The following is a 126,718-nucleotide window of genomic DNA, read 5'->3' as shown; positions in this document are numbered from 1 at the left end:
TCCCCCCCCCCCCCAATAAACATGCACACTATCAGCTCCCTCTACCAATCCCCCCCTCCTTACCCCATTAGGTAATAGGGTTACGGGAAATTCATTTCTAGTAATACTTACAGCAAGGCAGGACATAGGAGGGCTGGGTATAGCAACTGCTATGTGCAGCAGCCAGAGAGAATGGCTGTACCTGCAAGCTAGGTCTGTTCTCCAGAGGATCTGCACTTTTCATGCAAGGTAAATCAAAGCTTCCTTCTCATATCAATAGCTGCAGTTTTAGCACAATTCTGTCCCTGTTGTGCTGCTTTAGGTACACAGTATTGCCTCCTGCATGTACTGTGTACGAGTAAAAACCCAGCTGTGGTCCCAACTCATGAAATGGAGAGAATGAGAGCTAGCTGTGGCCTCATGATGGGACACCCAGGGACTTAGTTACAGCAGCATCTAAAGGGTTAATGTAACAAGACCTGTATATTTATAATAAAACATTAATACTATATATATATATGTATATTACACACTACAGATTTAGGAAGTTTCCCCATTTACAAAGAGTGGAGGTCTGTGTATTAATTGCACCTGTTTGAATTTGTTATCTGTATTTAAAAAAAAAAAAAAAAAAACACCTGTCCACACACAGTCGATCAATGACAGTTCATCCTGTCTACCATGGCCAAGACCAAAGAGCTGTCTAAGGCCTTCTTCCCACGTTTCGTAATCCATAGAGGTTATGGAGCGTGAAGATGCGGCGTGGACTCAGAGCTCTCCTGGCCTCATGGTTAAATATGATGCCAAGAGAGATGTAAGTGTTTAAATCTTCACATGAATATACCTACATTTCTAGGAAGAGTTAAACACATCTCTCTTAGCACCATATTGATCCATGATGCCAGGAGAACTGTGAGTCGACGTTGCAGCTTCACGCTTCGTAACTTCCGTGGTTTACAGAGTGTGGGAATAAGCCCTTTGGACAACAGGGACAAAATTGTAGACCTGCACAAAGCTGGGATGGGCTACAGGTCAATAGGTAAGCAGCTTTGCAAGAAGGCAACAACTGTTGATAACACACTATGTTGTCATCAATTAAAATTTAGCAGGGCACGCAAGGTCCCCCCTGCTCACATCAGCACATGTCCAGGCCCGTTTGAAGTTCGCCAATGACCAAGATTTGGGAAAGATCGGTATGGAGGAGTGGGACAAAGTCCCTGCTGCAGTGTGTGCAAACCTGGTGAAGAACTACAGGAAATGTCTGAGCTCTGTAATTACAAAGGTTTCTGGACCAAATATTTCTGTTAAGGCTGGGTTTACACTGCCTTATGCAAAAAATGGATGAAAAAAAACAATGCATTTGTGTGCATCCATTTTGATCAGTTTTTAAATTGACTTCCATTATAAAAATAATGGATCAAAAAACGAATCAAGGCCCATGCGTTTTTTCTTAGTATACACAAAAATGTGGACAATCACGTTTTTGTGTACGCTAAAAAGAAACGGATGAGTTTTGATCATCCGGATCAAAACAGATGCACACAAATGCATCCGGATGAGTAAAAAGGATTGCAAAAACGCAGTATGAACCCAGCTTTAAAGGGCCTATACTGGACCTATAGTGCAGCGGTATCACCCAGCTCTCCCAGGCTCCTGTATACAGTATCATATCCTCCTGTACTGCAGTGGTATCACCCAGCTATCCCAGGCACCTGTATGGCAGTTACTATAAACAGTATCATATCCTCCTATACTGGGGGGGGGGGGGGGGTAGGGGTTACACTACAGGGCGGGGGTCCACTATAGGCGCATTTTGTGAATAAAAGCAGAGTAAATGCCCTAGTTAGTTTTACATTGTAATTTACTGCGCCCCCTGCTGGACACTTCATATGAATTACACCCGATTCGTGAAGTCACGTTTTTTTTACAGAAATTGAAGCCTGCCTGATCTACTAAATTGAGGAAAATTTCACTATATATATATATTGTCTGACTGATAACTGGCGGATCAGGATGCTCCATTTGGGTTGATGCATCACAAAAGCCAGAAAAACATAGTGACAAGCAGGGATCAGGAGCCTTTAGAATCAGTAAATGATCAGGGTAGGTGAGTATCACTTCTCTTTTACTTCGCACAGCCATATATATAAGAAAAAAATCCAGACCCATGGGTGTCCTGGTGATGACCTCCAGCATGGTTTCTGCCACATAATGATACCAGGGAAGAAATAGATATATGTAATAGATATTGGCCAGTGATATTTGACCCTAGGCTGTTATTGGCTGTTCAGCATCTGGACATAGAGGGCAGCGGTGTGCACTGATGCTGAACAGCCAGGAACTAGTGTGGTTACTATTGGAGCTACAGAGGAACTCTGGAGCAAGGAGGATAAATTACTTTCCAATCATCCCTCTTTATACCTGTGATTCCAATTGACTCTTAGGGTGCGTTCACATGTACAGGATCCGCAGCAGATCTGCAGCAGATTTGATGATGCAGATTTGATGCTGTGTTCAGTTATTTAGATGAAATCTGCTGCGGATCTGCACCTTAAGGGTACAAACCCACACACCGTATATGCAGCGTATTTACTACTGCGATACGCAGCAAATACGCAACAAATACGCAGCAGATTAGATCTAAATAACTGAACACAGCATCAAATCTTCACCATCACATCTGCTGCGTATTTGCTGCGTTTTTGCTGCGTATACGATGTGTGGGTTTATACCCTAAAATCCGCTTTGGTACGGTATGCGTGAATGTGTCTTTTCACACCTTCTATTTTATCTTTCAGAGAGTGTGAGTATAGAGTGTAAGAAGAAGGTAAGTATAGAGTGTGAGAAGAAGGTGAGTATGGAGTGTGAGAAGAAGGTGAGTATGGAGTGTGAGAAAAAGGTGTGAGAGAAGGGGAGTATGGAGTGTGAGAAGAAAGTACAGGCGATGCATTGTGGCATCCTTTGTCTCCTTCAACACTGCGCCACCTGTGTCCGAGGTTCCTGCAGAAGGTACCAACTGTAGTGCCCTTGCTTTAGGTCATACAGGATCTCTTTGTCCACAGTGCTACCTGTAGTGCTTCTGCCTCAGGTGACCTTTCCACTCTTCTTACTTGAATGTGAGAAGAAGGTGAGTATGGTGTGTAAGAAGAAGGTGAGTATGGAGTGTGAGAAGAAGGTGAGTATGGTGTGTGAGAAGAAGGTGAGTATGGAGTGTGAGAAGAAGGTGAGTATGCAGTGTGAGAAGAAGGTGAGTATGGTGTGTGAGAAGAAGGTGAGTATGGTGTGTGAGAAGAAGGTGAGTATGGTGTGTGAGAAGAAGGTGAGTATGGTGTGTGAGAAGAAGGTGAGTATGGTGTGTGAGAAGAAGGTGAGTATGGTGTGTGAGAAGAAGGTGAGTATGGAGTGTGAGAAGAAGGTGAGTATGGAGTGTGAGAAGAAGGTGAGTATGGTGTGTGAGAAGAAGGTGAGTATGGTGTGTGAGAAGAAGGTGAGTATGGAGTGTGAGAAGAAGGTGAGTATGGAGTGTGAGAAGAAGGTGAGTATGGTGTGTGAGAAGAAAGTGAGTATGAAGTGCGAGAAGAAGGTGAGTATGGTGTGTGAGAAGAAGGTGAGTATGGAGTGTGAGAAGAAGGTGAGTATGGTGTGTGAGAAGAAGGTGAGTATGGTGTGTGAGAAGAAGGTGAGTATGGAGTGTGAGAAGAAGGTGAGTATGGAGTGTGAGAAGAAGGTGAGTATGGTGTGTGAGAAGAAGGTGAGTATGGTGTGTGAGAAGAAGGTGAGTATGGAGTGTGAGAAGAAGGTGAGTATGGAGTGTGAGAAGAAGGTGAGTATGGTGTGTGAGAAGAAAGTGAGTATGAAGTGCGAGAAGAAGGTGAGTATGGTGTGTGAGAAGAAGGTGAGTATGGAGTGTGAGAAGAAGGTGAGTATGGTGTGTGAGAAGAAGGTGAGTATGGTGTGTGAGAAGAAGGTGAGTATGGAGTGTGAGAAGAAGGTGAATATGGAGTGTTGAAAGAAGGTGAGTATGAAGTGCGATAAGAAGGTATGAAGTGCGAGAAGAAGGTGAGTATGGAGTGTGAGAAGAAGGTGAGTATGGTGTGTGAGAAAAAGTACTTTAATAGAATCGAGCTACAATACCAGACACAACTTGAGGATAACTGAAGATAAGAAGGCAGTGATGTTCTTTCTAATCCTAGATGGACAATTTAAAGGGGGTGCCCTGTTTTGACAATCATGTTTCAGAATTTGCAGGTTCTGCTTTCCAGAAGGTATTAAGCTCCAATAAGCAATTTGCATTAGAGGACCACAATGGAAAAACCCTACAGTTTAGTTTACTATCGGATGTTTGTGACTTTAATTGGTTTTAGTTAATACCCTGAAGTAATCATTGCTGGACGCGAATCCGGGATTTAGCTAACATCACTTAATCAGGAGCTCTTCCTTCCATCACCTAGCTTACATACCATTACCTGACAGCTATCCTGACACACTTGTTCTACAAACAGCTTTATTCCCCCAGTAAATAACAATGCCGAATCTGACCGTCTATTATTCCTCCTGGAAAATTATCAATACATTTACAACTGGGAGCTACCAATCCTTGTGTCAACCAAGAGCGGCCCTACACTGCGTCCCACTGTCAGGGACATAAAACTTTTAATTTTATTGCAATCTGTTTTTTTCATCCGTTTTCACACAAAAAACATGCATTTGTGTGCATGCTTTTTGATCCGTTTTTCCATTGTCTTCCATTATAAAAAAAAACGGATCAAAACGCATCCTTTTTTTTTACGTACACAAAAATCAGGTCAAGTACGTTTTTGTGTATGTTAAAAAAACGGATGTGTTTTGATCTGTTTTGCAAAAACGGATTGCAAAAACATAGTGTGAACCCAGCCTTAGCTGTCATTAAAGGTTATGATCATTTGTGTGCATCTATTTTTCCATATACTTCCATTATTAGGAAAAAAAAATTGATCAAAACACATTCTCTTTTTAACGTATACAAAAATCGACTGAATTTTTGTGTACGTTAAAAAAAAAAGATGGGTTTTGATCAGTTTTTTTTATAATGGAATTAAATGGAAAAACGGATCAAAATGAATGCACACAATTGCATCCGTTTTCCATTTGTTTTTGCAAAAACTGATGAGAAAAACGGATTGCAAAACTGTGTGAACCCAGCCTAAGCCTATGTTCACACTTAGTATGAGATGGCCGGTCTAAGAACAAGATCATCCTATACTGGCCAAACAATCTTTAGTGCGCATTAGTGCTGAAACTGACACGCCGCTAGGGATCCCAGCTGGAGTGTATCCCATGTGTTTACACTCCGGCTGGGATTCCCTCAGCCTGCAGCACTACGTAAGTTCCGCAGAAATCACGGCCTTGATTTCTGCGGGACTTATGTAGTGTGAACATAGCCTAAGGGTGCCTTCACACGTACCGTATCGCTGCGTTTTTAATGCTGCGTTTTTATCGCTGCGTTTTTGGTGCGTTTTTTACACCGCAGCGATACGGTACGTGTGAAGCTACCCTAACACTAATTTGTCATTAAGGTTATGACCATTTGTGCGCATCCGTTATGATCCGTTTTTCCATTGACCTCCATTATAAAAAACAAACGGATCAAAATGCATCCTTTTTTTAAACGTACACCAAATTTCGGTCATGGTGTATTTTGATCCTTTTTTTTTTTAATAATGAAAGTCAATGGAAAAGCGGATGAAAACAGATGCACACGTGAACTGAGCCTTTCAAATACTGATAAAAAATACTACTTTGTGAAAGCGGTCTTACTGATCTATTTACACGCTGATGGAATATTTTTTCACCACTTTACCCACATTTCATAAATCTTTCCCGTATAGAAATGCTCCTATAGTGTTACGCAGCTCATTCCATCAGTCAGCTACCAGCCATTAGTCTGTGACGCCTCGCTGGCCCTGGGGACCCTGCAGGTGAGACTTCAGGCTTCTATATATAGCACATTTCCCAGGGAAGGACGTCCCTATTTCCTACACGAGGGAGGGAGTTATTCCATGCACTTATGCAATTATCGATGCTTATGATATGTACGATTTATATGGTATATACTATATACTCCATGGAGTGTCTGTAAATATTTTATGCTTTCCACTCTATAGGGAGAGAAGAAGAGAGAGAGAGAGCGCTGCTGGAGTGTACAGGGTAAAGCATTGTGTGATTGAAGAAGTGGAATGTGTCCTAGTGTACAGGAGCATCATTCATCAGCACTGGACAGCTCCTCCTCCAATGCAACAACCACTAAGAGCTGCCTCCTGCCTCTCCTCCCAGCCTTCGCCTTACATCCCAGCTTCTCCTCTGTCCAGCACACTCTGCACGTCGTTCACACCAACACACAAATGGGTGCTGATGACTTTTCGGCTGTGTTTGCTGGCTGATCTGGGAAGGAGCGCATACACGCACACATATGTGACATCTCACTTTCCTGCTTGATTTCCATCACTGCATTGGGCTACAGTGGAGGTCAGACCCCCTCAGCCTGTTGTGACTGAATCCGTGGATCGCAGAAGATGTTGGGGAAGGATTACATGCTCGCTATTATTATTGTAAATTATGACGGTAAGTTGATCTGATTTTTACCAGCAGGAGGCGTATTATTATACCTGAGTACAGAGTTGCCTGGCGGAGGCATGGGTATCATTATTAGTTAAAGGTTTGCTGTATCTATGCAGACTTTCATGATGGCTTCCTGGACCATCAGGTAAGCTGCAAATAATAAGCAGCCATACAGAACGCCGAGACCATAGGACCAGGTTAATACCGCTCTTATACTTCCAGTATTCTACTACCTGTTTGGGCATAATGCTCTTTAACCCTTTACGTTATAGGAGCTATATTAAACCATTACTGTTTGTTATCTTCTTTGTTGTTTAGTGCGTTTTAAGCCTCTTGACAGTCTTTACCAAAACTTATGATGACTTATGGAAGAGCCTTAAAGGGGTTATCCAGTGAAAATCTTTTTCTTTTAAATCAACTGGTTTCAGAAAGTTGTAATTTAATTCTATTTAAAAATCTCAATACTTATCAGCTGCTGTATGTCCAGCAGGAAGTGGTGTTTTCTTTGGAGTCTAACACAGTGCTCTCTGCTGACATTTCTGGCCAAGACAGGAACTGTCCAGAGCAGCAGCAAATTCCTATAGAAAACCTCTCCTTCTATGGGCATTTCCTGTCTCAGACATTGATGGCAGCAGAGAGCACTGTGTCAGACTGAAAACAACATTTCCTGCAGGACATACAGCAGCTAATAAGTATGGGAAGACTTGGGATTTTTAAATAGAATTAAATTACATTTCTATATAACTTTCTGAAACCAGTTGATTTGAAAGAAAAATATTTTTGCTGGACAACCCCTTTAAAGAGAACAACCACTTTTGTGAAGCCTTATGAAATTCCACCGCACATAGCTCCTACCGCATATAGCAGCCTTTGCCTTGCCACAAATGGCGGCATTTTTTTAATGTTGTATTCTAGGAAATTATTGATCAATGGGAAACAACTGTAACTAGGATGAGCTAGATAAAGCTTGCTGCATTTGGAGGGAGTCCAAAATAGGTAACTGGGATTGAGGAGTTAATATAAGATGGGAATGCATTAGCAGTTCTGGTCTATACTTCTACTTGAATCACTTTCTTGGCTAGTAGCACAGAGCCCTAAGCAGAGTACAGTTGGCACTGAGAAGGGCTTCAACATGGCTGTCAACATAATGTCACACCCTGAGTCGTTCCTCTGCTGACGGAATACAGATGCCTGTAGCAGTGCTTGTACTCTGCTGGTGGTGGCAGCTGTAGGAAAGCAACATTTTCAGTAGTAAAAAACCAGTTCTCCCTTACAGAAAAAAACAGAACATGCAACTCATAGTCAAAAAATAGACACAGAAAATGATAAAAGGAGTAAAAAAAAAATCACAGTCTGTAGCAATCTTTAAGCAGGAACAATTTCCTGAGTTAAGATAGGACCAGAAAGTGATGATTAGAGTGTACCTGAGCGGCATCAGAGCAAGAACAGGGCTTGGTGAGGCGATTAAAGTTTTTTCTTACATTTTTCCGACACTGCCCCCAGAGTGGCTTTAACCCTTTAAGGACATGGCCCATTTTCGTTTTTACGTTTTCGGTTTTTCCTCCTTGTGTTTAAAAGGTCATAGCACTTGCATTTTTCCACCTAAAAACCCCCATGACCCCTTATTTTTTGCGTCACTAATTGTACTTTGCAATTACAGGCTGAATTTTTGCATAAAGTACACTGCGAAACCAGAAAAAAATTCGAAGTGTGGTGAAATTGAAAAAAAAAACGCATTTCTTTTATTTGGGGGAAATGTGTTTTTACGCCATTCACCCTGGGGTAAAACTGACTTGTTATGCATGTTCCTCAAGTCATTACGATTAAAACGATATATAACATGTATAACTTATATTGTATCTGATGGCCTGTAAAAAATTCAAACCGTTGTTAACCAATATACGTTCCTTAAAATCGCTCCATTCCCAGGCTTATAGCGCTTTTATCCTTTGGTCTATGGGGCTGTGCGAGGTGTCATTTTTTGCGCCATGATTTGATCTTTCTATCGGTACCTTGATTGCCCATATACGTCTTTTTGATCGCTTTTTATTACATTTTTTCTGGATTTGATGCGACCAAAAATGCGCAATTTTGCACTTTGGGATTTTTTTGCGCTGACGCCGTTTACCGTACGAGATCAGGAATGTGATTAATTAATAGTTCGGGCGATTACGCACGCGGCGATAGCAAACATGTTTATTTATTTATTTATTTGTTTACTTTTATTTAAAACCTGGGAAAAGGGGGGTGATTCAGACTTTTATTAGGGGAGGGGGCTTTTTACTATTAACAACACTTTTTTTTTTTTTTTTACACATATACTAGAAGCCCCCCTGGGGGACTTCTAGTATATACACTGTGATCTCTCATTGAGATCTCTGCAGCATAGATATGCTGCAGAGATCCATGAGATCGGCACTCGTTTGCTTTCGGCTGCTGCAGCCGGAAGTAAACGAGTGCCGAGCCGAGGACGGCGCCATCTTGGACGCGTCCCCGGCCGGCATCAGTAACGGAGATCGCTCCTCCGGGACAAGGTCCCGGAGGAGCGATCTCCCCCACTAGACACCAGGGAAACGTTGCCTCCGGTAATCGGAGGCAGCTGTCAACTTTGACAGCTGCCTCCGATTAGCTAATTAGCGGGCACGGCGATCAGACCGTGCCCGCTAATAGCGGCGGTCCCGGGCTACACGCGGCACCCGGGATCGCGGCACTTCAAAGCGGGGCCGCCGCGCGGCCCCGCTTTGAAGTGCAAGTGAGGACATAGGACGTACCGGTACGTCCTATGTCCTTAAGAGGTTAAAAACAATGGCCCACCTGACCATCTCCCTCTAACTTCTAGTATCTAGTCTAGTATCTAGTTATCTCTTGCTAACAGTGATGTCTGCCCAATTTCACCCTCATTAGCTGAGAATATTCTCGATTGTAATATTCATCTTGGCACTTAACCCCTAGCCGTTCCATGCAGTTATAATACGTCATGGTAGAAGGTTAGTTTCAGCATGATGACGTATTATAACTGCGCAGCTTCAGATTCTTGCTGTTTACACAAACAGTGACCGGGAGCCGCAACTAAACTGTCAGCTGATAGCTGACAGTCTAGTGTAACTGGCACTGGACCCCCAAAAGAGTTCCAGCATCGGCAATTGCCGAAATTGGTGGATCTGTAATGGTAATTGGTGTGGTAAAAAATACATAGGATTACATTGGAATCTCTGCAAAGAAAATACAAATTTTAACTTTTCACTCTTACTTTGCAGCTATTCCTGTGAAATGCCCAAAGGGTTAAAAAAAACTGTGTGACTGTAGATTTGAATACTTGAAAAGGTGAAGATTTCAAAATGGGGTAATTTATCCGGGTTTCTAGTATACAGGCCTCCAAAATATACTCCAAAACTGAACTTGTGCCTAAAGAATTTCTCAGTTTGAAATTGTCATGAAAAAATTGAAAATTGCTACTAAACATTAACGGCCTCTATCATCCTAAACAAGTAAAAGCATGTTCACCAAATGCTGTTATTATAAAGTAGACATGTTCTAGATATGAAGTAATAAATAATTTATGTAGTATTACTATTTTCCCTATTGGCAGAGACTTTCAAATGTAGAGAAATGCTATTTTTTCAATTTTTCATAACATTTTGGAGTTTTTTCACAAAAAATTTCTAAAGTTATAAACCCAAATTTACCACTAACATAAAGTAGAATATGTCACGAAAAAAAGAATCTTGGAATTACAAGGATTGGTTAAAGAATTCCAAAGTTATTGATGCTTAAAGTGACACATGTCATATTTGAAAAATTTGGCCGTGTCATAAACGCCAAAACTGGCTGTGTCCCCTATGGGTGAAGGTGCTATTCCACGGGCCAAGCAGGGCCCGACCAATGATGTAAACGAGCGCTGATCTGCTAGATCGGCGCTTGTTTACTGGGCCTTTTCCACGGCCCAACAATCGTTAGCGAGGGCTGCAAGGACATCGTTACCGATGTCCTTGCAGCCCTTGTTTCATACATTACCTGTCCAGGCGCAAGTCTTCTCCTTCTCCCAGTCGCGCGCCACAGCAGCTTCAGAGCGGCCTGTCTGAACTGACAGACCACTCGGCGGTGGTTCCAGCCAGTGATTGGCTGAGCGGTCTGTCAGCTCAGACAGGCCGCTCCGAAGCTTCTGCGGCGCGGGACCGGGAGAAGGAGAAGACCTATGCCTGGACAGGTAATGTATGATAATTTGAAATTGTCGGGCGCCCGCTATTCCACGTAGCGATGGGTGGGTGGCGACCGATGATTTTAGGTTTAAACCTAAATGAGCGATCAGCCGATGACACGATCATCGGCTGATTGTTCTCTCTATTCCACAGAGCGATAATCGATTATCGCTCTGTGGAATATGCCCCTTACTGTCCTGTCATTTTCCTTGATATTGTTATTGAAAAATGGTTACTAAAACAGTTCTAATAATATAATAATATTATATATATATATATATATATATATATATATATACAGTATATTAATAAAAATAAAAATAACAATGGCTCAGATGTACCATAAAAACAGAGAAAACACAGATGCACCATTGCTTTTTGGAGCTGACAATATAGCACAGAACTGTACAGCTGATCTGCAGTGCTCCCTGGGTGGTGGGTTTCTTTGCATCTTCACAGACCCACTTGTGCACAACAACTCCACATCTCCCCAGTTCCCTATCATAGTGATTATAAGGTTTTTCAATTAAAACAGCGATTAGGATAAATTAGTTTCATTCCATTAAGATCAGGACTATAGGATGCCAGATTATTAAAGTGGTAGTTTTATTGTATGCACAATCTAGTAGAGTGATTGTATATTGCTAGGATCTGACCTTCAGGGCCCTTACCAAGCTTAGAAATGAATGGGTCATACTACAGTTCTTGGTGATATTATTGGGACAGTATTGTGCTACAGTCTACAATATTCACGTGCAGATAGTTACTAAATATAATACTTTATATTCCTTTTTGTCATCAATTATGTAAACCTTGTTCCAGTGCTTTAGCCTTTTTATGTTGTGTTTATTACAAAGCAGAAAAACACATTGACACAGTTTTTTACTTGACCTAACCTGCCCAGGCTATATAGGATTTTTCACAGACTTGTAGTTTTTTTCTATGTGTAGTATAACTCATCCTTGCATTGTTGCCTTTCTTATCTTTGATTATTCTTGTAGAAATACAGTTGCAATTAAAATGACTGCAAATGAATGCGAATTGGATTTTTAAACATACAAGCGTTTAGCCTTACAGTGTACCAGTCACAAGAACTCAACAGGGATTGTGATTGCAAACGGTCTTGCAATATACTTGTTTTCTATATTTAAATCAATGATATACATATGGCCAAACTGTGGTCCATGCTCCCTCCATGCTGATATTTTTTGGTCTTTTCTCTGTTCAACAAAAAAGAGACCAAACACAGGAGGTCCCAATTCTCTGCATGCTCCCACAAGGAGAGACACCTGTTCATCATTCAGGCTAAATATGTTATCTTTTGCTAATTATATTATCAGCTCTGCAGCTTACCAGGAGACAATGCTCTTTGTTATGCAACAATTCAGTCAGCATAATGTCACTGTGTGGTTACAGAGGTTTTGATGCTTTGTGGCAGGAGAGCTGACCTTACAATGCAAGCAGCCCCTGAATTCTCTGCTACTGAATGTGGACACGCAGCAGCTGTGCACATGTGCAGTGAAGGGAGAGACCTAATGATCATTTGTTCTTTTCTTGCAACAGTGCCTCATTAACCCCTCGATGACCTTTGGTGTACGCGTATGGCATGGGTGTCTGTCAGCCGACGGCCCAAGGCGTACCTGTACGCTATTATTTCTTTTGTCTCTATGAAATGAGCCCAGAGCTCATTTCATAGCAGGTGAAGACCAGGTTCTATCAGCAGTCAGGCCCTCCCCATTAATGAAAAGCAGCAATGATAGCAATGCAGCCTGTTATTAACCGCCTAAACGCTGATTAAGTGTAATTGACAGTAGCTCCTGTCACTTATTGATCGGAACCCGTGCAGTTTGCTTGCGGGGGGTTCTGGTCTTTTTCCCTGATTGCCAGTGGTATACTGCTCAGCGATCTTCACATAGAGTCTGCCACAGGCAGGCTCCATGTGAAGATCGCTGATAACATTGATCAATATTGATCAATTGATTACATTGATCAATAGCATAGCATTTACCAGTTTATGCAATCTAGTGACTGCTTGTAAAAGGGACTTAAAAAGTGATTTTTTTTTTTACTTTTCAAAAATATGACATAGCACCTCCCCAATAAGTTAAAGATTTGTCCACATTTTCTTTTGTATTATATTACTCATTCTTTTTATTGTTTTTACAACTTTAGGTAACGTGTGTGTGTGTGTGTATACTACCTGCCTCCTGATGAGAGATCATCAGAGAGAAGGAAGAAAACTTTTTTTTTCCTTTTTCCATTCTTTATTTTTAAAAATTTTATATCACATCACACAAAAGTGGTAATTCCATTTTAGACAACGTGGCACCAAAATTAAAAAGTCTGTATAATGCAGACCACACACATTTTTTCATCAGTAATCCCTGTGCCTCAATCAATTTCCTCCTTTTAAGAAAGTGTGATTTTACACGAAGTCCGCTACTACCGGAATAGATTCAACCAAAGGTGACCTTTACCTAAGAACTTTAGTGCAATACAGGTAATAGAACTCAGGACTACCTTCTGCCCATCCAGTTCAGAGAGTTCCTGGTTGGGTAGTACGAGCCCCAGGTCTATACAACTTGGCGTAGCAGACTCCTCAAGGCTTCCCAAGATAGCCATGCAAAATCAGTAAGATACTTCGGCTTTGTGCTCTTTGTCTTACTGTGAATCAGTCCTGACAATAGTGAGAAAGATCCCTGGCATGGACAAGGTATTCCCTAGAGGACGGTTATGCCTTCTGTGGGTTTAGCAGTGCCTCTTAGAGATTTTTCCTTATTAAAGGGACTTTTCCTGTCTCTTTCTTAGTCTCTCTCCAACTCCACTGACAAAAGACTAAAAGACCAAGACCTCCCATCAGGAACTAACAAGGCTTATATAGGGGCGACCAGGTCTAACCTCCTATTGGTGGGGCTGTGTAAAAAAGAAAAGGAGAAGTGCAGTGGGCTGTGAACGGTGTGTGGTACCTGCACATGTGATTGTCTAAAACTGAGAACATACAATACACAACTTAACCCAACTTAACAGTCCTTAAGCTGTGCCCCTACAAATAGACAGTTAAAGGAAAGTGAGAAACCAAGTAGTGAAAATACAAAAGACAGCTTCCTCCCCTTTGTGTGACACCTAACAGAGTTACCTTTTTCTGACACAAAACTTAGTGGTTCACCTGTACTGGGACACTACATCCACACTGTAAGGTTGAGGACCTTCAGGTCATGTGATCAGGTCCTTCACTCTTTTCTCTTTCCGTGCAGGTCCTGCTCCGTCATCTGTGTCTTCTGAAGTTCAGCCTACTCCCCCTGCACTACAGTGACCAAGCCGAACATTAGAACACCAGGCCTTTCCCCCCTCCCTGAGCCCAGCACTTGCCTGGGTAAGCCCAGTGCTGATGGCAGCCCTGAATGTGACCACGCTCTGCCCTCTGTGTCCTCTATGGGCATATACAGGCTGAGAGGTGGACACAGAGGGTGGGCATGGTCACATGCTTTTCCATGTTGGCCATCCTATGGACAAAATCACCACAGAACAGCCCAGCCTAGAGGGAGGAGTCTGATTTTAGATTTCTGAGGTACACAGGCAGCTGCTGTCAGTATATACAGTGAGTACAGTTACTAATACTTTACACTGAACGATTTAACTATAAAGTGGCCAACCCCTTTAAATACATAAACATCATTTTTTTTTTGTAATTACAAAAAAAAAATTTCCCCAAAATTTTCCCTACAAATAATATTTTTTGGGGATCCGTCATATGGTAGGGGCCATTACATAGCAGACACGCAGGTTTTTCCTTTCCCCTACTTCCTTTCCCCTACTTGTCTGCTCCTAAATACTATGCCATGACATTGTGCTGGTAAAAGTAGACTTGACTGAAGACAGGAAAATTATTTACAGTACACTACTATAGACATGACATGTAAAGGGAGAAATGGGTTACTGATGCACTAGCTATGTGAGCAGAAGTGAAAGAAACAACAGCATCACAACAAGCTTGTTACAGTAAGCTAGTGGTGTCCAACCTGTGGCCTTCCAGTTGTTGCAAAGCTTTGGCTGTCCAGGCATGATGGGAATTGCAGTTTTGCAACAGCTGGAAGAGGGGGGAGTTGGAACACCTATGTAATAAGCACTAAACTGCTGCTTAGTTGAAAAGAAAGCCTTGCTTTACCTTTCAGAGATCCTCTAATAAATATTGCAATAATGCAATATTCCTTCAAATAGTAAATTGGTGGCCGATATAGATAGAAATAAGGCCTGAGACCTGGAGGGTAGATGTCTTCCTGCATGCAAAGCAGAAGGATTGGAGCACTGCTCCTAGGGATCAGCTTGCCTTTTGGAGGTGGTGGTGTGCTGGAGGTTCGGAAATATAACACAGACTTGTGGAGAGCAGATCAGAAGAGCCACCCACTGAGTATGAAGCAAGTCTTGGGGGGGGGGGAGCAGTTTGGTTGGGGCTGAAATAAAAGCCACAGACCAGACAACACACAACTTTAGATCAGAGTTTTAGACTATGAAAAATTCTGTGGAACATCACCAGTAAGGGGCAAAATAGGGCACAAGTGGTTATTGTTATTCATGTAAAACCTGGTGGGATACTTGAAGAAAGTTGTTATCTCAGAATATTGAAGTTCATAAAACACTTATGATGTTTTGGTCTTTACGCTGGTTGTTATAATCCAACAAATGGCATGATTATGACCCATATGGGATCCAACAGACAACGAATGATAGGCAGTAATATGCTGTCCAGAGTTTCCGATAAATAAGCCATGCCTACAGCCAGTAGTAGAGGTTGGCAGGGAGCCTTAAAGCGACTCTGTATCCACAATCTGACCCCCCCCCCCCAAAACCACTTGTACCTTCAGATAGCTGCTTTTAATCCAAGATCTGTCCTGCGGTCCGTTCAGCAGGTGATTGTCATAAAAAATTATGTTTAAAATTGCAGCCCCGTGCCCTATGGGCGTATCTGTGCCCTAACTTTGCACCACCCATCCATCCCTCCTCCTCTTCATCATTAGGAATGCCACTGGAACAGTTACTTCTGTTTGAACACTGCACAGGTGTCTTAAAGGGAACCAATCACGCAGAAAATCAATGTAAAGCTAAGGATACGTGCTGTTAGATCACCCAGCACACTTCCCAAATATCCCCCTGTAACCTCTGAGCCCCCCTCAATGAGACAGTATTCTTACTTTGATCAGGTCATGCAAGTATGTAAACTTTTGGTAAGTAGTCAAGGTGGGCGTATGTAGTCACGATCCGGGGGCGTATGTAGTCACGGTCCAGGGCTGTAATCACGCCCAGAGGGGCGTGATTCGGAGGCTTGCGGTCCAGTGACGTCATCCGGGGGCTTGCGTTCCACGTCGCAGCCGCACCGACGTCTTCGGAAAGCCGCGCATGCCCAGTACGTCAGCGTCGTCTCCCGCCGTACTGCGCATGACAGACATAGCCTAGAACTCACTTAGCGCCGGAGATCGTCGCTGGAGGCTGTGTTTCACCTGCTGGGCTCACCTCAATTCATTTTTCTGCTGAAATCTGGTATTCCTCATCAGTTCTTTCTTCACTGCCACCAATGATTTACTTTGCAAACTCCCCCTGCCGCCAATGATTTTATTTGCAGGGGGAGTTTGCAAAGTAAATCATTGGTGGCAGTGAAGAAAGAACTGATGAGGAATACCAGATTTCAGCAGAAAAATGAATTGAGGTGAGCCCAGCAGGTGAAACACAGCCTCCAGCGACGATCTCCGGCGCTAAGTGAGTTCTAGGCTATGTCCGTCATGCGCAGTACGGCGGGAGACGACGCTGACGTACTGCGCATGCGCGGCTTTCCGAAGACGTCGGCGCGGCTGCGACGTGGATTGCAAGCCCCCGGATGACGTCACTGGACCGCAAGCCTCCGAATCACGCCCCTCTGGGCGTGATTACAGCCCTGGACCGTGACTACATACGCCCCCGGACCGTGACTACATACGCCCACCTTGACTACTTACCAAAAGTTTACATACAGCGCGTTACCTGATCAAAGTAAGAATACTGTCTAATTGAGGGGGGCTCAGAGGTTACAGGGGGATATTTGGGAAGTGTGCTGGGTGATCTAACAGCACGTATCCTTAGCTTTACATTGATTTTCTGCGTGATTGGTTCCCTTTAATGATCCAGCCCATGTGCTGTGGTAACACAGGAGGGGAATAATAGGCAATCTGCCTGGAGCATTCCTAATGGTGAAGAGGGTGGGGAGGAGGGACGGAGGGGTGGTGCAATTTTAAAATTAACTTTTTAGGACAATAACTGCATCAGCTGCCAAACGGACCCCAGGACAGATCTTGGATTAAAAACAGCTATCTGAAGGTACAAGCAGATTAGGGGGGTCAGATTGTGGGTACAGAGTCGCTTTAACTCTTTTTGGCAAGTCCGTCCACAGGTTTCTTTTATGTACTGTATATAAGAACATCAGTAGTTATTATTATTGTCTTTGAATATATTCAATTTCGAAAATTTATGCTTTTTAGATGATATGCTTTTCATTTGCATGTGTAAATGTGCGGTGAGAATTACAAAATACTTAAAAAACATCTATTCCTATTATATGGCTGGGTTCACACACTGTATATTTCAGGCAGTATTTGGTCCTCAAGTCAGGTCCTCATAGCAACCAAAACCAGGAGTGGATTGAAAACACAGAAAGGCTCTGTTCACACAATGTTGAAATTGAGTGGATGGCCGTCATATAACGGTAAATAACTGCCATTATTTCAATATAATAGCCGTTGTTTTAAAATAACAGCAAAAATTTGCCATTAAATGACGGCCATCCACTCAATTACAACATTATGTGAACATAGCCTTTCTGTGTTTTCAATCCACTCCTGGTTTTGGTTGCTATACAGCCTCACAAATACAGCCTCAAATATACATAGTGTGAACCCAGCCTTATAAAAGTGCGATCCCACTGGCACTGTTGTTAGTCAGTAATGAGATTTTTAGTATCTTCCAAGTACATAATTACCAATGTGTCATTTCATGTGGGTGTGTGCTAGAAAAAATGTAATAGTTTCAGTAATAAAGGACATAGTTTACCTTTATTATATCTCAGCAGGCCATCCATGTGAAGAGAGCTACCAGTGTAGGCCCCATGGCCTTTAGAAATTTAGCACTTCTCTGACGCATTTTGAGTCATGTTATCCCTTACTAGGCCAGGACATAAAGAAATGTGAGAGCAAGACTATTGACATGATGAGAAAGTGACAGGGGCGGGGGAAATGGGAGGCGGGAGCGGGTGACAGGAGCAAGGGAGATGGCAGCCTGGAGCCGGTGACAGGGGCAGGGGAGATGAGAACCAGGAGCGGGTGACAGGAGCAGGGGGAATGGGAGAGGGGGAGATGGGAACCAGGAGTCGGGGAGATGGTAGCTGGGAGCTGGGGAGATGAGAGCTCGGAGCAGGGAAGGTGGGAGCAGAAAGCGAGGGACATGAGAGCCGGGAGCGGATGACAGGAGCGGGGGGGAGGCATCCGTGCCACCATGCACACTATGACCTGTCCAATTTTTTCGTATTTTGACAAAGCGACTTTTAACAATAAACGATCACAAACTAGATTGTTTACCGTTAACCTGAAATTGTTCACCATTTTAGGCTGGGTTCACACGATGTAACTGTGCGGCTGTATTTTTTATGCGGCTGTAAATGTGCGGGTGAAACTCCGGCCGTGGGAAAAAATAGACATGCGGCTCAAAACATACGGTCATTTACTTGGAAATCTGGTTCAACTAAAAATAACAAATAAAATGTTAAGAAAGTGATGCAAACACCTCTGGATGCATCTGGGAAAGCAGGGAACACAGTTTACATGAATTGCTATTACCGGGGTTTGCGATCCTCTGCACTATAGCCGATGTCTCTCATGGTTAATATATTGAATTAATAAAACACATTTTCTTTCTAATAAAGTCCCTTTTATTGTTTAATAATTAAATGTAAACGATTCCATCATTTTGCAATTAAATATACTGTTAAAATAAATATATATATAAATAAATGTATATTTATATATATATATTAATTTTTTGACAGTATATTTAATTGCACAATGATGGATTCGTTAGAATTAAATTATTGAACAAAGAAACTGTATTTATTTCAACGAAAATGTGTTTTATTAATTAAATATTAATTAGTACAGGAAGCTCCATAAGCCATTAATTCATATTCCCGGCAATAGAGCATTCTGTACTAATCATCACTTTACTTTAATTAAAACATCAAATGTTTCTTCTAATTATGTTATGACAATAGCATTATTAGAAGAAACATTTAGAATTATATGTGCGCTCAGCTGATTGGCTGATCGGCTGAGCGCACATATAATGAGCCGGTCCGCAGTACAGTGACTTCATTGTGCTGCGGAGCAGCGAAGAGACAACATCGGGACATCGGATGGTGAGTATAGAGCTCTCCCCACCCCCTCCCCAGCACTGCACCCCTCCCAGCAAGGAAGGGGGGTCACATTGTGGGGCTCAAGTTCAAAGATAAAAGATGCTTGATCATAATATGTGCGTGGAAATGAAAAAAAAAAAAAGTTCTTTACTTTATTCCAATATCAGCTTTACAGGTAGAGAATACAGCGTGCTGTGTGGTGTTACAGGTAGAGAATACAGCGTGCTGTGTGGTGTTACAGGTAGAGAATACAGCGTGCTGTGTGGTGTTACAGGTAGAGAATACAGCGTGCTGTGTGGTGTTACAGGTAGAGAATATAGTGTGCTGTGTGGTGTTATAGGTACTATAACACCACACAGCACAGTATTCTCTACCTGTAACACCACACAGCGCACTGTATTCTCTACCTGTAACACCACACAGCACGCTGTATTCTCTACCTATAACACCACACAGCGCACTGTATTCTCTACCTGTAACACCACACAGCACGCTGTATTCTCTACCTGTAACACCACACAGCACTGTATTCTCTACCTGTAACACCACACAGCACGCTGTATTCTCTACCTGTAACACCACACAGCATGCTGTATTCTCTACCTATAACACCACACAGCACAGTATTCTCTACCTGTAACACCACACAGCGCACTGTATTCTCTACCTGTAACACCACACAGCACGCTGTATTCTCTACCTGTAACACCACACAGCACACTGTATTCTCTACCTATAACACCACACAGCACGCTGTATTCTCTACCTATAGCACCACACAGCACTGTGTGGTGTTACAGGTAGAGAATACAGCGTGCTGTGTGGTGTTACAGGTAGAGAATACAGTGTGCTGTGTGGTGTTACAGGAGGAGAATACAGTGTGCTGTGTGGTGTTACAGGTAGAGAATACAGTGTGATGTGTGATGTTATAGGTAAAGAATACAGCGTGCTGTGTGGTGTTACAGGTAGAGAATACAGTGTGCTGTGTGGTGTTACAGGTAGAGAATACAGCGTCCTGTGTGGTGTTATAGATAGAGAATACAGCGTGCTGTGTGGTGTTACAGGTAGAAAATACAGTGTGCTGTGTGGTGTTATAGGTAGAGAATACAGTGTGCTGTGTGATGTTACAGGTAGAGAATACAGTGTGCTGTGTGGTGTTACAGGTAGAGAATACAGCGTGCTGTGTGGTGTTACAGGTAGAGAATACAGTGTGCTGTGTGGTGTTACAGGTAGAGAATACAGTGTGCTGTGTGGTGTTACAGGTAGAGAATACAGCGTGCTGTGTGGTGTTACAGGTAGAGAATAAAGTGCTGTGTGGTGTTACAGGTAAAGAATACAGCGTGCTGTGTGGTGTTACAGGTAGAGAATACAGCGTGCTGTGTGGGTGGGACCACAATTAAATCATAAATTACTGCAAATAATTCAGTATCACAATGAAACTGCAATGTGTGAACACAGCCTAGATGTTCTGCAACAGCTTTGGGCGGGAAATAGGCAGGGTGGAGGACTGTGATGAACAGCTGAGAGAAAGCATTGCATTCTGGAACCTGTAGTACTGTGTACAACTTATAAACCAGGAAATACAGAAACACAAAACAGAACAAAACCCACCAAAACAAATGGATTTTTGGTAGTTTCAAAAATGGAATAGATAGGTAAGTAATCCTTTATGCTTCTGCAGAAGTTTAATTTTTTAACCTCTACCTGGAGTTCCCCTTTAAGCTTCATTCACTTCAATGAAACTGAGTTGCAAAAACCCCACCCAAACCAGAGACAAGAGTGGCCATGTTTTTCTAACGCTGGATAACCTCTTTAAATGTCAGTACTATACCCTATATATTTTGCCAGTTTGTACTATCCTTTGGGCCTTTCTGCTCAGATAAAAGGAAATCTGTAGGAAAATAAATGCATCCCCCTGGAATACAGCAGATTCTGTAGATAAACAAAAAAGGAAAGAGTTGTGGCATCCTCTGTTTTTCCCATCTGATTATGTTGGCAATTTTCTGAAGGGAAAATATACTGATGAACTAGTTTACAAACAACATTGAACATAACACTATGATTCATGGACTTACATTTAAGAATCTGAATACAAAGAATGCGCCATATTTGTCACCTTATAAGACGCACCTGATGGCAAGTGGGCATAATGTGATTTAGTAAAGGTTGTTTTACTTTTTAGAATGTTAGAGGGCTTAGAGGTTTAGAATTTGACGTACGCTAACAGAGGCGACAATCGGGGATACAAATGTATGACAAACAGGTATTCTAACGGATGGCAATCAGGTACAGCAATATGACAGTGGCGACGATCAGGGTAGGAAGGGATTCATTTGACTTGCACTACCTTGAGTTCCTTTTTAAAATACTTTTGATCATTGGTGGTCAGTGTCGTTTTTGGACCTTTAACCCTCTCCCTGTTGCTGTTTAGCATTGAAATCCATGAAATCCCTTATGAAGTTTCTGGGGCTCGAAGATATGATCCAAATGTGCTGGCAATGCTGTCCTCCATCTCAGTGGCATAGGTGCAGTGAGACAGTGAGGTCGTCTAAGCCAGTGAGACAGAGGGCATCTGCATCGACTCCCCCAGCCTTAGCAATGTGACAAGAAAGGAGTGAATCTCAATACTGGATGCTGGCAGGGATATGGTTAAACAGCCAGAAACTCCTTTTCAGCTTCAGATGTAGTAAGGATCAAAAATGGATGCCGGGCGCTTCAGCTTTGTTTTATAAGATGTGCTAACTTTTTCTTCCTACTTTGGGAGAAAAAATGTCTCTTATAAAGCAAAAAATCTGGTAAGGTCACAACCGATTTAACAAGCTCTACTAATGATGAGACACAATATATGGAACTGCGCAGGGCTGTGTTTGTCATTAGGCACCCATGTTAAGGGGGGCAGCAGACAGCGATCAGGTCAAGCAGCTGCTGAACAAAGCAAGAAAAAGAAAGTAATGACCACATAGTATCATAGTTGATAAGATTGAAAGAAGAGAAAGGTCCATCAGGTTTAACCTAGAGAAACCCTACTGTGTTGAACCAGAGAAAGGCAAAACCCCCTATGAGGCAGATTACAATTGCCCCATCACAGGGAGATAATTCCTTCCCGACTCCAATGGCAATCAGAATAATCCCTGGATCAACATATCAACGGAAATCTAATGCCCATAATTAGTAATATTATATTTGTCAGGACGGGACAGGTAGGGACAAGAAACAACAGTGAGCCCTAGGTCTGAACCCACCATCTGTCCCTACCTACTTGCCTCAATCGGCCCCAGGCAGCCGCGGACAACCACAAAGACGTTCCCTATACGGAGTACGTGAAACACAGAACAAGACAGACGGACAAACACAGTATAGGATAGTCAAACAGGCAGGGTCAAAACCAAACGGGCAGCGCAGTACAAAACAAGTAACAATCGGATAGTCAAAAGTCAGAGCCAGAGGTCAGGTAACACAGTCAAGCAAGCAGAGGGAGTTAGGACGGGGATCGCAGGAATAGACAAGGAGGAGCTGGGACCAGGGTATTAACCTAAATAGCCAGCACTGGGACTCTGCTTCAGCTTTGTTTCATGCTGACCAAGAGCCTGGTCCGGATCCCCATTGGACTGGCGCTCTGATCTTCCAGGTTGCAGACAGGCAGAGAAACCTGTCAATCACAGAGACAAAACAGGTGCATAATCAAGTCCCAAAGCTTTTCAGCTTAACTCCTGCATTGCATGACTCCTGGGCACACAAAAGCAAACACCAGGCCCAGTTCACACCAGGCTACTGCACATTCCTGACAATATTGTTCAAGAAAAGCACCCAGGCCTATAATTAATGAAAGTAGATGACTTCAACCAAAATGATTGTTTGAAAAATCCTTTTAGCCGACCGATGACAAACTTAGGCTTTTTAAATGGTTACTTTCAACATACACAAAAACATGGTCAACCACATTTCTATGTACGCTAAAAAAAAAAAAAAAAAAAAAAATCAGTTTTGATCCGTTCTTTTTTAGGCTATGTTCACACAACGTATATTTTCGTAAAAGCATTATTATTACGAAAATATACGTTACCTTGCCGTCTATGGGATCCCGGACGGAGCATATATACATAGTAGCGTTGCAAACAACTGACATGTCAGTTTTCTGCGGCTGCTATTCAGTTAATAGCTGCTGCAGAAAACACTGTCAGTGCACACTATGGAGCGAGTGGCTCCAGCCGCATCCTCCATAGTGTGCTGTGGGGAGTTCTGATGCGGGAGCTCCAGCCGTACGCTCCATAGTGTGCTGTGGGGAGTTCTGATGCAGGAGCTCCAGCCGCACGCTCCATAGTGTGCTGTGGGGAGTTCTGATGCGGGAGCTCCAGCTGCACGCTCCATAGTGTGCTGTGGGGAGTTCAGATGCGGGAGCTCCAGCCGCACGCTCCGTAGTAAGCTGTGGGGAGTTCTGATGCAGGAGCTCCAGCCGTACGCTCCATAGTGTGCTGTGGGGAGTTCTGATGCGGGAGCTCCAGCCGCACGCTCCATAGTGTGCTGTGGGGAGTTCTGATGCGGGAGCTCCAGCCGCACGCTCCATAGTGTGCTGTGGGGAGTTCTGATGCGGGAGCTCCAGCCGTACGCTCCATAGTGTGCTGTGGGGAGTTCTGATGCGGGAGCTCCAGCCGCACGCTCCATAGTGTGCTGTGGGGAGTTCTGATGCAGGAGCTCCAGCTGCACGCTCCATAGTGTGCTGTGGGGAGTCCTGATGCGGGAGCTCCAGCCGTACGCTCCATAGTGTGCTGTGGGGAGTTCTGATGCGGGAGCTCCAGCCGCACACTCCATAGTGTGCTGTGGGGAGTTCTGATGCAGGAGCTCCAGCCGCACGCTCCATAGTGTGCTGTGGGGAGTCCTGATGCGGGAGCTCCAGCCGTACGCTCCATAGTGTGCTGTGGGGAGTTCTGATGCGGGAGCTCCATCTGCACGCTCCATAGTGTGCTGTGGGGAGTTCAGATGCAGGAGCTCCAGCTGCACGCTCCATAGTGTGCTGTGGGGAGTTCTGATGCGGGAGCTCCAGCCGTACGCTCCATAGTGTGCTGTGGGGAGTTCTGATGCGGGAGCTCCAGCCGCACGCTCCATAGTGTGCTGTGGGGAGTTCTGATGCAGGAGCTCCAGCTGCACGCTCCATAGTGTGCTGTGGGGAGTCCTGATGCGGGAGCTCCAGCCGTACGCTCCATAGTGTGCTGTGGGGAGTTCTGATGCGGGAGCTCCATCCGCACACTCCATAGTGTGCTGTGGGGAGTTCTGATGCAGGAGCTCCAGCTGTACGCTCCATAGTGTGCTGTGGGGAGTTCTGATGCGGGAGCTCCAGCCGTACGCTCCATAGTGTGCTGTGAGGAGTTCTGATGCAGGAGCTCCAGCCGCACGCTCCATAGTGTGCTGTGGGGAGTTCTGATGCGGGAGCTCCAGCCGCACACTCCGTAGTGTGCTGTGGGGAGTTCTGATGCGGGAGCTCCAGCCGCACGCTCCATAGTGTGCTGTGGGGAGTTCTAATGCGGGAGCTCCAGCCGCATGCTCCATAGTGTGCTGTGGGGAGTTCTGATGCGGGAGCTCCATCCGCACGCTCCATAGTGTGCTGTGGGGAGTTCTGATGCGGGAGCTCCAGCCGCACGCTCCATAGTGTGCTGTGGGGAGTCCTGATGCGGGAGCTCCAGCCGCACGCTCCATAGTGTGCTGTGGGGAGTTTTGATGCGGGAGCTCCAGCCGCATGCTCCATAGTGTGCTGTGGGGAGTTCTGATGCGGGAGCTCCATCCGCACGCTCCATAGTGTGCTGTGGGGAGTTCTGATGCGGGAGCTCCAGCCGTACGCTCCATAGTGTGCTGTGTGGAGTTCTGATGCAGGAGAAATGTCTGATTTAAATGTCTGATTTAAGCAAATCTATATTTTTGTAGCAAGCAAGCAAGCAAGGTTGTAACAGAAGCAATAAGCCTTCTTGTCCACCAGTGACACAAATGAGGATGATGGATCAGTGTTAAATGACTCCATATTGACCATATAGAGGAGATTATGTGTAGAAAACAGTGGCATAGCTACCATTGAGGCAGACCAGGCGACTGCTTTGGGGCCCATGGGGCAGGGGGGTCCGGCAAAACATGTGGTCTGTCTCCATTGTACTACCAGCTGCCACTGTCAACTCACTTACCAACAGCGGCTTACTCCCCCTGAGAGACAGTGGCTTTCTGCCGCAGTGACAGGATCAGGCACTGCCACTACGCCCCCCACCGGACAGTGACAGCTGTAGCAGGTACTGCCACTTGTGCTAACTGCACTAAGTGTCATCTGCACCTCAGGAAGCCTTCCCCCCAACAGTAGGGTTAGGTGTGGTGGCACTGCTAGCACGCAACACTCCTCCAACCCCCTCCTGCCCCCGACAGAGACGCTGCCTGGCCCCATCCTCCTTCATGTCATGTGAGTATTTACATGGGTGGGTGGGGGGCCCGTAAGATTTCTTGCTATGGGGCCCCATGAATCCCAACTACGCCCCTAGTAGAAATTATTAATTGTGGAGAGGTTTCACATTTATTGTTGATATGTCAGATACAACAGCAACCAGGGCATGAGGGGTTAACCTATTTTTACAGTAAGATATAGTTTTCCCCGGCACAGCTGAAAAGCTCTTTGAGTCACCAAGCAGCTTACCCCGGCGAATGTGTGGGCAAACACACAAGTATGCTGCCAATCTATGAAACAGTGCGTTTTACACAGTAATCCTCCAGATAAGAGCCTTCATTTTCTTGATTAAATCCTCCTATGCTGTCAGCACCATGGAACAGATTTCTGCCTTACTAAGTGTTGGGCTAAAAATACATGACTATTTTTTTTTGTCTATCTGTGAGCTGGCATTATACATTTGTTACATAAGGCAGAAGAGAAAGAGAATAATACCAATGATGAGTTTGTCTTCGGACTTAATCCGAAAGCCGAGTGGAGGTATTCTTAAGCTGAACACACAGAAAAAAGATCTTTAACAGATCAATGTGTAATGACAAAAGGATGCTTTTCATTCCCTATAGGGATATTGCTGATTCACCAACCTATAGGCATCAGTTTCCCTGACAAAGAACATTCTCATATGGAATGTACAGATATTGAGATCTAGCTAGTTGTTGTGTTATGGTTGTCACCATGCTCCCAAATCCAGCAAGCCAAAATGCAAATAAAGGGCATCCCCCCCAATAAGAGGACTGCCTCAGTATACTATCATCCTATATCACATTATCACATCAGCCCGTTATATACATTATATACATGCCAGGGCCTGGCTTTGGCCAGCTCCCCTGTCAGGGACAGAGGACAGCCACCAAAGATTTCCTTTCTGAATTAAGCAACCACAACTATTGTAGGGATCTTCCCGGGGGATGGTGTGTTTGGACACAGTTCACGGCAGACTTGGACTCTCTGTCACTTCACTTGGCAGGTAATATTGCAGGGTGTGCATAAGCCCCAGCTCCCAGCGAACACACCATACAGGCTGTTCACTCCTGTCTGAGAGACTCCCCTGCACACTGAGCTCACCTTTTGCCTTCTCAGGCTGATTGGGATCAGAGCTCACCTGATCCCAAAACCCATACTGGATCGAGGGGGAGGGAATGGCAGATCCCACTACCAACCTATCCACCATTCCAGTAAATCCAGGCCCGGTAAAAATAAATAATAACTCAGCAGCATAGCACTGCTGAGCAACAGATCCCTCCTGGACTTACCACCTCACACTACGCATCAGCCTAGGTGAGATGTACACCCCCTCGAACACATCTCCAGTGACATGTCCACATATCCCCCCCCTCTTCTTCAGACCGGAGGGCTGAGCGTTTTGTCCCCACAGGCAGTGTACCCTTGATAGGGCGTCAGCATTCGCCTGTAATTTCCCTGGCCGGTGTTCTACAGTGAAATTGAAGTTTTGTAGGGACAGAAACCATCTAGTCACCCTTGCGTTTTTTTCTTTGTTAAGCTTCATCCATGTTAGGGGGGCATGGTCTGTCACTAACTTGAATCTCCTGCCTAGCAAGTAGTACCTCAGGGACTCTAGGGCCCACTTCACTGCCAGACACTCTCGCTCAACTATGGCATAGTTTTTCTCGGCCGGGGATAGCTTCCTACTTAAGTACATCACCGGGTGCTCCTCGCCATTCACGACCTGTGAGAGGACGGCACCTAACCCTGTGTTAGAGGCATCTGTCTGTACTAGAAACTCTCGCCTAAAGTCAGGGGTAACTAGCACAGGTTGTTGGCACAGGGCAGACTTAAGGCTTTGAAAAGCCTTCTCGGCCTCTGGAGTCCATGTCACCATTGCGGACTTCGCACCCTTTGTCAGGTCAGTTAGTGGGGCTGCAACTGAAGCAAAATTCGGCACAAACCTTCGGTAATAGCCCGTAATACCCAGGAAAGCTCTGACCTGTTTCTTTGTGAGGGGTTGAGGCCAATTCTGTATTGCCTCAATTTTATTTAGTTGTGGTTTCACTAACCCCCTCCCAATAATGTAGCCCAAGTATTTGGCCTCCTCTAAGGCTAGTGCACACTTCTCTGCATTGATGGTTAACCCCGCATCACTTATGGCATCTAACACCGCCTGGACCTTACAGAGGTGACTTTCCCAATCCGGGCTAAAAATGACCACATCATCGAGGTAGGCAGCGGAGTAATCACGATGTGGTCGCAGAATCAAGTCCATCAACCTCTGAAAAGTGGCAGGGGCTCCATGTAACCCGAATGGCATCACTACGTATTGGAAGAGCCCATCAGGGGTGGAGAATGCAGTCTTCTCTCTAGCCTTAGGAGTGAGTGGGATCTGCCAGTAGCCCTTAGTGAGATCGAGGGTAGTTATGTACCTGGCATTACCCATCCTTTCTATCAACTCATCTACCCTGGGCATGGGGTAGGCATCGAACTTGGAGATCTCATTTAACTTTCTAAAATCATTACAGAACCTCCAAGTTCCATTGGGCTTTGGGATTAACACAATCGGGCTGGACCACTCGCTCTGAGACACCTCAATGACTCCTAGGTCAAGCATACGTTTTACCTCGGATGATACCGCCTCCCTCCGTGCTTCTGGTATCCTATAGGGCTTAAGGTTTACTCTGCTTCTAGGCTCAGTTTCAATATGATGACTAATGAGATGCGTACGCCCTGGTAGGTCAGAAAACTTGTTTTTATTTTTCTGCAGGAACTCCTTAGCTTCCTGCTTCTGGGACACTGATAGGGTGTCACCAATCCTGACCGGAGGGATTGGTGGTGACAGATGACCAACAGGATTTGTCGCCACCAAGGATTCCCTGTCTTTCCAGGGCTTGATCAAGTTTATGTGATAAACTTGAAAAGGCTTCCTTCTACCTGGTTGGTGTACCTTGTAGTTGACCTCACTGATCTTCTCTACAATTTCATAGGGACCCTGCCACTTTGCTAAGAATTTGCTTTCTACCGTGGGAACAAGTATGAGTACCCGGTCACCTGGGCTAAATGTCCTGATTCTTGCAGAACGATTGTAAATTCTGCTTTGGCCCTCTTGCGCCCTCTGGAGGTGTTCCCTTACTAGGGGCATTACAGTGGCTATACGGTCCTGCATTTGTGCTACATGCTCTATAACACTCTTGTATGGGGTGGACTCACTTTCCCATGTCTCTTTCGCTATATCCAACAAACCCCTAGGGTGACGACCATAGACTAATTCGAAGGGAGAGAACCCTGTGGACGCTTGGGGTACTTCCCTAATAGAAAACATCAGGTAAGGTAGTAAGTGATCCCAATCCCGACCATCTTTTTCCACTACTTTCTTTAACATATGTTTCAGGGTTTTATTAAACCTCTCCACTAACCCGTCTGTCTGTGGGTGATATACAGAGGTTCGTAGGTGTGAGATTTTAAACAGTTTGCATAGCTCTTTCATTACCTTTGACACAAATGGGGTACCTTGGTCGGTCAAGATTTCCTTGGGGATCCCCACCCTGGAAAACATATAAAACAATTCCCGTGCAATTGTTTTAGAGGCAGTGTTTCTTAGGGGTACAGCCTCAGGATAGCGGGTCGCGTAGTCCAACACAACTAGAATGTACTGGTGTCCCCTAGCCGACTTTACAATGGGGCCCACCAAGTCCATTGCGATCCGGTCAAAAGGTACCTCTATGATGGGGAGTGGGACCAAAGGACTGCGAAAATGCGACACTGGAGCGCTAAGCTGACATGTGGGGCACGACTCACAGTATTTTTTTATGTCAGCATAAATCGCAGGCCAATAAAACCTCTGGAGGACTCTCTCCTGTGTTTTATCTGTCCCCAAGTGGCCCCCAAGGACATGATTATGGGCCATGTCGAGTACCTGACGCCGGTACGACTTAGGCACCAGAAGCTGTTCCACCACCTCATCATTAATCCTAGTGACTCTATAGTAGAGATCATTAGTCATAGAAAAATGTGGAAATTTTTTCTCAGCTTCTGGCTCCTGAGGTACCCCATTCATAACAGTGACCTGCTCTCTAGCATTTTTGAGAGTGGGGTCCTGTAATTGTGCAGTACCAAAATTATCCCTAGACACCTCTAAGTCTGGAACATTCTGCGCAGTGGGAGGAGCCTCTTCCTCACCAGCCAGGACCTGCAAAGGAAAAGCATCATTTTCATCCTGTACATTTTTATCATTTACCGTGGGTAATGCAATAGACTTAGGGGTCTCCTCACTCCTTTCAGGGGATTGTTGTTGTCCCCATAGAGCCCAGAACAAAGGAAAATCACGCCCCAATATCACATTATGCATAAGGTTTTTAACCACACCCACTTCATATTGTACAGCGCCTAGTTCAGTCCCGACATTAGCCAGCACTATAGGGTAAACCTTTGTATGCACACCACACTCATATGTCTTTTTGGCACAAAGTCCCCAGTCACCAGGCTGGCATGCACCAGGGTGACAAGGCTTCCTGAGTCCAGCAACGCCTTAACAGGAAAGTCATTTACAGTAATGTTGCAGACTTGTGGTTCAGTCTCTAGTCCAGTGACTGCAACAAAAGACGGCTCCGCAAATAGCGACTGACGCCGGCTAGCGTCACACTCCATGGGCTCAGTGGTAAGAGGGCAATGGGCAGACATATGTCCCGTCTCATGGCATCTCCAGCACTGGATAGGGCCTGGTCTCCTTGGCAAGGAGTCCTTTTTAGGGCCACTTAGCCACCGGGGACCATCACCAGTCTTTTGCCCCTGAGACACCTCCTGAGCGCTCTTCCCTCTATCAGCACCCCTCCACACTCCCCCAATAGATGGAAGTCTCTTACCAGCTGAAGGCACAGGTCTGGCACTCCGGGGAGGTGACGGTGCTGCAGGAACATCACGGAGGTAGTCCTCAGTCGCCTGGAACCTCTCCACAAGGCTGACGAGTTCGTCGGCACTCCTAGGGTCACCTTGTCCCACCAAGCGTTGTAGATCAGCAGGAAGGGCACGGAGGTAGCGATCCATCACGACCCTTTCTAGGATCTGGGCAGGAGTAGAGGTGTCTGGCTCCAACCACTTTCTTGCCAAATGGATCAGGTCGTACATCTGGGACCTCGCTGACTTGTCCAGACTGTAGCTCCAGTTGCGGACCCTCCGGGCACGGACAGCAGCAGTAACTCCTAGTCGGGCGAGTATCTCTGCTTTTAGCCGAGGATAGTCTTTGACCTCTTGCTCACTGAGGTCATAATAGGCCTTTTGAGGTTCGCCTGTTAAATAGGGCACAATCACTTCTGCCCACTCAGTGGAGGGTAGCTTTTCTCGCTCAGCCACACGCTCAAAGACAGTTAAATAGGCCTCAACATCGTCATCAGCAGTCATCTTTTGCAGCGCACGCTGCACGGCTCTTCTCACAGACAAAGTCTCTGGCGCGGCTGCTGCCACCAGCTGGGGATTAGCACCTGCAGACGCCTCCTGCTTTGCTATCAGGTGCTCAATAAGTCTCTGTTGTTGAGCCATCGCTTGTTCGTGGCGCAGATTAGCGGCTGCCTGATCCTGTTTAGCGGCTGCCTGAGCCTGTTGTTGTGCGGCCAATGCTTGCTCATGGCGTAGGTTAGCGTCTGTCAGAGCCTGTTGTTGCTGCATATTAGCCTGCTGCTGTTGCAGACTCACTTGCATTAACTGCTTCATCATCTCCTCCATGTTGCTTGACTGTTTTTGGAGTGAAGCCGCAGCCTTCACCCAGGACATAAGCAGCTGTAGCCAAGTTGATGCACACCGTTGCCCCTAGCAACCGTTTTGCCCGCTCCGCAGCACCAATTGTAGGGATCTTCCCGGGGGATGGTGTGTTTGGACACAGTTCACGGCACACTTGGACTCTCTGTCACTTCACTTGGCAGGTAATATTGCAGGGTGTGCATAAGCCCCAGCTCCCAGCGAACACACCATACAGGCTGTTCACTCCTGTCTGAGAGACTCCCCTGCACACTGAGCTCACCTTTTGCCTTCTCAGGCTGATTGGGATCAGAGCTCACCTGATCCCAAAACCCATACTGGATCGAGGGGGAGGGAATGGCAGATCCCACTACCAACCTATCCACCATTCCAGTAAATCCAGGCCCGGTAAAAATAAATAATAACTCAGCAGCATAGCACTGCTGAGCAACAGATCCCTCCTGGACTTACCACCTCACACTACGCATCAGCCTAGGTGAGATGTACACCCCCTCGAACACATCTCCAGTGACATGTCCACACTATGCAGTGCTAAGTTACGCCAGGAGAGAGAAGCCAAACAGGGATCACCTTGCCCATGCCAAGAACCTCTCTACAACACGCAGGGCAGTTGCTTCCAAGCTATAGGAACTGACCACAGTGGGCCAAAGGTACGGAACATCTACGTATCCCACTGCTCAGTGCAGAGCAACTGGGTAATCTTGGGAGTCTGCTTTACCAAGATAAAACGGACTTGGGCTCGTACTACCCACCTAGGACGGGTAGCCTGCAACTGGGGCGCATAAGGCGGTTAGAGACTAGAACAGTCATCTGTGAGTACGAGTATTCTCTTTCACCTCTTCTGTTACTACACCTGTGCCGGCAGAGCACACTTAGGGCCCTATTACACAGGATGATTATTGTTCAAAAAATCGTTAGATCATTTGGATTTGAACCATAATCATTTAGTGTAATAGCAGACGATTAAATGACCAACGAGAAATCATTGGTCGTTTGATAGAATTTAGACTTACTTTTATCTGTGATCGTTTGCAAATTGTGTGCATAGAATAAGACATGGTTTGGTCATTTGCCGTAGTGATAAATACAATAAGACGACCACAAAAACGATCACTGGAGGCTCTTATCTTCCCTGTGCATCCCTGGGCCCCCCTCCCCTACGGACCCCATAGCAGCTGCCTACCCTGCTTATGGTAACTACGCAACTGCGAGCAGCGTTCCGTGTAATTGGGTGAACAATTTCAGTTTGTTCAACATAGTTGTCGTTTAAGATCGTTGATCGTTGAAAAATCGCTTAGTGTAATAGTACCCTTACTACATTGGGCAGGGCCCCACTGGCAACTCCTCTTATCTTTCTCTCTACTGCAAAGTAACTACTAAAAGCACCGGTTCTATCTCAACTCACAGCAGCTAAGTCTTCTGTAAAGATTTGTACTGTTCCACTGCACTGTCATCACGTATAAATATCTTATTTTTGCCATACGCACTGAACTTGTTTACTCTTTGAGCACCTGCACCTACATACCTCTGTATACTTGGGCTATCCTCCCTGTGCTGTGGCAACTGTCCAGGGTGGGTCTACCACCACTCCAGGCTACCGTGACAAGTGCCCCTAAACTCCCCTGAGGCGCCGGCTACCGGCCACCACAAAACCTCTAAACAGGTGTTGTATACACACAACAGACATAATATACATGTTCAGCCAAGCCAAACTTATGTATTATTGGGTGAATTAGGGCTCATAGACATGCTACAGATGCTGAACTGTAGGAACAAATAAACCTGCCCTGGCAATAACCTACCAGTACATGTGTATTTTGCATACCAGACGAATGTCATATGTGAGTCTATTTACTCATGTCCTATAGATAACGTCAAGTGACATTCACCGCATAGACATGGTAAAAGTGCAAAAATCGCATTATAGTCAGTTTCAGTAAACATGACATACTGAGTTAGTGATAGCTGAAGGACCATCTGTACAATACAGCACATAGCAAGCCTATACAAGCCGTCTCAGCAACCAGATAATCGCCCCCCCCCCTTCATTTTTCAGCTATATTGAAAATCATAGTTGAGTGTTTTTCAGCACTGAGGCCTCCCACAAAGAATCATGTGTTGTGCAGTATATGTTTTTATAACATGGGGGCTTTTGATTCATATATGCAATTGTATGACATAAAGTACAATACATTAGGGAATAGCATTGAGTACATGCACTGTGAGATTGGCCTAGTTTATATGCTGAATGTAAAGGCAAAGTGTGAAGAGGAAAGCACAAGTAAGTAACAAGCAGACTTATATTCTATTCCATTCAGCTGGATCCTGTAATAACCACATACAGTGCAGTTTATGTTTTCTTTAACATATGTATGACAGATGGCAGTAAATGGCACCTATTATAGGGCTATATACATCAGGGACCTCCCCCAGCAGTAACACCCAGCAGATACTGCCTTGGGGAATGTGCACACTACGGAATCCCCACGCGAACCATACAATGATGGGAGCAGCGGAGATGCGTACCACCGCCAGAGTCCGTGAGCTGCAGAATCCGCGGCGGGTGTTCCATCGGAATTCCGTAGTGTGCACATACCCAAACGTAGTGTCATCCCAGTCTGTTCTCTTGTATCCTTAGTATGGTATAGTGTATGTCCACTAGAGTTTTTTTTATAGAACTATCAAAGTGGATGTTAAAGGGTTCCTGTGATTTCAAAAGATTTTTTTAAAAACTTGCATGGTTTTGTTACAGTAACCCTTCAGAGTAGTGACCCCCTGAGAGTTTCCACCATGGTGCACAGATATTTCCCGGGTTCCATTCACATCAGCCAGTGTCCTGCAGCTCCGCTACCTGCAACACCATGACCCCGGCTGAGTGATTGACTGCCCAACCAATCAGTGACTGGGTCGGGGGGAATTGCTCAGCCAGGCCGTTGCTGCTGCAGGAGCTGAGTTTGTGATATACCCAATTTCCTGTAGAAGATGACAGGCGGTAGGGATAAATGTCTGCCTGCTGTTTTTACCGTTCATTGGACTTCCTCTTTAATGTCACCTGATCTGGCTGTTACTAGAGACAGATTTCCCCTGACAACAGGCAGTGGACAGCAGATTACATAGAGTGAGACAATTGTTAGACAAATGGTTAAGACGTAAGAGCTTTTTTCCTACTATAATGAATCATTTTTTTGGTTAAAAAAGTCATTTAAAAAAGGAGGAATTGCCTAGACTACATAAAGGGAAGTCGTTTGAAATGACAGTGTCTGTTTAAAACAAATGTACCATGAGGTACTTTTTTTTTTTTTGTCCTGATGGCATGGTCCATTTTTTTAAAATGCCGCTCAGTTCCTGCGCTTGGCATGCATGTTCCTGTGCACCGGCCCAGCTCAGATCACTGGAGGCAGCCCCACCACCGCGGGTTCATTGATTCTAGCCAGGCCTGTGGACAGGAAAAGACCGGCGCTGAGTGAGGAAACTGGGTAGCATTTCAAAAAAGGACTGCGCCACCGGGATCCCTGGGATCAGCCGGTGCTGATCTGCTAAAGTAGAAAAAAATTTACCTGATGGTACAATCACTTTAAGGATCCTGTTGCACAGCTCTGTGCTTTAATGGATCTGTAGCATAGGCCTGGCACAATTTCATGGCAGTAATAGGGTCCTTTGGTAGCCAGGCTCCTTCTGTCGGCCCCAAGTATGTGATTGAGGTACATTTGGTAGTACTGCAACTGAAACCCTAACTATTAAAAATATATATATATATTACATTTTTTATCTTGCGCAGTGCAGGGATGATTGACAGGCAAAGAGACCCATTAGTGGCCTCTCTTCCTATCAATCATCCCTGCACTGTGCGCAGACAGGCATAAAGCAGTGACTAGTCACAGACAGCTCCCCACTCAGGTGACTAGTTGCCTCATGTGGCGTAATAAAACATCTTTTTCCGCACAGTTGCACAGTACACCTATACTGTGCTGCTGGGAACCATTTCAGCACAATCATGCACAATCATTGTAACATGAAACTGGCAAATCAGAATGCTTGTTCATTGTGACAAGTTTATATTAAAAATGTATGTATTGTTTTCCTCTTTTGTTATTTTGGATACAGTAGACAGATAGGTAATGACTACAGTTTCTTGGTCAAAATAAATGTTGTCGTCTGTTGTGATTATATGTTGTGCTTGCAACATTTTCCTATCCTGCACAGATGATATCCTTTGGCTGACTTGCTTTCTAATTTTGCAGCTATTAGGATGACAAAAGCAATAGACTGAAATGTCATAGCTGTCATAAGATTTTTCAGTCCTTGTTCAGTTTTTTTTCTATTAAAGTGAGGTGAGCTATATCGGGACAGATCTATCATATTTTAGCCATTTCTGTGGTGTACGCCAGGTGAAATAGCCAAGAGCTATTGCAGGAGGGCTTTAAGATTGGCGTACCAATATGTCAGTCTTCTCGCCTATTGTATATTACATATAGGATAACTGGAAACTAATATTCAGATATTAGATATTCAGATATTATCTATCTGTCTATCTATCTATCTAATGGTGCATTTACGTAGAGATATTTATCTGACAGATTTTAGAAGCCAAAGCCAGGAATGGGTTGGAGAAGAGGAGAAATCTCAGTGTTTCCTTTATGACTTGTTTCCTGGGTATAGTCTGTTCCTAGTTTGGGCTTCAAAAACCTGTCAGATAAATTTCTCTGTGTAAACGCACCATATCTATCTCCTATCAATCATCTTATTTCTATCTATCTACTATTTATTTATCTATTTATCTATCTTCTATCTATCTATCTCCTTATCTATCTATCTCCTATCTATCTATCTCCTATCTATCTATCTATCTATCTATCTCCTATCTATCTTCTATCTATCTATCTATCTATCTATCTATCTATCTATCTATCTATCCATCATCTTTTTTTCTATCTATCTATCTATCAATCATCTTTTAACAGTCTATCTATCTATCTATCTATCTATCTATCTATTATTTATCTATCTATCTATCTATCTATCTATCTATCTATCATCTATCTATCAATCTATCTATCTATCATCTATCTATCTTCGATTTACCCTCTATCTATCTATCATGCTTTTTCTATCTATCTATCTATCTATCTATCTATCTATCTATCTATCTATCTATCTATGTATCTGTCTATCAATCATCTTTGAACCGTCTATCATCTATCTATCTACAGAATCTTCTATATATCTATCTATTATCTATCTATCTACAGTATCTTCTATATATCTATCTATTATCTATCTATCTATCTATCTCCTATCTATCTCCTATCTATCTATCTATCTATCTATCTATCTATCTATCTATCTATCTATCTATCTATCTATCTCATATCTATCTATCTATCTATCTATCTATTATCTATCTATCTATTATCTATCTATCTCCTATCTATCTCCTATCTATCTATCTATCTATCTATCTATCCTCTATCAATATATCTATCCACCCATCTATCTTTCTCTCTGTTCTCTATATTTGTCTCACATCTGACATCTCCGTTATACCAGGGGCACACTTTTGTTCAGTAATCACAGTTCTTTATATGTAATTTAACATGGCAAGCCTGTGCACAGTGTGATACTGACATGACGTGCCTTGTAGCTAGGAGACGGTTTTTACAATTTTCTAATAGGTTTTAAGCTGCGGTGTGTCAACATGATTGAGTTTACATGGGGAGGCAGGCTAACCTTTGTATATATTTTTAGCATCCTTCAATAGATGAACAGATAAAATGACAATCCTCTGAGGAGCGTACAAGGTGGTTTACTTGACTTATCAATATCTTGGATTGAGTCCCCCCTGTTTTTACCATGATCCAGAATCTTCTGTATTGTACTTGTAATAAAGCCGGCAGTGCACTGTGGCTGGGATAAATAATTCAGTCTGGAAAACGGCTATATTCAGCCAATGTAGTTTTCTAGTAGAGGGAACTTGCAAAAAAAAACAAAAACTATTCATATACTGCTCAACCAGTATTCTTCTATTCAGGTTGTATTTTTACCTCCTCTTATCCTTCTGTCTGGAGGCCTATTCCTTCAATATCCCCTGTCCTTCAATGTCTGGGGACTCTGTATGTTACTGGAGAATGAAGGACGTCCACAAAGAACATTGTGACATTGCACAATAGGCCATTTTAGCTTACATAGTTCATGCATAGTAGGCTTTTATTTGTAAATTATATAGCATTATTGTTTTATGTGCTTTATAGTATGTGTTCTACGGTAATATTTACTTTGTTGAAGCCATTGGGGGGGAATTTATCAAGACAAGCTTACCTGTACGCCGGTCTTACAAAAATCAGTCAGGGTCTCTGTGTTAAGACCCCTAGAGATGTCTACATACAGCTGGGATGAGTGCATGGCTGTGTGCCTTACTGCCAAACCCATTGCAGGCTCCAAAGACCTGTTGGAGTGAACACCAGCCTTGAGGATGAAGCACACAGCTGCGCACTTCTCTTGGATATATAGAGACATTGGTAGGGGTCTTTGCACAGAGACCCAACCATTTAAATGTTTTGACATTACTGTGTGACAATAACACTTTAAGCGCTGTACAGTATCTTATTATTGCAATATATAGTGGTGGCATTGTAGTACTAATATTTAGTCAGCTGAATTATTTAGGTAACATATTACACTGTGTGGGAAATATACATACTTAGACAGTGTATGGTATAAACTGCCCAAATGTTTTTTTTCATTCTTACAAAGCGCTACCTATATTATATTGTTTACACAACCCAATATAGATGTTTGTTTGGTTGCTGGAGCTGCGTGTCAGATTACTGCTACCTGTAATCAGTAAATTGGAGATAATCTGTATGAAAATGTGGCTGATGGCGCTCCTGTGTGAGCGCAGCAACTAGATGAGTAGATACATGTGTGATCTGTTACTCTGCTAGATGGCAACACTGTCTAGCTAGATGAAACCACAATGAGTAACCACTATGTGTCTCTTTAAAGTGACTCTGTACCCACCATCTGCCCACCCAAAACCACTTTTACCTTCGGATAGCTGCTTTTAATCCAAGATCTGTCCTGGGGTCCGTTCAGCAGGTGATTCAGTTATTTTCCTAAAAAACAACTTTTAAACTTGCAGCCCTGTGGCAAACAGGAGTATCTGTGCCCTAACTTCGCACCACCCCTCCTTCCTTCCTCCCCGCCCTATTCATCATTAGGAATGCTCCAGGCAGATTACCTCCTATTCATCAGCTGTGTGAGCATGGCACATGGGTTGGATTGTTAAGGTGCAGTGTTCACTGCAGAAGAATAGGAAAAATCCTGCCAGTGGCACTTCTAATGATGAAGAGGGTGGGAAGGATGGACGGAGGGGTGGTGCAAGTTTAATGCATAGACACTCTAGACGATGGCCGTTTGGCACAGGGCTGCAAGTTTAAAAGTAGTTTTTTAGGACAATAACTGCATCACCTGCTGAACGGACCCCAGGTAAGATCTTGGATTAAAAGCATCTATCCGAAGGTACAAGTGGTTTGCGGGGGACAGATTGTGGGTACAGAGTCACTTTAAGTTTGCCAGCACTCTTCCTATGTTATGTGATGGTATATATGCGAGTGGACTGACAAGCAGTCCAAAACATTCCTCTGCCTTTGTATCCATGTAGTGATGGTCAGCATTTAAAAATAATGCAGTATAGGTGTCAATCACTCAGCGGTGTGGTCTGTCTTAATATTCTCCACATTGCCTGAAATCACCTCCCGGATGTATTAGTAGTAGTATTCGGCTGTCTGAGTCCTCGGAATATAGTATGAGGGGGGGGGGGGGTCACGTTCCGGCCGGTAATGCTCCCCGCTGCAGAACTTTAAACAGAGTCCTTCAGATTCCAACGTGACGTCATGTCTCCTACGGAAGCCTGGAATGGTCAAACAACCTTCAACATGTTTCCAGGGGTGCGCCCCTCTTTGTCACACAGGAGCGCAATCAGCCACATTTTCATAGTGTATGGTATAGTTGCTATACAATGTATGGCAGAATATGCAGAATATTAAGGTGTGAGCGCCAACAGAAAATCTCACAAATCCGCCATCCAAGGAAAGACCGCACTTTCCTCCAAGGCTTGAGAATGGCTACTAGACCCACTCACTGCCATGTGAGGGGAAATTATGGACTCTATACAGTTGCACATTTTTACAAACAGCTATGACAGCTTCATCAGGGAACTGGGATGTGATGTATGGAATCTATAATAATAAAAATAATAATGCTTTTTATTTGTATAGTTCTGCAGCACTTTACCTAGTTTTTCGGCCTTGCTCCGGCACTGTGGCCGCTGAGTTGCTTTATATGAGCAAAAACCCATTATTAATAAATCTTAAACTGTTTCTGCTGGTATCAGTGGTACTACCAGAACCTGTATCAGTTGCACACTATTGTAGATCTAAGCCATCATACAGGCATTGACTCGGGATCCATACACTATGGTGTCTTTATGTGCACGGTTCAATGCATTCAGTTGCGAAATCTGAGTTTGCTGTTTTATACATGGTGCAGTTTTGATTGCTTAGTATGATGTTTTTTATAGTATGGAGATTGTTTAAGGTGGTCTTGTGTCTATTTTTTAAGATAACCTCTGGAGTGACCAAACCCTTGAAGCTGATCCTGACCTACCTCCAGGATGGAGGACCATTCGTGACACCTCTGGGACTTACTACTGGCATGTACCAACAGGGACCACTCAATGGCAGCACCCAATGTGCAATCCAGGAATATCTAACAGTTTAGGTCCTATTCAAGAAAAGGTAGGTTTTCATGTGTACAAGTGGATAAATTGCACTAGGATATTTATGGCTTATGAATTCCCATGACAGGTTTGGGTAGGCTATAGATGAATATTGTATACAAAAGGACTCCCTTTCCTGTACTTGCTTTGCCAATCACAGCGCATACTGTACTCTGCTATGCCATGACATAGGGCTAGTGAAAGTGCACTGAACAGTCTGATGCAAACTCCCCCCCATCTATGGTCTTATAGATATACTTTATCCTTGGGGTGAGAGATAAGCTGGCACAAGAGGTGAGGCTGTAGACCTACTGTATGTACTTGTGCAGGCCTGGAGCTAAAGGTCTAGGAGCTAAAATACTAATATTGCCCTGGCCATAACTATAATCATGCCTCCCAAGTGTCCCTCTTTTGGAGAGACAGTACCTACTTTTGATCCATATTGATGTCGGAATTAAATTTGCATTAATAACCTTTTTATGTTGCTCAAGTGTCTGGTTTCTTACTGTATAATAGAACCAAACTTGCACATTATTCCATCATGGATCCTAAACATTGTTATATTCAGATGAATCGTGACATTATGGCTCCTTTCACACTTGCAGTTCATATGCCCCCATACATACATCTGTAGGTGTTACAGATCCGTTTTGGGCCATGATCCTTAGCACAAAACAATGATTAAGCCATTGTGTGTCCGTGTCACCTGACAGTGGGTCCCTGGACAGTTACTGAAACACATTTTTCTAGAGTGAACCACAAGTGTCCCTCTTGGCGTCCAAAAAGTTGGGAGGTATGGCTATAATTACTAAAAACCAACCTATATAATAGAGAGGTAAAATGATTTCTGCGGTTTTTTGACTGTTGGTGAACAGCATAGGCAGATGGAAGGGGTTAACACCTTAACTTCTATAACCTCTAAAAATGTGGGACCTCTCTGTCCATCAGTGAGTGTTACTCAGACCTCCATATACTGCGGAGCATTGAGGCTGAATTTTAGCAGGTCAGGCATAAGCAGTCAACCCTAAAGCAGTGAGGGAGGGGGGCCCCTGGGGGACAGCTGTGTCACTGTAGTAGAATTACCACACAGTAACACACAGTTCATTGAGACATCACCAAGATCCACACTGATTTCTGATGGATCTTCATTGATGTCAGTTCAAGCCGCCACACATGGAAGCTGTTTCTGTATCTGCATTTTAGCATTAGCTTGTCAAGTATACCAAAGATATGCTCCTATAGAAGCATAGCTACTTAAAAGTTTAGGGTGCGTAACTTAATTCAAGTTGTTTATCTATAATTTAAAAAAAAATAGTCCTCCATGCAGTTTATTGGCTTTATTCATTTGTAGGCTTTACATGTTCAAGTATTATTTTTAATTCAATTGTATCTTAACCAAACAGGGAATCATAAGCTGCCTGTGCATCTGTAGAGAGAAAATGCTGGTTAATGAGGTCCTGTTGTAACGCCTGGAGTAGTGGATCCACTGGACCGTCACCAGCGATGGCACTAACCTCACCAGGGAGCGGAGTTTAAGGGGCCGCTGGTTTTCACCAGAGCCCGCCGCAAGGCGGGATGGACTTGCTGCGGCAGGCGACCCTCAGGTCGCTACCCCTGGCTTGGTTGCTGGTGACGGCAGGCGAGGCGTGGCAGGAGCAGTAGGCAGGAGATCGCGCAGGCAGAGGACAGAAGGCGTGCTCGCAGGTGGCGGACAGGACTCAGGAACAATGGGAAGGCAGCGGGCAAGGATACGGACAAGGACTAAGGACAGGAACCAGGGACAAGGACTAAGGTCAGGAACAACAGGGAGCTGGGCCAAACGCTATGGGAAGCATGTAGAGGCTCCAACACAAAGGACAGGGCATGCTGGGATTTATAGGGGAGTGAAAGGGCGGACTGGCCCTTTAAATCTGAGACAGCCGGCGCGCGCGCCCTAGGAGGCGGGGACGCGCGCGCTGGCCGGCACAGACCGAGACAGGAACGGAGGAGAGGTGAGGCGCCCCAGGGGCCGAACTAGCAGCAGCGCCGGGTCCCTACACAAGGACCCCGGCGGCTGCATGGGACAGGAGGCGGTCGCGGCGGCGACCCGGAACGCGGGAAGCCGCCGCGGCCGTGACAGTACCCCCCCCCTTTGGCCTCCCCCTCTTTCTTGCCTGCAAATGGCACAGGAAGCCACAAAGTCTTTGACATCTTGGAACAAACTGGGCCACCAGTAGTGGCGGGAGATCCGTTGCCCGGTCTTTCGGACTCCAGGGTGCCCGGCCTCCAATGAGGAATGTCCCCACTTCAAAATCCCTCTTCGAAGCGCAGGGTGAACATGGGTCTTTCCGGGGGGTATTCTCTGAAGAGTAGAGGTGACGACTGGTACTAGGCGATCAGGAGGTATACTGTGGCGAGGGGATGTGGGTTTGTGGATGAGATCCTTCTCGGCAGAGAAGGCATCCGCCAAGTCTTGGTCTTCTGCCGGTAGGCCGGATAGAGGCTTGGCGGGGTCAGGTGACGACACCGAGTACTTGGTCTGAGGTGACTTGAGACACTGGTTGGAACAGTCCTGACCCCAACTGATTATCTCCCCGGTTCTCCAGTCCAGCTTAGGAGCATGTAATTGCAGCCAAGGGAGTCCCAGGAGGATGGCGGGGGATGAATGGGGCAGGACGTAGAAGGATATCTTTTCCTGATGTAAAGGACCCACCTGGAGGACTAGAGGTGCGGTCTGGAAATATATCTGGTCGGTAAGAATCTCGCCCGTGACCGAGGAGATAGTCAAGGCCCTGGCTAGTTGGATCACGGGTAGCCGCCATCTTTGGACCATTGCTGCCGCAATAGAACTGCCTGCTGACCCAGAATCGAGAAAGGCAGTAGTCTGGTGATTTTGTCCTGAGGGTGTCTGGATGGAAACCGGCATAGACAAACTTGGAAAGGTAGCGTTCACACCTAGGGACACCTGTCCCACCGGACCTAGGTGCGAGCATTTCCCGGACGTTTGGGGACGTAGGGGATATCTCAGCCGAAAGTGATCCGAACCACCGCAGTAGAGGCAGAGATTCAGCTCCAGACGACGAATTCTTTCATCGGGCGTCAGGTGAGCCCGTTCCACCTGTATGGGAATCTCAGGAGAGGGCTGGGGCACCGGAAAGTCAGGATTCTGGAAAACCGGCGCCAGCTGGTGATGGCGACGGGGCAAGCCTAGTAGATGTTCATGCCGAACCTCCTCCTCCCTCTCCGAAAAACGAGTATCAACTCTGGTGGCCAGTAGGATGAGTTCGTTCAGGGAGGTGGGTAGGTCTCGGGCGGAAAGCACGTCTCTCACCCGACTAGACAGGCCCTTCTTGAAGGTGGCTATTAGAGCGGCTTCATTCCAGTCCAATTCAGCCACCAGGGTACGGAACTGGATGGCGTAATCGCCAACAGAGGAGCTCCCTTGAGAGAGGTTGAGGAGAGCAGTTTCAGCTGAAGAAGCACGGGCAGGTTCCTCAAAGACGGAGCGAAACTCGAATAAGAAGGTTCGGAGATTGGCAGTAGCAGGGTCATCTCGGTCCCACAGCGGCGTGGCCCAGGCCAGAGCTCTACCCTCTAATAGGCTGATGATGAAAGCCACTTTAGAGCGCTCAGTGGGAAACTGATTGCTTAGAAGTTCGATATACATAGTGCATTGAGTCAGGAATCCTCTGCACAACTTGGAGTCACCAGAGTATTTGCTTGGGAGAGCCAGTAGAAGTCTCGAGGTAGCTGCAGGTGGTGATAGGCGCTGGGCTGTAGTATGCTGCTGTAGGGCGGCAGTCAATTGCTGGTGTTTTCGGTATCGGACGCATACGTAATTATTGCCTCTGACACCGAAACAGCCAGTGAGGATGAATGGGGGGTCCTTTGTTCCTCCATTCATCCTCATCCTCCTCATCATCCAGTGACGTGTCTGGGAGTAGCGTAGCGTACGCTGCCCCCCAGACACGTCTTTTCTGCCAGTACCGTCCCAATAAGAGATCACGGTATGGCATGAAATTCTACAAACTCTGTGAGAGTACCTCAGGGTACACTTACAGATTTAGGGTACGTGCACACTGCGGAATGGCGAAGGATAACCCTTCGTGCATTCCGCAGCTGGCACCCGCCGGCGGACTGATGCAGGGGCGCGTCTCCGCCCGTGTCATAGACTCTATCCTATGCATGGGCGGATTCCATCATCCGTCATTCCATCAACACGTTGGACGCAGAGCGGAATCCGCCCGTGCATAGAATGGAGTCTACGACACGGACGGAGACGTGCGCCTGCATCAGTCCGCCGGCGGGTGCCAGCTGCGGAATGCAGAAAGGGTTATCCTTCACCATTCCGCAGTGTGCATGTACCCTTAGAGTGTATGAAGGAAGGGACACCCGAATCCAGCCCCCAGATGCCCACTCCCCCCCCCCATCCTCGGAGTTAGTGGGGACATCGTCCGGGAACTGATCTTTCCACTGCTGGATAAAGGTCACCACCACCTGTACGGGGATAACATTTATACCAGCACCCCCTCTTCCGGTCCCTCGCTGCCCGAGCTACTGTAGCTTGCGGCACGATCCGAACATATCAGAAGTAGTAATAGAGCCCTAATATTTAGCAGCCATGGAGCGGACCCAGCGCTTCTGGATATGAAGGACCCCGTATCGCACCAGGACAACATTTTCCAGGTGACGTCCCCCACACTGGAGAACAGGAGACCCCAGAAGAAGTGCAGAGTGTGGGGTAACAGGGGGATCAGGAAGGACACCATTTTCCAGTGTGACACCTGTCCTGATCACCCCGTCCTCTGCATACTGGATCGCTCCAAGGCGTACCACACGTCACTGGGGTTCTACATTATCTAAATTCTGTCCCTTATTCCTATTTCAGGGGTCACGTTGATCCAGGGATTATTCTGATCGCCATTATGGAGTCGGGAAGGAATTTTTTCCCTGTGATGAGGCTACTGTCGTCTGCCTCACGAGGGGTTTTTGCCTTCCTCTGGATCAACACAGGTTGAATTTGATGGACACCTGTCATTTTCAACCTTATAAACTAATAATTGGCCTAATACCCCCAAATAAATTAGAATTGTCCCTTTTTCCCCAGCTAAGTAGGTATGGCCGCCATTCCCATTAGAGGATGCCATGATGCAATTACAAAGCCTCTGTGCGGCCAGGACAGTAGAAACCCCCCACAAGTGACCCCATTCTGGAAACTACACCCCATAAGGAATCTAACAAGTGGGGCAGCGGGTATATGGCCCCCTAGTGACGGCCACATTTGGGACGTGAAAATGAAAAAAATGGTATTTTTTATTTTCACGGCACATGTTCTACACATGTGCCCATAACTAGTGGGGTCCATATGCTCACTGCACCCCTTGTTAGATTCCTTATGGGGTGTAGTTTCCAGAATTGGGTCACTTGTGGGGGGTTTCTACTGTTCTGGCAGCACAGGAGCTTTGTAATTGCGACATGGCCTCCATCCCCCATTCCAGCCTCTGTCCTTTTGGTGACTTGCCCTGTGCCCATATGGCAAATTATGTCCACATGTGGGGTATTTTCGTACTCAGGGGAAACTACCCTACACGTTTTGTGTTCATTTTCTTTTTTAACCCCTTGTGGAAATGGAAAAAAATCAAGGCTAGACCAACATTTAGTGTAATTTTTTTTAATTTTTACTCTAAATCATTGATCTTGTCTTGATTTTTTCATTTTCACAAGGGGTTAAAAGATAAAAAAAAACACAATGTGTAGAGAAATTTCCCCTGAGTACGGAAATACCCCACATGTGGACATAAAGCGCCATGCGGGTGCAGGGTAAGCCTCCAAAGGGAAGGTGCGCCATTTGGTTTTTGAAGGCTGGATTTGGATGGAATGGATTTCGAGGGGCCATGTTGCATTCAAAAGGCCCCTGTGTTGCCAAGACAGTTAAACCCCCCACAAGTGACCCTATTATGGAAACTACACCCCTCAAGGAATGTAACAAGGGGTGTAGTCAGCATATGGACCCCACTGGTGACGGGCACAAATGTGGAACAATGTGGCGTGAAAATGAAATATTAAATTTTTTACACTATAATGTTGGTCTAGCCTTGAATTTATCATTTTCACAAGGGGTTAAAAGAGAAAAAAAAACACAAAATGTGTAGAGCAATTTCCCCCCGAGTCCGTAAATACCCCACATGTGGACATAAAGCGCCATGTGGGTGCAGGGCAAGCCTCTGAAGGGAAGGAGCGCCATTTGGATTTTGGAGTTTGGATTTGGCTAGAATGGATGATGAACGCCATGTCGCATTTACAGAGCCCTTGTGCTGCCAAAACACTGTAAACCCCCCACAAGTGACCCCATTCTGGAAACTACACCCCTCAAGGAATCTAACAAGGGGTGCAGTGAGGATATGGACCCCTGGATGACGGGCACATTTGTGCCATGAAAGTGAAAAAATGAAAATTTACACTTTCACGTCACATTTTTCCACATTTGTGCCCGTCACCAGTGGGGTCCATATGCTCACTGCACCCCTTGTTAGATTCCTTGAGGGGTGTAGTTTCCAGAATGGGGTCACTTGTGGGGGGTTTCCAGTGTTTTGGCAGCACGAGGGCTCTGTAAATGCGACATGGCCCTTGAAATCCATTCCATCCAAATCCAGCTTCCAAAAGCCAATTGGCGCTCCTTCCCTTTGGAGGCTCGTCCTGCGCCCCCTTGGCACTTTATGTCCACATGTGGGGTATTTCTGTACTCGGGAGAAACTGCGCTACATGTTTTGTGTTTTTTTTTTCCTTTTATCCCTTTAAGAAAATGAAAAATTGAAGGCTAGAACAACATTTTAGTGTAAAAAATACTTTAGTCTTTTTTCAAGCCATATTGTTTGGAAAATCTGTGAAGCACCTGTGGGGTCCAAATGCTCACCGCACCCCTTGTTACATTCCTTGAGGGGTGTAGTTTTCTAAATGGTGTCCCTTTAGGGGTGTTTTTTAGGTTTTGGCACCCCAGAGCCTCTGCCAACCTGAAGTGGTACAGTCAAAAATGACCAAAAATAACGGAGCCATTGAAATTCACTAGGCGCTCCCTTATATCTGAGGCTTGTGGTTGCGTCAAATAGCGCAATAGGGCCACATATGGGGTATTTCTATAAACTGCAGAAACGGGGCAATCAATATTGGGGTGCATTTCTCTGGTAATAAGCTTATAATTATGAAAAATATTGGATTACAATAAAATCTCTGCACAGAAAATTAAAATTTTCAAATTTCTTACACACTTAGCTTTTATTTCTGTGACTCCCCTAAAGGGTTAAAAAACTTTCTGGATGTGCTTTTGCAGAGTTTAGGGGGTGCAGTTTCTGAAATGGGGTGCTTCGTGGGGCTTTCTAACACACAGTCCCCTCAAATACACTTTAAACCTGAACAGTTCCCTAAAAATATCTGATTTTGAAATTTTACTGAAAATTTGGAAATTTGCTGCTAATGTTTTAAGCTTTCTATTGTCTATAAAAAATGAAATATAGTTTAATAAATGCCGCCAACATAAAGTAGACATGTTGCTAATGCTATTTAATGTATAATTTATGTGGTATAACCATTTTCTGTATAAGCAGAAAAGTTTTAAAGTTGGAAAAATGCATTTTTTCACAATTTTTCACGCTATTTTGGGTTTTTTCATAAAGATTCGTTATAAGTATCGACTCCAATTTACAAGAAATGTGAAGTACAATATGTCACGAGAAAACAATCTCAGAATCAGCCGGATAGGTAAAAGCATCCCGAAGTTATTAATGAATAAAGTGACACTGGTCAAATTCATAAAATTTGCTCCGGTCCTTAAGGCCATTTCAGGCCCGGTCCTTAAGGGGTTAAAGTGTCACTGCTGTTTACTTTTTTTTGCAGAAATCAATAGTACAGGCGATTTTAAGAAACTTTGTAATTAGGTTTATTAGCCGAAAAATGCATTTTATCATTAAAAAAACAGTTTGAAGCTCTCCCCCCTCTTCATGGTTTTCTATGGAGGGGGGGGGGGTGCGGGATGAGGCACCAAAATAGGACAACAAATAGTTAATTTACAGCTGCATCATCGGGCTATCTCCTCTGAAGTCAGCACTGACCTCTCTGACACTGAATACCGGCTTTCATACTGTTCCATAGTTACATAGTTAATACGGTTGAAAAAAGACACATGTCCATCAAGTTCAACCAAGGAGGGGATGAATACAGGGAAGGGAGAGGGGTGATAGGTTCTATACATATGCATTAACGTTATTTTGGTCTAAGAACTTGTCTAGGCCTGTTTTGAAGCCCTCTACTGTTTTTTTTGTTCCCACTGTGTAATCCTTTGTTCTCTGCTCTCTGCTGGTGACTAATCTCCCCCTCCCCTCTCCATAGATTAGACAGGGCTCAACTGATGTAAACAAGATGCGATTTCCTGATAAGGAGCAGTGAATGAGAGAAAGGAGGGAGGGGGGACCTTGGACAAGTCCTTTTGAATGCATATAATGACATATTTTCTTAATATACCTTAAAATCGCCTGTAAGGCCCCGTTCCCACTGAGGAAAGGTAGCGGAACTCCGCGACGGAATTGTCCGCCGCGGAATGCCGTTAGCCTCCCGCTCATAATGGGAGTCTATGGGAGGCGCGCGCTCCTGCTCTGTCCGCGCTGAAGAATGAACATGTTCATTCTTCAGCGCGGACAGGGCAGGAGCGCGCGCCTCCCATAGACTCCCATTATGAGCGGGAGGCTAACGGCATTCCGCGGCGGACAATTCCGTCGCGGAGTTCCGCTACCTTTCCTCAGTGGGAACGAGCCCTAATATTGATTTCTGCAACAGTGGCTATAATAGAGGATCCTTTCCTCACTGGGAGTAAGTTTTAACTTGCTACAGGACATGGCCAAAACTCTGTAGAGATCTGTCCGTACACTAGATGACGTTACAATTTGCTGCTTCTATATATAATGTGTGTGCAATTGGTTAATGCAATAGCTGGTTGTACATTAGTATATTATCTTGCCTATTAGTTATTCTATTGTTGCTGTCTGACAGTTCTGATATAGAGCAAAAAAAAACCAAAACTACTATGTCTTTGTGAATGTCCTTTGTTATCTAAGTAAGGTCATACTTTAAAGACCCAGTACATGGAATATTGAGTCATGTTATTTTTTTTCTTTTCTTTTTTTTATGGTAAGAAAGTTCATAGGCTGTCAGTCACCAATGGCTCACCTGCTCAGCCTTTTCCCGCCACAGCATCTGGTTCAGACAGGAGGTAAGGGTTCGTTTCCAAATGATCAGGGGTGTAATTTTATATGCACTTTAAGGGAACCAGTCACCATGAAAATGCTACCTAAGCTTTCGGCATTATGTCATAGAGCAGGGGGAGCTAAGTATAATATATATATATATATATATATATATATATATATATATATATATAGGATTAAAAGCGTTTTGCAAGAAGAGCTCACAGTTTTTCCAAAATTGTAACTTGGTTTAACAGCATTGCTTTGGTTTAAGTGCTCCCTGTACTGGGTGGGAGGGGTATGGTCTGCATAGTTGGGTCTACAGCACTGTACTCTGACCCAGGAAGTCTCCCTCACCTTCCAAATCATAGAATATGACATACTCAGCTGTTTCTAAATGTTTGTTTCATCTGTTTTACATGTTATTCAGAATAAAAACCATTATTTTTGGGGTGTGGAACCAATTGTCTGCATTTCAGTGATTTCTTATGGGAAGTTTTGCTTTGGTTTAAGAGTGGATTTGGACACAGCCCCGAAACGAATTATGCTCGTAATCCAAGGCAACACTGTGTGTGTGTGTATATATATAAATAAATATAAATATATATATATTTCAGGCCTTCTCTTCAATGGCATGATGAAGATTTATTTCGTAATATCAATGAACCAGGTAGCAAGGTAAGAATATTATAAAGAATAGCTAAATCTTAAATAGTACTATGTATGTATGTGTGTAGCTTCTTACCTTGGCCAGGTTTGCATGTGTACTCAGTAGGGAGAGGATACACTTATGGCGGCAGCTTATCTCCCATGATAAAAGGATCAGTTATGTGGATGTACAACATATTAGAACATTTTTTTTCCACTGATGTCTGCTGTCACGACATAGTCAGGATACCCCCTTATACATTAGTCGGTTGGCCAGACCCGCCAAGATTATTGGGTTAGTCCAACATTTAAATTCTTGGCATATATCCTTAGCCAATGTTCTAAGACTCCTAGATGGAGTAAAACACTGACTTGAAGGAACACCACTTTACCTAAGTGGTGTGAGAGCTATTTTGCATATCCTTTTTTCCCATTTTAGCTAGTCGTTTCTAACAATGATAACAACATATAAAAATAGAATTTTAATATAGCTCATGGACAAACGAAGGAGATTTATTACATCAAATCAAATCTACTCTTCCTTCTAAATTCCTATATATTGTAAGACAGATCAGGACATAACCCTCAGGACTATTCCTCCCTCATTGTGTTAATGTGACTCCTGAGAAGGCCCTAGGATGGTTCCCATGCACATGGGTAAAGAGAAGAGGAACATCCTTTTCATGGGTCCCATTGCATCGACAGACACATCACTTTGCATATACAGCGGCTATAGCCACTTACTGATAGAGAAGTCCATGAGACAGCCACTGTAATGCACTGCAGTTATTGGACTGTATTGACATCTGTTAATTTCTTTAATCTTCTTATTTCAGAGTTTTGCAGTTCACTGTCTGGGATGGGTGGAAATACCTGAGGAGGATCTGGCTCCCGGGAAGAGCAGTATTACTGTTAATAACTGTATTCAGCAGCTTGCCCATACTAAATGTGACAGCAGTGACGTGTCATCGAATGAGGTGAGCGGCTGTTGTAGCCACATCTACAGTACTTAACATCCAGTGTCCACATAGTGGGTGCTTAATAAGATGGACTGGGTTATGGCAAATGATTGCATGACTTGGCCAATGTAATGAAATACGGCCGTTCTTTTTACATAGTGTGAACCTAGCCTGAAGCTGTATGGCAACCTTGGTTACCACAACTCATCTTTTTAGTTCAGATTATGTGTATAATTTCATCAAACAACGTCCATAGTTGCAGTTTTGCAACCATAGACGTGATTTTATTAAATTGCCGATCACATTGATTACAATGGAATCTCGTCTGGAGTGTATACACTCTGTATATATTCTGTATACACTCTGGCCAGGATTCCTTGCGGCTGCAGAAAAAAAGTGACGCGCGGTCGCACAAGACTGACAGAGCAGACAATGTAAAGTGCGGCTCCGGCTGCACTTTATATTGTTGGCTATGGTAAATTAGAACGCGGGCACACCTGAATGGGCCAGCATTCCAATTCAAAAGAAATGAAGTTCATCTGCAGTACCGGCCGGGGTAAACTTCGCTGACATCGGCTGTTCTGTGACACAGCCATATATATATATATATATATGTGTGTGTGTGTGTGTGTGTGTGTGCAGTATTAATAAAGTTGTGTTTATTAGAGGGTTTATTCTCTTATTATGGCTTCTACAGTCTGCAAACCTTATATAGCAACTGGATTGTGCGTGTATGCATGTGCTAGAGGTCTCACATCTTTTAGAGACCATCAATGAAAATGCATATGTACAGAATCCATCAAGGAAGGAAAATATGAAGGCTGAAGGGGTTGGCATCACTGGTCAAATCATTTACCACCCAGCATATTATGTGTGATATCACTAGTAGAGATGAGCGAACCGGGTTCGGGTTCAAGTCCATCCGAACCCGAACGTTCAGTATTTGATTAGCGGGGGCTGCTGAACTTGGATAAAGCTGTAAGGTTGTCTGGAAAACATGGATACAGTCAATGACTATATCCATGATTTCCACATAGCCTTAGGGATTTATCCACGTTCAGCAGCCACCGCTAATCAAATGCCGAAAGCTCGGGTTCGGATCGACTCGAGCATGCTCCAGGTTCGCTCATCTCTAGTCACTAGCACTACTGATAGAACTAGTTTTTGGTGTCAGAACATCTGTAAATGTCAGACCTGAACCATACTTCCATTTTCTGTCTTCTGCATTAATCTTCATTCCTTTTATTTGTTCTTTAGGGACAACATATGGTTATGATTTTGAAGAAAGATACAATGAGCTTGCTGGATCCATTAGATCACAGTTTAATACACTCTCAACCCATCATCAACATTCGAGTATGGGGTGTAGGCTGCAATAATGGGAGGTATATGAGTCATTATCGTTCTTTACTGGAAAAGCTAGTCTGATATACATAAAACAACAAAACCTGAATTATTCTGAATGGCAATGTCTTCATTTTATATATAATGGCACCATCTATATGTAATAAGAAACTGCCTATTTAGATACAGTAGACAGAGCAGAGTGAATCCATTAGCTCAGATTATAAATTGATGTCATATATGTTTCATTTAGTAGTCTGGAATATGTGATAATCCAGCAAGTGTCAGATTCCACTGACACTATTCTGCTTTATATCTCTTAAAGGAGCTTTCTCAGCTTTAGATCTTACTGAGAGATGAGGTGTCAAAGAGACTGTGTTGGACTGCAGCATACATGCCTCCTGCCTCCTCCACTCCTTAACTCATGTACAAGGCTTGTCACTTCCTTGAGCGGAGGGCGATGGCGGTGGAGGTGCTCTCCCATAGACAGGCGAAGCTCTCCCATAGACAGGCTATGGCACACTAATGCCGGCGGAATTCCCCCTGATTTACTGATACTGAGCAATTACACAGACCGACTATTGGGCAGCGAGGGCTGCACGGACATCGTTAGCGATGTCCAGGCAGCCTTTGCGTTTTGTGTAAAATAATAACTCACCTTACCACATTCCCCAGTGTCCTCTTCCTTCTGTTCTGGTCTCTACACTGACAGGCTGCAGCCGCTCGACCAGTCACTGGGCGAGACAGGCCGCGACTGCTCAGCCAATCACTGGCCAAGACAGGCCGCCGGCCACTCAGCTGATCACTGGCCAGTGATTGGCTGACCGGCCGCAACCTGTCAGTGTGGAGACCGGAACAAAAGGCAGAGCTGCAGACACTGAGGAAGGCCTCCGAGCACACCAGGGAAGGCCCAACGTGGTAAGGTGAGTTATTACTTTATTATTTTATACCTAATGATTTTAGTTCTGGGCCTAAAGAAATGATCAGCTGCTGATCATTTCATCAGCTGATTGTTTCATCTATTACAAAGAGCGATAATTGGCCTGATTCGACCGATTATCGTTCTGTGTGATAGGGCCCTTAGACATAATGTTTTTCTGTGTCAGTCTATTGTACAGTGCCTAGTGTACCAATTCCCACAGTGCACCTGGGTACACTGCACAAACACCGAACCAGTGGGTGATATGATTCATCACTTGTCTGTGCTCTGTATCTTTATTGTCATACTAGGTCGGTCTAGGACAATTGATATTAGGAGTCTAGCTACTTTGCCACATTAACACTCACCATTGTTATAAATGGCGGACGATAAGCGGAAGCTCTATTATAGGTTTTGCATTAGGGTGGAAGGGCTTCAAGTTATACCTCTGCCTCTGCAAGACTTGTGGCCTCCTATATCATAGGGGCCAATGGGCCCACTCCAGACTGAATACTGGAATTCAGTTCTGCAGTCGCTATAGTTTCATCTTTGCTTGCAAGTATTAAGGGTTGTTTTTTTTTAAAAAAAATAAATTCCTTATTTATACAAAACCAAAACTTTGGTGGGTCAGCAAAGTGGGCGCATCCCCTTAGGCAAACATATAAAAGTAACTGTGTAAAAGTGACAGGAATCATCTAATGAGCGGAGAACACCCTATCCTCGGCTGATTGCATCTTTATTGCTATCCCATGCATATCTTCCTGTGTAGAGGATGTACGGCCAATAGCAAAGTGGAACAGACAGCACGAGCAGCACATACTTACCCTCTGCGCCGCTTGTGATCTGGCATCTTGCTCTCCGTCTTTCCTATCCTCCCCCTGCTATATCTTCAGGCTTCTAACTCCTGCAGAATGATTGACAGTGGGAGGAGACAGGGCAGGCAGAGAGCAGATTTTGAGAGTGGGATGCCGGATCACAAGCAGCGCAGAAGGTTAGTAAGCACTTGTGATCGGGATGCAAGAATTGTTGTGCCATGTAATTGCACTGCACACGAGCACCGATCACTGATCAGCACTTGTTTGCATCCTTGCACGGCTCCATGTAAAAAGATGAAAGACACTTGGACTTTCTCCAGCCCTTTAAAACAATCAATGCTTTATTTCATATTAGATAAAATGGATATCCAGTTAAGGATTGTAGGGAGTGCTACCCTACAACTTGTATCATGTAAAAGGAACATGACTTTACTTATTAGAAGGGTCCCTTAACAATAAGCTGAATGCAAAGTGCGCCCCTTATTGGAACCTCCAGGGATCTGCTTTGGGAAAGCTGGTAGTAAGGTTTCTTTTTCTATGCAATGTTACCAATGCTCTCTGGTCTAGACATGAGGATCCTGAACACAGGAACCCCCCCCCCTTCCATCACAATTTTCTCAGAATTACCTAATGGGGTGTATGAGAATTGGTTTTCTAAACTGACCAACCCTTTGATAAAGCACCTATCTACAGGTTCTAACGGTGTGACAACCCGTGTATAGTAGAAAAGGGATTTCATGTCTTACAACTTGTTTGGTTGAATGTTTAATAAACCTTTCTAAAACACTGCTTTTTTTTTCTTTTTTATCTTGTCATGTCTTCCTCTCTGAATCGTGAAGGGACAGGTAAGCTGACACTTTACTAATTGTGCACTTTACATTGTGTATCATCAATCTATCAACGGGTAAACTATACAAAGCTCTAGGGCATGAAAATGTGGTTTATTTAAAATAGTTGCATAGTTTCAGCCACTTTGTCTTTTCATTTCCCCTATGATGGCTATTGGAGTACTAGCAATTCCAGCAATATACTGCTTGGGTTAGCTTAGTTAAGTGGAGATGAGCTGCTTAACTTTATAAAAACAGAGGTAGCCCTTACGTGAGTATAGTGGACACCACTTTGTAGTAGGCTAGTTATATACAAGTGCAAACAAACATGAACATGAAGAACGCAAGGAGAAGGCTCTTAACAAAGTGTGGTGGATATGCTGAGCTACCGCAGCTCAGCTCCCATTCCCTTGAATTGGCACTGAGAAGCAGTAGCCCAGCATGGCCACTACCCAATGTACAGAGCTGTCTACTGTTTTTTGGTTTGTTTTTTTTAGCAATTTATATGAATGTTGCAGTCAGATGTTGGACTCCCACCAATCAGGCATTGATGGCATATCCTGAGGGGGGGCTCAATCCCACCAAATCAACATCTATTTAAATGTTCCTCTCGCAATTGTTTGGGTCTCCTCCGGATACTCCGATTTCCTCCCACACTCCAAAAACTTACTGAAAGGTTATAGGGGTATTCTTATAACAACAACTATATCTAAAATAGTAGGTCATTAAAAGTTAAGAAACTTTGTATTTCATTCTTTTTGTGTACAGTGGTACCTTGGTTTAAGAGTAACTTGGATTAAGAGCATTTTGGTTTAAGAGCTCAGAGTTTTTCAAAATTGTGACTTGGTTTAAGAGCATTGCTTTGGTTTAAAAGCTCCCTGTACTGGGTAGAGGCGGAGTTAGGAGTGGCATGTTCTGAACAACGGGGTCTACAGCAATGTACTCTGACCCAGGAAGTCTCCCTCACCTTCCAAATAATGGCAGATCTACTTCAGGCTGAGGCTTGCATCAGGGGACAGGACTGTGGAGGTAATCTCTTCATAGCTCCCCAGACAGAGTGCTGCTAAACTGTGCTCACTCTACAACCTGCTCATTCCTTCATACTCCCTGCAGTCTCTGTCAGCCCTTGTGCTTCCCATCCTCGCCATTATGGGGATCTGCAGCTCCATCCTGTATCTACAAACTGCTGCTGTTTTACAGGTTTATGCACTTACTATACATTATACTCCCCATGCTGATTGTTATACTGTACAGTAACTTATCACATATTCAGCTGTTTCTATATGTTTGTTTCATTTGTTTTACATGTTATTCAGAATAAAAAATCATTATTTTTGGGGTGTGGAACCAATTGTCTGCATTTCTATGATTTCTTATGGGAAGTTTTGCTTTGGTTTAACAGTGGATTTGGATTACAAGCACGGTCCTGGAACGAATTATCGGCCGTATTCGGTGTAATAGAAGGCAACGATCAGCCAACATGAACGATGTCGGCTGATCGTTGCTGTTGTTTGTCTTTTAACATGTTGAAAGACAAACGACTGTGATAGCAATGATCTGCTGCTGTCACCCCGTGGAACAGGAGCGGCAGCAGCAGACCTCCGTTTTCCTCCATTGCTGCCCGGACGATCTAGCGATCACCTGGGCAGTCTCCCCGCGGCCCCCCCCCTGCACTTACCCGCTTGCTGCCGCCACGTGTAATGGCGGCGGCAGAGAGTGGGGAACGATAAGCTTCTCTATGTTGCCCCGTGTAATAGGGACTTTACTCCCTCACTGCTTGAGCTCCCCTGCCTGGCCACCTTATCTGCAGTAAGCCATCTTCACACTTACAGCTCAAGCTCTGTGGAGCTATCAGAACTTGGGACCTGGTATAGCAGAGGTGAACACAAAAAAGTGCAGCGCTGAGGAGCACTGTGCTGCTGGTCAGAGCAGCCAATGACTGTGGAGGTGCCCACCCTCTGACCAAAGCAGGAAATTAAAGAAGGCCAGGAGCATGAAGGGGGATCATTATAGCAGCTGAGAGTATGGGTCATATGGGTCCGTGACTTTGTACAGTGCTGAAGAATATGTTGGCGTTTAGCTGAAGGACAGGCCGAAGGACAGGTTAGGTTATCCCTTAACCAAACTAAATAACCTCAAGTACTGTTACTTTGTTCTACATTAGGTCCTACTTATACACAGGTGCCTAAGCTGGTCTAGCTAGTGATTTATATAGGCAGAGCTATGCTCTTATCTGTTACATCTAGGTTTCATTTAATTTCCCTTGGCAGCAGCTACCTGGCACTGGTTGCAAAAAATTGTATTAAAGTATTGTATTGCCCCCCAAAAGTTATACAAATCCCCAATATACACTTATTACGGGAAATGCTTATAAAGAGCTATTTTCCCTGCACTTACTACTGCATCAAGGCTTCACTTCCTGGATAAAATGGTGATGTCACTTCCTGGATAAAATGGTGTTGTCACGACCCGACTCCCAGAGCTGTGCGGGCTGTGGCTGCTGGAGAGGATGATGGAAGAGGGATGCTCAGTGTCCCTCCAGTGCCCTGTGTCCCCCTGCCATCATCCTCTCCAGCAGCCACAGCCCGCATAGCTCTGGGAGTCAGGGCGTGACATCACTATTTTATCCAGGAAGTGACATCACTATTTTATCCAGGAAGTGACATCACTATTTTATCCAGGAAGTGACATCACCATTTTATCCAGGAAATGAAGCCTTGATGCAGTAGTAAGTGCAGAGAGAAAAGCACTTTATAAGCATTTCCTGTAATAAGTGTATATTGGTAATTTGTATAACTTGTTGGGGGCAATACAATACTTAACCCCTTAGTGACCGCCGATACGGCTTTCTACGGCGGTCACTAATGGGCCTTATTCTGCTGCCATCAGCTTTTTACGGCGATGGCAGAGAATAAGATTGCGGGGCCGGGACGGCCCCCACCCCATCCCCCCGGCTACCGGAGGTAGCTGAGGGGTTGGGGCAGTGTGTGAGGTCCGTCCCGGCCCCCCCCCTTACCGACGATCGCCGCTATTAACGTTATAGCGGCGGCCGTCGGTAAAGAGGATTACCGGTGCCGCCGCCACCTTTCATCTCCCCCCGCCGTGAATCTACAGCGGGGGGAGATGAAATAAGTGTATATCAGACCCCAGATCAGACCCCCCTAGTGCCCCGATAACTAACCCCCCTCCCCCGGCGGCCATCATTTCCAAGATGGCCGCCGCAATCGCTGTGAACCGACTAACGTCGGTTCACAGCGATTAAAAAGTTAAAATGAATGAAAGCCCCATGCTCTCCGCCACCGGAGGTAGCGGAGAGCATGGGGCAGTCATCGGGGACCCCCCTGTGGGGTCCCGGTACAAGCGATCAGCGGTATATACTATATACCGCTGATCGCTTGTACCATGTGCTCCCGGCACTTTTTATCCCCTGTCACCATAAATGATTGGTGACAGGGGATAAAAAGTGATGTCCCCCCACCCCCCAAGTCGCCCCCCACCCCCCCTGTCACCCCCGTCCCCGAGTCACCCTCCCTTCCCCATATACTCACCGGATCCACGGAGCTCCTTCCTCCTCGACGTCCTGGCTGGTTATGAAGTGCGCATGCGCTTCACAACCAGCCAAGCTCTGAAAATTTAAAGTGACAGAGACCAATTTGGTCTCTGTCACTGAACTATGATTACTGTGATAGAAAATATCACAGTAATCATAGTAATACAGTGAAAATGAATGTATAAAGTACAAAAAGTGACAAACATACAAAAAAATAAAACACACACTTTTTATTATAGTAATAATTGCAGTTTACTCCCAAATTACCCCTAACCCCTCCCCAGATTACCCGTAACCACCGCACGTTGCCCGTAACCCCCGCACGTTGCCCGTAACCACCGCACGTTGCCCGTAACCACCGCACGTTGCCCGTAACCACCGCACGTTGCCCGTAACCACCGCACGTTGCCCGTAACCACCGCAAATTGCCAGTGACCCCCTCCAGATTGCCCGTAACCACCCCAAATTACATGTACCCACCCCAGATTACCTATAAGCACTTCAGTTTATCAGTAACAATCCCAGATTGTCTGTAACCCTTCCAGGTTGCACATAACCCCCCCAGGTTCCCCGTAATCATGCCAGATTACATGTAACCCCCCCCCAGATTGCACGTAACCACCGCGCGTTGCCTCTGACCACGCCACGATGCCTCTGACCACGCCACGATGCCTCTGACCACGCCACGATGCCTCTGACCACCGCACGTCGCCTCTGACCACCGCACGTCGCCTCTGACCACCGCACGTCGCCTCTGACCACCGCACGTCGCCTCTGACCACCGCACGTCGCCTCTGACCACCGCACGTCGCCTCTGACCACCACACGTCGCCTCTGACCACCACACGTCGCCTCTGACCACCCCAAATTGCCAATGACCCCCTCCAGATTGCGGTGCCCATGTCAGATTACAGGTACCCACCCCAGATTGCCTATAAGAACTTCAGTTTATCCATAACCACCCCACATTGCCCGTAACCACCCCACGTTGCCCGTAACCACCCCAGATTGTCTGTAAGCACAGCAGGTTGCCCGTAACCACCCCACGTTTCCCGTAACCATCCCAGATTGTCTGTAAGCACAGCAGGTTGCCCGTAACCAGCCCACGTTGCCCGTTACCAGCCCACGTTGCCTGTAACCAGCCCACGTTGCCTGTAACCAGCCCACGTTGTCTGTAACCAGCCCACGTTGCCTGTAACCACCCCACGTTGCCGTAACCACAGCAGGTTGCCCGTGACCACCACACGTTGCCCATAACCACCACACGTTGCCCGTAACCATCCCAGATTGTCTGTAAGCACAGCAGGTTGCCCGTAACCAGCCCACGTTGCCCGTTACCAGCCCACGTTGCCTGTAACCAGCCCACATTGCCTGTAACCAGCCCACGTTGCCTGTAACCACCCCACGTTGCCGTAACCACAGCAGGTTGCCCGTGACCACCACACGTTGCCCATAACCACCACACGTTGCCCGTAACCACCCCGCGTTGCCTGTAACCACCCCACGTTGCCTGTAACCACAGCAGGTTGCCCGTGACCACCCCATGTTGTCCGTAACCACCCCAGATTACCTGTAACCACCTCAGGTTGCCCATAACCACCCCTGGTTGCCCGTAACCACCCCACATTACCTGTAATTTCATTTTTTTTATTTTATTTTAGTAACTGCGCTATTCTAATAACCATTACTAGCTGCGGTTTTGCTCCTGTAAATTGGCGCTCCTTCCCTTCTGAGCCCTGCTGTGTGCCCATACAGTGGTTTATGCCCACATATGAGGTACCGTTTTACTCAGGAGAACCTGCGTTACAGATTTTGGGGTGAATTTTCTCTCCTGTTCCTCGTCAAATTGAGAAATTTCAAACTAAACCAACATATTATTGGAAAAATTCGAGTTTTTCATTTTTACTGGCCAATTTTGAATACTTTCCTCTAATACCTGTGGGGTAAAAATGGTCACCACACACCAAGATGAATTCTTTGAGGGGTGCTCTTTCCAAAATGTGGTGACTTTTGGGGGGAATCTATTCTGCTGACACTACAGGGGCTCTGCAAACGCACCTGGCGCTCAGAAACTTCTTCAGAAAAATCTGCACTGAAAATGCTAATTGGCGCTCCTTCCCTTCTGAGCCCGGCTGTGTGCCCATGCAGTGGTTTATGCCCACATATGGGGTACTGTTCTACTCAGGAGAACCTGCTTTACATATATTGGGGTGACATTTCTCTCCTGTTCCTCGTGAAATTGAGAAATTTCAAACTAAAGGAACATATTATTGGAAAAATTCGAGTTTTTCATTTTTACTGTCTACTTTTGAATATTTTCCTCAAACACCTGTGGGGTCAAAATGCTCACCACACCCCAAAATAAATTCTTTGAGGGGTGCACTTTCCAAAATGGAGTGACTTATTGGGAGATTTTACTCTGTGGACACTACAGGGGCTCTGCAAACGCACCTGGCGCTCGGAAACTTCTTCAGCAAAATCTGCATTGAAAAAGCTAATTGGCGCTCCTTCCCTTTTGAGCCCTCCTGTGTGCCCATACAGTGGTTTACGCCCACATATGGGGTACCATTGTACTCAGGAGAACCTGCGTTACAAATTTTGTGGTACTTTTTTCCTCTTGTTCCTCGTGAAATTGAGAAATTTCAAACTAAAAGAACATAATATTGGAAAAATTTGAGTTTTTCATTTTTACTGTCTACTTTTGAATACTTTCCTCTAATACCTGTGGGGTCAAAATGGTCACCACACACCAAGATGAATACTTTGAGGGGTGCACTTTCCAAAATGGAGTGACTTATGGCGAGATTTTACTCCGCTGGCACTACAGGGGAGCTGCAAACGCACCTGGCGCTCGGAAACTTCTGCAGCAAAATCTGCATTGAAAAAGCTAATTGGCGCTCCTTCCCTTCTGAGCCCTCCTGTGTGCCCATGCAGTGGTTTATGCCCACATATGGGGTACCATTGTACTCAGGAGAACCTGCGTTACAAATTTTGGGGTACTTTTTTCCTCTTGTTCCTCGTGAAATTGAGAAATTTCAAACTAAACGAACATATTATTGGAAGAATTCCAGTTTTTCATTTTTACTGTCTTCTTTTGAATACTTTCCTGTAATACCTGTGGGGTCAAAATGGTCACCACACACCAAGATGAATTCTTTGAGGGGTGTACTTTCCAAAATGGGGTGACTTATGGGGGGTTTTCTCTCTGCTGACACTACAGGGGCACTACAAACGCACCTGGCGCTCAGAAACTTCTTCAGCAAAATCTGCATTGGAAAAGCTAATTGGCGCTCCCTTCCTTCTGAGCCCTGCTGTGTGCCCATACAGTGGTTTACGCCCACATATGGGGTACCGTTGTACTCAAGAGAACCTGCATTACAAATTTTGGGGTGCTTTTTGTCTCATATTCCTTTTGAAAATGAGAAACTTTAATCTAAACGTATATATTATTGGAAAATTAAAATTTTCAATTTTTTTACTGCCTAATTGTGAATACTTTCCTCCAGCCCCTGTAGGGTTAAAATGCTCATTATACCCCTAGATTAATTCTTTAAGGTGTGTAGTTTCCAAAATGGGGTCACTTATGGGGGTTTTCAGGATACCAGACTTCTAAATCCATTTAAAAAAAGAACTGGTCCCTAAAAAAATCAGTTTCACGAAAATGTGATAATTTGCTGATAAATTTGTAAGCCCCATAACACCCTAAAAAAGTAAAATATGTTTACCAAATTATGCCAGAATAAAGAAGACATATTGGTAATGTGACTTAGTAACTAATTTATGTGCTACGACTTTCTTTTTTTAGAAGCAGAGAATTTCAAAGTTCATAAAATGCAAATTTTTTTAATTTTTCATGATATTTTGATGTTTTTCACAAAAAACACACAAAGTAGTGACCAAATTTTGCCACTAACATAAAGTGCCATATGTCACGAAAAAACAATCTCAGAATCGCTAGCATACGTTAAAGCATCACTGAGCTATAAGAGCATAAAGTGAGACAGGTCAGATTTTGAAAAATTAGCCTGGTCATTAAGGCCCAAACTAGCTGCAGCACAAAGGGGTTAAATAAAAAATTTTGCCAGACTTCTCCTTTAAGCTCATTTTACTGCCTAATATTACAAAGTGCCTTTGTTAGCTTTTCCCAGTGTTTTACCATTAGATATGCAATTGCAAAACATGTTTTCTCACCCCAAGTAATAGCATAATGCAGCAGCCCTGGAGGAAAGCATTTACCATTCATTTCAGTGCATACGGATAAACTGTTGATCTGTGCGCCCAGATTTCTCCAGCCATGGAAAGTTCATACTTTCTTCCATTTCATCTTATGAGTCATCGGTGAGAGCCACATAAACAACAAACAGGTTATACCCAAGGGCATCTGCTATGAGCTCATTCATGACACAAATGATGGAGACAGGCTTTAGGCAGCCAGCCCTCCCCAACAAGTCTCTATCCAGCTTTCTACATGTAAAACTTGCATCCAAGCTTCATATTGTATTCATGTAGTAAGCTTAATATCTCGTCCTATCGTCCTATCTCAGGGTAACATAAACTAGTGGCAGAGAAGCTGAACAAAATGATGTATCACTTACATTGTTCTGTGCAGCTGGTTTAGAGATATCCTCCTAAATAACATTGACATTAAGAAGTCCTTTCCATTATGTGAATAAGCCCAGTAGTCCTTGATATTCATGAGAAGCAGAAAACTCCACCCACCAGCTGCTGATTGGCAGTTATACTATCAATCAGCAGCCGGAGGGTGGGGGAGGGGTGTGGCAAGAATCCTATTCTCCTGCATATTGGGAGAACGGCTGAACCATATGATGTAAGTAATACACCGATCTGTTCATCATTTCTGTGACTAGTTTATGCTGACCTCATTTAAGATGGCATAAACCTAATGACAGATTTCCTTTAAAATCTTCTATGAAAATATCCAATCTTGAACCATTTGTTTCATAACCATATAAATAAGGACCGACTTTCCAAAACTTATAACAGAAAGCTGATAAGCTATCTTTAAAGTGACTCTGTACCCACTGATTCCCCCCCCCCAACTACTTGTACCTGCTTGTAGCTGAACTGAAGTGCTTTCTCCTGGTATGTTTGTCCCCTCTGTTTGTACTTTCTTTCAGCTAAGAAACAAAGTTTATTTGAGTATATACCGTGTCTAAGAGGCGGGTCAGAGAGCGTTCGTGCCCAGGGGAAGCGCCGCCTGTGTGGTCTTAGGCTCACCTCCCCCCGCCTTTCGTTCCGCCCTCAGCCTGCCCTCTGCACCATGGTTGCCGGCTCAGCGACGCCACTGTGGTGTGTCCCTGCACCACATCCCATGCCTGTGTGCAGCCAACCCGCCCCCAAACACCCCCACCCCTCTTACGCTGTTTACATCCGCTTCCTGAGCCCTCTTCTCTGCTTCTGATGTGCGCAGGTGCAAACGTATCCCACGCAGGCCAATTGATGCCAACGGTCTTCTCCAGCCAGTCTAGTTGGTCATTGCACCTGCGCGGGATACGTTCTCACCTGCGCACAACGGAACCGAATCCATAACTTTAACAGATTTAGCTCATACATCTTCTTCTAGTACATCCTATAATGTATACATATGTTATATGTACGCTATAAGTATAACTATTATATGATATAATATGTGTTGTTTTAGGGACTTTGCATTTGTGGCTAATGACAAAGACACTTGCATGCTGAAGTGTCACGTGTTCCGTTGTGATGTCCCAGCCAAGGCTATTGCCAGTGCCCTCCATGACATGTGCTCCAAGGTATACAATAACTCTTATTATTCATGTTGTCACCTTTTAGGAAGCTTTAATATGTTGTGATTGTGATATCGGTGACTTTTCATGGTGATATGTAAGGTACATCAGCTTTAGGGCCTGCACTAACACTGACTGACGTATCGTTTCCCACTGGTTCTCCATTGGTGGGCCCCCAGGATCATTTCCTTTGGTCGGTCCCAGATGCCCCAGTCCGACACTGAGGTACATCAATTACATTTCCTTCAAAATGATTGGAACTAGGTTGCACATTACAGCCCTGTGCATGGAGTGTCTATGGCAGTACAGGGGGCATGATGGCTCCTTTAGTAGAGGGTTGTTTTGTTGGACCGCATACAAATGGAGTCCAATATAGCATGACATTTATTTTTCAGTCAAATTCATTGTCATACAGAATCCAACCAATCCAGAAAAAAATTCTGAATGACATTGGGGCCAAACAGACGTACAATATAGGCCCTTAGGTTCAGTCAAACAGCATGCTGGAGATAGGTGTCTTCCAGTGAAAGACTTTAGGGAATAAATGGTCTTTCTCCTATAAGAATTAGGTTGTCAGCTTATAAGCTATATTCACATAAAAACCACATACTGTATTTTCCTGAATATAAGACTACTTTTTAACCCAGGAAAATCTTCTCAAAGGTCAGGGGTCGTCTTATATGCCAGGTGTCGTCTTATGGGTTGGGGCTGAAAAACTTCGGAACCGGACTGGAAAATCTGTGGTCGCCGCATACGGTGGGGAAAGCTTAAAAACGGCCGCATCCTGGCCATAGGCGGTGACCGCATGACGGGCAGAGCAAGCTGCAGGCGTCCGGGGTATCGAAAAAAGAGATTTGAATATTTATTAAATTTTATTTGGTGTGCATTAGCGTAGTCTTATAAGGCAAGTATGTCCCTAAGGCCCGTTCACACGTAGCAAAATTAGCGGAATTCCGCTGCGGAATTGTCCGCCGCGGAATGCCGTTAGCCTCCCTCTCATTATGGGAGTCTATGGGAGGCGCGTGCTGCTGCTCTCCCCGCTCTGAAGAATTAACATGTTCATTCTTCAGCGCGGAGAGACGATGTGAGAACAGCAGCGCGCGCCTCCCATAGACTCCCATTATGAGAGGGAGGCTAACGGCATTTCCGCTAGTTTTGCTACGTGTGAACGGGGCCTTACTCTATATTTTAACTAAAAAAGTTGTGGGTCCTCTTATACGCCCAGTCGTCTTATACACCGGAAAATACAGTACATGTAATACATTGGCATATAAGCAGAATGGTGTGTTCATGCATACAGCAGTGTCCTATATCTGTCTATTGGGTTCAATAGACCAAATATAGTCCACTAGTAAAATGGTTTGGTCCATTTCTAAGTTAGTCAAAGAAAAGCCGTTTGTGCTTTTGGATCCCGCAAAATAACAGTACACTTAAAAATGAACCAAGTATTCACCAGATCCACCAGAGTCCCTGACATACTTCCCAAACATAGTTGTAGTAGCCCAGTGTGTTTCTGATGTAGTCACAGTCCCCGGGCCGGCAGCGCTGTAATTACGACTTTATGGGCTGTATCATCCAGGTATCAACGGGTATGAACTGCCAGGCCCACACTGTTTGACAAAACTGTGATACAGCGCTTTGAATCACTCCCACAAGAGGCGCGATTACAGCACTGACGGCCCCGGGGCCGTGACTACTTCAGACACAGGAAACACCCATATGACTAATTGAGCTGGATTTACATACAGTTTGAGACTTAATCTAGATATGTTTAACAAGGTCTATTAGATTAATAGCAATTTTGAGTGTAATTCCCTATGTTGTATTAAACTTTGGCATCATAGAGGTTACACCCACGTGGGACCCGACCCTTCTCTTTGAGCCAAAACAGATTAATAGGTCAGAAATCAATATTAGGGATGGTCCGAACCGAGTTCGGTTCGAGTTCATACGAACCCGAACTCTCGGCAATGATTCCCGCTGTCTGCCCGCTCCGTGCAGCGGGCGGATCCAGTGGGAGGACCGCCTGGAAAACTGGGATACAGCCATAGCCATAGGCTGTATCCTAGTTTTCCAGGCGGTCCTCCCGCTCTATCCACCCGCTCCTCGGAGCGGGCAGACAGCGGGAATCTGATGCCGAGCGTTCGGGTTCATACGAACCCGAACCTCGGAGGGTTCAGACCATCCCTAATCAATATGGTGGAAAGAAAAAAAAAATCAGCCAAAGAGTTCCCGGCATGATTGGAATTGTAGCTGGAGGGCTCCAAGTTGTGCACCCCTAATCTATATGTTTCTTTATCTATATCCATCTGTTAATATGAACAAACCAATGGGATTGTCAGTCATACTGTATACTATTGTTTTATCTACACGACTTCAGTATGAATATAGAACATGAACTTTGTCTTTCATCTCTCATTTTCATCCTTTTAGATCATGTCAGAAAGAGCAGTGGCCAATAATACCATCACCCGTTCTGTCACCTTAGAGACAATCTCCCCTGAAGACCTACCCGTACAAGGTACGTGATGCTATTGCACAGACAGAAAATATTATACAACACTTTACAATTCCAAGCAATAAACCAGAAGATGCATCATTCTACAAGACTGCACCAGGTGTATTAAAATGCGGGATGAGAAGTATGGTGCCATTCAGCAGACATTATAAGCTTCTTTTTGTAATTTATTTGCTAATAAAATGTATTTTGCGCTACATTTTTTCGTGGTTTTGAATAGTAGTGATTTTTTTTGTGATTTTGTAGTGATTTTTTGTGGTTTTGAATAGTATGTAGAGCTGTAGAGGGTACAAAGACGGGCAACTAAACTAATAAGGGGAATGGAGCATCTTAGTTATGAGGAGAGATGATTAGAATTACATTTGTTTAGTCTGGAGAAGAGACGTATAAGGGGAGATATGATTAATTTATTTAAATATATAAATGGCCCCTACAAGAAATATGGGGAAAAGATGTTCCAGGTAAAACCCCCTCAAAGGACAAGGGGGCACTGCCTCCGCCTGGAGAAAAAAAGGTTCAATCTCCGGAGGCGACAAGCCTTCTTTACCATGAGAACTGTGAATCTGTGGAACAGTCTACCACAGGATCTGGTCACAACAAAAACAGTAGAGGGCTTCAAAACCGGCCTAGACAAGTTCTTAGAGCAAAATAATATAAATGCATATGTATAGAACCTATCACCCCTCCCCCTTCCCTGTATCCATTCCCTCCTTGGTTAAACTTGATGGACATGTGTCTTTTATATTTATACATAGTTATTAACTAAGTAACTATGTATGTAACTATGTATATATGTTAAGGCAGTGTCACTGCTCCAGTGTTTTGTACATCCCACAGCTCCAGTACAAGTGTACATCCCACCAATCCCTACATCTCTTAGGTCTGGTGACATCATGGCCCCACATAAACTGCTGCTCAACCAATTAGGGATTGGGGCGGGACACCGATGTGGCCACAAATGGGCTAATATGGCAGTTCCTGTGGTATTGTAACATCACAAGAGATAGGGAACACCACCTGGAGACAAGAAGCAGCATCGGGGTGGCTACACTGGATGGGACTGTAGTTTTCTATTTTGCCCGGACAACCCATTTAATTCTAAAATTAGGAAAGTAGAATCTCATATTATTTACATCTTGTAAGAACTAAATAAGAAGCATAACATAGGTAGACATTTACACTCACTCCAGATTCCGACATTTTTCCGACAGGTGGACATTTTGTTTCATTAAGGTACAAATTTTACTCTACTGAAAGCTAAATGGGAAAATGTTGTTGGTTACATTAAAAATGATGAAGGGCAGGTGCTGGCCTTAGCCTGTAGATGACATCACCCAACTGTAATAATTAAAGGGGTTGGTCATTTTTTTAGTAAAATTGCTCAGTGTATAGTGTTAGTAAGTGTACTCACTCTATATACTGACAGCAGCTCCCTGTGTACCTCATAGAGCCAAAATCAGGTTCCCCTCCTCCAGGCAGGGCTGCCCTGCTCTGTGGTGAGTCTGTCCATAAGATGGTCGACATGGAGGAGCATGTGACCATGTCCCACCCCCCACTGTTCTCCATAGGCTCACTGGGGCGTGGGGCATGGTCACATGCTCCCCTATGTCAACTATCCTATGAGCAGACTCACCACAGAGCAGGGCAGCACAGCCTGGAGGAGGGGAGTCTGATATTAGCTCTATGAGGTACACAGGGAGCTGCTGTCAGTATACACAGTGAGTACACTTACTATTAATGTACACTGAACTCTTTAACTATAGAGTGGCCAACCCCTTTAATCATTTAGTCATTTCATTCTAATATAGTCACACTTTTTGTTAGACAAAATATAGCTACAAAGCATACAAGTCAGAAAGATGAAATGATATTCTGTTGGATGACTATAGCTGTGCAATGCACCATTACAGCCTGGATCTGTTCTTTATACTGTATTGCTGTATGTGTAATGGATGACAATTTCAATGCCCTGCTGTTCTAGTTGATATTCTGGATACCGTGCGGGAGTCCATTCAGAAATATGAAGTGCTTTACCTTGGCAGCCTGCCTGTCTCAAAGCCAATGGGTGAGTTATTCTGTAGATTGTGCTGACACTGCTACTGCAGGGCGATCTATACCACAGCGATATAACTAGAGACAGCTATATCTATTTCACTCTGTTCTTACCCACCACCAGGCTTGGCATTAGTAAGGGTGGAAATATAACAGGGTAATGATATTTAATTTTGGTAATAAAAACAGATATGACATAAACACCGGGTGTGCATAGAGACAATGGAAATATTTAAATGTATAGTAAAATAGCTTTTAACTGGTAAAAACTGGGACTGATAGGATTATCAGATATTCTGGATTATTGGATGGTTATAGCAAAATATAGAAATGTCACTTTGAGGGTCTCATGTGCATGGCTTTGAGGGTCTGCACATTTCAGTTCCAGTGGAGCATACCACAATGTCTTAGTCTAATTGACACAGCATCTAAAACACAATATAGGGCCTGTGCACCTTCAAAGGCAACTCAATTATGGAGTCTTACAAAACAGCTATAAAACTACCATGTGTATGAGCCTTAAAGTGTCACTGTCGTGTTTTTTATTTTATTTTCAATAGTACAGGCGATTTTAAACCCTTAAGGACCGGGCCTGAAATGGCCTTAAGGGCTGGGCCAATTGTCACTTTTGCATCTTCATTTTTTTCTCCTCACCTTTTAAGACCCATAACTTTTTTATTTTTCCACCTACAGGGCCATGTGAGGGCTTGTTTTTTTCAGGAGCAGTAATCTTTCAATCAGCCATATAATGAATGACGGAACCCCCAAAATATCATTTATGGGGTGAACTTGGGTCAAAAAATGCAATTCCGCAAATTTTGGGGGCTTCCATGTTTACGTAATGCACTCTATGGTAAAACTGGCATTTTTCCTTTATTCTGTAGGTCAGTCTCAACACAACGATATGCATGTTTACTAGGTTTTCTAACGTTTTACTATTTTTATTAGCAGTAAAACTTTTTTTTGCAAATCGTTACATTTAAAATGGTCCTATTGTGACTCTTATAGCGCTTTTATGTGTTTTATGTATAAAATGGGAAGAGGGGTGGTTTTCACTTTTATTAGGGGAAGGGCTTTGGGGCATTTTGTAAAACATTTATTTATTTTTTACACTTTTATAGTTTCCTTAGGGAACTATCACTTACACTTAACTGCAATTATTATACTATCATTTACACTTAACTGCAATTATTATACTATCACTTAGGGTCCTATTCCACGGGCCAAGGAGGGCCCGATCAACGATGTAAACGAGCGGCGATCTGCTAGATCGCCGCTCGTTTACTGGGCCTAGGACTGCAAGGACCGATGTCCTTGCAGAATCATACATTACCTGTCAGGTCTTCTTCTCTGCGCTGTCTTCATCCACGAGTCCCGCGCGCTCTATCTTCCGAATGGCCGGTCAGCTGACAGGCCACACTCAGCCAATCACAGGCCGCGGCCTGTGACTGGCTGAGCGCTCCGTCAGCTGACCAGGCCATTCGGAAGATAGAGCGCGCGGGACCCGGGGATGAAGACAGTGCAGAGAAGAAGACCTGACCGGTAAAGTATGATGCTGCGCTTCTGAAATCGTCGATCACCCGCCGCACACCGCTATTCAACCATAGCGATGCACAGTGGGGGAACGATGATTTTAGGTCTGGCCCTAAATGAACGATCAGCCGATGACATGATCATCGGCTGATCGTTCTCTCTATTTCACCGAACGATAATCGGCCGAATCAGGCCAAATGGGGATTATCGTTACTGTGGAATAGGGCCCTTACACTTAACTGCAATTATTATACTTACCTTAGGGAACTATCACTTACATATATGGGTTCAGTTACATTGATCCCTGCTATGCCATAGCATAGCAGGGATCAGAGTTATCTGTAATCTTCTGATAGAGCCTGCCTGTGGCCTGAAGCAGACTCTACCAGAAGATCAGATTGCACGGAGTTAAGCAGTATACCTCTGGCAGTCAGACAGTGTGATCGGGACCCCCGCAGCGTGTCTGAAATGCTCCGGTCACTTACTATTAAACGCTGCAGTAGCAGCGCGATCGCAGCGATTAAAGGGTAAATGGCGGGCGGCACGGGCAATCGCAGCGGATCACCATTGAGGGTGAGGGCCTGGCTGCAGATAGCAGCTCCATAGCCCAGGACCGCGCCAGGGCGTACATTTACGCCCTCCTGCTTTCAGGTCCAGGCAGTGGGGGCGTAAATGTACGCCCGTGGTCGTTTAGGGGTTAAGAAACTTTGTAATTGGGTTTATTAGGCAAAAATGCCATTATCTGCATTTAAAAAGACTTTCCCCAGCCCCCCCCCCCTCCCTCCTCTCTCTCATTCACTGCTCATTATCAGGAAATCATGTTTTGTTGCATCAGACGTGCCCCTGTCTGTTCTATGAAGAGGGGAGGGGGAGGAGGAAGGAGGGAGATTTGTCGGCAGCAGAGAGCAGAGAACAAAGGATTATACAGCGGGTGCTATGTGAAAGCCTCTATTCAGAGGTCAGAGAGGTCAGTGATGACTTAAGAGAAGATAGCCCAATGATGTAGCTGTAAATTAACTCTTTGTTGTCCTGTTTTGGTGCCTCATCTCCCTCAACCCCTCCCCTCTCCATAGAGAACAATAAAAACGGGGTGGGGGGGGGGGTTGAGCTTCAAATTGCTTTCTCATGATATAAATGCATTGATTGATAATGCATTTTTCGGCTATTTAAACATCTCAACCCTTCTAGTACTAATCAGATGCTGTATGCCCTGCAGGAAGTGCAGGAATTTTCCAGTCTGACACAGTGCTCTCTGCTGCCTTATCTGTTTGTGTAAGGAGCTGTCCAGAGCAGCAGCAAATCCCCATAGAAAACCTCTACTGTTCTAGACATTTTTATTCCCTCTGGAGTACCCCTTTAAAGAGGCTTTCCAAGAAAACCTAGAGCTTTCTGACTTGCAGGGAGGCAAGAGGAGAGGAGCACAGCTCAGCTATCGGACATCGCTCTGCTATTCTATTGCTCACTAGAGATCCTTAGACTTACAGCAGAGAAGGTTAGAGGGCATATATCCACATGTTCAGTGCATACATAACCGAAGTGTCTCTCTTATTCCCTCAGGGATGGATGTCTTAAATGATACAATTGAGAATATAATCAGTACCACCCTCAGGGAGCAGTGGACAGAAGCAGTCATTGAAGTGACCGATACATCGCTGGTGGTACACCACAGAGAGGTAACTGCAAATAAACAACACATGGAAATTGTCAGTCTCTATATGTCATATGTTCCACATCCTTATGACAACACTTTTTCTCCTAAGTATTTTCAGTGGAGTAAGAAACCCACTGACATAACTTATGGATAAGGGAGGGCGTAAGCGGGCGCAGTATAGCTGCAGCCCGGACATGAAGGGGTGGGCAATAGGGGGTTAACAGGGCTTAGGTTAGGAGAGCATGAGGGGAACGCATGGTCAGGCTGTGAGAAAAGGGGATGGAGCAGGGGGAGTGGGGATGCGGGCAGAGGCCAATAGGGGGGCAGGGGATAGCGTCAGGGGAGGGGAGCAAGTTGGAAGTATAAAGGCAGGGGGAGGGGTTTTCCTGCTTACCAGCTCCTCTGTCCCGGACCTGAAGCGACGTGCTGCTCCTGCTGTAATGGACCGAGAGGCTTTCTCTGCCTCCCTGTGGGAGGCCGCGGCGCGCCATGGGGCTGAATGGCTGCAGGAGCAGTTCCTGCAGGTACTAGGGGGAACGGGGGGGGCGGCAAGCTCCCAGGGTGCGCGCCCCCCCGTACGCCGCCGGCGCCCGCCGGAGCGGCTGAGCCCCGACTTGCCCCGCCGCTCCCGCCGCGTAGGGAGCCCTGTCCAGGACCCTCCAGCCCCTGCTGTCCGGTCCCCTCCTCTCCGGTCCGGCAGGGCTGCTGGGAGGAATCCCGGAGCGCGGAGGGGTTCCGGTGCGGGGAGAGAGGCACGTGCAGCAGCCTCTGCCTCCTCGGTGCCGGCTGCTGACTCGGGACCTGTTGCGGCTGGCCCCTCCCACCGGCCTGTGCAGGGGGCAGTCAGAGGAAGGAACGAGTCCTCCTACAGGCCCCATAGGAAGTCTGGGGCGAAGGTGAGCACCCGGGCCCGGCGCCGGCCCGAGGGGGTTTCCCAGGGGGGGGCACCCCTGCCAGTGATTGCAGCGGAAGTGCGGGGGGAGGTCAGGCGGTCCAGGCGGCAAGGGGCCTACCGCAGTGCTTCGCCAGCGACCGTCCCCCTGTTCAGCGGCAGCCCTAATTCGTTGCAGGCGCAGGGGCAGGGTCGGAGCCCGGCCCCTGGCGCCGGGGACATAAGTGAGGACCAGAGGGCTTCATCACCGGACGATGACATCGAGGCCGTGGAAGACGGCGAAGTTGTCAGCGATTCGCCGAGGCGCGTAGCATCCTCTGTCGCGGCTGTTCCGGCGTCCGTCCAGAGTCAGCCTGGTGAGTCACGGTCCATGTCTGTTTTGCCTGTGGCGTGTGGTGTGAGTGGTGGGGGTGCGAGTGGAGCCGGGTTTCAGGGGTCTGTCGGTGGTGGGGGTCAGTTTGCTGGTATGGGGGAGGTGGTTGCGCAGTTTTTGGCTGGTATGCGTGAGATGTGGTCGCAGGGAGCGGGGGCCCGGGGGGGTGTAGGGTCTCCGGTTACTGCCTGGTTGGGGGGTAGCGCTGCGCCTGCGTTATCATCGGCGGTCGGGGCGGCGGGTGGTGCGCTGGTGCCAGTGGCGGCGGGGACCTCCGGGGGAGCGCAAGCAGGCGGAGCAACAACAGCAGGGGTGGGCGCAGCTTCAGAGGTTTCGGTGCGGTTGGATGACGCGGCGCGTGGGGAGGTGTACGTTTGCTTTGAGGGGCCCCTGGGGGCCCACCTCAAGCAGGAGGTACGGGAGAAGATTTGGCGGGGTGAGTACGTGGAAATATTTTCCCTGCTCCCCCTCGACAAATTTAATTTAGATAAGGGAAAGCCTGATGACAGCAAGAAGGAGGAGGAGGAGAAGCGGCGGTATCGGTTGATACCGCGCACTTTTTCTAACTGGCTTCAGGCTTTCGCCATTTTGGCTAGCGTGGTGGGGGAAAAGGCTCCTCAATGCTGCTCGGCCCTGTTTTGCTACCTTGACTCGATAGGCGAAGCTTATCGGGTTTACGGTGGCACGGCATGGCTGCGGTATGACGAGCAGTTCCGGCAGCGCAAGGCGGTTCGCCCATCCCTGAGGTGGGACCATAAGGATATAGCCTTGTGGATGCGGCTAATGACAGCAGCGCGCGCTCCGTCGCAGCCGTTTCGGTCTGGGGCCGGGGGTTCGGCATCATCGACCGGAACCTCGGCCGGCCAGAGGCCAGGGTGTTGCTGGCAATATAACGACGGGCACTGTCGTTTTGGTTCCTCGTGCAAGTTCAAGCATGAGTGCGGAACTTGCGGGGGGAACCACCCCCAGTCGCGATGCTTCAAGAAGCAGAAAGGACGTAGCGGAGAGACTGGCGGTAAAGGGTCGGACGCCAGTGAGCCTAGAGGCGATGCGGCCGTATCTAAATGAGTACCCTGATCGGGCGGCGGCGGAATTATTAGTGTCCGGCTTTCAGTGGGGATTTCGGATCCCCTTTTCGAGGGAGGCTCCGATTTTTCGCCCACCAAATCTGAAGTCCGCACGGTTGCGTCCGGACGTGGTGGGCGACAAATTGGGCAAGGAGGTGGCCCTGGGGCGGATGGCGGGTCCGTTTACGGACCCGCCGTGGCCCCACCTGCGGGTTTCTCCTTTAGGGCTGGTGCCCAAGAAGGAACCTAATAAATTCCGGCTAATTCACCATTTGTCTTATCCGGCGGGGTTGTCCGTTAACGATGGGATTGAGCAAGAAGTTTGCTCGGTTTCATACGTGTCGTTTGACAAGGCGGTGGAATGGGTGCGGCGGTGCGGGCCGGGGGCACTAATGGCGAAAACTGACATTGAAGCGGCATTTCGGCTCTTGCCGGTGCATCCTGAATGTTTCCATTTGCTGGGGTGTGTTTGGGAGGGGGCGTACTATGTGGACTGCTGCCTTCCTATGGGGTGCTCAATCTCTTGTTCACATTTCGAGACATTTAGCACCTTTGTGGAATGGGTGGTGCGCAGGGAGTCGGGTTTGCAGTCGGTGTTGCATTACCTGGACGACTTCCTGTGCATTGGTCCGGCACAGTCCACTTGTTGCTCCCTCCTGTTGCATACGGTTGAGCAGGTGGCCCGCAGGTTTGGCATTCCATTGGCACCGGAAAAGACGGAGGGCCCGGCTACGGTCATCCGTTTTTTGGGTATCGAGATAGACTCGGTGGCAATGGAGTGCCGACTGCCTGGTGACAAACTGGTGGAGCTGCGGGAGTTGGTGGGTTGTTTCTTGGAACTGCGCAAGGTTCGCTTGCGGCAGTTGCAATCGCTGCTGGGCAAGCTGAACTTTGCTTGCCGCATTATGCCAATGGGGCGCATTTTTTGCCGGCGGCTAGCGCAGGCCACGGCGGGGGTGCGTTCGCCGATGCATAGGATACGGCTGACGGCGGATCACAGGGCAGATTTGCAGGTGTGGGCGCAGTTCCTGGTGTGTTTCAATGGACGGTCGGTGTGGAGGGAGGAGTGGATTCGGACTGTGGATATGGAACTGTTCACTGATGCGTCTGGGTCGGTTGGGTTTGGAGCATACTTGAGTGGTGAATGGTTTGCTGGGGAGTGGCCGGATTGTTGGCGGGAGAATGGATGGGTACGTAACCTGGCCCTGTTAGAACTGTTCCCGATTGTGGCTGCGCTTGAAGTGTGGGGTGACAGGTTCCGGAACAAGCGGGTTCGTTTTTGTTGCGACAACTTGGCGGTGGTGCAGGCTGTCAACAGTCTCACGGCATCTTCCCCGCCAGTGGTGCGGTTGCTGCGGCGCCTGGTTTTGCGTGGGCTGGAACTGAATGCGTGGGTGATGGCGTGTCATCTGCCAGGGACTGCTAACTCTATAGCCGATGCACTTTCTCGTTTGCAGTTCGATCGGTTCCGTTTGTTGGCCCCGGAGGCGGAGCAACAGGGGAAGCCCGTTCCGAGCTGTTTGTGGGAAGTGGCATCCGGACAGCGTTTGGTTTGATGCAGCAAGCCGTATCGGGGAGTACGTGGAGGAGTCATTCGGTGGCGTGGCAGGAGTGGCTGAGTTTCTGTGGGCAGTGGGGGGTGGATGGTGTGCGTGGTGAGCTCGTTCCCTTGTTGTTGTGTTTTATTGGTGATTTGTTTGGGGCCGGGGTGTCGGGTGCGGGGATGGTTCGGAAATTGTCAGGGTTGGCATATTGTTTTAAGTTGCTTGGGGTGCGTGATTGGACGAAGGAGTTTGTAGTCCGGCAGGCGGTGAGGGGGTATCGACGGTCGCGGGTGTCTAGGGACGGGAGACGGCCGGTGTCCTTTGAGGTTTTGGGACGATTGGTGGGGGATCTGGATGGTGTTTGTTTTGATGTTTACGAACGCCTTTTATTTAGGGTGGCCTTTTCGCTTGCCTTCTTTGGGGCGTTCAGGATAGGGGAGTTGGTCAGCTCGTCTTGTGCGGCCCTGGGTGGGATGCAGCTGGCGGATGTGGTGCTGGGGCAGGGATTTGTGTCTTGCTGGTTGCGGCGCTCCAAGACGGACCAGGCGGGTAGGGGGAAGAGGGTGCTGTTGTACGCGGTTCCCGGTTCGGTGGTGTGCCCGGTGGAGAGCGTTCGGTTGTTCAGTGCGGTTCGACCTAGGGGTGCGGGGGGTTCCTTCTTAATTCATAGAGATGGGAGAGCGCTCTCGCGCTTTCAGTTTGTGTCGGTGTTCCGGAAGTGCTTGGCGAGACTGGGCCTTCCGGCACGGGAGTTCGCTTCCCACTCCTTTAGGATTGGGGCGGCGACGGAGGCGGTTCGCTGGGGGTTGGGAGAATCTGTTGTGCGCCAGATTGGTCGGTGGGAGTCTGCTAGGTTTCGGTCCTATGTTAGGTTAGATTTGCTTTGAACGTGTTGTTTGCCCGGGATGTTGCTTTCATGTTGTTGTTGTTTTGTGTTTTGTTTTAGGCCCGGCATGCTTGGTGTGGATTCTCGGCCATTCGTATGTTCGGAGGGGGGCGTGCCGTGCTGACATCCGGGCGGAGGGAAGGCAACTGGGTTTCCCGCGGGCAGAGGTTCAGGTTCACTGGATGGGAATAGGAGGCATGCTGTGGAGTGGAGTTCTGCCGGAGGTCCACTACTATTCCAGGTTGGATAGGCCCCCTGATATTCTGGCCCTTCACGTCGGGGGCAACGACCTCGGCGTCAGATCGTCTAGGGATCTGATTAGAGATATTAAGTGCGATCTGTTGCGTCTTTGGTCGTTGTTCCCCGGCGTGATTGTAGTGTGGTCCGAGATAGTGGCAAGGTTCGTGTGGAAACAAGCGCGCTCTATTGACAAGCTGAATCGGGCACGGGGGCGGGTTAATCGCGAGGTGTCTCGCTTTGTGGCTCGCAATGGGGGCATTGTGGTCCGTCACCGGGAGTTGGAAATCCCTACTACGGGTTTTATGGACAGTGATGGGGTGCACCTTAATGGGGTGGGGATGGATCTGTGGTCTTGTGACATTCAGGACGGGTTGGAAAAGGCCGTTGAGGTGTGGCGGGACTCGCGAGTTCAAGGGGTCGAGCTCGCTCGTGGTGGCGGAGGGGTGGTTGTGGATGGCACTGTGTGAGGAGGTGTTGGAGGTGAGATCTTGAAGGTGGCAAGCCCCTCTCCTTTAGGTTGCAGGGAGATGGGGCATGGTTGGTGGTGCTTACCGCTTAGGCGGAGGAATATTTGTTATATGGGAAGCAGTATTGGGGCATATTTGCCAGCCCTGAGTCGGCGCGGTGCGACAGGGGGACCAATATTTTCATACTGCTGCTGGGCCATCCATGACCTCCCTGATGGGTATGTTATTAGGTTGGGTGGGAGTTATCGGGGTTGAAATAGTTGGTATCATGTTTGACATGTTATTTATTTTTCAATAAAAGGCTGCTGTGGCCATTATTCCAACGTTAGCAGGTGTCATGTCTTCTTTCAAGGTAAAGGGGAGGGTATGGGGATGGGTAAGTTAAGATAATGGTGGGGATGTGTATTAAGGTTATCATTTTAGGTAACCCCCGTAATTTGCCCTGCCCCTAGTCAAGGGAGGGCGTAAGCGGGCGCAGTATAGCTGCAGCCCGGACATGAAGGGGTGGGCAATAGGGGGTTAACAGGGCTTAGGTTAGGAGAGCATGAGGGGAACGCATGGTCAGGCTGTGAGAAAAGGGGATGGAGCAGGGGGAGTGGGGATGCGGGCAGAGGCCAATAGGGGGGCAGGGGATAGCGTCAGGGGAGGGGAGCAAGTTGGAAGTATAAAGGCAGGGGGAGGGGTTTTCCTGCTTACCAGCTCCTCTGTCCCGGACCTGAAGCGCCCGCCCGCCCGCCCTGTTTTTTGGTAGGTGGGTGGTTGGCTGATATTGTTGCACTATTGTCGCGGCAGCTGCGGAGGGGTGGTTGTGGATGGCACTGTGTGAGGAGGTGTTGGAGGTGAGATCTTGAAGGTGGCAAGCCCCTCTCCTTTAGGTTGCAGGGAGATGGGGCATGGTTGGTGGTGCTTACCGCTTAGGCGGAGGAATATTTGTTATATGGGAAGCAGTATTGGGGCATATTTGCCAGCCCTGAGTCGGCGCGGTGCGACAGGGGGACCAATATTTTCATACTGCTGCTGGGCCATCCATGACCTCCCTGATGGGTATGTTATTAGGTTGGGTGGGAGTTATCGGGGTTGAAATAGTTGGTATCATGTTTGACATGTTATTTATTTTTCAATAAAAGGCTGCTGTGGCCATTATTCCAACGTTAGCAGGTGTCATGTCTTCTTTCAAGGTAAAGGGGAGGGTATGGGGATGGGTAAGTTAAGATAATGGTGGGGATGTGTATTAAGGTTATCATTTTAGGTAACCCCCGTAATTTGCCCTGCCCCTAGTCATGTGTGATGTTAAAGAGGTTGTCCAGGAAAAATTTACTTTTCCCCTATCCATAGGATAGGGGAGGTCACATGGAGGTCTGACCTCTGTACCAATCTCCATATTAGGCCCTGCCGACTCTGTTATGAATAGAGCTGCAGGTCTGGCCCACAACCCGCGACTATTCATTCCTATGGAGCCAAAAGAAAAAGCCAAGTACATCGCTATTCCGGTGTACTCAGCTCCTGCCGTCACTCCATAGGAATGAACAGAGCCGCGGGTCGCGTGCCGGACTCGTGGCTCTATTCATAATAAAGTCGACAGTGCCCGATATGGAGATCGGTGGGGGGTACAGAGATCGGACCACCCGCGACCACCTACTTTTGCCCTATCCTTTGGATTCGGGGAAAGGTCAATTTTTCCTGAACAAAAACTATTTAAAAATATATATATATATATACTGTTATTCATCCTGCATGGATGTAAAAGTTGCATGTACCCCAAAATAGTACCAAAAATACAGATTTCTAAATGAAAAAAAAGATACATGATTTCAGACATAAACTGCCTACAGAGGACTGATCTGCAAGTATCATAACAGTGTTGGAGCTGTGGTCTAGGGGTAACTCACCTGTCTAGAGACCAAAACCAGTTTTTCCTGGACTTAATCCCCTGATGAAAATTTTTTATTTTTCTTATTATTGTATCATTTTTGAAAGTGCAAAGACTTCCCAGTCATGTCCAAATTAGTTTTAAAATTCATCTATTTTTATACAATGATGAGAAAAAAGGAAATAGAGGTGAGTAACCCCAAGACCAGAGGTCCAACACAGTTAGAATCCTTCAGATCAGTCCTGTGTAGGCAGTTTATGTCTGAAATCAACAATCAGAGACACTGGGTGACAGCTAAATGTACAGGAGGCCAGTTGGTAGAGATTATTTATGAAGAAGAGGGAGGAGGAAGGAGTGATGAGGCATGCCAGAAATGCACAAATGCTGAGCCATAACTCCTTTTTAACTCTTCATTATAGTAGGACACTCCACATTTCACATAATTCACTCCATGGACACATTACCAAAAGGTACCATGCTCACTAGGGGACTGCCAACTACAGGACACTGGCAGCACCTCAGGTAGGGCCCGGGTGCGGAGAGATTCTGAGAGAGGTCTGGCATTGAAGTGCATATAGCTGAGCAGCATTACCACAACCAATGGACACGTGTGGCACTGTATTTGTATTATTGATAGCAAGTTTCCCAACCAGGGACGGCTCCAGGTTTTTGTGGGCCCTGTTGCAGAGCAAATCATGTGGCGACAATAAAGCAAATGGCCCCCCTCTGTGTATTCCCCCGATAGATGGCCCGCTCTGTGTTGTTCCCTCATAGATGGCCTCCCTGTGCTGCCCCCCTCATAGATGGGACCCTCTGCATTGCCCCCCTGATAGATGGCCCCCCAGTGTTGAGGAATTAGAACTGATAATGGTGGAAGAGGATTTTGATATAGTAGGGATAAGCGAGACTGGCGCATAGCTAATGTTGGACTTTAATTCAAGAAGGGGTCAAAAAGAGATCCAAGAAACTATAGGCCTGTAAGTCTAACATCTATAGTGGGTTAAGTACAGCATTTGAGGGTTTTTTAAGAGATGATTTTCATTGGATTCAGAAAGGAATTTTCTCCCTGTGATGGGGCAAGTGGCATCTGCCTAATGAGGATTTTTTTCCTTCCTCTGGAAGTAGGGTTTCTGTAGATTGATGGACTCATCTTTTTTCAACCTTAATAGCTATGCTACTATTTTACTATGAACATGTAGGCTATGTTCACACTGCGTATCAGACCGGCCGTTGCGTGACCCTGGCCGGGTCACGGAACGGCCGGTCTGTGCCCGGATCATCGCGGCTGGTACTTAAGTACCGGCCGGATGATCTGTCTGGCCGCAGAGCTCTGATGCGGGCGCATCAGCGCGCGCCCGCATCATAGCTTCCCATAGCCCACAGTGAAGCAAGTGGCCAGAGCCGCTTGCTTCACTGTGTGAACTGATAGGGCTTCAGTGAATTCCGGCCGCAGAAAAGTGACATGTCAGTTTTTTCCGGCGCCGCATAGGATCCCATCCGGAGCGCATACGATGTGTGCACGCTCCGGCCGGGATCCCATTACAAATTAGGCTATGTTACATACCGCAAAACTACGGCCGTAGTTCTGCGGCGAGAACTATGGCCCTAGTTTTACGTAGTGTGAACATAGCCTTAAAATGTAAAAAAAGCACAACCTATTTAAATGAAAATACTTGGTAAAACATAGCTGCATGCTGTTACATTATTCAGAACCTTACTTTACCTTTTTTTTTTTTTTTGGACAGTGGTTCCTGGAATGGGAAGTGTCTTGAGTGGCGCAGTATTAGATTCATGGAAATGAGTCAGCAGTCTAGAGATGTGTCTAATATATTGCAGATATACTTCTCCTTCTTCCAAAGTCAGCTCCATTAGGAAAATTAATTGGGAATCCTTTCAAGACTGTGGTGGAGGCTCAGTGGGGATGCAGAAGAGGACTGCAGGATAGTAGAATTACTAATGAACATTAGGTCCAGTGTAGGTCACTTACCAATGCGGGAAAATGTACATGGACAATATAAAATGATTGCTTCCTGCCAGCTTTACGTGCCCAGATTTATACGAGTGATGTTTTATTGATGCACTACCAGCTAGTTGTGGTTCAGTCATAGTAATCTTGCAATTTGCAGCAATACATCTATTACCAGCCCTCTCATAGGGTGTAATAGACAATTTTAACCACCCTTTTAGGGCATTATAATAAGCCACCGTATTTTACTAGTATTGTTGTATCGTAGGGCACTTGCACACAGCCATATTAGCGTGTCATAGTGATGCTTTAGAAGTTTTTATTCATTGGGGCCAGGTACTCAAACTCTATTTCAAAATCACATAGCTGACCGCTATGCCCCTTGCTTTCTTATTGGCTGTCCTTAGACAGTAGAGTGAGCAGCATACGATCCCTATACACATTCTATAAATCCATGTATCACACTACTAGTGTTTCTGCCCATTTATTTCAGCAATCAGTGAAAACTACTTACATGTTGTCACTATGATACTTGAAAGGTTTTTAAAATTAATGCCACACTTTAAGGTCAGGTTCACACACACGCACTTCTGTGACCCAGCCGTGTCACAGAACGACGGTGTCAGTGAAGTTCAGTACCGGCTGGACAAACTTTATTTCTTTAGAATTGAGATCCCACATCCCAATTACCCAAGCCAACAATGTAAAGTGCGTCCGGAGCCGCACTCTACATTGTGTGAACTGTCAGTGTTTTGTGGTCGCTATTCAATGAATAGCGGCCGTACAAAACTGATATGTCAGTTTTTGGTGCAGCCACTTGGAGTCCAGCCGGAGTGGATACTAGGGGGGACATTTATGAAGTCCAACGTTTTTTACGCTGGGCTTACAAATGTCCCCGCAGCTCCGCCGATTTATAGAGAGGCGCATTGCCTCTACATAAATCCCGATCGCACGGAGCCCGTCCGTGCTAAAATTTTGAAACCTACGCCAGCTCAGAGCTGGCATAGGTTTCAGTATAATTTTTCCAGAGGAAAAATGATAAAAGCGGCGCATGCAGAGGCCGCGCCCCCCTCTGCGTGCTGCCGCACTCCCCTTAACGCCCCCTCTCCGCTCTACTGGCGCAGATGGGGCAGATGCGGAAAAAATATTCGCAAAAATACCGCTTGCGAATATTTTTAGGCCGATTTGCCCCATCTGCACCTAAAAAAGGCATTTACGCCTTTTCATACATGTCCTCCTATGTGTATACAGTCCACCCGGCATACCATTGACTTAAGTGCAATATAAATTTTCAATGAATCACAGCCAGCGTTGCATGAACATAGCCTAAAGGGGTATTAGGGAAGGATGCAGGGTCTCACAGAGCACTATACAGTTGTACATGGGGTGCCTACGACTTCCGAATACAGACCAGTAGGGCCTCTAGTGTGCTGTTGTATGTATTATGTACTTTACTGTGTGCATGATGTCTTAGGATTTTAAGGAAAACTATCTAGACGTCGCTAACCTGCTGATATCTTGCTATTACGCACAGAGCGTTGAGGATGAAGGTATGTCTCTTACCCTCATCCTCAGCACTGTTCCCATGCAGTTTGGAGTGTAATCTTGCCTCCAGTAAGGCATTTGGAGCTTAGGGGGTGGGGCTACAGTCCCCAGAGCACCAATCCTCGGCTGGCCCACCCCTTATTATGATTCTTAGTGAAGCAGGCTAGCCAGGATAGGGCCGGATCGGTGCTCTGGGGGTGTTAGCCCTTCCTCCAGTGCGCCAAACGGCCTTACCGGATATAGGATTACACTCCAAACTACACAGGAACGACGATGAGTATGTGGGAGTTCTTTATTGTAATACATCAAGATCAAACTATGTTCACATAACGTTTTACACAAATAGTAAAGTTTTTGTCTCCTGTAATGTATAGAATGAAGAAGAGGATCCCGTCTGGCAGTGTCCAGTTCGCTATGTGACCTTTATGGGGATCGGAAAGGACTCGCACACCTTTGCCTTAATTGTGGATACAGGCAAACAGTGTTTCCAGTGTACAGTATTTTGGTGTGAACCAGATGCCGGACATGTATCTGAAGCTGTGCAGGCCGCGTGTATGGTCAGTACTGGATCTGTTTCTATGTAGTAAAGATGTTTTTTACAATCAACCCCAAGGCTGGTGAAGTAGTTTGCATTAAAGGGGTGCTCCGGCAGGGGGGCACTTTTTTGGGGGGACCGGGGAGGAGGTGGCTGAAATAAAAGATGTCCACTTACATCCCCGGTTCCAGCAGCGGGTCCCGCATCACGGCGCTCCGGTGCCCGGTTCCCGGCTGCTTCCGGGTGTCTGACGCGGGCCCGAGACGTGACGTCTCAGGTCCGCTCAGCCACTCAGTGAAGGAGGCGGGATCTGTTTGAAGTCCGCTCGGATCCCGCCTCCTTCACTGAGTGGCTGAGCGGCCCTGAGACGTAGCGTCTCGGGCGGCGTCAGACACCCGGAAGCGGCAGGGAACAGGAGCGCCGCGATGAGTGACCTGCCGCTGGAAACGGGAAGGTAAGTGGACGTCTTTTATTTCAGCCACCTCCTCCCCGGTCCCCAAAAAAAAGTGCCCTCATGCTGTAGCACCCCTTTAAACATTTGTACAATGTCTTTAAGGATATATTCTCACACAGTAAACTAAAAGCAAAATACGGCCTTATTTTCAATGTAATAATGTGCTGTAATGAAGTCTATGGGAAATTTACCATCACTACAGACACAGTAAAGAAAAATGGCCGTAATTGAGTATGGATGTAAAAATAACAAAAATGCTCATTATATACTACCTGTTAAAAAAAAAAAAAAAAAAGCACTTTTTTTAAAAAAAACATTGTTTTATTTTTACTCAAAATGATGGCTGTATTTTAGGATTATTTTACTGTGTGTGAGCATAGCCAAAAAGCTTTCATAGTTTTTCACATGTTCCATGTTAGCATACCAGTCCTCATACATCAGTCTCAGAAGCATTGTTCATTATTATATATGTAATAATTCTACCTCTACCCTTTACCAGGCTCTTCAGTAAATGATACAATTCTGGTGGCTTAAAGGGGAACTCCAGTGAAAATGTTTTATTTTTAAATGAACTGGTGTCAGAAAGTCATATAGATTTGTAATTTGCTTCTATAAAAATGTTTTTCCAGTCTTCCAATACTTATCAGCTGCTGTATATCCTGCAGGAAGAGGTGTAGTCTTTCCACTCTGACACAGTACTGTCTGCTGCCACCTCTGTCTGTGTCAAAAACTGTTCAGACTAGGGGGAAAATCCCCATAGAGAACCCCTCCTGTTATCCAGACTGGAAAGAATACACCACTTCCTCCAGGACATACAGCAGTTGATAAGTACAGGAAGACTTGAGATTTTTCAATCGAAGTAAATTACAAATCTCTGTTACTTTCTGGCATCAGTTCATTTTAAAGATTTTTTGCTGGATTACCCCTTAAAATTTTCACTATATATGTAAAATGTATAGTTAGTGTACCTGGGACCTTCCTTTTCATTTTTGCTTCCAAAGTTTCTTAGCGTACCCCAGGCACTGAGTGCTTCAGTAGTTTTAGGCACTTCCACTGCTCTCAGATGGATCGATGATGTCAGTGCTGAAGCCATGTGTTGTTGATACAGCCAGGTTAGTAATGGCGATCATGTTTAGTGAGCAAAGAATTCAATCTCTAATTTTTTATTTTATTCACCGTTCTTTCTTTCCCACAACTATTGCTACTACAAATAGTTTGGTGTCAGAGCTGAAATCCCCCCAGCATTCCATGCTGGCTTCATCATGTCCTACTGCATTGTGTGAACTCTTGCCACGCTTAGGAAACGTGTAGTCATCAAATTTACAGACTGTTTTCAATAGCAGAATTATGAATTCAGCTCTTGGCTATAATATGCTGTAATTTCTCATCAGTGCCTTATGCTACAAGTGATCTATTTGCCTGATGCTATGTCAAAGGGGCCTATTCCACGAAGCGATAATTGGCCGAATCGTCCTGATTCGGCCGATTATCGCTCAGTGGAATAGAGAGAATGATCAGCCGATGATCGTGTCATCGGCTGATGGTTCATTTAGGTTCAGACCTAAAATCATTGGTCGCCACCCGCGCATTGCTATGTGGAATAGCGGGCGTGGAGGGCGACCGACGATTTCAGCAGCACCATACATTACCTGTCCAGGCTGCAGGTCTTCTCCTTCTTCCTTCCAGTCCCGCGTGGCAGCATCAGCTTCGGTGCGGCCTTTCTGAACTGACGGACCAGTTAGTCTGTCAGTTCAAACAGGCCGCTCCGAAGCTGCTGCGGCGAGGGACCGGGAGGAAGAAGGAAAAGACCTGCAGTCTGGACAGGTAATGTATGAAACAAGGGCTGCAAGGACATCGGTAATGATGTCCCTGCAGCCCTCGCTAAACGATAATCGGGCCTGGGAATAGGCCCAGTTTACATCGTTGATCGGGCCCTGCTCGGCCCGTGGAATAGGACCCTAAGGTTGTGTAGTGAAATGTAAATGTTGCTAACCCCATACATTTGTGTTATATAGGTTCAGTATCAGAAATGTGTGGTAGCCTCATCATCAAGGATGAAGTCAAGAAGTGGACCTGGAAAATCTCTCTTGAAAATAAAGAGGACTACATCTGTAGACTCTCCAATGTCACCCTTCAGTTCAGCCGGCCACAGTCTCCAGAAGAATGGGGGGACAACTAAACGGAGAGGAGTCATGGCTTTCTTTGAAGCCTTCAAGCAGCGTCATGTCAGGCATACTCCTTAGAGCAGGGTAAATCTGCAGGAATTGTCACCCCCCTTTTTTTTTTAGCTACCTGCCTGTTTTCTAGATATTTTAGAATGTTTGTTGTTTTCTGTAATTTCAGATTGAATACATACGTTTATTATATCTACTTGATTACAGGCTAACCCAGGTGCTGAAATTCTGTATGCTAAATTACTAATACTATGGTACACGAGAAACGAGGGACGGCATCCATGAACTAGACTGTGGGTCTTATGTAGAGTAGCCAAGGATGTCCTGCAATGATGCTGTAGTATCTCTGAGGGTCTCCAAATGTACTTCCTCTCAAACGTGACACCTAAACATCATTACTGTTATTGGATAGATGATTGGTATACCTTATTAATTTATAGCAGGCAATGCTTTGTTTTACAGAAATAGGGCTCCAATTTTAAGTTTTTAAGGGGTTCTCTGCTTTGAACAATCACTATTTCTGAAAAGAGTTCCTTGAATCACCATTCCCAGCGATCCAGCTGTAATCTATGGGCAAGCCTGGCAGAAAGTGTTCTGTTTTACTGCAGCGCCACCATAGGTGACAAGAAGCATTACACAGCACCTTTAGAATTCAATGGGTTGTCTGTGTAATGCAGGACAGAACAAAGAGATGCTCATAGGAACTGCCCTCCACTTTGATCAAAAAATAAGAGTCCTACACAAAGGACACACATGGAGTAAGGCCCCTATTACACAGGGCTTGATCCTTGCTCCCCGCTCGCTGCCGGCGCTATTACACACGTCGGCAGCAAGCGGGTAAGAGTCGGGGGTGGGGGGAACTGCGGGGGCAGCGGCTGCCTGGGTAATCGTCCGGGCAGCCCAAAGAAGATAGCAGTGGTCTGCTGCTGCCGTTCCTATTCCACAGAGCGACGACAGCAGATTCTCGCTATCTTAGTCATTTGTCTTTAAACATGTTGAAAGACAACGATAGACAATGATCAGCCGACATCGTTCATATCAAATGATCGTTGTCTGCTATCACATGAGACGATTATCGGCCGTAACGGGGCGATAATCGTTTTATCACTTAACTTAGATTTCCTCAACAGGGTAGATAACAATGGTTTTATAAACTGGAGTTTCTAAGCTCATCACAGTGGCGGCTTTATGCAAAAAGACTCTGTAGAAGTAAAATAGGGGACAAATGCATAATAAAATGTATTATAAAATGAATAGTTACAAAATATTAGACCCTAAGGCCCATTTCACACTGAGAAAAAACGGTGAAACACTGCGGAACACTGAGCATGGCACGAATCCCTCCATGCTCAGTGTTCTGCAGTGTCTGAATGGGAGGGCGCGCGCACTTCCGCTTCATCCCCTCTCCGCTCAAAGAACTGACATGTCAATTCTTAAAACGGAGAGCGGAGGCGCGTGCGCCCTCCTATCCAGACACTGCAAGACACTGAGCAGGGTGGGTTGCTCCGCTGCAGAATTTTCCCATTTTTGCTCAGTGTGAACTTGGTCTTAGGGTCCATTCACAATGAGTAAAACAGTCGGAAACTCTGAGTGGAACCCCCGCCGCGGACTCTTGTAGCAATGTCACCTGACACCGAGGCAGGCGGGAGTCTGCAACAGGAGTTCCGCTCTGAACTGTTTTACTCAGTGTGAATATACCCTAAAACAACATGGAACAAAAATGTACATGAGGCATAGTGGTTGATGGCTATAGAAGCAAATGCATGACTCACTATTGTTGATGAGGTCTTCTGCTCCACACTGCCCTTTACTCAGTTTTTGTAACATAGATCTCTTACGTTCCTACAGAGGTAGAGGAGAATACTGACATGCATACACCTTGCACTCCTTGGTAATCCTTTGTGATTTTTTGTGGTCACGTAGGGCATAGAATCATATGTTCTAAAAGGTTTAATTGTCTAGGGCAGATTTTCATCCTTGGTCAATAAACAAGACACTATTGGACTGTACTTGTGACCTCTACATACTGTAGACAGTTCAACCGTACTTGTGACCTCTACATACTGTAGACAGTTCAACCGTACTTGTGACCTCTACATACTGTAGACAGTTCAACCATTTTGTAGGCTGATGATAACTAGTGAAGGAATTCGCAATCATAAAGTGCCTGAATATCAGTAATAAAAAAGGACTGTATGTACAATAAAAGAAATATACAATAAGTCAAGCATGCAAAATGGCTGCCTCCAGTTCAAGGGACAAGTCCAAAGCTGGTGTCAGGAGGTGATCACACCCAAATGCCAAGCTGCAAGTTGACCCAACCCGATGTAAAAAACAGATGTAAGGTAATCTAGTGTTAACAAAACTATTTTGTGAAATAGATACTATAAGTGTTTATCCTGATCAATGTGTAAGGTCCAGGACTGCACTGTAAAATACGCTTTAACTGTAAATAAATGGACCACTAGTTTCTCAGTGGACTTGTTCTTAATAAATTTTGGGGCATTGGAAAAAAGTATTGATGTCGACTCTTCTTTTCATATGTCAAAGTTATATCTATGTAATAAATAACTTTAATAATCAGAGGTGGGTTCACTATCATGTTCATAGGCATATGGGAGGATATTTTCGATTTACAGAACATTGGATTAAGCTTCACTATCCTAACCCATAAATATACAGTATATCTTGAACTGAAATAGTTAATGTTTGCTTTTACTTTCACTGTTGAATATGCTCTTTTTACATAGCAGAATAGATCTTCAGTACTTAAACCCTTCCCGTCAGTAATACGTATATATACTTTCCTACTGCACATACCCCGTGCAGTAGGAATGTACATATACGTTTCTGACTGAGGGGCTTACTGATCTGTGCGGGATCGCTCACATCAGTGTGTCCGGGGCCGGAGGCAATGAGAGGCAGCTGCGATCCTATATCGATCTATAGCGATTGCGGCGTCTAAGGTACTCAGTGACAGAACAAGCATCTGTCACCGAGTGATCGGGACCCCCGCAGCATGTACCAATGGGTGGGGGTAATCCTCTTACCTTTGTCCTGTCGGTAGTGTAGTGTCAGGGGGTCAGGGGGGATAGTGTGTGGAGGAGGGGGGGTCAGAGGGGATAGTGTGTGGAGAAGGGGGATCAGGGGAGATAGTGTGTGGAGGAGGGGGGGGGGGGTCAGGGGGGATAGTGTGTGAAGAAGGGGGATCAGGGGGGATAGTGTGTGGAGGAGGGGGGGTCAGGGAGGATAGTGTGTGGAGGAGGGAGGGTTAGGTGGGATAGTGTCTGGAGAAGGAGGGGTCAGGGGGGATGGTGTTTGGAGAAGGGGGGGTCAGGGGGGATAGTGTGTGGAGGAGGGGGGGGGTCAGGGGGGATAGTGTGTGGAGGAGGGGGGCGAATGGCGTAGTGTGTATGTGTGTGTGTGTGTGTGGGGGGGGGGGGCGCTTTTATCAAGATTCGCCCTGTAGTCAAAATTACCTAGAAACTGCCCTGTTGGACGCCATTAGAGGAAGACTCTTTATTCAGCGTTTGTTGGCATGGCCCTCCCGCTTCATTCAGTCTGGCAGCTTACTGGATAAATTACTGTTCAGCTTCATGGACAGCAAAAAGGGCAATTTATATAATGACTGCAGAATGGAATAATTTAGAATATCTACTTAAAAAAATGATAAAATTGACGTTCATGGAAAATAACCTTACTTTTATCAGAACAGGCAACCAGGTTATATTCCCACAGCGTCTTTTTGTGGAACACAGCCCAGACCATATAGAGGCTGCCGGCGCACCACGCTATATGTTGGCATCCCTTTTTGACAATGTATACCTATGACATAACAGGTTAACACAGTGCAAGGCCAGCCTTTCTGATACATCTGCAGTGACCCCCCCCCCCCCCTCCCACCATGAATAGATAGTTTCCAGCACATTAAAAAACATAATTGCCTACTTTTGAGCACGTTTTTCATAAACCCTCTCCCTTTTAGGATGTATAAGAATATTATGTTTTAAAAGGGGTATACCGGTATTTCTTAGTTAATAGCTTATCTTTAGACTATCAATATAGAATTGGTAGAGGTAGGACTGTAAGCATCCCCGCTGAGCAGCTGCTTGACCTCTCCACTATCTACCACGCATGCTCTGTTCATTCAGTAGCAAAATATGTACAGTATTAATGTACCAGGTGGCACATTGGTACCATTAAAAAGGTCTGGAAATATAGTTAACACAGATAAACAGATGAAGCACCTAGGACTACCAGCTGGTCCAGGTGTATTCGTTCCATCACATTTCTGCTGTCAAATATAGTGCAGCTTCATCAGGGAATGATATATGATTACATATGATCAATGATCACTGGCAACAAGATAAATCAACCAGTAATGAGGTATACAAACTAATAGCAGAACAGATATCTAGCACATCCTTATACTATTAACCAGACATCACCTTGGAAGATATGCAACAGCAATATATGGGATGAATACACCAGTATACTGTAATATATAGTATAAACTTATAATAGAGCAGATATGTAGCACATCCTTATACTATTAACCAGACATCACCTTGGAGGATACGCACAGCGATATATATAGCATGATTGCACCAGTATGCTGTATTAGTTAGTATATAGGATAAATGTAATAGATAGTATATAGGATAAATGCACAAGTATGCTGTTTTAGATAGGTCACTACCACAAGATATTATATAAAGGGATGTCTAACAGGTAGATCTATTAGGGATATTACATAAGAGTAAACAGATCCTTTCTGTGTTTTCAATCCACTCCTGGTTTTGGTTGCTATACAGCCTCAAATATACCTAGTGTGAACCCAGCTTGGTGCTCTACTATTACTATTGACCAGTGTGTTGGGATCTGCCATTGTATACCTATACTTCAAAAATACACTGTAGGGCTATGTTTACACATGGTATTTTGGTCAGTATTTCTGTCAGTTTTTACAGCCAAAATGAGGATTGGAACTGACAAAGAAACATTATAATGGAAAGATTTGTACAGCTTGCCTGTTTTTAACCCACTCCTGGTTTGGTTTAAAAAAAAAAAAAATACTGACCAAAAGACTGAAGGAAATACTATGTGTGAACCTAGCCTAATACTGTAGTCACTATACACTGGTACAACACAGCGCCCAGTAGGCAGAACATGCTGTGAAAAATGCGGACAAATAAAGTTTTGAAGATCCAAAAAAAAAAAAAAAAAGCATCCACGAAGCAAAAGCAGCAGTGACAGCGTGGGATTTCCTGTCTGGCAGAGGAGGAGGGAGAGATGGCTGAGCTGTATGTGAAGCCGGGTAAGAGCAGGGTGAGGAGCTGGGGGCTGGTGGTCGGGGGCAGAGGGCAGGAGGTGGTGTCCATCACATGACTGTCCTCACCAGTGCTTACAGGGGGTGAGGGGGCAGCACAGATCACTGCCTATAGATTATTAACAGGGAATCTCTGGGGTGGAGGGAGAGGGACATCCCTGACCTTATGTGTACTGTATGTTAGGAGAGGAACTACAAGCACCAGCATTCCTCCAGGCATCAGTTGTTGTTGGTAGGCACAGCAGCCTTACTATGTTCATAGTGGCCCCTCATGTTACTCAGTGGGCACAACATCTCCTTAGTAAGCAGAAGCGCCTACCACCCTGGCACTCCCCCAGTGCATGCAGAACCCCCCACATTGCTCTCTAGTAGGCCCAACAGTACCCCAAGGTCTCTATCCCCATAGGCACAGAAGCCCCTCATATCACTCTCTCAGTGGGTACCCTCCACATTGCTGTCTCTGGTGACCCTCATATAAATTTCACAGTGGGCACAGCAGCCCCCCCTATCATTTTCCTGGTGGGATGCAGCAGGCCCCCACATTGCGGTCTTTGGTGGGCACAGAAGCCCCTTCTATAAATACCAGTAGGCACAGCAGCTCCCCATGTTACTCGTCCAATATGCACAGCAGTCCCCCATATTACTCTCCTGGTAGGTACAGAAGCCTCCCATATTACTCTCCTGGTAGGTACAGAAGCCCCCCATATTACTCTCCTGGTAGGTACAGAAGCCCCCCATATTACTCTCCTGGTAGGTACAGAAGCCCCCCATATTACTCTCCTGGTAGGTACAGAAGCCCCCCATATTACTCTCCTGGTAGGTACAGAAGCCCCCCATATTACTCTCCTGGTAGGTACAGAAGCCCCCCATATTACTCTCCTGGTAGGTACAGAAGCCCCCCATATTATTCTCCTGGTAGGCACAAAAGCCCCCCCCCCCCCCTACACACACACATTAATCTCCTGGTAGGTTCAGAGCCCCCCACATTACTCTCCTGGTAGGTACAGAAGCCCCCCCATATTACTCTCCTGGTAGGTACAGAAGCCCCCCATATTACTCTCCTGGTAGGTACAGAAGCCCCCCCATATTACTCTCCTGGTAGGTACAGAAGCCCCCCCATATTACTCTCCTGGTAGGTACAGAAGCCCCCCACGTGACTCTCCTGGTAGATACAGAAGCCCCCCCCCCCCCCATGACTCTCCTGGTAGGTACAGAAGCCCCCCCCCCACATGACTCTCCTGGTAGGTGCAGAAGCCCCCCCCCCCCATATTACTCTCCTGGTAGGTGCAGAAGCCCCCCCCCCCATATTACTCTCCTGGTAGGTACAGAAGCCCCCCCATATTACTCTCCTGGTAGATACAGAAGCCCCTCACATGACTCTCCTGGTAGATACAGAAGCCCCCCCACATCACTCTCCTGGTAGATACAGAAGCCCCCCCCCCATGTGACTCTCCTGGTAGATACAGAAGCCGCCCCACATCACTCTCCTGGTAGATACAGAAGCCCCATACATGACTCTCCTGATAGATACAGAAGCCCCCCCCCCCCCCCCCGTGACTTTCCTGGTAGATACAGAAGCCCCCCCCCCCCGTGACTTTCCTGGTAGATACAGAAGCCCCCCACGTGACTCTCCTGGTAGATACAGAAGCCCCCCCACATGACTCTCTTGGTAGATACAGAAGCCCCCCCCCCCCCCCACGTGACTCTCCTGGTAGATACAGAAGCCCCCCCACATGACTCTCCTGGTAGATACAGAAGCCCCCCCCCCCCCCCACACACATGACTCTCCTGGTATATACAGAAGCCCCCCCCACGTGACTCTCCTGGTAGATACAGAAGCCCCCCCCACATGACTCTCCTGGTAGATACAGAAGCCCCCCCACATGACTCTCCTGGTAGATACAGAAGCCCCCCCACATGACTCTCCTGGTAGATACAGAAGCCCCCCCACATGACTTTCTTGGTAGGTACAGAAGCCCCCCCACATGACTCTCCTGGTAGATACAGAAGCCCCCCCACATGACTCTCCTGGTAGATACAGAAGCCCCCCACATGACTCTCCCCATGGACACAGCAGGCAGAGGGTATGTACATCAGTAGGGATGATTATTAGTATGTGTCACTCCCAGTGTGATGTGTACAGAGCAGGTAACACTATATGGCTGGGTTCACACACAGTACATTTCAGGCAGTATTTGGTCCTCTTGTCAGGTCCTCATAGCAACCAAAACCAGGAGTGGATTAAAAACACAGAAAGGATCTGTTCACACAATGGTGTAATTGAGTGGATGGCCGCCATATAACAGTAAATAACGGCCATTATTTCAACATAACGGCCGTTGTTCTAGAATAACAGCAAATATTTGCCATTATATGACGGCCATCCACTCAATTTCACCATTGTGTGAACAGATCCTTTCTGTGTTTTTAATCCACTCCTGGTTTTGGTTGCTATGAGGACCACAATACTGACTGAAATATACGTAGTGTGAACCCAGCCTATAGCTGCAGTTTCAGTATGTGACTGGATGCTGCTCTGTTGGAAGCTGAATTTACCCTTTTTTTTTATAGGCAACCAGGAGAGGGGCTGGAATGACCCTCCCCAGTTCTCCTATGGCTTACAGACTGCAGGAGGTGGTAAGCGTACCCCTCTGAATAAGAGAGTCCCGGCTCCCCTACAAGGCTCTCCGGCAGGTAGGAGAGGAGGCCGCCACGTAGTGACACTTATCTCTGACTCAGACATCATCCTGGAGTAAAGCCCTGTCAGTACACAATGAATCATCATTGTGCCAAGACTGCTAGTGTTAGGGACTCACAGAGGGCGGTTCTGTGTGGAATTGTCCCTGTCATTTAGCAAAACTGGTCTCAAACCCGACAGATCAGAACATGTGACATGTCTCTGCGATGTCAAAAGTTTTTTCATATGGCAGGAAGACTTTCTGTGAGCTAAGTTACGCTGCCATTATAACAACAGCATAACATAGTGGCAGACATGGTTCCCAGCGGTCTGTTACTTATTTTTTGCAGTAGTTTAGAAAATCTTATATGCCAAGCACCGCCAGAGAAGAGTCAGTGGTACTCACCCGCTAATGATTGACAGGTCTCTGCCTATTCACAGTGATAGAGAAAAACAGTTGTCACTCCCAACCTCCCTGTCAATTAAAGGGATTATCCAGGATTGGAGAAAATACAGCTTATTTCTTGCAAAAACAGCGCCACCCCTGCCCTCAGGTTGTGTGTGGTATTACAATTCAGCTTCATTCATTCTAGTGAGCTGTAAAACCCATACCAAGGACAGGAGAGATGCTCTTTCTGGAAGAAAGCAACTAAGGCTCCTAATGAATATCCGTGACTCTTCCCCTAGCAGTGATTGGCATCTGCTGTGTACTGTTGCAAAGTTTGAAATAAGTGAGAGACCACTGGAAACAGCATGTCTTCCCTTATGTTATCCTACAGCATGACTAAGCTTACAGGTTCCCTTTAAGCTGGCCATACATTTTAGCTATTTGGCTGCCAGTTGTCACTCCCAATCCCCCATCTGCATACTTGGATGAGTTGTATTATAAATGGTGGTAGTAAATGGGAGGGGTAACGCTGTCTTATACAGGGCAGCCTATCTCTCTTGGGGAAGCTAAACTTCAACATGCCAGACTGTTGCTGGATTGTCTTACAAAATGTTTATTAAAGGAGAACTCAGAGCAAAAACTATTTTTTAATATGTTATTAAATAAGCAAAGTTAGACAAATTCCTAATATACACTAATTATGGGAAATGCACATATAGTGCTATTTCCCTCAATTTAGTAGATCAGACAGGCTTCAATTTCTCTTAAAAAAAAAAAAGTGACTTCACGACCCGGTCTATACCTTAAAGGTCCAGCAGGAGGCGCAGTATATGTAGAAAGTATATGTAGTGTAATTGTCCCTGTGCCCCCTCCCCATGCTACTTTGTGCATCTCCCTCCCTCCCCGTGCTGCCCTATGCCCGTGCATTTCCCTCCCTCCCCACGCTGCCTGGTGCCATGCAGAGGGGTTGGCGCTTCTTATCTACCGCTCACCCCGCTGCTCAGCACTGGGCACCACAGGGAGAGAGAGATGCATGAGCAACAGGCAGCACGGGGAGGGAGGTTGATGAGTGTATGGGCAACAGGCAGTATGGGGGGGGGGGGGTTCCACTACATATACAGTACTTCCTACATAGATTTCTACTCCTATACTTCTACATACACTGCGCTCCCTGCTGGACTCTTCAGGTATATCGACCGTCACGTTTTTATTAGAAAAATTGAAGCCTGCCTTCAATTGAGGGAAATAGCACTATATGTGCATTACCCATAAATAGTGTACATTAGGAATTTTTCTAACTTTTGCTTATGTAAAAACATAAATAGATTTTTTTTTTCCTTTAAATGGGCATGCTTGTACAAATGTGCATAAAAATGGGCATTCTCAGGGGTGGGCTTCAAAGTGAATGGTGGTGCAACTGATGGGGATCGGTGGGGGCTGTGTCCAGGACCTCAACCCTGGATGTTGTGTTTTTTTTTTTTTTTTAATAATCTATAAAGGTCTTCAGGTTCTTTACTGTGGACTAATTTAGAAGAAAATCCCGGCACTCACCACTTTCATCATCATGCAATTTTATTCGGTTCCATAAACCACCTCAGTGTGAACAGCTGATAAACCGAATAAAATTGCATGATGATGAAAGAAGTGAGTGCCGGGATTGTCTTCTAAATTACTGTACTGGGACTACGTTCTTTTCCTCGTGCACCACCTGTATACACACAATGCCACTCTGGTCCTTTTTCCACTTTACTGTGGACTGTCTATCTGTATGTATTCAGCCTTTAGATTGGATTGTAGCTACTTATATGATAGGGTGATGGGTAACCTGCCTCGTGTACCACTATTTTTAGGCACATTTCATTCTATTTTTGGACAAAGTATTTAGTTAGGGACTTGTATCATTTAACACGTTGTTATTTTATTCCATGGTCTGGATAGGATGTGGATCTCAAATCTTCAATGTTTTTGTTTTAGCGCCTCCTGCATCCTCCGTCCCATCCTCCACCCCACCACTGATGCCGCCACCACCTCCTAGCAGTAATATTGGCCCACCTCCTTCAGGACCCATGAGCTCGCCTCTTATAGATAACGGGAAGAAATGCTCCAGTCCAGCAGAGGACCAGGTTTCTGTCAACGTAAAGGACATTTTGACTCCATTGAATCAAGCCCTGGAGGCCTGTAAGGATTCCATTAAGGTGAATAAAGGTGCTAAGGTGGATTTTTGTTACACCTTGCGTTGATTTTTACCGCATTGTTTTTTTTGTTTTTTTTTTACATATTAGTGTTGCAATTTTTTGTGGGCTACAGAGTTCTCCCCATACATTGTCATTGTAATGGTTCTGGAGACTTTGTACAGGTTTTTAGGAAATAAAAAAATTGACTGGATGTCTGACGCTGATTGGGGTGTTAAATCACACACCCATTCGACAAGGGAAACGGTAAGACCCATTTGTCTATTGCCATTAGGAATAACAGAGAAATTGCACACTGCAAAGTGCAAAGAGTTGTCTTATGGGGGAGTACTTACTTAAACAGACAAGTCAGTAGCTGTTGGGTTCTTTAAAGGGGTACACTGGCGAACATATTTTTTCTTTCAAGTCAACTGGTTTTAGAAAGTTATAAAGATCTGTAATTTACTTCTAGTTACTTAAAAACTCAACTCTTTCAGTACTTATCAGCTGCTGTATGTCCTGCAGAAATCTATATAACTATCACCATCTATCTTTAATTCTAAATCCTTTAATGGTAACCTGTATGTGTTAGTAAATGGTTCCTGTCATCTTAGTTACCCGCAATTATTGGGGGAGCGCAGGTGCCGACAGAGGTATGCCAATCTAGGACACTTATCGCATATCCCATAAGTGTTCCCTAGGATTGATATACCCCTGAAGTGACATATACTGCAACCTTGGCTGATGCTATCATGTGTAAGGGCATCTTAAAGAGGTTGACCTAAAGGTCCTAATACCCCAAGCGAATATCGGCCATATTTGGGCAATTATCGGCTGTTACGGCCTATAATCGATTGGTATAATAGATCCTGTTAAAAGGCAACAATCAGCTGACATGCACAATGTTGGCTGATCCTTGTCTTTCAAGATGTTGAAAATTTTTTGAATGATAACGACGGTCTGCTGGCCGTAACTCCGTGTATTAGGATTAGCGGCAGCAGCAGCGGAGCACCACTATCTGCTATGGGCTCCGAGAATGATCTTTAGATCCCGTACCCTCCCCACCCCCTGTACCCGCTCGTTGTCAATGTGTGTAGTAGCGCCGGCAGAGAGCAGGAAACCAGGAGTAAGCGAGCACTGATCTAACAGGTCGGCGCTCGCTTGCTCCTCACCAACAGCCCATGTAATAGGGTCTTAAGTGCTTGTCTGTGTTTCCTGTTGGGGCTTATGAGAATTATAGAGGGAGGTCCTCTGCATAAGACTCCTCTCCTACCTATGAGTCAGAACTATCACTGTAAGGGTACTATTACACGGCCCGATAATACCTGTAAACGAGCGCCGATCTGCTTGTTTACTGGGACCAATAATCGTTTAACAAGGGCTGCATGGACATTGTTACCGATGTCCTTGCAGCCCATGCTTAAACTGCATACATTACCTGTCCATGGTCCAGGGCTCTTCTTGCGGTCCGCTTCTCCCCAGATCCCGCGCTGCATCTTCAGAGCGGCCTGTCTCAGCTGATTGGCCGATCAGCCTTTCACTGGCCGCGCTGGTCCTGGACAGTGATTGGCTGATCGTCCTGTCAGCTCAGACAGGCAGCTCTGTAGCTGCATCGCTTGGGATCTGGGGAGAAGCAGAGCGCAAGGGGAGCCCTGGACCATGGATGGGTAATGTATACACTTTGGAGGGCTCCTCTTGCGCTTTGCTTCTCACTGGGTCCCGCGCGCTGCAGCTCCAGAGCGACCTGTCTCAGCTGCACAGCCAATCACTGGCTGCGGCGGTCCTGGCCTGTGATTGGCTGAGTGGCCTGTCAGCTCAGACAGGCCGCTCTGGAGCTGCAGTGCGCGGGACCCGGGGAGAAGCAGAGTGCGAGAGGAGCCCTGCAGCATGGATAGGTAATGTATACAGTTTGGAAATCGCCCACCGCTATTACACATAGTGATGCGCGGTCAACGGCCTACAATTATAGGTCCATACCTATATCAAGATCAGCCAATGATTGTTGTGTTTATTACACAGAGCGATAATCGGACGGATAGGCCGTGTAATAGGGCCCTAAGAACAATTCCTTTCTGGCAGATCCATTTCTTCTTTGTATTACATGGACAGCCAGTGATCTAAATAGCTGCCAGTTCATGTCTCTTTCCTGGGCTTCTCTAGGTAGAATCGGCTGTTTGCTGAGATTGTGGCTCAGGGCTATTCGATTTTCTCACTGGTTTTGAGGCAGTCTCTTAAGGGAAATACAAGTGGAATAAAAATTTTTTGTTATTTTAATTCTTGTTTACAGTATTTCTTTTAATCCTTTAGAAATAATTGTGCTTTTTTGGCTTTTTAGCCTCAAGTATTTACCGACATTAGACGGAGGTTAACTGTGTTAGAAGAAATGTGGAACAATGGGAAGCTGTCCACATCTGTACAAAAGAGAATGAGCTTATTGGTAAAGGGTAAGCCCTCGTTACATCAGTCTTTTTCTCATATTTTTTATTGTAGTTTTATCAACTTTGTTGTGTTGTGGAATTGTCACTGATCAATACAAATGGCGTTTATTCAGTAGAAATCCACTAGTAGTGTATTTTCCAGTTCCCTTCTTACATATACACTAGTTATGGCTATTTTCATTACCTTTTAGAGCTGAAGAGCCAGAATTTGGATTCTGCAGATGAAATTCATCGGTCTCTTATGGTTGATCATGTCAACGAAGTCAGTCAATGGATGGTGGGAGTAAAACGTTTAATCGCTGAATCTAGAAACCTATCTCGGGAAGATCAACCTACAGGAAATGTGACTCTAGCAGATACCACTACAGACTCTTCCCCGCAGGAGTCTTAGGAGGAGCTTTCATTGGTGCTGTTAAAGAAGCACTCTGGGGATTTTTTTTTACAGTGCAGCATAAGGTTGTTATTAAATAATAAATGACACATACCTATTTTAGTTTATATGGCATACACGGGCTGTCTGCTATCCAGATTCCCATTCACTACCGATACGACTCTCAAAGTAAGGTGACATTTTCAGGCCAACATTTTCCATGATGCCTCAGGATTTGTAGAGGCAGAGAGAGTCCTTAGTCCTGAAGTCCTATGTGCAGCAAGTGATAGCTCAGTGACAGAACTTCTGACTATAGAGTATCATATGAGATGCAGTTTCATACGACACTCTGGGCAACAGAAGATAGAGCCAGTGTGAGTAAATAGAGATATATAACTTGTATGGGCTCACCTACTGTATACTCCTGTTTTTTAGATACGGGCCCATTTACACTACAGAATCAGAGCTGAAATTCCGCTGGGAACCCCCCGCCCGCTGACTCCCGTCTGCTATCTTTTTCAATGGGATGCGCCTGTCCGGTCAAAGAAATGACATGTCAGTTCTTTGAGCGGAAAGGTGCGGAGAGTGAAGGCAAGCGAGGCCACCCATTAAAAGAAATAGCAGACAGGAGTACGAGGGCGGGGATTCCGAGTGGAATTTCGGCGCTGACTCTGTAGTGTGAACAGGCCCGAAGGCAGAAATAATTTTTTCAGCAGGACACTATACATGGGGGCACATTTGGAGGAGCTAGGTTGGGAGCTGCCATAGAGTCATCTGATGATGATGTAATCCTGTAGTTCACAAAAACCACGCCTCCTGTTACTCATGAAGGAAAAACCCACAAAAACCTAGAGTGCTTCTTTAAACATTGCTATGCAGTCTGTATATAGTATCAGAGTGGTAATCTGACCATTACCAGTCTGACATAGTCTTTTTGGGTTACTTTTTGTTATATTTTCCGTGGTGCACCGAACGCTGACGCTAATTTATATTTGATTTCTAAACAATTTGGAGTATTAGATTAAAGCTCCTTAAAGGGGTAATAACCATTTCTTTTCCTTTTTAAATCAACTGGTGCCAGAGATTTGTAATTGACTTCTATAAAAAAAAACCTCCTGTCTTCCAGTACTTATCAGCTGCTGTATACCCTGCAGGAAGTGGTATATTATTTCCAGTCTTTGCAGTGCTCTCCGCTACCACCTTTGTCCATGTCAGGAACTGTCCAGAGCATTAGCAAATCCTCATAGAAAACCTCTGTTACTCTCCAGACTGGAAAGAATACACCACTTCCTGTAGGACATACAGCAGCTGATAAGTACTGGAAGACTTGCGATTTTTTTAAAAGAAGTCAATTACAAAGCTCTGACACTTTCTGGCACCAGTTTCAATTATTGTTGCTGAACTACCGCACAATATGGGGCTGGCTTTATAGTTCATGCTGGCATCATTTACCACTATAAGGCTTGTATCTATGCACATAGATTATTATCTGATCACTCTCAGGGACCAGTGTTTTTGGGACTGAGATTACAAGGTGAAGGTTCCTTTATTGCCAAAAGTGAGAATGTCCATTAATCCTCTTGGATATAGTAATGTTATGGTGGCACTTGATTCATTTTACCAATTGAAGGCACACAATCATTTTATTGATTATTGGATTTTACTTTCTGAGCTGGTAACAGCAATGAAGAAAAAGGGAAGTAATGTATGTAAGAAAGTATTACACAGCGTAATGCTGTACTACATGCTTCCTTATAAAAGTACAGTGTGGAAACCAATAGTATTATATACAAAGGGGGAGATTTATCAAACATGGTGTAAGGGCTCGTTCCCACTGAGCAAAAGCAGCTGAATTTCTGCGCTGAATCAGCGCTGAAATTTCAGCCGTTAAATAGGTGCAGAGCTAATTTACATTGTGTTGAATGGAAATTCTGCTCTGCAGTTCACACAGTGGAATTTCCACACTGAACTAATCCGCTTTCCGCCAGAAGAATGAACATGTTCATTCTTCCGCTAGCGGAAGCCTATACAAATCAATGGGGCTCTGATTTTCTGTTTCAGCACTGAATACGCGCGTATTCAGCGTGGAATACAAGCGGAAATTACTCGCTGAATCAGCGCGGAAATGGGTAAAAGGGGGGGGGAGGAGGATTCTAGTATATGTTCTGGTATAGTCTAGTTTACTCACCAAATACTCGCTGAATTTCAGCGCTGAATGCATGCGGATTCAGCGCGGATTCCTCGAGTATTCCGCGCTGAATTTGTCAAGAGCTGATTACGAGCTGAACACTTTCCTAGCAGAATACGCAGGGATTCTGCTTACATTCTGCTTATATTCTGCTCGAAATTCAGCGTCAGTTGATTTCAGGCGGAAATATTTCCTTGCGTAATCCGCTCCTTTTTGCTCTGTGTGAACGTAGCCTCAAGTGAAACTAGCTCAGTTGCCCCTAGCAACCAATCAGATTCCACCTTTCATTTTCCAAAGAGTCTGTGAGGAATGAAAGGTGGAATCTGATTGGTTGCTAAGGGCAACTGAGCCAGTTTCACTTTACACCATGTTTGATAACTCTCCCCCAAAGTGTTTGAGACTCTGACCCTGCAGATTATCGCTCCTTTAGCGCCCTACGAAACCCATAGCACAGTCACAGATATTTTTTTTGCAGGAATTTATTTCACAATTTGGCATTTTAGACTGTTTTCTTGGGGTTTGTGGTTATTTTTCAATAAATTGTTGACAATTTTATTTGATCTCCTTTGTTTTATTTCCAGTAAGACATCTATTAAACAATACAATGTTCCTGATCCCTAACTTACAGCCATTTATAGTACTAATGTCTGGCCTGGCTACGACATTTAAGAACCACAGTATTAAAGGGGTTATCCAGCGCTACAAAAACATGGCCACTTTCTTCCAGAGACAGCACCACTCTTATCTCCAGTTCAGATGTGGTTTGAAAGTATTCTTTCACTTCAATGGAATGAAGTTGCAAAACCCCATCCAAACTGGAGACAAGAGTGGGGCTGTCTCTGGAAGAAAGTGGCCATGTTTTGGTTGACAGCACAGCAGCCAGCATTTTCCGAAAAAAAGAAGAAGAGTAAGAGGTAGGCAAGAGCCAGAGTGGAGGACATGCCAGGCTGTTCCTGCAGGTCAAGGCTGGAGATGTGTGAATCATTTTGTTTAGAATTGAAATGTTCAGAGATTTGTGTGGAGGAGGAGAGACTTGTGTTACAGGCCAGAGTCCTTCCATCTCTATACTGACTGAGAGGCATACATTGTATACCTGCTGCTTAGTTCACATTCAGTGGGCTGGGTGTGGAGATGTGGTGAATCAGAAGAAATATCATTAAAGCCCATGTTTGTTCATATCTCAAGAATTAAACTACATCCTGGTATTCTATGGCTGTAGTTAAAGGGGTACTCCGGCGGAAATAATTGCTTTCAAATCAACTGATGTCAGAAAGTTATACAGATTTGTAAATAACTTCTATTAAAAACCAACAAAAACTACAAAAAAAGGATATGCTTAAAAATATATTTTTATTATATCAAATACTTAAAAAATGTCCATAAGGACACTAACAATGTATAAACAAAATATCTCCAAATGGTGTGTAGTCAAACAATAGAGGAGACGTTACCGTACAGTCCTAACTGATATCTGGGAGTTCTGTATAGGTCCACAGTTGTTCGTCCCACGTTCAGTATAAGTCATAGACTGTCAGTAGTCACTATCGCCTCTAGACTACCACATAGTACTAAATACATAAACCAATAGTCATCAACTTTGCTCCTCAATGTCGTTGAACTATATTTGTCCAGTTCAGGTCAGTCAAGGAGATCAAACAGACCTCCTTCCCAACACGTTTCAGCATCACAGTCGGTATGCATCATCAGGGGCCAACGCAGGTAAAAGGTCACAAAGGTTCGTATAGAACAAATTAATATCACACAATCACAAAGTATCTGACAATTTTAACACACCAGTGACTGTCATGTGTGTACTATGATCCACCACAACATCAAAGGGTAAGTGGCACTTGTATTACGCCCCCTAATGACATGTATGTATGTGGTGAGGTTATACATGCGCTGTAAAGTCCTGTACTCACTGTACCATTTTCCGGATGACCACAGGATCACTGTCCCACCACACCAGTGAAAGTGATGTTCCCGCCGATGCTGGAGAACGGGAGGACATCTCCTGTCACTTGCGCTTGCTAATGGTCCTGACCGATGCGAAAGTCTGTACATATATGGATCTTAGACCAGGATACATGTCTTAACATCATAACACCTTCACTGGTGTGGTGGGACAGTGATCCTGTGGTCATCTAGAAAATGGTACAGTGAGTACAGGACTTTACAGCGCATGTATAAAGGTAGTTGAAAGTGCACTGCTGTACCTTGCTACCTTGCACCATCGCTGCCAATACTACAGCAATGTATGATATCTCCGTCCCGGGACTGGCTCCAGGAACGGGACTTGGCGAGATGGGGTAAGTATTCGGGGCTGTAGCGGGGGGTCGGGCGGCCTTCACCCCTGGTACAGGGGGTGACGGGTTCCCTTTAAAGAGAACCAATCATGGACGAAAATCTCCCTAATTAGATGTAAATAATTATTTTATTAATATTTGTAAATATAATTAATTATTTTTACAGCTGCGTTTTTTTTAATTATTCACTTTTTACTTTCCTGTCTCGAGGCGGCTCTCTAGAAAAGAGCCTGCGCAAGAACGGAAACTCCCGTCATGCAGAGCGGCAGCAAGGCCGGGCGTCGCCATCTTGATGACGTCACTTGCGTTCCACCGCTGAAACGCAAGTGACTAAATCAAGATGGCGTCGCCCCGGCCTTGCTGCACCGAACAAGAAGATTGGGTAAAGTAAAAGATAAAGACTGCAAAGGCAGTCTGTATCTTCATAAATAGACAAAATGCAGTCGATATCTTATACTTTACCTAATCCTCTTGTTCGGAGAAGCAAGGCCGGGCGCCGCCATCTTGATTATGTCACTTGCGTTCCAGCAAGATGGCCTTACTGTATCGGTGGAAAGGATTAGGCAAAGGCAGTCTGTATCTTTATGAAGTCTATTTATGAAGATACAGACTGCATTTGCAGTCTGTATCTTATACTTTACCTACTCCTTTGTTGCGGGGCAGTAATGCCGGCTGCCGCCATCTTGATGACTTGGAACCGGCATCAAGAAGGATTAGGTAAAGTATAAGGTACAGACTGCAAATGTAGTCTATATCTTCATAAATAGACTTCATAAAGATACAGACTGCAATCCTTTATTCCGGTGCAGTAAGGACGGCCACTGCCATCTTGATGACGTCACTTGCATTCCAGCAGTGCATTCCAGCACAACGTCATCAAGATGGCAGCAGACTGCATTACTGCACCAAAGAAGAGGACTATGTAAAGTGTAAGATACAGACTGCAAAGGCAGTCTGTATCTTCATAAATAGACTTAGGGAGAGATGACCTTTGATAATAGGGACAGTGAGCTTTAGGTGATAGGTTCTCTTTAAGTATATTTTCTTGGTCATGCACATTGCATGGCTGAAACAGTTGTTGCCATTATTTCCCCCTTCATGTATAGGGCTGTTAACAGTTTGAGTTTACAGCAAAAGTTGAAACCTGTATATAGATAAGACAGAATCACATCAATTACTATAGGTGGAATGACCTATACACAGGTCACAGAGCATGCCTACAGAACTGTCCCATGCAAGTGAATAGGGTCCCCTCCATGTTATTGTGCCTATGTGCATTATGCCTAAAGTATATTTTTAAATGCTGTTACAAGCAGCTCAGATAAGATGGCTGCTCCTAAAATAATGTACTAAAACTCCTGTGTATGGCTAAAAAAAAAAAAACAAATGGTTGTAGGCACAAGTGTAATGGGTAGATTTTTATTATTACATTTCCATTATTTTATTGGCTCTATGTTATGGGCACTTATTGAGACCATTACAGACACAAGCCCTACCATTGGGTTTATTCCCTATTCTCCAAGGAGAAGCCAAACATCCATGGTAAATAACCATCATAGGGATTGGGAAATTTTTATACAGTCACAATAGTGATTTTCGGCATATCCAGTTGTATATATTACATTTTCACACTGGAAAAAATATAAAAAAAAAGTCAAATGCTACAAAATTATCCAGTTCTCAGTTTAAGAAGTGCTTGATCATAATTGTAGTTTAGTGCCACCATTTTTTCCCCACTAATTCTCAGCTTACGCCTTTTGCTTTTGGGACCTTGATCTTTTCCTTTATTTCATCCATATACTCTTGATCGGGGTAAATGAGGAAACCTGTAAATAAACTATCGGTCCAGTATGGGTCGTAGAAAAGTCCATTCTGTTCCGCGTAAAATATCTGTAACCACACTTCATCTCCAGCTTTTAGTGGAAGTATGGTGGAGCCCGAGGCAATGTCATGGTTCCCAGTGTTTGCATCAAATGTCTTTATTTTGTATTGCCCATTGTGGACCAGACCAATGGCTAAGTGTTTGTTGGCCAAAGTGATGTCATACGTAAAGAAATAAATACCAGGTATGCTGCATATGTATTTCCCACTTGATGCATTATAATGTCCTCCTTCATTCATAAGGATTTTGTCAAATTTAATAGGCAGACGTTCCTTTGGGTAACTCTTTGTAACTGCTACAGAAAATGCTGACTTTGCTTTTTTGGATCCACAACTGCATGGCCCAGGCAGTCCTATATCCCCTTGTTTTCCTTTTGGACCCTTTGCTCCTTCTTCCCCGACTTTTCCTGGATCACCGCGGATACCTTTGGGTCCTCTGGGGCCAGCTCTTCCTATGGCACCTTGCTTGCCCTTGCCACCTGGTTTTCCTGGGTTGCCAACTCTACCAGGTGTACCTAGAAGGAATGTAACATTGTTTGTTGTTTATTACTATCATTTCTATTTTAGAATCTGCTTTGTGTTTTTCTCATGACAAATCATGTCATCTATTGATCATGTCATTCAAAAGGTACTAGAATTTTTAGCTAAAAAACAGTGGCGATCCATGGAGGAAAAACACTGCACCTTGAATTTTCTTTATGTACAGAATATACATCAACAAAGCCTGAGGGATGCCAACATATATACGTGATGTACCGGGGCAACCCCGGTAAGGGAGTATTCTGGGCAGGGGGCTTTTTATGCCAAAGTGCCAGGGAGGGGGAGCATTATCAGGTTCCCTAAGTTGGTCATCTTCCCCCACCCCCCACTCCAAGCACTAAAGCTGGTGACTGGTTCACCTACCTATACCTGCATCTTATGTATAAAGATTGCAGGACCTTTTGTCTCCAGCCCCCGCTTCCTAGTAGTGATGTCACAATACCAGAATTTTGAGTTCGATACCAATACCAACTTTTTTTTTCAATGCTCGATACCAATTCGATACTAAATAAATTACATAAAAAAACCCACAAAAATAGAAATTGAAGACATGTAATACTAGCTAGCTGGGGATGATGGGGGCTGTAGTCATGTAACACACAGACACAACAGCTATCAGGGGGGATGATGGGGGCTGTAGTCATGTAACACACACACACACACACTTCAGCTACCAGGAGGATGGTGGGGGCTGTAGTCATGTAACACACACACACACTTCAGCTACCAGGGGGATGGTGGGGGCTGTAGTCATGTAACACACACACACACACACACTTCAGCTACCAGGAGGATGGTGGGGGCTGTAGTCATGTAACACACACACACACACACTTCAGCTACCAGGGGGATGGTGGGGGGTGTAGTCATGTAACACACACTTCAGCTACCAGGGGGATGGTGGGGGGTGTAGTCATGTAACACACACTTCAGCTACCAGGGGGATGGTGGGGGCTGTAGTCATGTAACACACACACACACACACACACTTCAGCTACCAGGAGGATGGTGGGGGCTGTAGTCATGTAGCACACACTTCAGCTACCAGGAGGATGGTGGGGGCTGTAGTCATGTAACACACTTCAGCTACCAGGAGGATGGTGGGGGCTGTAGTCATGTAACACACACACACACTTCAGCTACCAGGAGGATGGTGGGGGCTGTAGTCATGTAACACACACACACACACACTTCAGCTACCAGGGGGATGGTGGGGGGTGTAGTCATGTAACACACACTTCAGCTACCAGGGGGATGGTGGGGGGTGTAGTCATGTAACACACACTTCAGCTACCAGGGGGATGGTGGGGGGTGTAGTCATGTAACACACACTTCAGCTACCAGGGGGATGGTGGGGGCTGTAGTCATGTAACACACACACACACACACACACTTCAGCTACCAGGAGGATGGTGGGGGCTGTAGTCATGTAACACACTTCAGCTACCAGGAGGATGGTGGGGGCTGTAGTCATGTAACACACACACACACACACACTTCAGCTACCAGGAGGATGGTGGGGGCTGTAGTCATGTAGCACACACTTCAGCTACCAGGAAGATGGTGGGGGCTGTAGTCATGTAACACACTTCAGCTACCAGGAGGATGCTGGGGGCTGTAGTCATGTAACACACAGTTCAGCTACCAGGGGGATGGTAGGGGCTGTAGTCATGTAACACACACACACTTCAGCTATTGGGATGATGAGGGTTGTAGTTGCACTTTTTCTTCTTTCAGGGCATGGTGACCAGGATTTGGGCGGCAGGGTAATCTGCAGGTTACAGCCCCCCTCCCTCGTCAGAGCACGGACGACCTCCTGGTCATCCCCCACTGATGTCTGCTTGGGAGTTATCTGAGGGCCCCGGCCGCTCCTCCTCACAGTCCTGTGGCCCCCACCTCACAGTGCAGCCAGATGGAGTGGCCGCATCTCCTCCTCACCTCCAGCCTTCTCCTCCGTCCTCTTCTCCCCGACCCCGCTCTCCCTCTTCAGCCTCCTCACCTCCTCTCCCTTCTCCTCACTCCCAGACCGCCGGCTCTCCCTCTTCAGCCTCCTCACCTCCAGCCCTCTCTGTCCTCCTCTTCCTGACCCCCGCTCTCCGTCTTCAGCTTCCTCACCTCCAGCCTTCTCTGTCCTCCTCTCCCGGACCTCCCGCTCTCCTCCGTGCCACATGCCACATAAATCATCTCCCTGATAACAGAGTCTGGCTGAGCCGAATCCTATTATCAGACAGACACCGGCAGTGGGGGTCTGCTACACACAGTAGCCGACCCCTGCTGCATACGGAGCGGCTCAGGAGGGGTTAATGCCGCTGTCAGTGTGACAGCGGCATCAACACAGTTACATAGTTACTATTTGAAATTGGCGCTGCCGGGAACGTAGGGAGAGAGAGCGCGGAGGAAGTGACAGGTGGGAGCAGGGAGAGGCATACAGAGAACACGGCCGGCACTCAGATAGCCGCCGGCCGTGTTCTCTGCTCTATACTTTATGTTAAACTGCGCTATTATGCAAATTAACATAACGTATCGATACCAGGAAATCCTGGTATCGAACCGTTTTTCTGCCCGGAATATCGATAGTAGTATCGATATTTCGGTGCATCGTGCATCCCTACTTCCTAGTCTGTAAGCTATTACATGTTTCACTTGATGATTACATAGGTATCTCTGTAATGTCTGATTTGGGCTATGGTTGTACCCCCAGAATTGTAAAATGCTGCGGAATATTCTGGTGCTTTATAAATAAAATTTATTATTATTAGTTTACCATTAAAGGAGAAGTACGTAGATTTTTAAAATTTGTCAGCCAGTAGGGGCCAGTTTGAAACATAATAAACAATCACTACTTACCTCTCCTTGTACCTCTGCAGCACAGGCTCTGGGATCTCCTTCGGTTAGAATGTCATGACCCAGTTGATTGACTGCCTACTCATCCAGTCAGTTACTGGGGTGGGACACCGCTGCAGTCATTGATTGGCTGATAAGGTAATCGAGTCAGGTATTTTCTCCCGAATGGTGACAACATCAGAACTCGGGGGGGAATATGCCAGTACACTACGGTATATGTCCTTATACTTTTTTGACAGGATGCCAGCGTGACATAAAGGGAGATGCCCCCTAACTAGATAACAAAAGGCAAGCATTGTGAGCATTCTACTGACATTTAGGTAACATTTGGTTGCAGTGTTTGTTTGGATAAAAAAGGTAAAAATGCCTGGAAAAATGCTGTGACACGTAGTGTTTTTCTGGAAAACAGTATAAGTGACGCCATATTTTTTTCCCTCGGAATTTTTATAAAAAAATAAAGTAAAAAGAAAATTTTTTGTTTTTTTAACAATTGTAATTTTTATTAATTTTCCAAAAAAGAAGGACACAAAATTGAACAAACTGGGTAAGGTACATATGAAGGCAGCAGAACATTGTTATAATGCATAACACAAATGTCAGAGATGCAACTTAACCCCTAAACCGGAGTAGACAGGAGATCCAGAATAACAAATTGCAATAAAAAACAGCTACCAGATCCCGGTCGGGGTTTGGAAAAAACAATGTCTGTTTGGGTAGGGTCCATAGACCATACTGGGCTAGTAACGAAACAACACAGAACAAAACACAGACTTAGGACGAGAAGGGGGCAGGAAATGTAGGGGGGGGGAGGGAAAGGGGGAGACAAGGACAGGGAAAGACGAAGACGGGGACAGACGACAAAGGATAGGAATCTAGGATGTACCGGAGGCAGGTGCTGACGGAGAGGAATACAAATCCCAAGGAGCCCAAATAGAGTCAAAGGCCTCCAACCTGTTATTCAGAGATGCCGTAAGGCGCTCGAGAGAGCGTAACTCCCTGACTCTAGCTTTGAAATGCGGAATGGAAGGTGGGGTCGATTGCTTCCAGCATTTGGCGATTAGGGACTTGGCCGCAGTTAGGAGGACCAATAGCAATTTGGCTTGTTTTTTCCGGATAGTTTTAGGGAAAAGGTTGAGGAGGCAAAGGCCGGGGTCCCTAGGGACTCTAACACTGAGGATAGCGGAGGATATCTCACACACCTCCCTCCAGAAGGGTCGGACAAGCTCGCATTCCCAGAATATATGGAACTGGGAGCCTAATACTCTAGCACATCTCCAACATAGTGGGGATATCGAGGCATTGAACTTATGAAGCACCTCTGGTGTGCGGTACCAGAACATCAGGACCTTATAATGGGATTCTTTGTAGGTAGTACATATGGAGGAGGTGGCAGCCCTGTCCCATATAGCAGTCCAGCATTCTGGAGGCAAAGTCCTCCCTAATAGCGTTTCCCATTTAGTGTAAAAAGAAAATTTTATTCCTTAATCTGATGCCACTGTGGTGTTCCCTGCCAGACCTGCTACAATGATGTCATGTGTTGTTCATATCATATTGTTGCCCAGCACTGGGCTCAGCAAACATGCCATACATACAGTACTAGCAGAGACCACTAAGGCTAGTAACTGGCTGCAGCATTGCAAACTATACGTGAGGTCATTGCAGTGGACTCAGCAAGTGGCACCTGAGTGGCAGCAGCGCTCAAGCACTATAGGGGAACATTTATCACTGTCTTTGCACCACTATTTTGGCTCATTTGGTGTTTTCGCGAACAGTGTAAAATTTTGAGCAACATTTATCAAAGCGCTTGGGCTATTTCTGAGCCGTTTACACAGGTTTTTTTTTCTCTTGGAGGGAGACGCAGTGGTGTCATGTTAGCTACTTTATTAGCCAGGTTTATCATGTGCGGTTTTTTTTTTTATTTGTTTTTGCACATGAAAAAGTGCGCAGCTTTGTTAGCCATAAAAATTACACAACCACACAAAAAATGTGCAAGATTCATCAAGGCCTGTGGGTGTGATGATCATTTTTGAGCAAGGTCAGGGTTTTTGCGAAGCATGGAAAAAATGGGCAAGCACAAAAAAGCTGCGCAGATGATAAATGTGCCCCAATAACTTTTAAAACACTCAAGCAAGCAATAAGTACCGTCATCGCCTTTTTCTCCCTTTTCCCCGTCTTTTCCGTCCTTCCCATCTTTTCCTGGAAACCCCATTCTTCCAATCGTGCCAGTAGATCCTGGATGTCCTGGTACTCCAGGTGGCCCTGGGGGACCTGGTAAGCTGCAGGAATGCTGAGAGGTGCCTTTTATGTAGTAAGACTCTCCACGAACAGTGCTGCTGACAAGGTTGTCTGCCGAGCATTGAACGGTCCAAACTAGGAGCATCAGAGAGAGCATTTTGGATCCTGTGTTATGATGATAAAAAAGGGATATTAGTTATATGTGCAATAGATGTTCCAGAACTGTTATTTTATTGGAAATACAAGCTCCGTCATAGACAACCTGTGTTTTAAGGGGTTCTCCTTATGCTTTGTATTTAAATCAGCATATAAAAGAAATCAAAATGACCATATTAGATTTCTTCATATACAGATTTAAATACATTGAAGATAAAGTCAACCCCTCAAAAGACAGGTTGTCTTTTGTAAAAAGTTACATAATAGTGAAAATAGTGTACATAAAGCAAACAGTGAGAATGTCCACACCTGAGGGTATTACATTAAAGGTAACTTCAATTGTAGAGTATCGTAGCGGATTTGATCTAAATAGGTGAACACAGCATCAAATCTGCTGTGAATCCTGGACGTGTGAACACACCCTTAGGCCATGTTCACACAACATATCTTTAGCATAAATCACGGCCGTTGTTGCAATTTGCAACAACGGCCATCATTTATGCAGAAAATACGTTGTATGTGCATGAATGGAATCCCGGCCGGAGCGTATACACATAGCATACGCTCCGGCTGGGACTGCAACTGGCCGCACGAAAAACTGACATGCCAGTTTTGTGCGTCCGCTATTCATTGAATAGAGACCACACAGACCTGTCAGTTCACACAATGGAGTGTGCGGCTCCATTCTGGGCGTGTGAACATGGCCTAAAGATGGATTTGAGCCTGAACTGGACAAATGCTTTTCTATACCCATACCACTACAGCAGCCGTAATGCCAGAATGTGGTGTCTGCAACCCTATTTATATGCATTAAAAATGTCTTGTTTCCAAAAATGTTTAAAAAAAGCAAAACAAAAAAAAAAAAAAACTAATATCATTTATTTTCCACAGAGTCTCTGCAGAAGAGCTTGGGAAAATCACCATTGTTGGCAATCCTCTTGCAAGTCCCTGGCAGGAATCTGAACAGGAATCAGCCTTAGATTTCTTTGAAAATTTTAAAAATTTTCAATAAAAATTTATTGAACAGAAAAAGGCCACGCTAAATGTGCCTATTGCAAACCTGTAATGTGTGAACCAATCCCCACACTCTTGGCTGTCAGGGCCGTGGATGCCGGACAGATGCCGTCCTGCTGCATAGTGTACTACTAACATGTTCCCAGGAATCCTGCTATATTAAACACAGCTGGGCTAGTGACAGGAGAACGTGCTGATGTACAGAACACATATTTCTCTCTAGTAGTATCAGCATTATACTGACATTTATACATTATAACGCACTGATTGATGCTTCTCACAAATCTACTATATAGACTATAAAATAACATTCTGTCATAGCTAACCATATGAATCATAAAGAATTCCAATAATAGGTGATCATTTGGAGCAACGCTAAGGCTTTGTAGACCCTAGTGTAGAGCAGTGTGGGGGAATATAGCTTTCTTACCTCTCCTATGTGTATGTTATATGTTTCTCAGTGTCTTGTGGTGGAAGGATCCCTACTACCCCTACTTTAGCGAGGTCCCTATAACACCAGCACAATAGCTATCAGATAGACAATCATTAAACTGCCTCCCGTCACTCCCCCTCCGCATTATCCCCACTACTTCCCCTGCATCTCCAAATCTCAATGCAGACGCTCAGGACACAACTTAATCCAAGGTATATTGTTTGCATTATCCTTTAGTGTGGATGGCACTTGCCCGTTATTCTTGCTAGGCCTAGTTTTAATTTGCCCCACCAGGGGCGTAGCTAGGATTCACGGGGCCCCATAGCAAAAAGATTTAAGGCCCCCTCCCTTCTCTATGCAAAACACAAAGCACTGCACATATATATATATATATATATATATATATATATATATATATATATACTGTATATCTCTGCTTTACTGCTTTAATGTGTAATCCTGCTTTCCTAGTTGCTTAAATGTCAATATTGCCTATTTGGGCAGGAGGGATTTTTCACAGATGGTCTAGAAAAATGGGACATACATGGGATTCCAAGTCTTGTGGAACTATATACACTGTATATATACGCTGAATTATTATTATTATTCTATAATATGTATATTGGGAACCTAAGCAGATATGGAGGCCTAGGAAAGCTGTGTGGAGACCTGGGAAACCTGTGTGGAGCTGTGATGAAGAATAAACTGATCATGTAAAACAACCAGGATGCCTCAGTGATATATTGTGTGTATCTACCATACAGTAACAGGTCTGTGGTAACAGTTTCATTACTCAGCTTTCCCAGCAGACTGAAAGGAAAGTCTGTCTTGCTGTATATGGGGAATTGATCACTATATAACAAGGCAAGCTTGGAATAAACAGTTTTTGGAAGGGGGGGGGGGGGGGGGGGGGGGGGGGGGGGGGGGAATCACTAGGAGGCCATTTTGCACAGGGCACAATGATGCCTAAGCCCAGTGCTGCCTTTGTCCAGTTGCTTATTTTATGTATGGAATATGGCTGCGCACTCCTGTAGTGGTGGTGCAAGTTAAAACACAGTATTTTAATTGGAGAAATATCAACTGCACTCAAGACATAGGATTTTCAAATACATATGGCTTATTAAGTAGATATTTACAGTTACATTTTACAGGAATTCTGCATTTTTTCAGCACTTCATCCAGTTTATTAGTATATCATCACAGTGGACGTTTCGGTCCTTAGACCTTTATCAACAAGGTTTACATGAGAAGATGCAAGAGAGGGAAGGACATCATGGTGCCGACCTGTGTATAGAATAGGATTGAAGGACGGAGCTCCGGAACTGTAAATATCTACTTAATAAACCTTATGGTCTAAGAGTATTTGTAAATCATATGTCTTAAGTGCAGTTGATATTTCTCTAAGTGACACAAGCCCCCCACACCATGACATTCTGTTTTCCCCATTGTAGGTGATAATAAATGCTCTGTGGCCCATTCTTCTTTAATGTGTAACCCATGTGTCTTGCCTGGGCTCCTATATGTATCTAGAGGGGTGTTTGGACCCTGTCTGATATTACTGATACTTTTACATATGAACCCTTTCATTTTTATGGTATGAGGGTGAAACTCTACTTAAAGCAAATGTACCATCAGGTAGATCTTTTTAAGATTCTTACATCAATAGACTGGCGACGGCGTGGGAATGCCGGTGCCGCTGCCCTTTTTTTCAACCAAGTTCCAGTTCCCACACATGGCGCCGGTCTATTCCCGGCATGAAACAATGGAGCCCTCACAGAGGGGAGGGGTTTCTTCACACTGGGGGGGTGGGCGGGCCATGCTTCAGGCTGGATCGGTGACCGATAATAGACTGCGGCAGCGGCATCTCTGCACTGGCGGCAGTCTATTGATGTAAAAATCTTAAAGCCATGTACCTGCTCGTACATTTGCTTTAATAGACTCACATTTCTGGCTCCATTTACACAGAAAGATTATCTGCCAAAAATTTTAAGCCAAAGCCAGGAATGGATTTGAAAAAAGGAGAAATCTCAGGCTTTCCTTTATGACCTGATCTTTGTTTATAGTCTGTTCCTGGCTTTGGCTTCAAATCTTTGACGGATAATCTTTCTGTGTAAATGGCCGCTAAGAGGGAGATTTATCAAACTGGTATAAAGTAGAATTGTCTTAGTTGCCCCTAGCAACCAATCAGATTCCACTTTTCATTTTCCAAAAAATCTGTGAGCAAAGAAAAGTGGAACCTGATTGGTTGCTAGGGGCAACTAAGACAATTCTACTTTATACCAGTTTGATAAATCTCCCTCTAAGTGTGTAGCTGCAGAATAGTATCCGTCTATAGCCTGTGATGCGGTTTTCCCTGTAGCTGCGGGGCCTACTAAGTGATATACGGTCTGTAAGCTGGCTGTATATCACAGACTGAACTCTACAGGACTCCCTTCATCCTAGTTTATTATAATAAATTATTAAACACTATGCTGTTGATCTGGCACAACCACGTCAGTTGAGTAGCTCCATTGAAGTCAATGGAATATTGGTCGGCAGAGCACACACAGTATAGAATAACAGTTGTAATTGATTATGACCACCCAAATAATGATCTCTGTCCAGGCAGCCCAAAAGACTTATAATGCAGTTGGACAGAGATGAATGACAGTGGGGAAGAACATTGTCTTGATCAGTGGGACCCCCAGCGATCAAAACTTTTGAAATTTCCCTTTTTTTCTTCTTCTGACAGGTACACACATCTAGTTTTGCCCTGTAACATCACACGACAGATAGTAAGTTCTTGATACATGACAAGACTGGAGTGAATCTACCCCTATTTTCCATGTAATTTTGCAGAGAACATGACTGACATTTATCTCAGCTCTAGTTTGCTTGGATTCTTTTCTTAGTGTCATGGACTGACATAACTGAAAACATACATTCTTTGAGTTCAAGAGAGTAAATTGAAAGCAGAAGCACAGACGTGTCCTCCTTCTAAGATGTATGGGCGTACTCAGGGAGAACCTATTGAGAAGTTCATATTTGTTCATACTTGCAACACTTCTGGCACGGATTCTATGTCAGGAAATAGGTTTTTGCAGAACAGTCACTGAGAAACAACATTACAATAACTTGTAGATCTAATACCTTAAAACTTAAAATGAAGCATATAGCGATTATTAAAGTATTAGAGTTTTCCAGGAAAATATAAAACTGTGCCTACTGCTTCTCCATGCAGAAAGACAATAAAGAAGCCTATACTTACCTTCCTTACTCCCCAATTGATATTGATCGTGGTTGTACTCCCATTCTACTGGCTTCCGATGATGCTGTGTCATCTCATTTAGCTCTGTGATTGGTTGAGTAGGGAGTGAGACGTCATCAGAAACCAGCAGAACAGAACACAGCCAGGACCAATAGATCACATAGCTGAAGCAGCAGGAAAGAAATAGCGGGGGATGGTAGGTACGGGCTTGTTTATTACTTTTCTATATAAGGTAGCCATAGGCAGCTTTAGATTTACGCATAAAAAACTTTAAAACTATTCTTCTAGAAATATCTAAGAATATAAAACATAAAACTGTGTATAGTCTTATCCTGCAGTCAAATTCCCTCTCTCATCTGCCCTACTTCTAGCTAACTTACATTCACTAGTCTCTAATAATGAGAAACAAAGGTCTGCATAGGAGCTGGTGACACAAAAAGATAGTATTAGTCAAGACTATTTGCAAAGTTTATTTCTTTCATTTTAGATGCTTTAAATGGATTGTTTCATAAAGACGACTCCTGATCTTATAGATCATATGGACAACACAGAAGCGGTCTTCTTCTTGGGCCCCCTACTATGAACCGGAATAGAAAACAAGCAACTCTAGCGGCTGTGGCTTCCATGACCAATTCATATGTATGTGGGGAATAAGAGGAGTAGGACCCAGCCTACATTATGAAAGGGATTTTCTCTGAGGGCCCTATTACACAAAGCAATAATCGGTCGAATCAGGCAGATAAGTGCTCTGTGTCATAGTGAGAACGATCAGCTGATGGATCGATCATCAGCTGATCATTACTTTAGGTCCAAGCCTAAAAGCATCGGGCGTCGGGGACTCACTGCTACATTTAATAGCAAGGTGCGGATGAAGGCTGATTGTATTATAAAATAATAAAGTATTGACTTATCTTACCACTTTCTCGGGTGTCCTCAGTTTTTCCCCAGTGTCCTCAGAGGCCTTCCCTGGTCTCTGCAGCTTTGCCTCTCAGTGTAGAGACCGGAACAGAGGGCAGAGCTGCAGAGACCAAAGAAGATCTGAAGACACTGGGGAACATGGTAAGGTATTACTTTATTATTTTACACTAAAGGGAGGGGTGCACGGACATCGCTAACAATGTCTGTGCAGCCCTTGCTGCCTGATAGTTGGCCTGTGTAATTGCTCAGTAAACAAGCGCCAAGAGGTCTAGAGATCGGCGCTTACAGTTTATGATCGGCTGTCTAATAGGACCCTAAATGTGCCTATCTATTTGATTGGAAAATCCCAATAAAGCCTATTAATCTTTTATTGATATGCCTTGAAAATAGCACCATTACCACAACGCAACCCTACTAACACACAAAAAGAAAACAAATTGACGCACAACATCATAAATTCATATGACATAAAATTCAGCCAAAGATTGATGCACTCATTAACAGGAGAGACCTGAAAAGGACCCATATTAAAGCCACCCTAATAGGAGGTTCAGTACTGTGTTCTTTGTGACAATACATAGTCCCTTTAATTTTTCCACGACCATTATCATATGTTCTACTGGTATGTGCATTGGCGTAAAATCTAATATTGCACCTATGTAAAGTTGTAGTCAGGGGTTGTACCAAGAAGCTACTTTGTCTTGTCCAGGGTATTCAGCCACAAGACTAGATAAGCAAATGCAACATTTACCGCAACTCTGTATAGTTAGCAGCACATTTTATACACATTCTATTAGTCTGCAGCTCAATATTCTATTTCCCCAGAAGGAGACAATAAGTGAAGAATAAGTGAAGCAGCATCCAAGCAGAGAGGATCTATTTCTGTCATAAAAACAGACACTTATTAAAACCCGCGGCTTTAACTGTCTGGGTTTAATAAGACATTTTCCATTGATAGATGCCAAATGGAAATCTCTGGAGAAATGAAAGCGGCCACCAAGCATCCCTTCAGCAGATCTGCCACCAGTGGCTGTTGTATGGAAGAAGAAACATATGACACATAATACAAAGGCAGCTTGATCTATGGGGATGTCTGGGACTTAAAGGACAAGTGCCATGAAAAACTTTTTCCCAGTAATTGAAGCACATTACAAAATTATATAACTCTGTAACGTGCTTCAATCACCTATCTGCCTCCCTTCCCTGTCTTTTCCCCCCTCCACCCCCCACCAGGAAGTGTCCTGACTCACACAGACCTGATTACTGTCGTCACCAAGCTCTTCTCTCAGCTCCTTCTCCTGTTACACTAGCCTCCCCCCTCCCCTGCCTTGTCAGGTGACAGGCTTGCTCAGCTCCCATTGGCAGAACAACTGCAAGCCATCACTTGTCACATCTCACTTGCTTATCTTCCCTCAGACTGACTCGGGCACATAGGCAGCTCCCCCCTCCCCTCATACCCTCTCTCCTGCTGCCTGGACTCAGTGAAGGAGTCATGTCACTAGAGAAGATAAGCTGAGCAAGCAGAGTCACCTGACAAGGAGGGGGAGGGGGGGCTGGTGTAACAGGACCTAGAGCAGCCCTCCTGCTGATGACTCATCCTCACAAGAAGGAGCTGCCTGGTGACGGCAGTAATCAGGTCTGTGTGAGTTTAGTGCACTTCCTGGTGGGGGGTGCAGGGGGGAAAAGACAGGGAAGGGAGGCAGATAGGTGATTGAAGCACATTACAGAGTTATATAACTTTGTAATGTGCTTCAATTACTGGGAAAAAGTTTTTTATGGCACTTGTCCTTTAACTAAGATTTATTTTATACCTAAATAATTATTTTCAGGGATCTGATCTGCATTATGACTTGTGGATTTTTTTCTGTGTACCCCCCTTCCCCCCCAATAAGTCAAGGCCTTGTCTCCATTGTGGTAACGAAAGTGCATCCATTAGAGTGACACCTTCAGGGCCGGCCTTAAGGTAATTGGCGCCCTGTGCGAAACTTTTTTCGGCGCCCCCCCCCACGGGGTCTGCTGAGACCCCCTTAAGGTGTTATAAAGCTCCTACTCCTCCAGACAATATCCAGCACCCATCACCCGACCCTCCCAAATATTACCGCCACACCACAACCACTACCATCACTATCATATTGTTACTGACCAAATCAGTATACTAAATCCAATAAAACACAGTACCAGATTACAAGTAACAAATATTACCACCGCATACTGACTAATACCACTGCATATTGACTAATACCACTGTAAACTGAATAACACCACCACATACTGACTACTTCCACTGCTGCTACTGAAAAACACCACTACATACTGACTTAACACCACCACTGATACTGAACAACACCACCACATACTGACTAAAACCACCGCCGCTACTGAATAAAATCCTCTGTACACAGATCACTATAGAGGTAGAGCCAGCCCTACACAGGTTCTATACACCATATACATTACAGTGAAGTTATATCCAGTCACTCACAGGGGACGTCTTCTCTGATCGGAGTTCTTCCCTTTTCATCTTCTTCTCCATCTGCCCTGGGCCGATATGAGAACTTCTCCGAGCCACGAATCCACAGAATCTGCCAGACAGACATATTAGTCTCCTCACTCTGGCATCATCCTCATCTCTATACTAACTGCACATCTGTATTGGCCCCTTTACACCCTTATTTAGTGGGTAGGCTGACTCTATGTGACCCCCTTATAGTATATGCCCCCCTGTGTAGCCTCCTCATAGATGGCCCCTTGTTTAGACTTCCCTATATATGGCCCTATGTGGATCTCCTTAAGAACCACCCTCTGTGTAGTCCCCCTATGGTATATGGCCCCCCTCTCTGTAGCCCTACCTTATAAATGGCCCCCTCTTTGTAGTCTCCCTTACAGATGCCCCCCCATGTTGTCCCCTCTGCCCCTCTTACAGATGGCCCCCCTGTGTTGTCCTCTCTGCCCCTCTTACAGATGGCCCCCCTGTGTTGTCCTCTCTGCCCCTCTTACAGATTTCCCCATGTTGTCCCCTCTGCCCCTCCTACAGATGGCCCCTCTGTGTTGTACCCCTTATAAATGGCCCCAGTGTTGTTCATCCCCTTATAAATGGCCCCCGTGTTGTTCATCCCCTTATAAATGGCCCCCGTGTTGTTCATCCCCTTATAGATGGTCCCCCTGTGTTGTCCATCCCCCTTACAGATGGCCCCCTTATGTTGTATCTTCTTATAGATCGCCCCCCTTGTTGTCCCCCTTATAGAGAGCCCCCTTATGTTGTCCCCCCTTATAGCTTGCCCCCTTATGTTGTCCCCTCTTATAGATTGCCCCCCTTATGTTGTCTCCCCTTATAGATTGCCCCCTTACAGATTGGCCCCCAATGTTGTCTCCCCCCTTATAGATACCTCCCCTATTGATTGCACCCTTGTTGTCTCCCCCTTTAGATTGCCCCGTTGTTGTCTCCCCCCTTATAGATGCACCACTATAGATTGCCCCCTTGTTGTCTCTTCCCTTATAGATGCCTCCCCTATTGATTGCCCCCTTATTTTGTCTACCCCCTTACAGATGCCTCTCCAATAGATTTCCCCCTTGTTGTCTCCCCCTTATAGATCCCCCCCTATAGATTGCCCCCTTGTTGTCTACCCCCTTATAAATTCCCCCCTATATATTGCCCCCTTGTTGTCTCCCCCTTATAGATGCCTCCCCTATAGATTGCCCCCTTGTTGTCTCTTCCCTTATAGATGCCTCCCTATAGATTGCCCCCTTGTTGTGTACCCCCTTATAGATTGCCCCCTTGTTGTCTCACACCTTATAGATGCCTCCCCTATTGATTGCCCCCTTATGTTGTCTACCCCCTTACAGATGCCTCCCCAATAGATTTCCCCCTTGTTATCTCCCCCCTTGTTGTCTACCCCCTATACATTGCCCCCTTGTTGTCTACCCCCTTATAAATTCCCCCCTATATATTGCCCCCTTGTTGTCTCCCCCTTATAGATGCCTCCCCTATAGATTGCCCCCTTGTTGTCTCTTCCCTTATAGATGCCTCCCTATAGATTGCCCCCTTGTTGTGTACCCCCTTATAGATTGCCCCCTTGTTGTCTCCCCCTATAGATTGCACACACACACACACACACACACAACTCACCTATTCCTCGTTCCCCCGCCGCGGCTTTCGTCTCATCCCGGCCAGTGCGCGCTCTCTGGGCAAGTCACCGGCACCGCACACACCAGTGACTTCAGCGCACGCTGGGGCCGGTACTTCCTCCCTGTGTCGGAAGTACAAGGCCGACGGCTGACGCAGAGGTCACTGATGCGTGCTCTGCTGGGGAATTCCCAGGGAGCGCGCATCAGCCGGGGGCGTACTGTCCTATCAATCTTGTGACCGCAAGCAGTCACAAGATTGATAGGACACAGTACGCGGCGCCCGTGGGGAGGGGAGGCTGGGGCAGAAAGACAGCTGCACAGCTGTTTCTCTGCCTCAGCGCCCCCCCAGCTAGACGGGAGTGATGCGCCCTGTGCAAGCGCACAGGTCGCACACCCCAAAGGCCGGCCCTGGACACCTTAACAATGCCAGTTAACTGCCCCTCTGTAAACAATAGGGGATAGTAAGCTCTTTAGTCGGGGTCTCCCATTGGTCATGAGAAGAGAGTCTATAGGGGTATTCTTATCTCAACTAACATATTGTAGTTAATCTTATAGGACTTGTCAAGTTAAAGAATTTTGCAAATACATTCATTTAGCACACGTGCCTCCTTCTGATATACTGCTCTTTCTTTTTCATTCTTTACTGCTTGTTGCCTAGGTTACCAACCACCACTCTACTCTAAAAGCAGTGGTCTGGCTGGTGTATATGTTGCAGTGAAATGATGGAATCCAGGGAATCGATCAAATCCCGGGAAATGATGAAATGGCCAAGCCGTTCCATCATTTCCCTGAAGAAAGCCAGGGATTTGATCAAATCGCTGACCCCTTTCAGGGAAATGATGGAATGAAATTATATTCTATCATTTCCCCCCTGCAACAAGTTCCTTACTGCCTGTTGGGAGATCTGGTGCCGAAGGTCCTGGATGGGGAGCAGAGAGGAGGCTGCGGCGGTGGAGGCAGACAGGGAGCAGAGCGGTGGCTTACACGCACAGGGGTCAGCAGCACTGGAAGGTCCTCTCTGTATCTCCCAGCAGGCCATATGGGGGCAGGGCATACAGACGGGGAAAAAAGAGGAGGCGGACGGAGAGCTGAGCAGCGTCTTGCAGGCACAGCGGTGGACGGCCCCCGAAAAAGCAGAAGGACCTCCCAGAAGGCAGAGTGGCATGTACTAGTCCAGACCTCCGGACAGTAAGGAACTTGTATGTTGTCGGGGGGGGGGGGGGGTTATATAGAGATATAGGGGGAGATTTATCAAACCTGGTGTAAAGTGAAATTGGCTCAGTTGCCCCTAGCAACCAATCAGATTCCACTTTTCATTTTCCAAAGAGTCTGTGAGGAATGAAAAGTGGAATCTGAATCTGATTGGTTGCTAGGGGCAACTGAGCCAGTTTCACTTTACACCAGGTTTAATAAATCTCTCCCAGTGTATATATATATATATATATATATATATATACACACTGTATAATATATATATATATATATATATAAACTAAAATATGTAAACTATCTCTATATACACTAGCCAGACCACTGCTTTTAGGTAGGTAAAGAAAAGAGCACATCAGGAGAATGAGGCAAGTTTGCTAAATTAATATACGTTCAAAAATATATAATTTGAGCAGCACTACAAGATTAAATATATTAGTTGAGATGGGAATATCCCTTTAACTGTCCCCAAGTGAATGGATGTGTGCTCGACCGCCGCTCCATTCATTCTCCTTGGGTCTTCAGAACATTGCCGAGCATTTACCTAGGCAAGGTTTGAAAGTCAAAGAGACTGTAAATGGAGTAGTGGCCATATATGCACGCTGTCCCTCCATTCATCTCTTTCTTTATGTCTGGTGGTGGTTCCAGTGGTCAGACCCCCAACAAATAGCTAGTTATTCCCATTCTTGTACACCCATCCCGCGGCCGATTCCTGGTGTGAGCTGCCGCACAAGACGTGACGTCTCTAGGCAGCTCAGCCATTTAGCGGCCGCAGCGGAGTCCCGCCTCGGGACTCTGTACAAGAGGTCACCCACCTAGGTACAATCGACCGCTCAACCTGTCCCTTATCAGGGACTTTGTGGTATATCATACCCTCTGTGTTACTGACTCATGGCCGAGGTGATATGCATGAAGTAATGACAAAAAAGCAAAAAGTGCAGTAGCAACCTACAGGTGCAAGGGCTTACCGTATATACTCCTTCCAGCGTACACACGATAAACACCTGCTCTGTAGATATCAAAAAGTGAGGATCTTAGCAAACTATTTGATCAAACAGAGTGTACCATGCCACCAACGTAGATAGGAGCCAAATGATCTCTTTTATAGCACCCTTGGGACATGGGTGGAGTGCAGGCCAACATGAGGTAGCCCCCCCCCCCCCCCCCCACATTCAACAGGAAAAAAAGTGAGGGGGGTGGCTACCTCCTGTTGGCCTGCACTCCACCCATGTCCCAAGGGTGCTATAAAAGAGATCATTTGGCTCCTATCTGCCCTGTTGTAGGCTTAGTAAAGCCCAGGAGAGGCCATTGCTAGTGTGAAAATGCTAGAGTAGGGTCCATGTCTCTGAGGACACCTTAACGTTGGTGACATGGTACACTCTGTTTGATCAAATAGTTTGCTAAGATCCTCACTTTTTAATATCTGCAGAGCAGGTGTTTATTGTGTGTACGCTGGGAGGAGTATATACGGTAAGCCCTTACACCTATAGGTTGCTGCTGCACTTTTAGTTTTTTTGTCTGTACTTAAGGCACTAGCAGCGTGCAACCTGCAGTGTGAACAGTCATAGATGTGCTGCTAAATTTTCCCTTTTTTTTCTAGTGTATGAAGTAATGCCACACTCGGACCACAGAGGGACCTACTTTTAACCACGATTGTCTCCTTGATATTTTAAGATAGCACTTACACTATGGTAACCTGGTGAATATTTTAATCATTGGAATAAAAGTTATATTTTAATGCCACTGGGGAATCAGGTATATAATCTAGTTACCTAGGACTGATCTGAGCAGAGCTATACCTCCCAGCTTCGGCTAAAGGTTTAATAGCTGAAAAATGCAACATAGCACACCCCAATACAATCAATAAAAGTACTTTATTTCACAGGTACATAATCAAACAGTTAATGGCTCCAAGATAAAAAGATTTAAAATATCCCAAACAAGGAGACACCATGTATGATGTCATCCAGAGTGACACCCCCAAAACATGTAAGATTCTCACCTCCAACAGAGTAAAGTACAAAGGCAATACCACTATATTTAAATTAGGTACACAAGGTAAAGAGAGTTAAATATATCAAGGAAATCGCCCCACAAATGATGAAACCAATCTCAAAAAAGTGCACAATAAATAATCCTAAAAAATAGATTGTCTGAAAAAGGTATAAATAGAATATCACCAAAATGTGATGGGGAGATGGGGGTAAAGATGGGGTGTCACAGACAAGAGCCCTAACCTCTGGCATCTGTCTGTTGACAGATAGAGAATAACAAAGAGAGACAGCATTGAAAGTGTTATGTCCTGACATTGATACATATAAAGGGATAGCATTGGCGTATGTGCGCCGATAGTCCCGCTAGTAGGTTGTTGTAGGTTCCTGTATCTCAGATTCAGCCTGACAGTGCTGGCACAGACATCAGGCTGTGACACACATGCACATTCTGCAGAATTTGGCTTGATCTGAGTTTCCCTTTAAAGTTATAATACACCTAATTAGAGACTTTACCATTAATACAGAAATCACAAGATAGTACTGTACTTGTTCTATGTTATTACATCCTTCCTGGTGTTCCCTAGCTCCCCTCCTAAACGCTGTACATATATACATGTCATACTTACATACACAGGGCAGGGTAAGCTTAGAAGGACAGCTGTGGCTTTCCCAGTGCCGCTCACTCATGTAGTTGGTGAAATTGTTCAGCTGATGAGTGTCTGTCAGGCTGGCTAGGAGGTGTACAGCCAGTCCCATCTGCTCCTATTCTCTCAGCTTTTCCTCACTGAACTTTTTCATTCGCCGTTGCCAAAACATATTTTTCTAATGTTGTAATAGGCTTTGGGTTCTGTTCACTCGCTACGTCACAAAGGAAATCAGACTTCTCAACAGATGGTTGGAGAGGATGTTGACCCCTTCAATTCTATACAACTGATATACATCCCAGCACATTGTAACAGTGCAAAGAGTCTTAACTCTCATAACTTATACTTATCAATGTGATCATTTATACAGAAACAACAGCTAGTTCAATGTTTTCTTTTTTAATTATACATGGTTGAGGTATATAGGGCATTTACATAGGGTATCAGCAGAGCATAAACGCCTGCATATCCCTCTAAAACAGAGAACATCTGCACACATCTGTATGGTCTACCTTTGCATTAAAGGGATATTCTTATCTGAGACATATGAGATGTGCCATTAATGTGTGAATACACAGAGGTAATCAGCATCCCATCCCGTTAATAAGCCATCTTTGCAATTTATGTCCAATGTAATAGTTACACCTGGCAGCAGTTTTAACCCTTGATTCTCAACTGTTACTTCCTTTAATAGTACTTTTATTAGCGGGTTATTGGACCCTTTTACTAGGATTATCACTTTAAGGCAGGGATGGGGAACCTTCGGCCCTCCAGCTGTTGCAAAGCTATAATTCCCATCATGCCTGGGCAGCTTTAGCTTTGGCTGTCCAGGCATAATGGAAATTGTAGTTTTGCAACAGCTGGAGGGCTGAAGGTTCCCCATCTCTGCTTTAGGGTGCGTTCACACCTACAGGATCCGGAGCAGATCCGCAGCAGATTTGATGCTGTGTTCAGTTATTTAAATGAAATCTGCTGCAGATCTGCTGCTGATCAGCAGCAGAAAATCAGCTGCGGATCCGGTAAGTGTGAACGTACCCTTAGGGTACAAACACACACACCGTATACGCAGCAGATACGCAGCAGATTTGATACTGTGTTCAGTTATTTAGATCTAATCTGCTGCGTATTTGTTGCGTATTTGCTGCGTATCGTAGCAGTAAATACGCTGCGTATACGGTGTGTGTGTTTATACCCTTAAGGGTACGTTCACTTACAAGTCTTTTGTTGGTCATTTTACAGCCGTATTCTGCAAAATACGGACGTATTTTGGTATCACAAAAATACCTGTCCAAAAAGAAGGCTGTAAAACAGCCAAGAAAAGACTTTGAGGGAAATTTACAGTGTCCGCCCGAGGCGTACGCCAGGGAGAAGGTGCAGATTCTCCCTGGTGTATGCCTCCCGTGCGCCCCACTCGCCCGATGGGCGGGCTGGGGGAACTTGCTCGCAGACGTAAATCATGATCAAAATGTACACCTGCTGGAAGCAGGTGTAGATTTCGTACGCCGGGCATGCTTTCAGCGCCCTGACATTGAAAAAATGGCCGGGCCTAATATAAGTCTTCATAAATCCCCCTCTTTGTGTGAACAAACCTAAATAAAGACTAAAAAGCTTGGAAAGTGACATGTGGATCCTCTTTTTAAAAAAA

At 45.4% G+C, this 126,718-nt stretch overlaps 3 protein-coding genes across 4 annotated transcripts; 2 read left to right on the top strand and 1 right to left on the bottom strand.

The window, feature by feature from the left end:
* The first annotated feature begins 6,515 nt into the window (after positions 1–6,515).
* Positions 6,516–87,388, top strand: APBB3 (amyloid beta precursor protein binding family B member 3). The gene is made up of 13 exons (XM_069969809.1): positions 6,516–6,579; positions 39,998–40,173; positions 49,316–49,392; positions 49,984–50,044; positions 50,851–50,991; positions 52,231–52,358; positions 54,891–54,896; positions 64,091–64,205; positions 66,633–66,720; positions 68,699–68,782; positions 71,860–71,975; positions 83,178–83,360; positions 85,808–87,388. Exons 1-13 carry the CDS (start codon positions 6,531–6,533, stop codon positions 86,033–86,035), a joined length of 1,452 nt encoding a protein of 483 aa, XP_069825910.1. The 5' UTR covers positions 6,516–6,530; the 3' UTR covers positions 86,036–87,388.
* A 3,810-nt stretch (positions 87,389–91,198) lies between these two features.
* SRA1 (steroid receptor RNA activator 1) lies at positions 91,199–99,449 on the top strand. 2 transcript variants are annotated; one of them, XM_069954111.1, is made up of 5 exons: positions 91,199–91,283; positions 93,867–93,989; positions 96,335–96,555; positions 98,867–98,975; positions 99,161–99,449. In XM_069954111.1, the coding sequence occupies exons 1-5, from the start codon at positions 91,259–91,261 to the stop codon at positions 99,358–99,360; spliced, it is 678 nt and encodes a 225-aa protein (XP_069810212.1). In that variant the 5' UTR covers positions 91,199–91,258; the 3' UTR covers positions 99,361–99,449. The 2 variants fall into 2 exon arrangements, with proteins under 2 accessions (XP_069810212.1, XP_069810213.1); XM_069954112.1 differs by lacking the exon at positions 93,867–93,989.
* A 6,046-nt stretch (positions 99,450–105,495) lies between these two features.
* On the bottom strand, positions 105,496–125,305 carry C1QTNF2 (C1q and TNF related 2). Its single transcript, XM_069954110.1, has 3 exons — positions 125,056–125,305; positions 111,241–111,498; positions 105,496–106,229 (listed from the first exon to the last, which is right to left on the bottom strand). The coding sequence occupies exons 2-3, from the start codon at positions 111,488–111,490 to the stop codon at positions 105,577–105,579; spliced, it is 903 nt and encodes a 300-aa protein (XP_069810211.1). The 5' UTR covers positions 111,491–111,498; positions 125,056–125,305; the 3' UTR covers positions 105,496–105,576.
* Between the last annotated feature and the right edge of the window lie 1,413 nt (positions 125,306–126,718).

The sequence above is a fragment of the Dendropsophus ebraccatus genome, chromosome 1 (genome assembly GCF_027789765.1).
Source record: "Dendropsophus ebraccatus isolate aDenEbr1 chromosome 1, aDenEbr1.pat, whole genome shotgun sequence".
Taxonomy (NCBI): domain Eukaryota; kingdom Metazoa; phylum Chordata; class Amphibia; order Anura; family Hylidae; genus Dendropsophus; species Dendropsophus ebraccatus.
The sequence above is the reverse complement of the archived record's forward strand: the minus strand, read 5'-3'. Positions and strand labels throughout refer to the sequence as shown.

Bases quoted from the DNA above. Each gene is read 5' to 3' on its own strand.
- APBB3 (XM_069969809.1), top strand. From the start codon at position 6,531: ATGTTGGGGAAGGATTACATGCTCGCTATTATTATTGTAAATTATGAC. The intron at 66,721-68,698 runs GTACGTGATGCT...CTGCTGTTCTAG, and splicing joins TGAAGACCTACCCGTACAAG to TTGATATTCTGGATACCGTG. The intron at 83,361-85,807 runs GTCAGTACTGGA...TGTGTTATATAG, and splicing joins CTGTGCAGGCCGCGTGTATG to GTTCAGTATCAGAAATGTGT.
- SRA1 (XM_069954111.1), top strand. From the start codon at position 91,259: ATGGCTGAGCTGTATGTGAAGCCGG. The intron at 91,284-93,866 runs GTAAGAGCAGGG...TTTTTTTTATAG, and splicing joins TGAGCTGTATGTGAAGCCGG to GCAACCAGGAGAGGGGCTGG. The intron at 93,990-96,334 runs GTAGGAGAGGAG...TTTTTGTTTTAG, and splicing joins CCTACAAGGCTCTCCGGCAG to CGCCTCCTGCATCCTCCGTC.
- C1QTNF2 (XM_069954110.1), bottom strand. From the start codon at position 111,490: ATGCTCTCTCTGATGCTCCTAGTTTGGACCGTTCAATGCTCGGCAGAC. The intron at 106,230-111,240 runs GTACTTATTGCT...CATTCCTTCTAG, and splicing joins GGGAGAAAAAGGCGATGACG to GTACACCTGGTAGAGTTGGC.